General features: G+C 39.5%; 5 protein-coding genes and 1 long non-coding RNA gene across 12 annotated transcripts in view; 4 read left to right on the plus strand and 2 right to left on the minus strand.

Annotated features, from left to right (window-relative positions):
• The first annotated feature begins 37320 nt into the window (after positions 1 to 37320).
• Positions 37321 to 39563, plus strand: LOC137065219 (GTPase IMAP family member 9-like). 2 transcript variants are annotated; one of them, XM_067436810.1, is made up of 3 exons: positions 37321 to 37372; positions 37460 to 37546; positions 37786 to 39563. In XM_067436810.1, exons 2-3 carry the CDS (start codon positions 37465 to 37467, stop codon positions 39129 to 39131), a joined length of 1428 nt encoding a protein of 475 aa, XP_067292911.1. In that variant the 5' UTR covers positions 37321 to 37372; positions 37460 to 37464; the 3' UTR covers positions 39132 to 39563. The 2 variants fall into 2 exon arrangements, with proteins under 2 accessions (XP_067292911.1, XP_067292910.1); XM_067436809.1 differs by having other exon boundaries at positions 37329 to 37546.
• A 7374-nt stretch (positions 39564 to 46937) lies between these two features.
• On the plus strand, positions 46938 to 49300 carry LOC137065283 (uncharacterized). Its single transcript, XM_067436880.1, has 2 exons — positions 46938 to 47262; positions 47502 to 49300. The coding sequence occupies exons 1-2, from the start codon at positions 47103 to 47105 to the stop codon at positions 48983 to 48985; spliced, it is 1644 nt and encodes a 547-aa protein (XP_067292981.1). The 5' UTR covers positions 46938 to 47102; the 3' UTR covers positions 48986 to 49300.
• On the minus strand, positions 49227 to 80901 carry LOC137065286 (uncharacterized). The gene is made up of 4 exons (XR_010901616.1): positions 80835 to 80901; positions 78509 to 78603; positions 51192 to 51286; positions 49227 to 49355 (listed from the first exon to the last, which is right to left on the minus strand). It is a non-coding gene; the product is annotated as an uncharacterized lncRNA (long non-coding RNA).
• On the plus strand, positions 52644 to 64476 carry LOC137064332 (uncharacterized). Its single transcript, XM_067435688.1, has 4 exons — positions 52644 to 52780; positions 54481 to 54671; positions 63065 to 63987; positions 64443 to 64476. Exons 1-4 carry the CDS (start codon positions 52708 to 52710, stop codon positions 64474 to 64476), a joined length of 1221 nt encoding a protein of 406 aa, XP_067291789.1. The 5' UTR covers positions 52644 to 52707.
• LOC137065285 (uncharacterized) lies at positions 66059 to 104032 on the plus strand. Of its 6 annotated transcripts, none has more exons than XM_067436882.1 (3): positions 66059 to 66275; positions 66349 to 66435; positions 83098 to 84810. In XM_067436882.1, exons 2-3 carry the CDS (start codon positions 66357 to 66359, stop codon positions 84510 to 84512), a joined length of 1494 nt encoding a protein of 497 aa, XP_067292983.1. In that variant the 5' UTR covers positions 66059 to 66275; positions 66349 to 66356; the 3' UTR covers positions 84513 to 84810. The 6 variants fall into 6 exon arrangements, 4 of the variants coding, with proteins under 4 accessions (XP_067292983.1, XP_067292982.1, XP_067292985.1 ...); XM_067436881.1 differs by lacking the exon at positions 83098 to 84810 and adding an exon at positions 68768 to 70340; XR_010901614.1 differs by lacking the exons at positions 66059 to 66275; positions 66349 to 66435; positions 83098 to 84810 and adding exons at positions 81050 to 81278; positions 81352 to 81438; positions 103793 to 104032.
• Positions 104033 to 128065: 24033 nt separating this feature from the next.
• Positions 128066 to 144179, minus strand: part of coro2bb (coronin, actin binding protein, 2Bb) — a 20802-nt gene continuing 4688 nt past the window's right edge. The window contains exons 2-12 of the mRNA XM_067436791.1: positions 143758 to 143958; positions 137631 to 137747; positions 136834 to 136983; positions 136591 to 136755; positions 135662 to 135778; positions 134619 to 134723; positions 133860 to 133956; positions 130195 to 130307; positions 129916 to 130006; positions 129676 to 129809; positions 128066 to 128736 (exon numbers count right to left, since the gene is read on the minus strand). Of these exons, the coding sequence (XP_067292892.1) occupies positions 128617 to 128736; positions 129676 to 129809; positions 129916 to 130006; positions 130195 to 130307; positions 133860 to 133956; positions 134619 to 134723; positions 135662 to 135778; positions 136591 to 136755; positions 136834 to 136983; positions 137631 to 137747; positions 143758 to 143958 (1410 nt within the window). The 3' untranslated portion in view covers positions 128066 to 128616. The remainder of the gene's footprint in view (positions 128737 to 129675; positions 129810 to 129915; positions 130007 to 130194; positions 130308 to 133859; positions 133957 to 134618; positions 134724 to 135661; positions 135779 to 136590; positions 136756 to 136833; positions 136984 to 137630; positions 137748 to 143757; positions 143959 to 144179) is intronic.

A 144179-nucleotide genomic window follows, 5' to 3' on the forward strand; every position in this document is an offset into this window, starting at 1 on the left:
TTCTAAGAATTTGAGGAAAGTGTCATTGGAAAAAAAATATTTTCTTTGCATAATATAATTTTATTTTTTTCATCGCTAGATTTGCCATCCCATAAAAATCAAACTCAAAGATTAAGTTCATAATATATGTTCTTAATATATTATTCATGTAGAGATATACATGTCATGGTAATGTGTTGCTTTGTCTCTCTGCTGACATCAAACCACATGCATTATCTCTGCGGTTCCAGTGGCGATGCTGAGAACTCATGTTGATCTCTGTCACCAGGACTATAAATCACGGCCTGCACATCACATCGTTTGTGAAAAGAGTCCAGAACTTCCCATCAGAACAGGGACACAAAACATAGACACTCTATTCCCAGAAAGAGCACGTCCTGTGGTTAAAGTCTGGACAATGGGAAGAGCGTGTGTGAGTTTATTCTCAAGACAGAGCCAAAGATATCAGTTCCTTATGTTTGACTTCAGGACAACTCCATTTTGATCCAAGCTTTTCAGGGCAAAACCACTACTATTACTCGTACTGACAGTTAATAACTGAACAAAGCTCTATTATATATGGAACATCAGTGTGTGCATCATCCTACAGCTTTAGTGATCTAGACATGCATAGAACACCAATTGCATAGCAACACCCAAGAAACACACAGAACACCCTAGCAACCAGCTACAACACCAACTGCAAAGAAACACCCAAGAAACACACAAAACACCCTGGCAACCAGCGACAACATCAACTGCACAGCAACACCCAAGAAACACACAGAACACCCCAGCAACCATCAACAACACCACCTGCATAGCAACACCTCAAGAAACACACAGAACACCCTAGCAACCAGCAACAACATCAACTGCATAGCAACACCCAAGAAACACACAGAAAACCCTAGCAACCAGCTACAACATCCACTGCATAGCATACCCAAGAAACACACAGAACACCCCAGCAACCATCTACAACACCAACTGCATAGCAACACCCCAAGAAAGATTCAGAACATCCTAGCAACCACCTATAACACCAACTGCATAGCAACACAGCAAGAAACACCATAACACCGTGTCAACCATCTAGAACACCAACTGCATAGCAACACCCAAGAAACACACAGAACACCCTAGCAACCAGCTACAACACCAACTGCATAGCAACACCCAAGAAACACACAGAACACCCTAGTAACCAGCTAGAACACCAAATGCACAGCAACACCCAAGAAACACACAGAACACCCTAGTAACCAGCTACAACACCAACTGCATAGCAACACCCCAAGGAACATTCAGAACACCCTAGTAACCAGCTACAACACCAACTTCATAAAACAACCCCAAGAAATATTCAGAACACCCTAGTAACCAGCTACAACACCAACTGCATAGCAACACCTCAAGAAACAGTCAGAACACCCTAGCAGCCATCTAGAACACCAACTGCATATTAACACCCAAGAAACACCATAACACCTTCACGAGTTCACACTTACATCAATTAAATAGAGTAAAGATTATGCGTATTTGGCGTGCTGTCCGGGGAGGGCTCCGGGCTCGGAAAATTTGCCCGAACCCAGAGTAACACCTTATCAACCATCTAGAACACCAACTGCATAGCAACACCCCAATAAACACCAGAACACCCCAGTAACCATCTACAACAAAAACTGCATAGCAACACCCCAATAAACACCAGAACACCCCAGTAACCATCTACAACACAAACTGCATAGCAACACCCCAATAAACACCAGAACACCCCAGTAACCATCTACAACACCAACTGCATAGCAACACCCCAATAAACACCAGACCACCCTAGTAACCATCTACAACACCAACTGCATAGCAACACCCCAAGAAACACCAGAACACCCCAGTTACCATCTACAACACCAACTGCATATTAACACCCAAGAAACACCATAACACCTTATCAACCATCTAGAACACCAACTGCATAGCAACACCCCAATAAACATTCAGAACACCCTAGTAACCATCTATAATACCAACTGCATAGCAACACCCCAAGAAACACCATAACACCTTATCAACCATCTAAAAACGCCAACTTCATAGCAACACCCCAATAAACACCAGAACACCCCAGTAACAATCTACAATACCAACTGCATAGCAACACCCCAATAAACACCAGACCACCCTAGTAACCATCTACAACACCAACTGCATAGCAACACCCCAAGAAAAACCCTAAAACCTTATCAACCATCTAGAACACCAACTGCATAGCAACAACACCCCAATAAACACCAGACCACCCTAGTAACCATCTACAACACCAACTGCATAGCAACACCCCAATAAACACCATAACACCTTATCAACCATCTAGAATACCAACTGCATAGCAACACCCCAATAAACACCAGAACACCCCAGTTACCATCTACAACACCAACTGCATATTAACACCCAAGAAACACCATAACACCTTATCAACCATCTAGAACACCAACTGCATAGCAACACCCCAATAAACATTCAGACCACCCCAGTAACCATCTACAACACCAACTGCATAGCAACACCCCAAGAAAAACCCTAACACCTTATCAACCATCTAGAACACCAACTGCATAGCAAAAACACCCCAATAAACACCAGACCACCCTAGTAACCATCTACAACACCAACTGCATAGCAACACCCCAATGAACACCAGACCACCCTAGTAACCATCTACAACACCAACTGCATAGCAACACCCCAATGAACACCAGAACACCTTATCAACCATCTACAACACCAACTGCATAGCAACACCCCAATAAACACCAGAACACTCCTACAATCACATAGCAACCATCTTAACACCCCAACAACCACACAGCTCTGACCATCCACATTTTCTTCACTCATTTCTGAACTCTACTTATTTCAGCATCAGATGTGATGAGATCTAAAAATTAACAAATTTCTGACTGTGACTGTAACAATTCATAAGACTGAACTGAAGGCTAAATTAATGTTTACATAAATATGTCATTATCAATAACATTGATTACAGAAAAGTGGACAGTATATGATACCAAACTAATACTTTCAATAGACAGACTGCCGTGCTCTACTATTTTTCAGTGAGAAAAAGTAAAGTCCTGACATTTACTTCATCTCACGAAGTACTGATTATATTTCAAATGTACAGAGTAAAGTATAACAGAGGCACGCACACATTTAGATTCCACATTGAATAGCTTGTTTTAACATAATTTAATCAATAATTTTTTTTCTCTTAGAAATGTCCACCTAATAATCCTCTCCTACAAAGAGTTTGATTCTCATAGCTGGCCGAACTGCTTCATGCAGCTCATAACTTAACAAAACCGGCTGCGTGACACTTAATAATCACTACAAGACTTTTTCCATGCAGATGCAAATTGATTTCTATATTTACAAAATCAAATAATTGCATACAACTATATCTCGGACTCTCATGCTGGTGGGCTAATGGTTCTCCCTGCATGTGTCAGAGCTATGTAAATCGACCCCTATGGTCTTATAGTTACGCAATGAGAAAGAAAGAAAAATATTGTTTGTGCAATTCTATGTTCCAGAATTTGGCACGGCTATTTGTCAGAAACCACTTACATTACCAAAGGAAGCTGCTGTTCTACATGCAGTAACACTGGAGCATGGATGCATACGATCCCATGGGATGAGAGAAAATTCAGATTTTGATTGATTTGGATTGCAGACTTTGGTATCTTGACATTCCTGACCAAAGTTTGAGACATTAAGAACTCTTTTGAATCTCTAGAGGAGACACATGAGATTCCCAGGTTCTGTTTCACAGGAGAAACATCTGGAGACCTAAAATCATCATGCAGCACACACTTTACGTTCACATTTCAACATATTTCTAAGCTAAGCAGGATATCAGACAAGACAACATGTCGAGTGGGACATTCGGGACAGCAGAAAAAAAAATCTCAATTAGTTCTCAGTTTTGATCTCATTGTTGTCTTGGAGAAAAAGTGAGATTTTAAAGAAATATTATTTTTGCCATTTCTCTTTCCTGTGGGAATGTGTGCTGGAAAAACAGAAACTCTTAGGAATCTTCCAGCGGAGGGAAGCGCGGTAAACTCTGTAGACCATCAGCCACCGTGTCTGTTTCTAACGATTTCAGGAGTTGGCAGCTGAAAACGTCTCAGGTTACGTATGTAACCCTAGTTCCCTGAGGGAACGAGACGCTGCGTCGAAACGCTGTGAGAACGCCTCTGCGTTAATGCGTCGTGAAGCGCCTGTAGAACCATTCCATCGGAAAAAAGATCGATCGTCGGCGTGATGACGTCATCGACCGGAAGCTATAAAACGTCCGTGAAAACAAACAGGAACTAACTTCTGATAAAGCCTGAAGTAAGTGATCACGGACACGCCGGGAGTATGGCAGAGCGACGCAGCGTCTCGTTCCCTCAGGGAACTAGGGTTACATACGTAACCTGAGACGTTCCCTTTCGGGGAACTCGAGCTGCGTCGAAACGCTGTGAGAACGCTTATACCCACATCGCCATAGGACCAAGTGTCTCGTATGTGTGAAACCGAAGCGCACACGGTTACGAGAGAACCTGTGCCCCTACTGTAGATGCCAGGTCTAGCTCGTAGAACCTGACGAAGGTAGAAGGAGACGACCATCCGGCCGCGTTACATATATCATGGAGGGAAGCCCCCGACAAAAGTGCTTTAGAAGCAGCCATACCCCTGGTAGAATGTGCCCGGACAGCCAAAGGAGATGGCTGCCCGGCAGCTTCATAAGCAAGTGAAATGGCCTCGGCCACCCACTTGCTCATCCTCTGCTTGGATACAGGAGCCCCCTTCTTAGGGGGTCCGAAGCAAACAAACAATTGTTCAGTTTTTCTCCACAGGGCAGCTCTGTGGACATAAGTATCCAGTGCCCTCACCGGACACAGCAGATTTAATCTTTCCTGGTCTGACGTCAAGAATGGAGGAGGACAGAAGGCTTGTAGAGTGATGGGGCCCCGTGGGCTCGTAGGAACCTTGGGGACATAACCCGGCCTGGGATGCAGAAATGCTTTCACCATCCCAGGCGCGAACTCTAGACATGAGGGCCCTACTGACAGGGACTGAATATCTCCTATCCTTTTAAGAGATGAAATGGCCAAAAGGAAGATAGTTTTCAGGGTGAGGAACTTATCCGAAACCTCCTCCAAAGGTTCGAACGGAGGTCCGGACAAGCCCCTCAAAACAATGGCCAAGTCCCATGCCGGGACCCTCGAGTGCATAACTGGCCTCAACCTTAATGTGCCACGAAGGAAGCGTGTAATTAGAGGGTGTCTTCCCAAAGACACTCCACTGCAAGGGACGTGGACAGCGCCCAAGGCCGCCACGTACACCTTAAGTGTGGAGGGGGTCAACCCTGCAGAGAACCTTTCCTGCAGGAACTCCAGCACTGTACCAACCGGGCAGTTAACTGGATCCCACTGGCGTTCTCTGCACCAAGCTGAGAAAAGTCTCCATTTCAAAGCGTACAGCTTCCTCGTGGACGGAGCTCTGGAGTGTAGGATGGTCTCTACGACCTCGGCCGAGAGACCCTCCTCTATGAGCCTAGCCCCCTCAGAGGCCAGGCCCACAGTTTCCACATCTCCGGGCGTGGGTGCAGGAATCTCCCGCCCGCCTGAGAGAGTAGATCCCTCCTGGTCGGAATCTCCATCGGAGAGCCTTCCAGGAGAGATATCAGGTCCGAAAACCATACTCGGGTCGGCCAGTTCGGGGCCACTAGGAGTACCTGGGCCCCGTCCCGGCGTACCCTCTCCAGAACTCCTGGAAGCAGAACAATCGGGGGGAAGGCGTACAGAGGCAGCCTCGGCCACTCCTGTACCATGGCATCCAGCCCCAGCGGAGCCGGATGGGTCAGAGAAAACCACCGCGGGCAGTGAGAGTTCTCTGCCGAAGCGAACAGGTCTATCTCTGCTTTCCCATAAACCTTCCATAGGAGCTCCACCACCTCTGGGTGGAGTCTCCATTCCCCGGGCCTCGGCCCCTGTCTCGACAGGTTGTCTGCTTCCTGGTTTAGGGCCCCCGGGATATATACTGCCTTGATTGACAGCAATTTCCCTTGGGCCCACAGGAGGATCCGATGTGCCAATTTGTCCAACGGACGAGACCTCAGACCCCCCTGGTGATTTATATAGGCCACCACGGACGTGTTGTCTGTTCTGACTAGTACGTGGTGGCCCCTGAGGTCGGGCAGGAACTGTTTCAATGCAAGAAACACTGCGAGCATCTCCAGCCGATTTATGTGCCAGTGCCGCTGATGTTCCTGCCATAGACCCTGGGATGAGCGACCACTCATGGTCGCCCCCCAGCCCGTGAGGGAGGCGTCTGTCGTTAGCGTTACGCGACGAACATGAGCCCCCAACACGGGACCCTGAGATAAAAACCCCGGGTTTTTCCACATGACCAGAGCACGTAGGCATCGCCGCGTGACTTTGATCGTGCGGAGCGGATTTCCCCTCGGGGAGAACCCTTGTGTTTTGAGCCCCCACTGCAGTGGCCTCATGTACAGTAGGCCAAGAGGTATCACGTTGGACGCTGCTGCCATGAGACCTAACAGTTTCTGGAACTGTTTCACAGTGACGGCTCGGCCTAGCTTCTGTTCTTTGGCGGCTGCCAGGATCGACGCTATGCGTGTTGGCGATAATTGCGCCCGCATAATTATCGAGTCCCAGTTCACACCTAGAAAAGTGGTTCTCTGAGCCGGAGAAAGCACACTCTTCTTGGCGTTCAGCCTCAACCCCAGCTTCGACATATGGGCGAGAACAGCATCTCGATGCTGAACCGCCATCTGCTCTGTATTCGCTAGAATCAGCCAGTCGTCGATGTAGTTCAGTATGCGGATGCCCTGAAGACGCAGCGGCGCCAGAGCTGCATCCACACACTTGGTGAACGTGCGGGGTGACAGTGCTAGACCGAAGGGAAGTACACGATATTGGTATGCCTCTCCCCCGAAGGCAAACCTCAGGAACTTCCTGTGATGTGGACGGATGGAGACATGAAAATACGCATCTTTGAGGTCTATGGTGACAAACCAATCCTCCGATCTGACCTGCGCTACAATCTGTCTGAGTGTAAGCATCTTGAATTTGAGCTTGGCCACCGAGCGATTCAATAGCCGCAGATCTAATATCGGGCGTAAGCCCCCATCCTTCTTCGGCACGATGAAGTAACGGCTGTAAAAGCCAGACTCCCTGCTGGGAGGGGAAACCCTCTCTATAGCCCCTTTTTGCAGGAGTGTCTCTACTTCCTGTGCCATTACCAGAGCCTGCTCCGGGCCCACCACTGTAGGTAGGACACCGCAGAAAGGAGGTGGCCGACTTCTGAATTGAATGGCATACCCCTTTTCTACTATCTGCAGGACCCACTGAGATATATTTGATAGACGTTTCCATTCGTCTAGAAAATCTACTAAGGGAACCAGCCTCTCGAGGCTGGCCTCTGGTGTATTTTGAGCAACAAGCACAGTGCCCTGAAGCGGCGGACCGGCAGGGAACAACTGACTTGACTGCTCGGGGACCCCCCGAAGGGGGTGCGGACCACCCTCGGGTGGCCCGCGGAGACCGACTGCGCCCCGGCATTGCGGCAGGGTTGGCAGCGCGGCCCCCCGAGGGTGCCGTAGGGAAACGGGTACCGTAGGCAGGGGTAAGCACCGTTTCCCTACGGGGGGAACCACCCTCAGCGTCCTGACGCTTCTGGCGTCAGGAACGCTTCGACGAAGCCTTCTTGGCGATCAGGACTGTCCGCAGATCAGCCCTGCCCCTCGAAGGCTTCGTCTGAGAGCGCCGCCCCTGGTCCCCGCGCTGAGGGGGAGCCCGAGCGGCGACGCTCTGCTTTTGTTGTGCCCTGTGAGCTGAGCTCGTACTCGGCTTGGGCTGCCTGATGTCAGCGGCAGCCCCAGGGACCTGGACTCGGAGAGGGAGAAACTGCTTCAGCGCCGCAGCTTGTTTCTTTGACTCCTGGAACCTCTCGGTGACAGTGTGTACTGCGTCACCGAAGAGGCCACCAGGAGACAGCGGCGCGTCGAGCAGAAAGCTCTTCTCCCTCTCTTTGATTTCGGTGGGGTTGAGCCATAAATGTCTCTCCGTAGCCACCAATGCTGCCATCGAGCGGCCAACACATCTGGCCGTCTCTTTGGTGGCCCGGAGAGTTATATCAGCTGCTGTTCTAAGCTCATTTATGACGTCACCCCCCACTTCATCGCGTCCATCTAGATCCCTGAGCAGGTCAGCCTGATAAGCCTGCATAATTGCCATGGTGTGAAGGCATGCAGCAGCCTGACCTGCCGCCGAGTACGCTTTGCCCACCAGTGCCGACGTTGTTTTCAATGGTCTGGTGGGCAAAGTCGGGGCCTTTAGGGACGATGCCGAGGAAGGCGAGAGATGGCTCGCAAGCGTCTCTTCTACCTTTGGCATCGCCCCATAGCCGTAGTGCTTCAGCCCCATGATGTTACTATAGACCGTAGTCTGAGGACTGAACACACGGTATGATGCCGGTCTCCTCCATGATGTTGCCACCTCGGTGTGCAAATCATGGAAGAATGGCAGGCCCCGCCGCTGAGGTTCTGAAGCGCGAGCGGGCAGGAATCTTTCGTCTAATTTACTAGAACGTCTCTTTCCTGCCTCAGATCTTTCTACGGGCCAGTCAATGTTTAATCTGGCCACGGCTCGCGTTAGAACCTCAACGAGCTCATCACTCGCAGGAGACTGAAGTGGCGAATCTTCAGTCGCGATGCTCTCAACGTCCACCTCCTCGGAGCTGGATAGTTGGAGCACCGGCGGCTCTCTCGGGGGGGAAGAAACCGCAATGCGTGCTTCCAAGCCCCGAGAAGAACCGCTGGATGGAGCGGGTGAGGGCAGAGATAAGGCAGCGCCCGTCTCAAACCCCTCCGCAACATCCAATTGTGAACCCCACGACTGCAGCCTCCGCTCTGCCTCGGCAGCAGCGGGACCAGAGCCGCGGGGAACACGAGCCGAGGCACCCTCCTCGAAGAGTGCCCGGCGGGAGCGCAGCGTTCTCAGTGGCATACGCTCACAGTGCTCGCAAGCAGCCCCCTCGAGGGCTGCCTGGGCATGCTGCGCTCCCAAGCAGGCAACACAAAGAGAGTGTGTATCCCCACTCGTGATGTAGCGTGGGCAGGGATGAACACACCTCTTAAAGTTACTGCTTTCGCTCGCCATTTCTCTATCTATTTTATTTTCTCTTTTTTGTAAAATATATGGAATATTTAACAAAGGGTGGAAAAACTCTTTCAATAGACAGACAAAAACACCAAATAGACAGACAGGTTCACACAGATCGCTTACTGAAGGCACAGAAGCTAGTTCCTGTTTGTTTTCACGGACGTTTTATAGCTTCCGGTCGATGACGTCATCACGCCGACGATCGATCTTTTTTCCGATGGAATGGTTCTACAGGCGCTTCACGACGCATTAACGCAGAGGCGTTCTCACAGCGTTTCGACGCAGCTCGAGTTCCCCGAAAGGGAACTTGTTTTTCTACTGTCAAGATCCAGACAGTCTAATAAAGAATTTATCACAAAAATCCAGATCCAGATGGTCTAATGTTTACCTTGAAATGAACAGGACTCAATTATCACGTTACGGTGTAAACTTTGCCTAATGAAAGTCAGGTGCTGAAAACACGAGCAACATTGCAAATCTCTGAACATCTTTCCACCATCAACACTTCTGAAATATTATGCCAGAATTCATTATATAATATTTAATCACGTATTTTTCATACTATTCTAAACAAACAAAATTTGTTAAAACAATTACATTTCTATCCGGGTGGAGTAAAAATTGAAATAATGATTGAATAAAGAAATATTTTCTAATCACAGACTGTAAAAAATAATAATTCTGAGATGTATCTTGACAAGGGCCAGATTGTGACGGCTAGACGACTGGGTCAGAGCATCTCCAAAACTGCAGCTCTTGTGGGCTGTTCCCGGTCTGCAGTGGTCAGTATCTATCAAAAGTGCTCCAAGAGGACCAGTGGAGAACCGGCCACAGGGTCATGGGCGGCCAAGGCTCAATGATGCACGTGGGGAGCGAAGGCTGGCCCGTGTGGTCCGATCAAACAGACGAGCTACTGGAGCTCAAACTGCTCCAGAAGTTAATGCTGGTTCTGATAGAAAGCTGTCAGAATACACAGAGCAGCTCAGTTTGTTGAGTAAGGGGCGGCCGCAAAGTAAAAATGTTTCAGCTTTCAACACCTAGGACCCCTGGGTAGAAAGGTGGTCATAATGTTATGCCTTATATATATATATATATATATATATATATATATATATATATATATATATATATATATATATATATATATATATATATATATATATAATAAGGCTCAATACACTCAAACTATTTACTAACTACTAAATGTACAAACTCTGTATATATCGTATATCAATTATACATTATTATTAAAAAAAATGATTTCTCTATGGTGAAATGAATGGGATTTTTTCATCTGTTGTCCATGAACACTGGTTTGATAACCTGCGAGTGAGTTTCAAATTAGAATCAGAAATCAAATCTGGACTTTTATGAGACTCCCAGATTGACCCATAAAACGTGATTCAAAAATGGGTCAGTTATATAAGTTTTATGTATCTATTAAATACGTGGACCTTTTGTGATATACGCGAAACTTCGCAAACAAAGACACTGATTTTATTGACCTCTAACGGATATGGACCTTATATAACATGTTCTTGTACGTATGCATGTGAACAGTTATGTAACTTTGTGACTGACACCTGATATTAAAAAAGCCACATGTGGAAATAATCCAGACATACATAAAACATTACGGGGATATAAGTTCAAAGCATTTTTTTTTGTGATGGATATATGCACCCAAACTCGATGACAGTTTGGATGGTACAGCGATTACTGAAGGATCAGGCCTGATGTCGTCTGTATTTGCTTACTTTCATGTACATACTATACATCTAAGCAGGAGTTTGTGCATGACATTTAAATAGCTTCAATTTCTTAAAAAAACTCAATTATTCTTAAAATATGAGCTTGGTTGTATATGTCATATTAAACAGGCTCTCTTGAAATTTTCAAGAAGATTAACTTGAAATGCAAATGTGATTTTCATCAGCACTAAAGGGCAGAGCATCTACAGTGGCCCACAAAATGTGTTCGGACGCACAAATCACATTTACAACATCATTAGATATAAACGATCAAAGCTTTTCAGAACCATTTGTGCAATGGCTTTCATATAATTAACGTCGAAGTGTTTTTAGTGTAATGTTGCATTCCAGTCAAATCTAAGTCAGAATTGCCTATGTCCTATTTGGAAAAAGTGCAGTTATAAATGCCAATCCAACCTGGAAATCTTGCACTCATATTTCAGCGTGATGTGTGTCCATCATATCATGTTAGCTTGACCAAACCCAGAAATGAACACATCAATTAGGACTGGACGGTATTGACTGATGATATATAACGCTCTGGCATGCCTTGCTGCGATTAACCAACCAGAAACCACCGGGTCCGGATGAAGTAGCAGCTGACCTTTTAAAGTTTGGAGGAGATGTGACACTTGATCAATTGCATGAGAAGTGTACGGAGTTGTGGGACTATGGGGTTTGGTCAGAAGAATCGACACAATCAGGTTTGCGGAAATTATCGAACCAATGCACTGGTTTCAAATGCCAACAAGTTCCTGTTATGAGTAATTTTGGATTGAATGCAATCTAAAATAGACGCCGAAGTTGCACCGCATAGAAACTGCTTCAAAGCAGCATAACATGTCGATTAAAGGGGACCTATTATGCCCCTTTTTATAAGATAAGTCCCTAGAGTGTGTCTGTGACGTTTCAGCTCAAAACACCCCACAGATTATGTATTATATCATGTAAACATGTTGTGCATGCTGTTTTTGTGCATGTATCTTTAAATGCAAATGAGCTGCTGGTTTTTTTAAACACTGGCGGGGAAAGAGTTAAAGAGCGGGGGTCCTTCGGATGAGACGTTAAACGGAGGTCCCGACTCTCTGTGGTCGTTAAAAATCCCAGGATGTCCTTCGATAAAGAGTAGGGGTGTAACCCCGGCATCCTGGCCAAATTTGCCCACTGGCCCCTGTCCATCATGGCATCCTAATAATCCCCATATAATGATTGGCTTCATCACTCGGTCTCCTCTCCACCAATCAGCTGGTGTGCGGTGAGCGTTCTGGCGCAAAATGGCTGCCGTCGCATCATCCAGGTGGATGCTGCACATTGGTGGTGGCTGAGGAGATTCCCCCCTTCTATATGTAAAGCGCTTTGGGTAGAATAAGCACTATATAAATGTAATGAATTATTATTATTATTAAAATAAAGTCTGACCAAACATAAGTGTAAAAATAAGACCTGCTGTTCAGGTTTTCAAACACTCACCAGGTCTGCCATTGGTCGGTCAACAGATAGTCCCGCCCCCAAACTCACACCATTGTGTTGCTATGTCGACATGTTCAAACAAACAAGGTTTATACATTTCAGGGGGATCAACCTACCAAACCTACCTAGTTTTATTATGTGAACATAAATGTTTTGTATTACAAAACCCAAAAACCAAAACCCACATATATTTTTCCAGTCAGACCTTCCCAAACCTCTTGAATCAACAATGATGCTTCTGTGATACTGATACTATGACATACATTTTTTTACATCATCAAATGTACTGTATCCCAGGACATTGTTTTCCCACTGAAGTTCAGACCAAAGGAAACTCTAATGGACTTCCATGATTTTATGACGGATCACAGGGGATCACAACAATCTGGTAGACTGTAAACGAACTCAAATTGTGTTCAGATTTCAAAGATTAGTTAAAACCAAGAAGCTTTTTTTCTGTTTATTCCACTTAAAATGGACTACATTATATTGAAGACTTTACGACCACATAAATCATCGTAGGCTTTTGAGAGAAAAATGAACAGAGAGGCATTTCCATGAACAAGTTCCAAGTAAAACAGTCTTTAAAACCCCCCCACCAGCTCTTGGATGGCGGTTCGAGGGAAGATGATTCACCCCGATGGAGAACTTGTTCCTACATGTAAAGTGTCATGTGAAAGTCATCTCTGATTGTGACTCAGGGGGATCATGGGATACTGTGGGGGTCTCTCCCTGGCATTCTCCATAATGTCTGCTTCAAACTGACCTTTTGTACCGATACCGGACCAGTTTCTTCCAAACAATCAACATTCATGAGACTTCCACCAGTGTTGGGGAAGCTACTTAAGAAAACAGCTGGCCAAACTACAAGACAAAACCTAAATTAATAAAATACAATTCTGGCACAAAACCAGTGAAGATCTCAATTACGCTGAAAATGTGTTTGTTACCGGTAAGGCTAATTTTAATTACTCCCTAACACTGACTTCAGATCAGGGGCCGGATTCACGAAAGTTTTCTTAAGAAAGAAGTTAAGAAAATTCTTAAGATAAATTCTAAGTGCAATTCTTGAAAAATTCTTAAAGGGGGGGGGGGGGGGGGGAATGCTGTTTCATGCATACTGAGCTTTTTACACTGTTAAAGACTTGGATTCCCATCCTAAACATAGACAAAGTTTCAAAAACTAATGTTGGACGTTTGATGGAGTATTTCTGTGTCAAAAATACTCCTTCCGGTTTCTCACAAGTTTCGGAGAGTTTTTTTCGAGTATGGGTCTACTTGACGTTAATAGATCGGAAGGTCCTTGTATGGGCCGTACGGGCTCTTCTCCCGGTAGGGTGCGCGCGCGCGTGACTAGAGCGAGAGAGGAAATGCACGCCCATAAACACTCGCTCAGCTGCAGATCCAGTCGTCCGTGAACACTTCTGTCGCACCGCGCTCCACTTTATTCCTATGAGTGACGTCGAGCGACTTCAACGCTTCAGCACAGCATTCTGGGAAGGCAGCGCTGCATTTGAACCGATTTGAACGCAGAAATGACGAGAAGCGTCACGACATCACGCTTCGGTCGCAAAAGTGGATCTCCACGGTCACTGCTGTCACAGGACTTCACGTAATCAACAGTTACCAAAGAAGTGTGTTTTTGACGGAGCGGTCCCAGCGATAAAGCTTCACAGTCCTGCTTTGGAAGCAGCCGGTGAGTAAAACTCCTTCAAATGTCTGTGTTGTTGGCTATCGTCGCGCAAGTAAACATCAGTAAACGACACGATCGTGTATAACGTTAGTTAATTTATCAATGGAGCATGCGATCTATGGTGTGTGTTTAAATACATTTGTTTAGCTGACCACTATAGGTGTCAGTTTGTTTCTCGTAAAACCACCCAAACATAAACCTAGCGTTCTCACAAAGCGTGCTTCGTTATTCAAATGCGCTAACGTTACTCCATTGTTGTTCTCTGTATAACGTTACACTAGTCTGACGTGCTAAACCGTTTTGCTTGCTACTGCTAAGGTTTAGTCGCATACAATAGTCCATAAACCGAATCATGTCCTCATAAACTGCGAGTAAACACACACAAATGTTGACAGGCCACTAAATACAGTCCATACCACAGAGACGGACATCCTGCTGTTGTTGCTTCTCCTGTTCAGTTTATTTCAGCCTCCGGATCTGATTCTGGATCATATCTGTATTAGTTTAATCTGATTTAGGGAAGTGTTTTCTTCTCCACGCTTGAGGACGTCACCGATTTGCGCTTGTCATTCTTTAGCTCCGCCCACACGATACGCCTCCAGCCGCTCGGTTTTTTCCGGAAAGACTCGGTACAGCCTATATTTCTTTCATAAATATAATAAAACTAAAGACTTTTCGGAGATATGAAGGATGCAATACTACTCTATAGGTACTCAAGATTGACATGAGATTGACTGAAACTGAGTGTTTCACCCCCCCTTTAAGAAGTTCTCAAATATTTTCTTAAGAACATCTTCATTTTTTACTTAAGAAGAAAATAAATGGTGTTATTTGGTGTTTTTTTGTGTGAAAGGTATTAAAGACTCACTGAATGAAAAACAAAGCCTGCCTTTTTGCGCTTCCTGCAGATGAACGTAGATATCATAAAAAGTGTGCAGCCTATTTTCATCGTATCTGGTTTAACGGAGTAAATCACTAAATGTTGTGTTTTTAATGTGCCGTGTCGGTAAAATCTGTATTTTATAATAGCCTAGCCGTTTATCAAGAACGCTGCTCGGGTACCAAGGATCTACACAAGATGAATCATATCTCATCCGAGCGGCAGACGTCAGAAGAACTGGCCGAGGAAAGGCTGCTCTCAGTGGGACCTCCTGGCTCTCACAACTCTGAAAACGGCAGATAAAATGGTCAAATAGGTGCTCTCTTTATAAATAAACCACAGATTTAATCTTAAAATAAGTTCATTCTCACCTGAAAAAGTCTTAAAACTACTGTTTGTGACACAATAACAGTAGTAATATTTTTAAATTACATGGAGTTTCTCGTCCACTATTGTCTTGCCGGATGGTGTGAGCTTTGCTGGTTTCATACTCATCCATATGGTACTATTAGTTAAAAAATATTATATTAAGCTAGCTTCTGTTATGTTGCAATGCTTAATATTTGAAACAACCCAATAAATTGGTTAAACATCTTACATTTGGGTATTTAAGATAGGTTGGAGGTTTTAAGAAGTTATTTACGATGATTTTTCAAGAACGTTCTTTTCGTGAATATGAACACTTCTTAAATTTTATCTTAAGAACAATAATAAGAAAAAAGATAAGAACATTTTTAAGAAACGTTTTTTGGGAATACAAAATATTCTTATATTTTTTCTTAAGTTAGAAAATAAGAAGAAATTGGTAGTTAAGAATAATTTTATTCGTAAGAATGTTTTGTGAATCCGCCCCCAGATCAGGTTATGAAATGATCTGATGATTGTTATCAATGTCCATTAAGGGAAGGGGCATTAAAGGAATTTTGTTTTTCAACCCCAGGCCACCCTGATCTTTCCTGGGTTTCCCTCTGAACTCTTGCAGTGGACTGGGACGGATGTCTGCTATTTTTGCACTAAACTCGCCCGTAATAGAAACCAGTTCTGTTTACATTTCAGCCCCCGTTAGAACATGTAAAAACATGCATGCTCACACACACACACGGAGCACAAACATCTGGTCGTGACCCTGCCGACAAATTAGCGGATGGGAGACTGTGTTTGGAATCAGAGCGTGACGAATCACATGGTTATACCTCCAGCATAGGCCTTGCCGGGTCTCCCTCCATTCAGAAGCAGTTTTTTAAAATGTAGAATTAGACTTTTAAGACATGTTCACTCTCCTGTTCAGCTCTGTTCTTTAAAGAATTCAACTGGAAAACCACCCAGAAACCTGGCAACCACCAAGAACACCCTAACAACCACTCAGAACAACCTAAACTTGGGCCAGTAACCAATCACTCAGGATGTACCAGCAACTGCATAGCGATCACCCACAACACCCTAGCAACTAATTAGCAACAGCATAGAAACTACAGAGAATACCTCAAACATAGGCTCAGAAAGTGCAGGCTACTATCTAGCAACAGCATTGTGAACACAGAGAAACCCTAGAAACTAAATGGAAACAATATAACCAACCAAACACCCTAGCAACTAACTGGCAACAAGACGACAACCAACCAGATTACAATAACAACTAACTGGCAACAGGATAGTAAACCCCAGAACACCCAAGCAACTAACTCTCAGTCTGCTAGTCACCCTAGCAACTAACTAATTCTCAGAAGTAAACTGGCAACAAGACAACAACCAACCAAAATACAGTATTGCAACCACACAGAACACCCTAGCAACTAACTGACAACAGAAATGCAACCACACAGAACACCCTAGCAACTAACTGACAGCAAGACGACAACCAACCAAATTACAATAACAACTAACTGGCAACCGGATAGCTACCACCCAGAACACCCTAACAATTACCTAGAAACAGGATAGTAACCACCAGAACACCCTAGCAACTAACTCTCAGTCTGGTAGTCACCCTAGCAACTAACTAATTCTCAGAAGTAAACTGGCAACAAGACAACAACCAACCAAAATACAGTATTGCAACCACACAGAACACCCTAGCAACTAACTGACAACAGAAATGCAACCACACAGTACACCCTAGCAACTAACTGACAGCAAGACAACAACCAACCAAAACACCATAAAAACTAACTGGCAACAGGATAGTAACCACCAGAACACCATAGCAAACTAACTAGTAACATGATAGCAACCAACCAAAACACCATAGCAACTAAACAGCCAACCTGGTCTCACAGAATTCTGTGAAATGAACACGGACCCTTAACTCAAAATCTGTGGTAGTTTCAGGGAATCGCTGAAAATTCCCTGATGGGTCCACAGAAGTGATGCCAATGTAAGACAATGACAGGCAGCATCCGTGGTCCACACACCGATCCCCTGTTCCAACACTTTATTCGTCAGTTTGATTCAGTCAGCATAAGTTTATTTACATTTATTTTATTTTTATTATATTTATTTTCATATTTGACCCTTCCCTAAACCACGCACTCATGCAACCCGAGACCATCAGAGATCAGCTTCTGAACTGAGCGCTGAGAACAGCTTGGGTTGTCCTTGTCCTCTTTAGTCCGGATGACATGGCGTCCCAGTTTTCTAAAAATGACTTTTTTTTCAAAACAAATTTTGATTCGTCCATTTTAAATGAGCCTTGGCCCAGAGAAACCGTCTGCGCTTATGGATCATGTTTAGATATGGCTTCTTTTTTGACCTGTAGAGTTTTAGCCGGCGACGGCGAATGGCGCGGTGGATTGTGTCGTCCAATGTTTTCTGGCAGTATTCCTGAGCCCATGTTGTGATCTCCATTACAGTATCATTCCTGTATGTGACGCAGTGCCGTCTAAGGGCTGAAGATCACCGGCATCCAGTTTGGTTTTCCGGCCTTGACCCTTACGCTCAGAGATTGTTCCAGATTCTCTGAATCTTTGGATGATAGTATGCGCTGTAGATGATGATAACTTCAAACTCTGTGCAGTGTTTCTCAGAGAAACTCCTTTCTGATATCGCTCCGCTATTGTGCGCCGCAGCGTTGGGGGAATTGGTGATCCTCTGCCCATCTGGTCTTCTGAGAGACACTGCCACTCTGAGAGGCTCTTTTTATACCCAATCATGATGCCAATTGACCTAATAAGCTACAAATTGCTCCTCCAGCTGTTCCTTATTTGTACATTTAACTTTTCCGCCTTTAAATTGCTACCTGTCCCAACTTTTTTGGAATGTGTAGCTCTCATGAAATCCAAAATGAGCCAATATTTGGCATGACATTTCAAAATGTCTCACTTTTTTAACATTTTATATGTTATCTATATTATATTGTGAATAAAATATAAGTTTATGAGATTAGTAAATAATTGCATTCTCTTTTTATTTACAGTTTGTGCAGTGTCCCAACTTTTTTGGAATTGAGTGTGTATGTTTAATTTGTTTAAAATCAATAGTGTATATGTTTGGTTAAAATCGATTCCCTATTTCCATTTTGTTTTTTTGTACTTATGGTAGTCGGTCCGATTTACTGTGCAATTAAATTTCAAACGCAAGTGACAGCCCTACCAGAATACCTAGAAACGGCATAGCAATACCCCGGAAACCGCCCAAACCCCTGCTTTTGTAGTTATTTCACACTTTTTTAATACATGTAAAATTCTAGTTCCTCTATAATATCAGACTTGCATTGAAAAGTGTGAATAAACGTCTCTCTCTGACAGTCAGCTGATATCATGAGGGCTTGCCGGCATCTTATCTCCGTTCATTATGGGATGAGAAGTGTTAGTGAGAGTGGCAGGCCTGATACAGACCCTCGTGCATAAGATTACAAACCTCAAACCTCTTCAGGCAATTCAAATACACTGGAAGGAATTCACCGTAAATGAGTGGCACAATTACATTCGACCCGCTGCGTTTGCTTTTCTAAGTTTTCTATGTGTCCATTTCCACAAAGGCCTTCATCTCTCTCACTCTGGCCAGAGTTTGACAATCCAATCCTGCATTTTGAGGTTTATTGTTAAATGACTAGAGTTCTGGAATGAATAGGGCTAAATCGCTGCCTGTCTTACTGCACGACTCCTGCTGTTTTATTCTTTTATAGCTGCTGAAATGGGTTTGATCTCTGTGACCAGACCAGAGGATTTGACCTTTTTGCTCCATCACAGGACTGTCGATTCAGGCCTGCGGTCGGTGCGGGTGAACCCGACCCCACTTAAGGGTTCGATTGGAGACTAAACAATGATGGGACAATTTTAATGATCTCTTTTCTGGAGAAAACCAATCCTGGTGGTCGTGGTGCTGAGGAATAAACTAAACTAGTGAATGTCAAGCTTTTCCCGAAGAACACTCAGATGGATTTGGGTCAGGAAACAGTTTCATGTGGCATGTCATCCATGCACGATTTATCTTCTGTCTCAGAGCTCAGTGTTTTTATGTCATTTTGTTCAGATCTTCAGTACGGATTTTTTTTTATTATGGCCGTGGCTTTCCAACATACCGTTTTATTGTTCATTAGAAATACTAAGTAATAAATTGCAGTTTTTATATCACACTTGTGGACTTATGCAACCCTTCTTTCTGTTCAAGTGCGTTGCTCAACACATGTTGTTGTTTTGTATGTTGTCCCAACATTACAGTCCTAAACCAGATAAATACTCCTTGAGTCAGGAAGAGGACCTGCAGGGAACAAAAGTTTCAGCCTGAATGTCAAGCCACATTAATTCATAGAGTCCTTTATACAAAACAGATTGCTTCAAAGTATCATAACATTAATGTTGTCAAATTAATCAATTATGAAATGAAGCTGTAAAGCAGCTCTACCTCCCTTTTAGGCTGGTTTTGAGATGATCAGATCAGAAGTGGCAGAAGGAGACACATTCCTGTTCCCACCTGGTGTTTTCTCTTTTGTCCACTTTCTGTCCTGATTTCTTCGAGGGGAGGGTCGATGGGCGGGTAAATGTGGGTTTTTTCAGACCTTTCCATCTAATGGACGAAATAAGCTCACACAAAAAACAGAGACGATGGAAAAACATTCGGAGAGCAGCAGTTTTAGTGTCTGCTCTGACAAGACCAGCTGAACACTGTGAGTGTGTGTTAGGAATCAGGAATGGAGAGAGAACATTGTGCTTGGGACATTTTCCTCTTCAAACCAAACTCGGGTCTTCAGCCGACAGAGTTTAAATCCCATCTGGATAGCGCACATCCCATAATGTTCTGCTCAGTAGATGGAGATTAGGGTTTCTTTTAGTGGCTGGATGAGCGTCTACACTACACTGTAAAAAAAACAACAAAAAAAAACTAATTTTACAGATAATAGTCTGTATTTTTTACAGAATTTCCCCCCGTTTTTTTCATACATACAATGCCTGTTGTTTTACAGATACCAATTTTTTTTTTACAGATTTTCAATTTTCTGGATTGTATTGCTTGCTTGTATTTTGGTATTACATCAAATTTCCGTTTTTAAGAGGACATAAGTTTGATTAATATTTTTACAGGCTTTTTCCTGTAAAAATAGAACAAAGGAAATTACTGTATATACAGAAATAAGCAGTCATTCAGTCACACAGAAAAAAAAATCTTACTATAAGATAGTATGGTGTTTGAATTGAGTTTTTTAGGCTAAATAATAGTATCTAGGCCACATCCAGTATATTATGTGTAGACTATCAACTATTGTACTAATCTTTTAACCTTGTCTTGTAAAAAAAAAAAAAATGCTCATTTTGATAATTTTTTGCACTGACTAATTTTCCCCTAAATTTCCTAAGCACATCTATTATTCATGTACATTTTATGGTTTTCCAAATTAGCACGCAGGCACGTGACGCATATTTAAATATGGCGCCGGTCAATTTTCCGTTAGTCATACACAGCAGTTCACGCTTCGCGGAGCGAGAGTTACAGAGATATTAGGGCGGGTGATTTGAATTTATTTTAAGCTACGAAAGCAATCCGGTGTAATGTGTTTTCGACTACCTCTGGATGTGGACAATCTTCTTGTGATCCTACTGACCCAAACACTTTTTAATACCAGGTGTAAACAGGGCCCTATGTGTGTAATCTTACAAAACCTTTTGGGCCAGATTTATTAAACAGGGCACATTAGCATGAAAGCGCAGTCCCAAAAAAAGTGCAGATGGGAGTGTGCAGTTCTGTGAGTGATCTACTGACGACGCACAAATTCATGAACACAGACGCAGCCGAATCATTTCTATAATGACCGACAAATCTACGAGTTGGCATCTGGTTTAAGACCTGCCTTTTTGGGGCAGTACATAATGGCACAGACACCAGTAAACTGACAAGCACAAACATTTATAAATCAGTTTGCGTGATTCATTTAAATACTCTCCTCCCATGAATTTTGCGTCTGAAAATTCCTACAAATGCATATGCGATAAGCCACAAAAGTAACCCTGTTCACCTTTTCAGCACAAATTTTTCACTGTGTGTCTGTAGTAAAGCTGCAGGCGGTGAGTGAAACTGCATCAAATGTGTGTTTTGTTGGCAATCGGTGTGTAAGTGCATATCATTTGAATAACACCAACGTATAGTGAATCGAGAGTTATCCAGGGATAATGCCATGATGTATTGTGTGTGTGTGATTGTGACTCTTTAGCTCTGCCCACTGCACGCCTTCGGCTGTTTTCAGAAAGAATCAAAGACTCTTGGGAGATATGAAGGATGCAATACTACTCAAGATTAACATGAGACTGGCAGAAACTGTGTGTTATGTACCATTTAAGGTATTACAGCAGGGGAAAGTGCATGGTGATGCCATTGCTTTTCGTGACCGTGAAGGAGTTAAAATATGCACAGGCCAAATGCACTACTGTTACAATATTGTTATGGAGCGTGGCAGTATGTAAATCACTTTCCTTGCATCATTGGGGGGTTGAATTTCATATATAATATATAATATTTTCAATTGTAGTCCTTTAAAAAAGGCATCTGAAATAATGAACTAAGTGCAATGTATAGTGTTGTCAAAAATATCGATTTTTCGATACATATCAATACAGAAATATCTGAAACGCTTCCAATATTACATTTTTACTCATTCCCACAGAATTTCTGCTCAAACGGCCACATTTCGGCACTTCTAAGAGCTAAATTGAGCCCTTTTTTGCTGCTTATTGCACTTAAAAAGTCAAACGCACACTAAATAATGTCCAAATGCCAGTCTAAACACAGTCAGTTCAGATTTAAGTGAATGTCAACAATTGAGAAAGAAAATGCATGTGTACGAGTAATGGATCAGTGCATCAGATCTTAAAGTGACAGCAGCCTAATAAACCTGCTGACAAATTATAAGATAATATTAAAAATATCTATATGGCAGTTTGTTATCAATGTCAAATTGTGGCTAGTGAAAATGCTAAATGGCTAGTAACTTTGAAAAACCACATAAAGCCACTTATAAGTGCTAAATTGCGCAAGAGAGCTGCTTATTGCGCTTAAACAGTCAAATACACATTAAATATGCCCAAACGCCAGTCTTGGCAAGTATTATGAGATAATATTTAAAATATCTATGGCAGCTTTTCCCCATGTTATCAATGTCCAACTGAGGTCAGTAAAAATGCTGGGTGGCTAGTAACTTTGGAAAACCACTAGCTACAGTGACTGGTGAGCAAAAAAGTTAATGTCAAGCCACCTATATTTGAGCGTTGGATTTGTGTCCTCGTTTTACGCTCTGGCTGAGTTCATTCCTTGAGCTCATTTCTGCAGTTCACAAAGCAGTTTAGAGTCAACACATATCTCAACACAAATCTCTGGGTGTCAGGATGGATCTCTAATCATCTGTGTGTGTGTGTGTGTGTGTGTGTGTGTGTGTGTGTGTGTGTGTGTGTGTGTGTGTGTGTGTGTGTGTGTGTGTGTGTAGTTTCAGCTCGTTTTGGAATCTCTCCAGGATTTTCCTTCTGTGTGGATTCCTGCACTGTTAATCAAATAGCTGGTTTTGCCAAAGCGTTGTCCTTTTCACCTATAACACGTGTGCAACCGCAACAGGCCAGATTCAAGCTGATTTATTGATGTTCCTTGTGCTTCTCATCTGTTTTGTGTCAATGCTGACAAACTTTCTAGAGGCCCAGTCCTTTCAAAGTTGAATCCTTCTGAAACAGATAGTGACGTATGAAGGAGCAAACTCACCATTCACATGTCTCTGTTCTGATTGGGTGCAGATGGCAGAAAAGGTTCAGGATCGGCCGTCTCTTGAAAATAATGCAGATTTACTTTAGCTCAGGGTGAATATCGTACATGGCAACTAAAATATTCACTGAAAAACAAATGGAATAAAATAATGCAACAACAAATAATAATAATAATAATAATAATAATAATCATCATCATCATCATAATAATAATAATAAAATCTGGAAAACAAGCCAAAAAAAAAAAAAACCCTGAAAAAAGTAATTATACCATCAATCAACAGAAGCTATAATAATATTGTCAAATGTGTCCTATCACAGGATTCACATTGCAATCAAATTGAAGTAAGTCTTAGTTTCCTTTTAATAATCAGTTTCTTGCTGTAAACTCTAACAAATCAATGCATTGGTTTGAGTAGAGTCAACTCAAATTAAACAATTTAGTTGAATCAAACTAATTTTTATGAGTATTTAGAACTTTCTTTCAATTTTAGTGCTGTACACTGTAAAAAATTCACCCGTATTTTTACGGTAAAATACTAGCAGCTGTGGTTCCAGCCCTTTACCGCAATTTTATGGTTTTGACAATGCTGTAATATCACAGTAAAGTACTGGCAAGCTACTTCCAGTCATTTACCGTAATTTTACGGTTTCCATCATGCTGTAATTTCACAGTAAAGTACTGGCAGCTGTGGTTCCAGCCCTTTACCGTAATTTTACAGTTTTTAATTTGTATGGCTGTTCTGTAATTTCACAAAGTACTGGCAGCAATGGTTCCAACTACAGTTCTACAGTATAAAAAAGTTAATATAAATACTGTTTTCTATTTACTCTATTGTCTGATATCTATTAACATCCCTTTGTACCAAAATGTTTACGTACATTGTTTGCCATTTATTTAAAACAGGTTTTAAAAATACATTCATTGCATTTGAAAATGTATTTTCTCTGACTTTCTTTCCTTAAATACTGTTCTAGAGGAACCAGTAGGCAAAAACAGAAACCTTACAAAAAGAGGCAAAAAACTCAAACTAAAAACAGCCAACATGTCACATCAGCAACCCGGCCAGAGAGGAATTCTGGGTCTGAGAGGAAATCATTGAGAACCAATGGATCAAAAATCCTTGATAGGGCAAAAAATACTGTCAAAACATCCCAAACCTGCTTTTAAGAGCTGGCCTGAGAGGAAGTCCAGATCTGAGAGGACATAATCAAGAGAACCATTGGGTAAAAAAAAACGTAGGAAGAGGCAAAAAAACAGCCAACACATCCCACATCAGCTTTTGACAGATCTGGTAACTTCAAAGGGTTTCCTGTAAAACTACAACAAAATTGTGTATTTAGTATGTGGGTATTTTGGGGTATGGCTAAATCCAGACAGAAATCCCCAAAAATGGTCACAGAGCTAAGGAGGTAAAAAAAATTTACGTATATGTTTACCTTACATTTTTTTGAGTTCTGCCAACATTAAGTCGTTTTCCATTCTGCATAAATGAAATGACAGATTAAATAATCAGTAAATCAGATTTGAAAAAAATCTAAAATCTATAATTAATAACAATGCATGCATTGCAAAACAACTAAAAACATTGCAGGATGAAATCAAAACTACTATGTAACAATCAAAACTAAAACTAATCTGAATGGTAAAATAAATATACTGTATAGGTAAAATAATTAAACTATTTTCTGATGGCTAAAACAATATCAGCATGAGCAGCTACTTCCCATGTCCATTATATACTCATCAGCGGACTTGTTGTTTTATGATAATTCCTCTTCTTCTGGTTTGGCCAAGATCCCGGATAAAGTTCAATTTCCCAGCTCGCCTTGGCATTCACAATGTGAAAAAAACGTATAATGTTAATGAAGAAAATCCGCTATAGGTCAGAAACCAGTTATTTTTACTGTTAATCTGATCATCTTAGGCACAAAGCATTCTCTGCATGAGTTACTTCATTCTGAAATGTGTTGAAATGATACTCGTAACACTAGGGTTGATCAAGGCACATTTGTAATACTAAAACAATTTAAAAGTACATTCTTCGTGGTAGCTAATGGTGCACCTGTGTGCTTGTGCTGAGAGAAAGAGTCCAAGTCAAGCCACAAAATAAGTTTTTGGGATCAAATCGCCAACATTATTTCAGACACACAAATGCAAAGTTTTGAATTACAGCTCACGAAAATCCCACGACTGGAATGTTATCCTGCTTTCAGGAGCGCTGTCTTCATATTTTATGTTTCATCCTGACCACATTTGCGTAGCTTTGCACTTGCCTCGTTTTCTGACTCCAAACCAGATTGACACAGCATTCCTGAGCAAACGCAGAATTTTAATCATGACTATTTAAAGCAGTTTCTCAAAACCGAAAGACAGGTTAATGATCATTGGCTTCTAGAAAACACATTTTTAGGCCGGATCCGTTGCGTGATTAACGCTCATCGTGAAAGTTGAACATAAATTATGTAAAATAATGTCTTGTCAAAAGGTCATAAGAGTTTGTGGGACACTTCAGATATTCAGGTTTTTTTGCTCGGGCGTTTACGGCGATATCTTCCAGTGAAATGCACGTTCTGCGCTTGGATCAGACAAATAATCATCATAAACAAAAATCTGTCACTGCAAAGAAAAATTTCCCACATTCCCCTGAGATTAAGAAATTTGCGAGCTGCCATGACAATCTTTCATCCTCATTAATGCCGGTCAACATGCCAGACTGCTTCAGGAGTCGTCTTGTTAAGGTTACTTGAAATGTCACCTAATCAGCGTTGTCATGGCGATGCACTTGACAGCCTTCATCCCTAAATAACGCGTCTGGCGATTCTGACGCAAACAGCATATTTGCATGCAGTATGCAAGGTAAAAATGTAAATGTAGACCTCACCCAAATGTCTATTCCATAATAATAAAAGTCGTCTGTGCTATCGGCATATAAGATTGTCTAATATATAAAATAATACAAATATAATTGTCTAATTTGCTTACAAAAGGGTGTTTGTTGAGCTTTGCACAAGAAACAAATAGGTCAATTGTTTAGTGAAACTCACCCCTTGACGTTTTAACGAATAAAAAAATGCTGCTGTTACTGTTATTGCTGCTACAGAACAAGTACGTGATTTGCTACTGCTAATACATGACACACTTGTACAGCTTGTATAGCACACTTGAATTACCCATAGCAGATCTACACTCAAAAAAATGATTCAGGCACTTCATAGACAAGACACATTTAAATGATGTTTACTTTACCTAATTAAATTAAGTTGTGTCGAAATGTGTTCAGCCTAATATATTTAAAACTGAAGTTTACTTATTTAATTTGCGTTAAAACTACAAGAAATATTTGTGTTGCCATAACTAACTGGGCAGTGGATCTGTTGTTCCCAGCATGCTTTGCAAGGGACTAAATTATGAGAGTAAATTTAGGGATTCAAGTGTCATTTTATGTGTTTTTCAGTATAAAGGGAAATATGTTCTTACACTCTAAAAAATGCTGGGTTAAAAACAACCCAAGTTGGGTTGAAAATGCACCGACCCAACAATTGGGTTGTTTTAACCCAATGGTTGAGTTGTTCTTACCCAGCAATTGGGTTGTCTTAAGCAACATTTAACCCAACCACTGGGTTAAAACAACTCAACCACTGGGTTAAAACAACTCAACCACTGGGTTAAAACAACTCAACCATTGGGTTAAAACAACTCAATTGTTGGGTCGGTGCATTTTCAACCCAACTTGGGTTGTTTTTAACCCAGCATTTTTTAGAGTGTAGTTTATGTTAGTGTTTAATGTTCAGTTATGTTGGACATTGAGGAGTTTCTGTAATGTTGCATTATGCAGAAGAGAGAGAGAGAGAGAGTGTGTGTGTGTGTGTGTGTGTGTGTGTGTGTGTGTGTGTGTGTGTGTGTGTGTGTGTGTGTGTGTGTGTGTGTGTGTGTGTGTGTGTGTGTGTGTGTGTGTGTGTGTACTTATATTCAAATTCACTGGATGGAATTCCTGCTCTCAATTCAATATTTTAAGTTTGTCCAACGAGTTAATTTTGCATTTTATTTTTAAAAATATGCTTGTTGTTATTATTTTTTAAGGCAATTTCAATTGATAACAGTGTTCACCTTACATAATAAACTTTTATAAATTTAACATAACATAATTAACATGAATCAATTACATTTGAACCAGAAACCTGATATGATGGTGTTAAATCAAGATGAATTGCTTAAATAAAGTGAACAGCATCATAAGTTCATTTTTTTGAGTGTACTTAACTTTTTACATTACAGTAATGAAAATCCTCCTACAGTAATGAAAATCCTGGGTTTAAATGTAAAAATGTTATTTATTGTCACAATGATAGCTAAATAAATCAATGTATTAATTTTCCTCAAAGTAGGTTTAATTGTCTTTCTACAAAAAACTTAATTTATTTTAATGTGTATTTTATAATATATATATATTAGTGAATTCCAACTTGGGCATTTAGACTGGTGTTGTAAGATTCACAGTTGTTTTGATGATAATATGAAAAGACGCACTTACTTTGTGAAAAAGACACTACAAAGGTGTTTTATTAAAATCGTGATTTGCCTCTGAACGGAGGAGCCAAATCAAACACACTACCAACATCTGATCCGCTGGAGCGGAGTCATATGAGACGACACAGCACTGATTCACACTGACACAGCTGATGCTAATAATTGGCCAGAATTGCCAGCAAAGTCATTTCCACACATCATCCTAACGAACAATATCAGGTTCAAAGAATGTCAACATTAGAGCAGTTGACCTGCTGTCTGTTTAATTTAAGACCGAACGCAATAACTCTTTCCAAAGTCTGCAAAAACACCGATTTTTAACCGCAGGAGACACCAGCGCTGTATTTAATAACTCAAAAGATCAAGTCAAAGTTCTGAATGTACTTTCTTGAGGACGAAAGATAAGGTTGAAATAAATGATTTATGATTCACACATGCCAGATATGTGACCTGACCGTGTGAAAATCACCTGACTTCCTCCAGGGTGTTTGAAATATATAATTTGTGAAAAGATTTGAGGTCACATAGCAATCACAAAATACCCTAGCAACCTTTCAAAACACGCTCGGAAATCACATAGCAACGTTTCGATGTTAAATTGGCATTTGAGAACTCTGTCTTGTTTAAACTAACTCATGAATAGCAAACTTACACTGAGATTTACGCCTCTTTCTCATTTCCTGCATCTCTATATGCAAAGCTGTAAAAATGGTATATATTGATCAGGCCATTGTGTCAGTCAGCAGGTTATTTTATGAAGATGAAACTGCAGCTGTTGGAAAAGTCAATATTACCTCCCGCCCCGTATCTTCAGACAGAGATGTTTTACTCCAGCTGAAATTGACTTTCAATTGCTTCCCTGTCACAGCGATCTCACTAGCAATTGTCAAACTCACATATGAACACCTGTTTAAAGCTCTAGGCAACAGAGAAACAAACTCACATCACATGTGGCTCAAGATTTCAGACCATCCACCCAGAGAGAGGCTCATTTTTGGGTTTATGTGAGACACTCGCCTTAAATGAGAATGTTTCCATGTATTATACATTTTCTTCCAGCATTTGAATAGAAAAATGCAAGAAATAAAAAGTCAAACAAAAAACATTTTCTAAAGCAAAATCTCCTTCCAGTAACCTATTAACTTGCATACAAGTGGCATATCCCTTAGAGTGAACTTAAAAAGATACACTGTGTAACTTTTTTAATTTATTCTTAGCAAAAAACACTGTTCTATCAAAAATATATATGCTCATTAATGTATATTTACTTCTTTCAAGTAATAAAGTATTCTCGTAAGTTTATAATATGCCATTGAAAACACATACGGGTGAGGGGTTCGAATGCCGGTCGCCATGTTGCTCCTCCATCTTGAAAGTACAGTAGCCAAAGAGGGACATACCCGTAAATTCAAGCTTCGCCTTTCACGTTTAAACACTCGATGGGACTCGTTGACGAGGTCGAACTGGAAGCCATGTTAATCTTGGACTAAATCGGCCACCGTAGGAGTTAAAACGAAATCAGAATTGAGAGGAACAGAAACTAATATTCACTGGATGGTCATAAACCTTTACACCGCTAGATGGGGGAAAATATCACACAGTGGAGCTTTAAAGTGAATTTAAGAAAATTCAGTCATTATTTATTCTATAATATGCTAATTGCATTATTAATTGCATTATTAATTAATTTGGTCTCACAGTGCATATGAATTTCAGTCAATAAACCAAACTCGTTTGTTCCTAACATAAAGCATGATTTGACTTTAAAGGGGGGGTGAAACACTCAGTTTCAGTCAATCTCATGTCAATCTTGAGTACCTAGTATTGCATCCTTCATATCTCCGAAAAGTCTTTAGTTTTATTATATTTATGAAAGAAATATAGGCTGTACCGAGTCTTTCCGGAAAAAACGAGCGGCTGGAGGCGTATCGTGTGGGCGGAGCTAAAGAATGACAAGCGCAAATCGGTGACGTCCTCAAGCGTGGAGAAGAAAACGTTACCCTAATAAACCATGGCTATCAGATTCAACTAATACAGATATGATCCAGAATCAGATCTGGAGGCTGAAATAAATTGAACAGGAGAAACGGCAACAGCAGGACGTCCGTCTCTGTGGTATGGACTGTATTTAGTGGCCTGTCAACATTTGTGTGTGTTTACTCGCAGTTTATGAGGACATGATTCGGTTTATGGACTATTGTATGCGACTAAACCTTAGCAGTAGCAAGCAAAACGGTTTTGCACGTCAGACTAGTGTAACGTTATACAGAGAACAACAATAGAGTCCGTTAGCGCATTTGAATGACGAAGCACGCGATCGTGTCGTTTACTGATGTTTACTCACGCGACGATAGCCGACAGCACAGACATCTGAAGCAGTTTAACTCACCGGCTGCTTCCAAAGCAGGACCGAACCTTTATCGCTGGGACCGCGCTGTCAAAAACACACTTCTTTGGTATGATTTGGTGAAGTCCTGTGACAGCATTGACCGTGGAGATCCGCGATGTTGTGACGCTTCCCGTCATTTCTGTGTTCAAATCGGTTCAGATGCAGCGCTGCCTTCCCGGAATGCTGTGCTGAAGCCGCTTGACGTCACCCATAGGAATAAAGTGGAGCGTGGCGCGGAGTGTTTACGGCGTGCATTTCCTCTCTCGCTCTAGTCACCCACGCGCGCGTGCACCCTACCGGGAGAAGAGCCCGTACGGCCCATACAAGGACCTTCCGCTCTATCGACGTCAAGCCGACCCATACTCGAAAAAAACTCTCCGAAACTTGTGAGAAATCGGAAGAAATACCGGGAAAAAATAAACGTCCAACATTAGTTTTTGAAACTTTGTCTATGTTTAGGATGGGAATCCAAGTCTTTAAAGGGGGGGTGAAACACTCAGTTTCAGTCAGTGTCATGTCAATCTTGAGTACCTATAGAGTAGCATTGCATCCTGCATATCTCCGAAAAGTCTTTATTTTTTTAATAATTATATAAGAAAGATGCGCTGTTCCGAGTCTTTCCGAAAAAAGCCGAGCGGGTGGGGGCGTGTCGTGTGAGCGGAGCTAAATAATGACGTGTGCAGCAGCGCGCTGTGTGTTGAGTCGAGTGCGTCGTAAAGCTGTGTCATCCCTAACAGCGGGAAAAAAACTTTATTCAAAATAAAAATATGGCTTTTAATCAGATACAGCCATACATCTATGATCCGGAATCAGACCCAGAGGCTGCAGTTGAACAGGAGCAGCAGCAAAAACGACTAGAGCAGGACGTCTCTATGTGCTACAAGTTATACACTAACTATATAATATGCTTAGCGGCTTGTGTTATTTACATATTTACTTGAATTATATCGTCGTATTTTTGTCTTTGAAGGTGTACATGTGGGAAGTGCAGTTGTGCACGTGTGTTTGTGTGTTTACGCGTGGTTTGTGTAGACAGTAAGCGGACTAAAAAAAACACAGACATTTGAAGCAGTCTCACTCACCCTTCTAACGTTGGGACCTTTATCGTTGGGACTGCTCCATCATTCAGCATTAGGCAATCGGGAAAATCCGGCGTCGAGCTGGGCCTTGTTTATGAAACAGTCGGCACCGAAATGCAGCGAACAGATATAAACATTCGCGCAACTCAGTTGCTGATCCGGAAAAGCAAATTCCATCCACTGTTGCCTTAACGCGGGGTTTTGGCGAATCTGTGCAGGACTGTCTTGGTCTGGCAACCAAAAACGCACTTTTTTGGTGACATTGTTATGTGCGCATCACCTGTCCAGCATCCTACAAGCCAGCGCTTTGATGGGCGTAGGCTGTTGCTTTCGCTCTCTCCCTCTCTCTCTCAGGCTCTTCCGGTAGAATTATCCGTAAGGCCCATACAAGGAAATTCCGCCCCCATTAACGTCAAAGGGGACGCATGATCTCAAAAAACTTGCCGAAACTTATGACTAACCGGAAGTAGTATTTTTGACAAAGAAATACTCCCATCAAACGTCCACCTTAACTTTTGAAACTTTGTCTATGTTTAGTATGGGATTCCACGTCTTTAACAGTGTAAAAAGATCAGTATGCATGAAACAGCAAGAATTTTTTTTATTTCGTAGATGTGATTTCCTGCATTATGGTGCGTTTGAGGCCATTTCCCTTGCCTTTACCAATAAAAGAACTCAAACCAGTCAATATCAATAGTCTAATAAAAAAAGACAATATTAACTGTTTGAACATGTCTTCTAAAGAACACTGTGCAGCATTTAAACTTTTATGGTGCTTTTTGGAGCCTGACAGACCGATGTTTCTACAAATGTTCTCCTGTAGTGTTTGAAGGAAAAATTGTACGCACATCCAGTGAAACTTATGCATGTGCTAGATCAAATAGAGCATAAGTCAACGTAAACAAAAAAATCTGCACACTGCTCTTTACTGCTCCAAAAAATGTATTAAAACAGACCTTGGGTCGAAACGTTGTCTGTTTTAATACATTTGTGGGAGCAGTAAAGCAGTGTGCAGATTTTTTGTTTACGTTGACTCCTGTAGTGTTTCCCATTTAGAAAACGAGGGTGAGTATATGATGACTGAATAGGTGAGAAGGTCAAGGGATGAGATTGAGGTGTCGAAAGGAAGGAGTTTGTTTATCTGCTTGACTGATGGCCGCTGAATTATCATCCGTTTTTTTCCCTCGACTGCAAAAAGTGTCTGTAAATTCCCACATGATCAGCCATCAGGATCTGAGCAAAATGACAAAATCTGCTGCCTGCTGAACCGTGAGACTTCCCATAAGCAGAGTCATATATGACCAGCTCTCTAAATAAGAGTCCAAATGGAGAACCAAATCACTTTTGGAGCAGTTAGGAAAGTTTGCACCAAGTTCTGCAATAATGTCAATGTTAGTGGTAGGAGTAAATACACTTTTTAACCAGTTTAAAAAGGAAAACTTCAGAGCAGACTTTCCCAAACTGGGTTTTATTAGCTAATTGAAAACTAATAATTATGTAAATAAAAATGTATTAGCCTACTAAAAAAAGATATTTTATTTGTTTTACCTGCATGTCATGTGATCATTAATCAATCGTGAACGTGAATGTGTTGCTAAATTATTGAAATATTAACTTACGAATTTCAGGAGGACCATATTTTAGCTCCCACTGTGTTCTAGACGATCATTCAGAAATCACAGCCAATCAGAAGAGTGTGTGGGGCGGAGTCTATCTGCAAACACAGTACACATGCAAAACAAAATCACAGCCAATCAGAATAGGGTGGGGGCAAAGTCTCTCTGCAAGCGCACTACACTCGCAAAGTGAAGAAAAAACATAATTCAAAAATCACAGCCAATCGAAAGAGGAGGTGGGCGGAGTCTCCCTGCAAGCATGCTGACCTCACAAACAAAAGTAATCAAAATCACAGCCAATCAGAAGAGGAGGTGGGCGGAGTCTCTCTGCAAGCATACTGACCTCACAAACAAAAGTAATCAAAATCACAGCCAATCAGAAGAGGGTGTGGGCGGAGTCTCTCTGCAAACACTGCACTCACAAACAAATCAATCAAAATCACTGCCAATCAGAAGAGGGTGTGGGTGGAGTCTCTCGGCAAACACTGCACTCGCAACCAAATCAATCAAAATCACAGCCAATCAGAAGAGGAGGTGGGCGGAGTCTCCTGGCAAACACTCAGCACTCGCAACCAAATCAATCAAAATCACAGCCAATCAGAAGAGGGTGTGGGCGGAGTCTCTCTGCAAACACTTTACTCGCAAACAAAATCAATCAAAACACAGCCAATCAGAGGAGAGTGTGGGCAGAGTCTCTCTGCAAACACTGCACTCGCAACCAAATCAATCAAAATCACAGCCAATCAGAAGAGGGTGTGGGCGGAGTCTCTCTGCAAGCGTACTGCACTCACAAACCAAATCAATCAAAATCAAAGCCAATCAGAAGAGGGTGTGGGCGGAGTCTCTCTGCAAACACTTTACTCGCAAACAAAATCAATCAAATCACAGCCAATCAGAAGAGGGTGTGGGCGGAGTCTCTCTGCAAACACTCAGCACTCGCAACCAAATCAATCAAAATCACAGGCAATCAGAAGAGGAGGTGGGTGGAGTCCTATTTTTGAGATCTGAGGTTAATTATCCATTGTTGCTTTTATTTATGGCTATAAAAGTAACACAAAATGATATTTAAACTCATGTGTCGTGTCGTGTCTGATTAGGACAAGGTTTCAGAGGGGTTCAGCTGATTAAACAGTTTGGAAATACTTCCTCTGAAGGGATACAAATGTTATTAGACCGTCTTTCGTTTTTTGCCGTTTTACGTCAACAAGCATCAATCAGTTACGGTTTCTAGACAACCCAGTTTTCCTTTAAAAGAACGAAAGTCTTGGAAATGTGTGATCGTAAAAGCGAGACCCCTGCTGAGTCTCCTGTCGCCCGAGCCAGAAGACGCAACTGCGGTGAGGAAATTATTCCCATTCAGAGGGGAAAATGTCAAGGTCTAGATCAGGACACTGGTTTTTCTACAGAAGCACTGAAAGATAATATCTTGGCTTAGAGTTTGAGATTTACAGTTGCTTGACACTAAGATTTTTTAAATCACTCCAGTTCATTTAAGCAAATAAAATCGCATCGTAAAGGTAAACACATCAGGGTTTGCTTTGGGTTGTTTCGTGAGCTATCACCCCAACACAAACACCAAAAATTTATGAACAATGATGTTGTAATAGCAAAGAAGACCTTGGCCAACAGCATGACAGTCTGGATTATATAAAGATAAGGTGATGAAGAAAGAGTTGCCCTCAGGCCAGAAAGAGTTGACTGAGCCATCCTGAACAAACATGGCAGGACAATCTGGTCTCAAGATGATAGCCAAAACAAGTCGAGATGAGGATGGTGTCACTTTCACGGATAAAAATGGGTCAATCTGAAGAACGTATTGCTTAAAGAACATTACTTATGAGAAACTGGAGTCATAATTCTTTAAAAATGATTTGCAGCAGCTTTCATAGATTGTTAATATGATGGAGGGAGCAGATGTGTGATTGCCTCGTGCTAAATCTTTAATGTACGGATGAGATTGTGTGCTGAGGGATTTGAAGCAACTAGGAAACAACATCCTTGCACATGAAGAACATTGCTAACCAATGTAAAATCTTCCTGTTAGGGTGTGTTTGTGCTTGTAGTTCAGTTCACTTGGTTTTGGTCAGGACCAAAAAAGAAAATGATACATTTAGCCTATGGCAAGCTAACTTAACATTTAATCCTTAAAACGAACTAGTATCTATTTTCATGCTACTAGTACGTCGATACTATTATTTATTCCAAATGTTACTAATTACTAAAAAGATTTTTAATTGAACTCTACATTCTGACTAGTCATAACATAAGATGAGTAAAAAAGCAGTTGTGACTAGTAAGATAAGAAATGTTAAAATAAAAACAAACACTAGTGTCTCCTAAATAAGTACTAGTATCTATTTAATAAGTACTAGTAGCTAATGAATAAATAAGCAGTAGTTTATGAATAAGAACTACACTGTAAAAAAAAATTGGTTTAACTTAAAAAAGTAAGTAACCTGGTTGTCTTAAAATGTTGAGTTTATTGAAATATTTTTTTTATCGTATCTAAACCAAACAAAAAAAATGATAAATCATGAAAATAGCACAATTTGGCATGTTTCACTGCGTCATCACAAATAAAACACACACAATTACCCAATATGCTTACTAAATCTTTTAATAATATTTGAATAAAGGTTGTCAATTCTCAACAAATGGTCATTGTATTAACTAAAAAAAAACATTATTTCAATTAACTCAACCAGGTAAATATTTTTTTTACAGTGTAGTATATCTAAAAATAAGAACTAGTATCTAATGAATAACAACTAGTATCTTTTTAAAAGGTATTAGTAATAAATAAGAGTCTAAGTACAAGTAGCATGAAAATAGATAATAGTACGTTTTAAGGATTAAATGTTAAAACAGCTTGCCATATTTATTCCTGATTCGCTTGCATTCATGCTGTCTTTTCATCACTGAACCTAGATACAAAACACAAAAAAAGCTTCTGTGAAGTATATTTTGCAATGAAACTCATATATCCAACAAAGTGAATTCTGAGGTGAATCCGAACAGTATTTATTTAAAAAAATGTAACCTCAAATGCGATCTATGTACAACAGCCGTCCCTGTTTGACCTCCGGGAATGAGGTCAATGTAAATGTATCTTAATGTAATACAAGTGGTGGAAGGGATATTTTGCGCGTATCTCTACGGCATATCATATCACGGCCAGCAGCCATATCACCCTGTAGCCCAAGACTGGTTTCCCACTGAAGCTAAGCAGGGCTGAGCCTGGTCAGTACCTGGATGGGAGACCAACTGGGAAAACCAGGAGCTGCTGGTAGAGGCGTTAGTGAGGCCAGCAGGGGTGCTCACCCTGTGGTCTGTGTGGGTCCTAACACCCCAGTATAGCGATGGGGACACTGTACTGTCAAAGAGCAGCGTCCTTCGGATGAGACGTTAAACCGAGGTCCAGACTCTCTGTGGTCGTTAAAAATCCCAGGATGTCCTTCGATAAAGAGTAGGGGTGTAACCTCGGCATCCTGGCCAAATTTGCCCACTGGCCCCTGTCCTTCATGGCCTCCTAATCATCCCCCTCTCCTGATTGGCTTCACCCCTCGGTCTCCTCTCCACCAATCAGCTGGTGTGTGTGCCAATCAGCGTTCTGGCGCAATATGGCTGCCGTCGCATCATCCAGGTGGGTGCTGCACATTGGTGGTGGTTGAGGAGATTCCCCCCTTCTATGTAAAGCGCTTTGAGTGCCTAGAAAAGAGCTATATAAATGTAACAAATTATTATTATCATGTATTTTGTAGAGAAGGCTGTTGTACATAGATTGCATTCGAGGTAAAAACAAAAATGATATAAATACTGTTCGGATTTTCGCACAAACTGATTGTTTTGTGTCTTAAGACATCAATGTGTCGTCACTAGCTGTAGGGTTTAATATGGATACGTATGTGTGTGTTTTTTTACTCTAATATAGCTCTCATACTCTAAAATGTTACCCTTGACATGCATTATACAAGCAACGGTTGGAGTTAAAAATCTTCATTTGTGTTCTCATGAAGAAACAAACACACCTAGGCCTACATTTTGGGTGTCCTGGGGGTCAGCAGATAAACATCACACTCTCATTACTTTTAAAAATAACTTTAATCAACACAGGTTAACACTGGTTTGTGCTGGGCTAAATGCGTTCATTGTGTACATGTATTTCTACCAGCTGAGAGCTCACAGTAAAATAATCAAAACAGCGGCAGGAATTTCTTTGAGAAACTGTAATGCGGGCAATATAGTGTATTTCAGTTGAACCGTTCCAGAGTTGTTGTTTTTTTGTTGCTTGTTTTGTGCGCATCAGGGTTTAGATGGTAGCATCCACGCTTATTCAAAGTAAGCGCATTAACAGCGCAATTGCACCAATGTTTATTTTAATCAAACCACATCTGGCAAGTGTGAACATGAACCTTAGGTCGCAGTCTGAAGCCTAGCCAATTCAATAATAAAATAAAAAAACTGGTCATACAGGTTTACTATCTAAACGAACATCTTAAGCCATGTTTGTCGAGCAGGGAAAGAGACAGGACAGAACTGCATTTACAGCAGATCTGAATAAACTGACTGTAAGTAAAAACGTTTTCCTACTTTTGTTGATCAGGGTAATCCATCACAGATATTTAAAGTTACGTTTGGCTACATGTACTCTTTAGGTAGTATGATGAAATTAACCAAGAGAAAACTCAAGCTGCTTTTTACACTGATTCTGGCATTTCACATCATGTCTGCACAAGCAGAAGGTAATGTACCTGCTCTTTAATCTTTCAAAGTTTTTATATAAATAGTGTACCTATAATAACTAACGGCTGTCTTCATTTGCTCACTCTGATGTCATTCCCAAACCTTTTTCCTTCTTCTGAATGTGTGTGTTGGTCTCATTTTCCAGAATAAATCCCTAAAAAGAGAAGCGACATTTCATAAGATAATGCTTGTCTCAAAGAACATGTGTTTCTTACCCCATTTCTCCTTTGCATGATAGTTTCAGCTTCTCGTGATGATGCTGATTTGAGAGTCCTGATTGTGGGAATGCGAGGCGACTCCAGATTGAGCGCTGCAGAGATTCTGTCAGGAAGGACAGACAGTGGACAGGAGGACAGAGAGATTGTAAAGACTCCAGTAATGACAGACGAGGGGCGTAGAATGATGCTGGTCACTGGACCAAACCTCTGTGAGGAGGACACAGCGAGACAGAGCTTCACAACAGCGCTGTTCCTCTCGGCTCCTGGACCTCACGCCGTTTTAATGCTCCTGAATCTGGAAGATCAAGAATCAGAGCAGTGTGATATTGTGAGCCGAGCCCAGGAGCTGCTGGGAGCAGAAGTTCTGCAGTACTGCATTGTTCTTCTGCAGCAAAATCAGCAGGAACGTCTGACAGGAGCGTCCAGAGGGATCGCTGGAGAAATGATCAACGCATGTGGAGGCAGATTTCACATGATCCGAGACTCTGAACCCAAACCTGCTCAAACAGCCGCTCTCCTAGCAGAAATACACAAGCTAGTTTGGCTCAATGCTGACGGGTTTTACTCAGTATTGACACAAGAGTTAAAAACAGAAGAGACGAGTCGAGATGTGCATGAAGAAAAGCAGCTCTTCTCATTAAAATATGACAATTCGGTCGAAATTGCACGATGGATTTTACTAATTTTACTGAATGCTGCATTAATTTTCTCTAAAGGCCGACATGAGCATTTTTATCTTGGAGAAATACTGTTTGCACTTGTTAGTTTTACCGTCACTTTAAGAAATATTCTGAATCCAAATGTGTCGGTTCCTTTTAATTTGATTGTGTCCTCAACTTTTGCAATTGCAGCGACGTACTATGACTTATCAAATTCCCGACAAGGACATCAGATCATAATGTTTTTTATCATGATCTTCGCATTTCCCAGTATAGTGTTCATATCAGGTCTAGGACTGACCCTAGGAACAGTTTCCAGCGTCAGGTCGTGGTCGGATGTGCTCATAGCGTGTCACGCGGCTCCCGGAGTCACATTCGGGGCTCATTTATGCACAGTTTATTCCATCACTCCAGACCAAATGCAGACGCGGACAACCCTAGTGTTTGCTCTCAAGCTATTCCTGTTTTGTTCAGTTGGAGTGACACTCTCAGTTGGGTTTGCGTCTGTTTTTACTCATTTTTTTCTGAAGATGGCAATAATGCTGCTAGTATTAGGATTTATGATAGTGTATTCCCATTTAAAGAGAGAAACTGTTAAGTTTTTAATTTTTTTCCTGATTTTTCCATGTTGTTGCGTATTTATCGGTTCTTTCATTTCATTTTTATGCAGTGTATCATTTCAATATATTTGTACAGCAATAGTGTAAAAAGTTTGCATAGTGACTAAATCACAAAAGACTCAAAACAAGTTAATGCTGATATTGATTTTGGTCTTTTAAAGGGGTGATGAACTTTCCCTTAAGCTTTTAATATATAAAAGGTCATGATAATATAAGAATATCCTGTAAGTTTTAGAGCTGAAAACGTCTTTGTTAGTCAAAGAAAAGCTTTTATAGACACCAGGCCCAGAAAATGAGGCTCTCAAATCAATGAGATATCAGAAGGGGGAAACTCCGCCGCTACAGATAAATGTGTACACATGCTTATGTAGCTCCGCCCACCTGCTTATGTAGCCCCGCCCACCGACTTGTGGAGCTAAACGAGCAATTAACACGCGGCAGATAGCAAGATAATTGTTTGTAAACAAGTCTCAGGTCGACATATTGAGATTAAAACACAATGCTGTGCTTCTATATTGGATCCGAATGGTGCAGCACACTTATGTGACTAAAACATGTTTTTTATATGCGATAGTATTGCATTGTTACAGATCGTATTGATTACATGGGCGTCGGAACCATTGTGTGTGGGTGGGACAAGACCCACCCACTTTTTAAGACCAATGATATTGGACCCACTCACTTTTATCGTCTCCAATTCATGTCTGCTTACATTGACTTACAATTAAAACAAACTTATTATTAAACACATGTTAAACGCTTTATTTCCCCTTTTCTAATATTTTCATTTTTTTATTGAAAATAAATACCTTTCCGATCTGATATGTGATGGGGAAAGGGAGTAGAGCGAGTGTGGCCAAAGGCGGATTCGAGTCTATGCTCGCGATATGCGTCAAAACTTAGTGCCATGCGTCTCTTACCCCTACTCTATAGCCACGGTAAATAATTCAGTGATTTCTGTCATTTTGTCTGGCCCAATCAATCGTTTAGTAAACGGCACTTTTTCTGTCTGGATCAGGTCTGGATACGGAGCATAATAAACATACAACTTGTTCATTATCATCATCTGTGAAACTGTTGATTTCTATGGCAGTTAAATGAATATAGCCTTTTTATTAGACTATTGGTATTGACTGATTTGAGGTCTTTTTTGGTATAGGAAAGGGATATGGCCTAAAACGCACCATAACGCAGGAAATCACATCTATGAAATCATTTTTTTTTCGGGGGGAGAACCCCCAGACCCCCCGCAAAAATATTTACCCACCTATCATTTTTTATATTGACCCACCCACTTTTTATTTGCTTCCGACGCCCATGATTGATTATGTGTACGTGACTTGTCTAACAGAACATACCTTAGCACGCTGTCACAGGCTGGAGAATCCTTTATTTGTTGGTTCATTGCGATTCGGGTTCAGACTCCCAGGGCTCGCAAAGCCCAACGTCCCGGGGCTGTGTGTTTTCCAGATGGGCAACCAAAACATGAGCCCGTCGGCAGGCTGGTAAATAGTGAAATAACATGAATTTCTTGATCTCCGTTGTGTTTGAAGAGCATGTGTGTGTGTGTGTGTGTGTGTGTGTGTGTGTGTGTGTGTGTGTGTGTGTGTGTGTGTGTGTGTGTGTGTGTGGTTCGCGCTTATATCCACCGATCGGGCAGGCCTGGTAATAAAAAAATAAACCAATTGCGGGTAAATAAGAGAAAAATCATTGTGTTTGTTTGATAAAGAAGTTTACGAGCCCTGTGATCGAGAGAATCATTCCGGTGCCGCTTTCAAAACAATCCCTCTCTCATGTGAATTGACAGCGGAGCTGAAGCTCATTAAATATGCAAATCTTCTCCAATCCTAGCCGTGGGCGTTTACTTCCAAGTCTCCAGTGACACGCCCATCAAAACCCAGCGTTCAGGAGAGAGCCTCAAAACCAGTGTAGAAAACAGCCTATTACTGATTAGTGATTATGTTTTTTAATGTAAAAACCACACAAACGTCAGTAGTTGAACACAGTATATATAACATTTTAAAAAAGCCAGTTCATGACACCTTTAACATTTTTTGTTACAAGCACGCCAGGCTCCACCCTCTCCCAATCACAGCGCATGCCATCTCACAAATATGATCACACACACCTGCACATCATCATCACCAGCAATCACTGCCTGCACTAAAACACCACACTCAAGCTGTGTCTCATTTCAGAAGGCTGCGTCCTCCGGAGGTCGCATTTGAAGGGTGCATACGTCATAAGGCCGTCTCATTTCAAAAAAATGAGTAGGACTCTCCAAATGCGACCTTCGGATGCGTCCTTCTTTCACAGGATTTCGGAGTGTGCTGAGGTGCAGCCTTCACGGCTGGAGATAACCCACAATTCTTTGCGTCTCCGTTAACAACCGTCATATTTTTTTGTTATATTAGCCTATATGAAAAAAACGGCACCACCGCCAGATATACATGCGAGCGTAGGTGTGGTGTTTAAACTAAGTAGTTCAAGCTTTTTTTGTTGTTTTTTTTAAAGCTCTATTACCTCAAACAGATAGTTGTGGTAAACAGGATTACAACTGTTTAGTGCTTTTTAAACGTTTAGAACAGTACATTGCTGTCAAGACAAGAAACATTTCAGTCATTTTCAAGTTATAAATAATTTTTTATTCATATAACTGGCGTGAGAGCGCAACGAGGCTAGACTTGTTGGCATAGCAACGTGATACTTCCTGCCTGTGTGTCCTATGAAGGACGTCTCGTTTAATTCTGACTGAGGACACTCCGTATACTGCATCCTACACAGGACATGTCCTCCGGAGGACGCAGCCTTCGAAATGTAACGAAATGAGCCACATCTTCAGTCACTGTCCGGTCTCCTTTGCACATATAACTGATAATGCTTACCTCAGGGACTCACCTATGATACTACCTGCCTTCCCTGCAACTCTCCGAATTACTACCTGCAAGAACCAAGCACAGTATCATCCAGCTCTCAACCAGACACTCCAGCCCAAACCTGCTTTTCACTCACCCGCCCCGCTCACTTCTGGTTTTCGATAAACTCTGTCATTCCAACTTCACCTGTTCTCCATGTCTGCCTGTTTTGTAACACATTTTAAACATTCGTATTTATGTTTCTTCAAGCATGTGCATTTTTGGTGAAACTTACATACTGTGCCTTTAATTTTTGAAAAATAAAAATACTTAATATTTACTCTTTGTTTAAATCTCATGTACTTGCTACCGAACATCTCAAACAATCTCCTGAACGTCAAAGTCACTATAACGAGGAATCACTCTTCTTAAAGCAGCACTGGGTAACTTTTGCTCTCGGGGTCCCCCTATAGTTGGGAAAAAATAATGTCCTCAACTACTGTCGTAAGCTGTCCTCCTACAACAGGCGATGCCATCGCGCATGCATTTGTTGACATGACAGCCCTGATAGCCCTGAACTAGTGATGCGCGGGTCGTCTCATAACCCGCGGACCCCGTATGTCTATTTAATGGTCGCGGGTGCGGGCGGGTTGTAAAAATATATACAGTGGTGCGGTGCGGTGCGGGCCAAATAACTTCATAAAAGCGTCCCGCGGGTCGGTCCAGCACTAACAGTTCCCCTGAACACTGCAGGAGGAGTTCACATGCAGGTGTTCTTCTGGCGGCGCGTGGGAAATGTCTTCATCCCAGGTACAGTCAGTGGCTTATGCTTCAGCATGTCATATGAATATAATTTCATGGGTTTTATTTTTTTCAAACGCCAAATAATCACAATGCTCACGTTTACAAGCCAGCGTCATTATAGTAGTCTATTGGTTACCGTTTTACAGAATCTATATGATACTTCAGTTCAATGTTTGAGTGGTCGGTAATCACCGTAACAAGCAGGACAGCATCGGCCGGGCACGCCTCCTTCAGCTCACGCCGACGAGCAAACGCTGGTCACATGTTGATCCTCGTCCTGCCTTTAATCCCATTACTTTTTCGTTTCCTCTTATTGTTTTCCTCCAACAAAACCTTTTCCTTCTTATTTGTCTGTGCTGCTTCAGACATGACTATATTATTCGACGAACAAAGTTGGGCTCGCACGTCCAAATTTAAGGAAGTGTGGGTGTTGGTGAAAGTGACGTATATTTTGTAGTTCTTTTTGTTCTCGGGTTACTACCCAAAACCCGAAGTTTACAAGTACGATTAAAAACGATACAGACCCCATCAGGCTATGGCAGACGTGTCATTCAACCTATTGTAAGTCGATTTATCATCACAAGAGTCTTGAAAATATATTATGAAGGTTGAAAAGTTACCTAGTGCTGCTTTAAAGTTTAAAGGTAGTGTGTGTAAGATTGTGGCCAAAACTGGTACTGCAATCCCTTTCAAATGACTGTAGAGCGGTGTCTCCCCCTCCTCCTGACTCGAGGTTGCCAGATTGGCTGCAGGATCAGCAGAACGTATGTAGATCTGCAGCTGTGGTAACTAGAGCAGATCTGGCAACCCCAAACACTACTGACTTTGTGATTGGTCGATAGGTGGAGGGCGGAGCTTCAGGCCAAAACACAACATGACATCATCAACATCAGTTAAGCGCTGCAACAACAACTTTATAATGACAATATCCTGCCGGACTACTGTTGGCAGTGATAGAAGTGTTTGAAATTACCATGATTTCTTAAATTACTAGTGACATATCAGCGCCATTTTATGATAAACTGAAATACATTTCTTACATATTGTTCCTTTAATGGTTTGAGTTGAAATTGTTCATGTTTCTCTTTGGAACAGCTGCCAACATCTACTAAAACATCAACAAATGAACACAGACGCTCGCTCTGGATCAAGTTAAATCTGTTAAATGACCACTTACTACTTCAGCTCTGCAGAAAACCAGTGTTTTCCTGGATATAATTCAGATCATGCTGTTGTGATTTCCCATGGATGTTCTCATCTGGAGATTTAGCTACAGATAAAAATCAAACTGAGATTATGAAACATGCACGTATTACTTTACAAATATTATTGGTTTATCAGTGTCACATCAGGACCCACTGCAACATGCGCCTACATCAACAAGAGCCTTAAGAGCTGATCAAATACTGCAGTATCCATCAAAACATTGTTTTTAAAGTGGATAAAGATTAAATGATGAATTTTACTGCAGTCAGCTTTCAATGAATAAACACAATGCAAAGTGTGAGCTAACGTTTCTCATTGTTATTGCAGTCAACCAGTCAAGTGGTTTCTAAAGGTTTGTAAATTACTGCGTTTGCTGAAACATATTCTCCTGTTTCCCTCATTCACTGGATTATCTGCAGTCGCACACATGCTGTGTCTGGGCATGTTGATACTCTCTTTCGTAGATATTTTTACATTCAATCCTTAAAGGAGAAGCAGCCACTAAATCCGAATGTCAGAAGTGTGGAGGAAAATGGTCATGGGTTGCTGAATGATGGCTGTTTTGGTGCAGGAAAAAACAAAACTTTTCAAACATTATAAGTGGCCCTCGGGAAAAATAATAAAATAAAATAAAGTATGACATGAGCCCTAACAAACTCCAGGCTGTTTGCTGTTTTTCCCCCCAAGTCAAGTCAAGTAAAAAACAACAGCACACCGACTCGCCTCATGAGACACACTGGATAAAAAGAGAAATTCAAACTGGACCCTCATATTTAGTATCTGCTCTGTACTTTCATAATTATGTTTTTATTAGCTTCTTGTTTCATGTGTAGAAATGTTTCTCTGCTGAGTGAACTAATGTCATTATCTGTGTTTTGAGTTTAGCTTTCAGGGACTTTTGAATCCGTCAGTCACCTGTGTCACCCCCACATGAAAAAAATACTATAGTTGTTACAAGTCCAGTCTGTTTTTGTTGTGTTTTGCTTCCTGGTTTCATTTGTCACATGTTCCTTTGTTTAGTTTCCCGCCACTTGTCTGTTCCCTTGGTTACCGTAATTAGTTTAGTTCCATTCAGCTGTGTTTAGTTAGTTATTATTAGTGTCACCTGTCCCCCTTGTTTAGTCAGACTTCAGTGTGTGTATTTAGTTCCCCATGTTCATTCCCTCTCTGTCTGGTCTTGAGTTATGTTACACTGAGTTAAAGGGTTAGTTTAGCCTGACAAGCCAGACCCACATCAAGATGATTGGTCTGGAAACTCACCATTGACAGCTCAATCCGAGGGGCGGATAAACGGTTGTCTTTCAAACTCCCTCTGCACGCGATAGGATAGCGCTACAACCAACCAGAGCAACGAAGGTGAAGCAGAGCTCGTTGATGATTAAACATTCGCCGTATCCGGTCGGCTAAACTCTGAACACATCTTCCCTTCTTAAGAATGACTTCAGTGCCGTTCTTTGTTCTTTTCTCAGAGAAAAGCTTAACTCCAAGTCTTCCAGAGTCGCGGTCAAAGCTGATTCGAAAGACCGCCGTTTGCCAGTTTCTGTGTTTACTAGAAGCACGCAAACGCAACTCGGCCGTCGTCATTATGGCCCCGCCCACCGACTCTATACACGATGTGATTGGCCGTCCAGATTCTGAGGAATACAGCTCAGATAGGTATTGAGAGTTCCTAGACGACACTTGCGGGCAGATTAAATTTGCTGCCGCTAGGGTGCGTCTAGATTTCTAGGCTAGGGTTAGTTCACCCCAAAATGAAATTTATGTCAGTAATGGCTCACCCTAATGTCGCTCCACACCCGTAAGACCTCCATTCATCTTCACACACAGTTTAAGATATTTTATATTTAGTCCGAGAGCGTATGCAAGTGTATGCACACTATACTGTCCATGTCCAGAAAGGGAATAAAAACATCATCACAGTAGTCCATATGAGACATCAGTGGGTTAATTAGAGTCTCTTGAAGCAGAGAAAATACATTTGGGTCCAAAAATAACAAAAACTACGACTTTATTCAGCATTGTCTTCTCTTCACCGTTTGTGTTCAATCCTCAAATAAAGATTCAAACGGTTATGAATCGGCGTATTGATTCATGATTCGGATCGCGTGTCAAACTGAAATCACGAGACATTAGCGATCCGAATTATGAACAAATCTTTATTTGAGGATTGAACACAAACCCAGAAGTGAAGACAATGCTGAATAAAGTCGTAGTTTTTGTTATTTTTGGACCCAAATGTATTTTCTCTGCTTCAAGAGACTCTAATTAACCCACTGATGTCTCATATGGACTACTGTGATGATGTTTTTATTCCCTTTCTGGACATGGACAGTATAGTGTGCATACACTTGCATACGCTCTCAGAATAAATAAAAAATATCTTAAACTGTGTGTGAAGATGAACGGAGGTCTTACGGGTGTGGAGCGACATTAGGGAGAGGAGTTAATGACAGACATTTCATTTTTTGGGTGAACTAACCCTTTAAGTCATGTTATACATATGCTGTTGGATGTTCTGAGTTTGATTTAATAAAGCCTGTCTGTTTGGAAGTCCTGGATCTCCTCATCTCTGCTGCATCACACACTGTAACAATAGTATATTATAGTACGATTTCTCTAGTAAATACTATAGTGTTTTTGAACCATACTATAGTAAAGATACTACAGTAAATTGTAGTATATTATAGTATTTATGACACTTTGTTAATTTACTGTAGTATCTTTACTATAGTATGATTCAAAAACACTATAGTATTTACTAGGTGAATTTAGTAACTATAGTATTTTTTCAAGTTTCCCGCCATTAATCTGTTGTCATGGATCATCACAACTGTTTGGCATTGGCTATTTATACATAAACAACAAAACGAAAGGAGCAGCAGCAGCCCGCCGTGTTTTATACCACAGTAACATTAATAAAACTTTAATACATGAACTCACCAATGAACATGGATTGTTTTCCATCAGCTGTGGAGGTGAAGACTCCCACGATCTCACGTCATCAAGCGTCGCCTTTGTACAAAACCTTTTGCCTTCACAAAAAACCTGTCATACTGGTTTAGTATCCAAGCGAACACGTAAATCCTTGTCAAGAACCAGTCTCCAGCAAAGTAAAAGACAGAACAGAACTACACTTAGTGTTTCTAAATAAACTGACTGTAAGTAAAAAAAAAATATTATTATCTGTCTTACCATGTTCAGTTTTGTTGATCAGGGTAATCCGTCACAGATATTTAAAGTTACGTTTGGCTACATGTACTCTTTAGGTAGTATGATGAAATTAACCAAGAGAAAACACAAGCTGCTTTTTACACTGATTCTGGCATTTCACATCATGTCTGCACAAGCTGAAGGTAATGTACCTGCTCTTTAATCTTTCAAAGTTTTTATATAAATACTGTACCTATAATAACTAACGGCTGTCTTCATTTGCTCACTCTGATGTCATTCCCAAACCTGTTTCCTTCTTCTGAATGTGTGTGTTGGTCTCATTTTCCAGAATAAATCCCTAAAAAGAGAAGCGACATTTCATAAGATAATGCTTGTCTCAAAGAACATGTGTTTCTTACCCCATTTCTCCTTTGCATGATAGTTTCAGCTTCTCGTGATGATGCTGATTTGAGAGTCCTGATTGTGGGAATGCGAGGCGACTCCAGATTGAGCGCTGCAGAGATTCTGTCAGGAAGGACAGACGGTGGACAGGAGGACAGAGAGATTGTAAAGACTCCAGTAATGACAGACGAGGGGCGTAGAATGATGCTGGTCACTGGACCAAACCTCTGTGAGGAGGACACAGCGAGACAGAGCTTCACAACAGCGCTGTTCCTCTCGGCTCCTGGACCTCACGCCGTTTTAATGCTCCTGAATCTGGAAGATCAAGAATCAGAGCAGTGTGATATTGTGAGCCGAGCCCAGGAGCTGCTGGGAGCAGAAGTTCTGCAGTACTGCATTGTTCTTCTGCAGCAAAATCAGCAGGAACGTCTGACAGGAGCGTCCAGAGGGATCGCTGGAGAAATGATCAACGCATGTGGAGGCAGATTTCACATGATCCGAGACTCTGAACCCAAACCTGCTCAAACAGCCGCTCTCCTAGCAGAAATACACAAGCTAGTTTGGCTCAATGCTGACAGGTTTTACTCAGTATTGACACAAGAGTTAAAAACAGAAGAGACGAGTCGAGATGTGCATGAAGAAAAGCAGCTCCTGTCTGTATTATATGACACTTTAGGAGGTGCAGGTGGAATCCTACGATGGATTTTCCTTGTTTCACTCACAGCTGTTGTTGTTTACACTGAAGGATATTCTGGGGCAAAATTAGCTCTACTTGTATTAATTATGGTCTGTCTAAGATATGTTCTGAGTCCAGATGTTGCTATACCGCTAAATCTGGCCTTAATAACATCATTTGCATCTACATTAGCAATAGACCACAGCGAAATCGAAGATCGTGAGTCTAGCAGAAGAAGCAGCAGTCCAAACATCATATGGGCTATTTTTATCGAAATGCTTATTCTTCTAGTAGTTTATTCCGTAGCAATGGCGTTTTTACCATTTGTTCTTGGTTCAGCTCTGGTTTTGGGAACAATTATCAGTGTCAGGACGTGGTCAGATGTGCTCATAGCGTGTCATGCAGCTCCTGGAGTCATAATCGGGGCTTATTCAGTCATTTTTCACGATGAAACGTGTAGTCGGAAATCTCCAGTCTTCACACTCTGGTCATTTCTTTGTTGTACCTTTGGGGCGACACTTTCAATGGGGTTTGTGACTGTGTTTGCTGTGCTTGGTGTGAAGATGACATTAATGCTGCTAATATTAGGATTTACAATGGCATATTGGCATTTAAAGAGTAAAAATCTACAGAATGTGATCCGTTTCGCTGTTGTTACACTGTTTTTGTCATGTGGTTGTGTGCTCATCGGTTCAGTCTTTCTTATTTTGGCTGATGGGCTGATGATGAGTTTCCTCAAAATACTTATAGGAAGATCGGTCAGTTCTTTTTTGTTTTATGTAGCATTACTGTTAATAGTAATGTTGAGAAGGCAGACTGCATCAGCTCAGGTCACAAACACTCACTAAATTATAATTGTTTCTAGCTTTGGATCAAAACATCTATTAAAACATCTAAAAACGTTGCTTTGTATTCATTAAAAATTAATATCTATACATTTTAGAAACTAATATGCTATGGTTATTTTATGTAAATAAGCTTTATAAGCATTTGAAATAACATGTTTTTTAAAAGTTTGTTGGGAACAAATATACTATAGAAATTCGCTTGCATATTGGCATTTTCTTTCAAGCAGTCCTCTATTTTGTTCTTCTTTCTGAGGTAAATGTGTTTAAATCCTTCCTATTTTTCAAAATGATCCCTTGATCTTCAGCAGTGAACGGAAATAAGCCGAATCGTGTTTGTTTGGCTGTCCACAATCCAGAGTTAATCACAAACCTGGAAGAGCAAACAAGGAATTGACAGCATGTTTATAGTATTGTGAAACGTCTGATTTTGAAGTGAATTTTAGTTTAACTTGCTTTGTGAAACAGACCTCAAGTTACAAAATGTAACTAGATTCAAAAGTTTGATGACAAACTTTAAGTTGGCTTGGAAGAGAGTTGATCAGAAAGTTTGAAAAGGTTTGAAATAGTTTAATAAGTTTAAAGTTTAAAAGAGTTTTGATAGATAGATAGATGGATGGATGGATGGATGGATGGATGGATGGATGGATGGATGGATGGATGGATGGATGGATGGATGGATGGATGGATAGATAGATAGATAGATAGATAGATAGATAGATAGATAGATAGATAGATAGATAGATAGAGTTTAAATGAGAGATAGATTAGTTTAAATGATAGAGAGAGAGAGAGAGAGAGAGAGAGAGAGAGAGAGAGAGAGAGAGAGAGAGAGAGAGAGAGAGAGAGAGAGAGAGAGAGAGAGAGAGAGAGATGAGTTAAATGATTCTCAGTAGTTTATTGAATGTCAGTTTGAGTGAGTCTGAGCTTCAGTGTTTAGATTTGAAGTTTTGTCAGTTGGTCAGTTTGAAAATCTGAACATTCCGTAATGGGAGTTTTTCCGAGCTTTGGGAGTCATTTTTAGGAAAACCGTGAGTCGGATCAGTCTGAAAAGATATAGCAACTCGAGTCAGAACAGTCTGAGAGTCTGAGCCGAGTTTGGAGTTTGAGGAGTTAAAGCTCTAGGAGGAGTTAGAGTCAGAAATTTTGAGTAAGAAAAATAATAATAAGTTTAAATAGGATTTCAATAAGTTGGCTCTTCCAAGCCAACTTAGGCCCTGTCCACACGAACACGGGTATTTTCAAAACCGCAGCTTTTTCTACGCGGTTTGGCTGTTCGTCCACACGCAAACACTGTATCCGGTTACTGAAACCGGACTTTTTTGAAAACTCCGGCCAGGGTGAAGATTTTTAGAAACTCCGGTTACAGCGTTGTCGTGTAGATGGTGAAACCGGAGATTTTCGGCTTTTTAAATTGAAGTGCGTGCCGTTCTCTCCTTTGTTTGACGTCAGATTTTCCACATCTCCTTTTGATTTACGTGAGTCGATTCTATGCGGTGGACTCCACTAACAGCGCTTATCACACGTATATAGATACATGTTCAGTTGTATTGCAGAACAAAGGCGCCAGAATGCATTAATACAAAATAGTAAAGCAAGTGTGTAAAGCTATTACAGTCCACTTCGGCCCTGCACCTGTGTATACGGTTACCTGTCACTGAGTCCAAAGCAAAGGAACTTGTAGGAAGTGTTTCACTTGAGCCCATGGCATCCCTCAGTCAGTGCAATGTGCATCGGTGCAGTGAATGGGACCCATGTGGAAATCAGGCAGCCAATCATAGCGTAGTTTTGCGTTCTCATGTGGACATAATTTTTTTTAAAACCGTGCTTGTGTGGACGCGATTGTTTTTTAAAACGGAGGGGGGAAAACTCCGGTAATAAAAATACCCGTGTACGTGTGGACTAGGCCTTAATTAAAGACAAAACCAAAGTGGCTCCTTGCATCAATTCTTATGTTTTACATGATATCTTCTGAAGGTTAGTATCTGCTCCCCTCTCAGTAGTTTATATAACAATTTAAATGTATGCTGTTAGATACACATATTCAATGTAACATACATTAGAGTAAGAATCGGTTTGTGTGTTCTCTGGGAATTAAACCCATGTTGATGGCATTAAGACCTTGATCGTTCCCCTCAATGGAAAAAAACACACCCTTAAAGTCATATTCAAACATTTGTATGATTCACCCGAATATTTTAATCTGTACCTTTCCCATCCAGCTTCTCAAGATGAAGATGGGAATTCCTCAATTGTGGGAATCTCTCGTCTCCTGGGCCTCATGCTGTTTTAATGGTCCCGAATCTGGAAGATCAAGAATCAAATATGTGAAATCTGGGGCAAAATAAGCTTATTTATGGTATATCATACATACACTTTATTGCCAAAAGTTTTGGGATGCCTTCCTTTACATGCACATGAACTTTAATGCCATCCCATTCTTAATCCGTAGGGTTTAATATGGAGTCGGCCCACCCTTTACAGCTCTAACAGCTTCAGCTCTTCTGGGAAGGCTTTCCTCAAGGTTTAGGAGTGTGTTTATGGGGATTTCTGACCGTTCTTCTAGAAGCTCATTTGTGAGGTCAGGCACTGATGTTGGACGAGAAGGCCTGGGTTGAATCCCCCCTCCACCAATCTTTACACTTGGCACAATGCAGTCAGACGAGTCCCGTTCTCCTGGCAACCGCCAAACCCAGACTCGTCCATGGGATTGTCAGACTGAAGCGTGATTGGTCGCTCAGACAACACGTCTTACTGCTCTAGAGTCCAGTGGCGGCTGCTTTACTCCACTGCATCCCACGCTTTGCATTGCTCTTGGTGATGTAAGGCTTGGATGAGCTGCTCGGCCATGAAAACCCATTCCATGAAGCTCTCTCCGCTGTTCTTGAGCTCATCTGAAGGCCACAGAAGTCTGGAGGTCTGGAGCTGTTGACTCTGCAGAAAGTTGGTGACTTCTGCGCACTGTGACCCTCAGCATGCGCTGACCCACCTCTGGGATTTAACGCTTCGTGGCCAGTTGCTTTTGTTCCCAATGGCTTCCACTTTGTTATAATCCCGCTAACAGTTGAGCGTGGAATATTTAGTAGTGAGGAAATGTCAGGAATGGCCTTATTGCACAGGTGTCAGCCTATCACGGCCCCACGCTTGAGTTCACTGAGCTCCTGAGAGCGACCCATTCTATCACTAATGTGTGTAGAAGCGTCTGCAGGCCGAGAGCTTGATTTACACACCTATGGCCATGAAGGGATTGAACACCTGAACTCAGTGATTTTAAGGGGTGTACCAATATTTCTGGGAATATAGTGTATGTTCTGAGTCCATATGTTGCTATACCGCTTATTTTTGACTTGATAACATCACTAGGAGCTGTACTTAAAAGACCCCACATAATTTAAGAACTAGAGTTTAGCATAGAGTCAAATCATCAGGGATGTCATAGGGAATATTTGATATGTTGTTAAAACAGTATTGCACATTTATTCATTTCATAATGATCTCTTGACTTTTAACAGGGAAGTGAATCTCGCTGACTCACTCCATGTTTTATGCGGCTGGCTGTGAATATCACACTTTCATGTGCACAGACTCCAGAGTTAATCATAAACTTAACCCCTGAGTTGATAAAGAAAGTATATGGCGACACAAAACTCTGGTTGGATTTGTTTGACTTTGTCAACTTCAAACCGACTGTCTAACTTGCTTTGTACGACGGACCAGGTTAAAAGATGAAATTAACCAAGACTAAACCAAACTTGTTCCTCATACTGATTCTCACATTTCACATGACATCCTCAGAAGGTTAGTATCTGCTCTTCTCTAAACTAAAGTTCCTGCATAAACTGCTAAAAACTATTTACATTGCGACTTAATATTTACTTGTGGGGGAATGATACACACATTGTTAGCACCATGTAATGATTTGTACTTTTGCTTATTTAAGTACGCTAAGTAATATAGTTATTGGTACTGAGGTAGAAACTGGAAGCTCTGTACTGCTTTAAAGGGTTAGTTCACCCAAAAATGAAATGTCTGTCATTAACTCCTCACCCTAATGTCGTTCCACACCCGTAAGACCTCCGTTCATCTTCACACACAGTTTAAGATATTTTATATTTAGTCTGAGTGTATAGATCAGGGCCGTTTCTAGCCTTTCTGGCACCCTAGACAAGATTCATATAAAAAAGGGCCTAGTGACGCCCATGGTTATGACAGTATTACTTGACTAATTTACACTAAACAGCTGTCTCTGATGTAATTTTTTTTAAAATTCAAATTAACTATGCTATAATGTTCTGCAGCTGAAATAAATGAGCATGGCGTGTGGTCCGTCCAGTACTAATATTCAGTGTAATGTTTTGCTCAACATTATGATAGAGCGACCAGCTTAGTAGAGAACAAGTAACCAATAAGTAGCCTAACATACCTGTATATTTCGCTTTCTTTTTTATATTTCCTCTTTTTTCTTTTGACGATACTGAGCCCCTGATGGCTTTGACCTCTTCATGATGATGAAACTAAAGCACGGATGACGACGTTCCCTGCCGCCCTCTACATGATCTCATTACAGCAGCGCCACTATCACCATGGCGACTTCACTCTAATAATCGCAACTAATCATAATGCCTCGAAATAGCAGAAAGTATGAAATATTAATAATAAAATATATATGAAATAACTAAAAAATCTTGTTGGGGCGGGGGCTCACTGGCGCCCCCCAGCTGTTGGCGCCCTAGGCGACCGCCTTTGCCTATGCCTAGAAACGGTACTGGTATAGATTCACACGGTTATGAATCAGTGTGGCAAGCAGCGGGCCGAGTGATGGGAGCATAAAAGGAGGAGCGAAGGCAGTGAAAGACGAGAGAAGACCAGGCCTGGATTTTATGTTAGGTTTTGTTGTGTGTGTGCGGGCAGTCGTCCGTAAGGGGCTGCCCGCGGTTTACTTTCGTTTTATTTACTTTGAAAGTTGGTTCGCTGGTTCCCGCCTCCTTCCTTCCATCAACAAACTTCATTATGAGCGTATTGATTCATGATTCGGATCGCCAGTGTCACGTTTTCACACAATCCGAATCATGAATAGATACGCTCGCTGATTCATAACTGTTTGAATCTTTATTTGAGGATTGAAAAAAAAACGGGAAGAGAAGACAATGCTGAATAAAGTCGTAGTTTTTGTTATTTTTGGACCCAAATGTATTTTCTCTGCTTCAAGAGACTCTAATTAACCCACTGATGTCTCATATGGACTACTGTGATGATGTTTTTATTCCCTTTCTGGACATGGACAGTATAGTGTGCATACACTTGCATACGCTCTCGGACTAAATATAAAATATCTTAAACTGTGTGTGAAGATGAACGGAGGTCTTACGGGTGTGGAGCGACATTAGGGAGAGGAGTTACTGACAGACATTTCATTTTTGGGTGAACTAACCCTTTAACTACGTCAACAGCGTACGAGAAGAAATTGTTTAATAAAGTAGTTTCTCTTTCTCTTTCAGCTTCTCGTGATGATGCTGATTTGAGAGTCCTGATTGTGGGAATGCGAGGCGACTCCAGATTGAGCGCTGCAGAGATTCTGTCAGGAAGGACAGACAGTGGACAGGAGGACAGAGAGATTGTAAAGACTTCAGTAATGACAGACGAGGGGCGTAGAATGATGCTGGTCACTGGACCAAACCTCTGTGAGGAGGTGTAGAAGATTTTTATTATTGAATTTAATGTAAAATAAGCTGTATATAAGACACTATTAGATATTGGCTGTTTGCTGAGGTTGTGTTTGCCCGGTTTTAAGTTCTTGGGGACCTTGACAACGTGCTTGAAAATGACATGTAGAAGATGCATGATGGACAGAAAAAGAACTGGGAATGCTGTGACATATGAGCCAGGAAACCAACTGGAATACTAGCTGAAGGTTGTGACCATTTTGGGAAAGCAGCTGGGTATATATGCTAGGTAAACCAAAGAACTGGAGTTGTCTCCTGCAGGGGAAACTCGGCTTTGTTATTTTGAATAAAGTCTTTCTGAAATCAAATGATCTTTGGGAAATGGTTTTTGCAAGAAGAAAATTTCCAACATATTTGGCACCCCAGATGGGACTGGCTTCGGAGCTGATGACAAACCACTGCAAGCTTGATGACCTTGAATGATCAACACAAACACCAAGTGGCCACTAACTTGAGGTGAGCAAATTTTTGCTTTTTCTCATGTTTGTGTTGATCACCAGGGCTCACTTGGAAGTGGTAAGTCACTAAAAAAGCTTCCCCAAATTTAAAGAACTAAAGAAGGAATAAGGATCTTTGATTTCAGAATAATTGCATGATCTGTATAAGCATGAATACAGGGTAAGTTTACCGGTTCGGCTATATTACGAACGACTGAGGTAAACAAAGGTTGATCTGTATAAGCATGAATACAGGGAAAAGGTTAATCTGTGTCAATGCATGCACACAGATGGAGTTTGCCGGTTACCGGTTCAATTAGTGAGCGACTGCTCGGGGCAAACTGAAAAGGAAAGTTTTACGGATACCGCTTCTGTTATCAAAGTATAACAAGAAGGACTGCACGGGTAAAACGATCGTTTGGAATACCGGTCTGTTGAAGTTCAGCAGGCGTCTGTATGGGTAAACGATAAGGTTATGTCTATGATACCGCTTTGCTATAAAGCAAAGGACTGAATGGATAGGCATGGAAATTTTACGTCTTTGATACCGCTCTGTCATAAATGACAGAGGTCTGAATAGTTAGACGGGATAGTGTAAAAGACTATGGATACCGCCTTGTTGTAAAATTACAGGGGTCTGCACAGATAGTCTAATCGTTTGGAATACCGGTCTGTTGATGTTCAGCAGATGTCTGAATGGGTAAACGATAGGTTATGTCTATGATACCGCTTTGCTATAAAGCAGAGGTCTGAATGGATAGGCATGTGAATTTTACGTCTTTGATACCGCTCTGAGATAAACAACAGAGGTCTGAATGGTTAGACGGGATAGTGTAAAGACTATGTGTTGAGGAAGTGTATCTGTGTGGGATCCTGTGTCTTGTCTGACTGTGTCTGTGGGTAAAAATAGTGACCCCCTCCCTGGTCACTTGAGAACAGTGAATGAGAGAATGAGCCCTATAGGAACTTAAATGTGAGGTATTGAAAATAAATAAAGGAAATTAGAATATTGTTTCAAATTATTAGTTCTGCAGAACACTGTAATATGATATATATAAAAAATAATAATATATATATTTATTTGATAAATGTAATTATCTATTTTAATAGATGAATAAATAATAAGATTGCACGTGCTTAAAGTATTATATATTATATATGAAGACGTCTAAAAATGTCTATCTCTTTATCCCTTGGGGGACAGTATGAGAAAGTATTCCAATGCAGAGATTTATGCTTGTGTTAAAATAACTTGTGCATTGAGCTGAGTGAGAGCGAGATTGGGTGACCAAGTTTAAAGAAAAGTTTCAACATTTATAGATAATTTGCAACAATCATAGGACCTTAGAGAATGGGACTTGGTGGTTCAAATTAAACCAAAAAAGAATTCCTGTTGGTTGAGAGGTTTTATTTGCCAGATTATTTTTATCCCAGCATGTGAATATAGAAGAATGAAAAGTATTTAGCTGTATTACACTCAGTATCATTAGGATAGATTATTGTCTTTCTTTTCTGCATACTGCAACGAAGAACTTGCTTCACTAAAAATAGAATGAAGGAACTGCTGTAGTCAACCAGTGACATTTGATAACTAGTGAAGAAAAGGGTTAGAGAATGGAATTTAGAAAAAGAGCTGAATGCTCAGATACAACTGGAATTAGAAGATATAAAAGTTCAATTTGATTCATGCAGATCTCTGAGTGTTCAAATTTCAGATGGCTTCAATGGCAGTGCCTTGACCACTGAAGCAACAAGTGGGGAAAGGTGAAGACGCGGCTGCAGAGAGAAGAAGAGAGTGGATGATGGGCTTTTTTCAGCTCCCCTCCTGAAAGGAGAAGATGACGCTTTCCAAAAGGTCAGCATGGAAAAAGACTGATTTAATGCAGGGAAAGGTGAAACTTTCACTTGAGGCTTTCCCGAGAACAGAGACAATATCCTGACATACAAAACTTTGACAAGATCAGTCAAAAGCTAAAATGGAGAAGAGGCTGAGAAACGACAGAGCCTAAGTTCCACTCGACAACACCAGGACTTCGCAAAAGGCCTTTGAGTGACATCAGGCTGACGACACATGCAGAACAACAGTCGAGGAGCTTCAAAAGACTGATGATCTATACAGAATGAGTGACATCGATTCCCTGACGGGCGGCACAGGTGCGGCATCTACAATGATCACTCTAGAGTCTGCTTCAAATTTGTTAGTTATGATATTCACTTGATTCATCTTGATAATTCACTGGTCTCATAGCAGTTCTTTGTATTCTCTGCTAAACTAACCTTCTCTGCTTTTTCAGTATAGGCACCAGTCCAGCCCTATGTCTGATGAAAAAAAAAAGAGAAAAGAAAAACACAGTGCATTGACAGACAATAGTGGGTGTTCAACTCACCTAATAGTTACAACTGAGGCTGGATTTGGTATAGTAAGGGCTAGAATGTTAAACATCTAGGGCTAAAAGCATAAAACATTTATTCATTGGTTAAGAAAATATAGACACGAGATGTCTCACAGAAAAATATGGTAGGTAAACTGAATGTTGGTCACTCCATCTTGTTTAGTAATTTAACTCTTACTAGAGCTGGATTAAATAATAATAACTCCAAAGTCAAAAACATGAAGTCAGAATGCTGTCATCAGTGGGATAACGAGATAAAAATATTATTGGCCAAGGATCCATGATAATGAAGAGATCTCCAATATCATTCTTAAAGAAGCTCATGAGCAACAACAAAAAGAAAATTACAAACTTAAAATGAGACGAACAAATTATTAAATGCACTTGAGAAATTACAATCAACTGTCTCAACTGCACCATAACTAGGTCTACTATCTATTAGACTTTGTGAGAAAAAGAAAGGTTCATGTACAGGGAATGCTACAGTGCCATGTTCAGACCTTGTGGCATTCCTGGTGTTCCCCAATTAGAGCACAACCTGCTGAAGCAGAAACAAAGATACATGATGGGGGTGATGGCCATGGGGTGTGAGTGTGGGTGTGAGATGGCCATGGGGCCATGTGGGGTTGATACAATGTGATTGATGGCCGTGGAGTGTGAGTGGATTGACATATAGTGTCTGAAGAGACACTAAGGCAAAAATATATTTTGCCAAAACAGCTGTATTTAAATTTAGTATGTGGGCCCACAGGGCAAATTATGCCCAATAAAACAATGACCATGGATGAATTTGGTTAAGCTTCCTGGTCAATACTTTTGTGGTAAAAAGGAGGGAAAAATATTGCCACATTTGCGCAGCGCATAACATATCTACATTTCTTTTCAGCATATCGCCATGGAGCTGACGGAGCGGATTCAAAAGTGTAATATCATGTAACTGTTAACTTGAGCAAAGTGGGTTGAGTGCTTTCCATATGCATCAGAAATTATGAAAGAACAATGAGACTCAAAACAATGAAATAACTGAGTTGAATTGGCTAATTGTAAAGAATAAATTTGTATCTCTTTGGGGAAAAATGGTATGAGACAAAAATGATTATGAATAGGGGTTTAAGCCCTGCTAGTGATGTAAGTTGAGAGCCCTAAAAGTGGACAGGACAGCGCTCAGCCTCACAAAAGCTTTTCACAGGAACAGTGGGACAGACGAGCAGATGATTATTATATGTTGTTGTCACTAACAAGAAATGGTTCAGTCTCAATTACAGGTGACAGGAGCTCAATTCCAGGAAGGATTCCAGTATGATCCAACAAAAAGAACCGCTGAATGCACATTGTGATCTCATAAGAAGAGTGTGCACTGATCACCAGAGGACACTTGAGTCCATGCTTCTCATCTTAAAATACATCAGCCAGCTTCAGCATTCCCACATACCATGAAGTAGGGGACACAAGAGCGTACTAGTGACGTCTCTCCCTTACCAACGAGGGAAAGCCCATTGCAACGGCTCGCAAAGAGTCACCCTGGTGAAGAGTTGCTCACAGAATGACCATCATCTCAACAAATGGAAAAAAGGGGATAGGCTTGACCAGAGATTCACAATGAAGGTTGCAGAGTGTTGAAAGCTCATAAGGAGCTGTGCAAGGCAGAAGAATCAACCCAGAATTTCAAATGTTATGCTTTAGATCACAACAGACGTATTAACAATTTTAAAACCCCAGTAAAAGAAGAACTGATTAAAAAAAAAACAAGAGATAAAACTGCAAAACAGAAGAGGTGCAGATATTGAAAAATAAGACGGAAAAAAAGGTTGAGATGCAAAAATACTTGTAAGAGCCCCATAACTTCAAAGAATAAGAAAAAAGATATATATTATTACTACTACTAATAATAATAATACAGAAGAAGAAAAACGTAAAATGCCAACTATATCACTACCGTAGATAAAAGATTGAAGTTTAGACAATAGTAGTAGCAGATATCTTTGGACTTGTGGTAAAGAATGAGTTCTAGCCTCTTTGCCACTAAGAAATGAGCGCTAGAATACGGCTAACAAAGCATTGTCAATGAGAATCAGAACAACTTATAAAGGCTTACAAAGGTGGAACTAAAAGAGCTTATGAACAAGATCCTAATATAAAATAGATGACTAAATTTCAGTCTAAAGTTAAAACAAAGTTTGAATTAGGAATAGGGATGGGTACCGAAAACCGGTATTAAACGGGCCCCGGGGCTGAATTTTGAAAGACCGTTGTATCGATAAGCTTTGACGTTATCGGTTCTGCTGTCGGTACTTTTGAAAATACACGTGACGAGAGAGAGAGAGAGAGAGAGAGAGAGAGAGAGAGAGAGAGAGAGAGAGAGAGAGAGAGAGAGAGAGAGAGAGAGAGAGAGAGAGAGAGAGCTCCGCAAACGACAGCCGAGGACAGAACCAAACATTCAAACATAGCCTGGTTACACTTTAGATCTGTGATAGTCTGCTTTTATTTTAGATTTTGTCTTCCAAAGATTATAATAATAATATTTATGTCTAGCCCAACTTGATTCCCTTTGCAGCAGTAGCCTACGCTGTCATTTCTCCATAAAACTCAAACGTAATGACAGAATCAGCATGATCAGTGATTGTTGTAAAATACAGTCTAGCCACTGTTGGTAAATTGTGGGACGCGTTTAATAATAAAAAGAGCGATTAAATGCACAAAAATGTGCGCAAGAGATTGTTCCCAAGTCGACGCGCGCTCTGAAACAGCCGCAACGAGATGAGCAAATTACACTTTCGGTTTCATACTCGCGTCTAAACGATCAAATGTACACAAACATCTATGTCAAAATGACCGGCTTGGAGAGTCTCTTAAACACAACACAGTTTGTGTCTAAAATGGACGTAGTTATTATGGATATAGTCGGGACTCGGGAGAAAGTGTAGTGCATCTGCCTATTATCAGTCGCCTATAGATCTGCACATCTGTCTTAAAGAGGCAGCAGTGTAAATAAACATGCTGATGAATAACTGCGAATTAAACAACCAAATGCAAAGAGAAAATCCCTCACAGCTCTTGCATGAATAACTTCAGCTTTAATAAGCATTAATTTGGCTATTTATGATGAACAGTGTTATTTTACATTTGATTAGTAGAATTCTTCCTGAAATGAAAGCACTGCATGTGTAGGCTGTGTATTTTTGTTAATTGTGTGTGTGTGTGTGTGTGTGTGTGTGTGTGTGTGTGTGTGTGTGTGTGTGTGTGTGTGTGTGTGTGTGTGTGTGTGTGTGTGTGTGTGTGTGTGTATGTATGTATGTATGTATGTATGTATATATATATATATATATATATATATATATATATATATAATCTCAAAAAGTACCGATAAGAATACCGTTAAAGTACCGGACCGATAAGCAGTATCGGTAAGAGTAGTAATACCGTTAAAACCTTAACGATACCCATCCCTAATTAGGAATATAGGTATTACCACGAATGTCAATTTCAATTCAAAAGCTTGATAGCTTGATTTAGTAAGACACTATGATACAACTAATTTGAATATTTATCAAGTAGTGCTTACAGAACCACAACCAAATTTAATAAAAAGTAGGCCATTAGAAGGCAACAAAAGAGGGCCAAAAAAGATATTTGCCATTCAGATAAAGGACAAATTGTTGGAACAACCCTTTTAAACATTCTTCGATGTGCATAGTTTGTGACATCTAAGAATGTTGAGGGGGGAATAAGATATTAGATGATAAGGAAAGATTAATGGATATTTATAAGCAATGTAAGAAAATTTTCAGTCTGAACTGTGAACATTTGTGCCAAAATATCGAACAAAAGCACTAAAAGCGATAAGTAATTGATTAATGAACAAACACTTAAATTACACACAAGGGAGTTTTATAATTATGTTTCTACTTCTAATCAAGTTTTAGAGTTTTGTTAGTAGTAAAAAGGAAGAAATGATTGCTTCATGAGCAGCTTGAACTGAGCCACTAAAGCAATCAGTCAGACTGCATTGAACTTAAGTTAAAATTATATTTATTGTTAGTTTTTGTAATAAACAGACAAGAATTTAAACAATCTAACAAAGAACTAAGTGTATTGTGATAATAAATGCACAACAATATTCTGAACATTCATGATCTAAAATTGATTTTGACTAAAAGATTGATTCTTCAGATTAAGGAATTAATAAGACTTTATAAAAATAGGAATCGGTCAAAAATAAGAAAGACAGTTTACCTTGGTTTAACCAACAATTATATGGATCAAGCAAAATAAAAACCGAAAATGGCTAATTTATATTTACTATAGTACAGGATATAGTAGTATACAGGAGATTTAGAGATGATGCTTTATCTGTGCTATAGAAGAACAATTACATGAAACAAATAGAATGACAAGGCAAAATAGGCAAGCCCTTAGTTAATTATTGGTTATTGGCAGACAAAGTTATGAGTAAATTAAACAAGAGGCGTAAGAGCAGAAGTTAAAGAAAACTGGTTTAATTCTAAAGTTTGAAAAGTGATTTGCTAAATAAGGGATGTCTTTAAAAGTTGCAATATCAAGATTGTTCTGTATCAATATGGTTATTGTTCTGCTGTGAAATTTTCATGTTAATATCACTAATTGTCAAAGCCATGGTTAAGCACATGGAAATGCTAAGAGGTTAAGATAATGAGACAACAATTAAGAGGGCAAACAAAGTATGTTAAGATTGGTCTGACAAATCAAATTGAAATGTACAAACATCTGATGTCTGGGTTAAGGATGTCTACATTCCAAAAATAACTTGTATTAGTATTATGCATTGATATACTCTACATAATTGTGAAAATAATTTACAAGGCTGAGCCAAGTGTATGTTCATGCTTACAACAATGGTCTAGTTTTAAAGGGAGCAAAAGAATCTTTTACTCTTTTTGGAAAAAGAAAAAAATACACCTAAGAAAGAAAGAAAAATGTCTGAAAAGAGATGTTTGGTTCTGATGCTCATCCAGAGTGTGGTTGCATAATCTGGTCTTTGGCAATGAAGAGTGAGTGACTTAATTTAAGTCATAAGGTAGCATAACTAAGAAAGCTAGATTTTGAAGCTACACGTCTGGAAGAAAGATACAAAATTGGGGCTTAGGTAAGCCCCAGAGGGGGGAATGTAGAAGATTTTTATTATTGAATTTAATGTAAAATAAGCTGTATATAAGACACTATTAGATATTGGCTGTTTGCTGAGGTTGTGTTTGCCCGGTTTTAAGTTCTTGGGGACCTTGACAACGTGCTTGAAAATGACATGTAGAAGATGCATGATGGACAGAAAAAGAACTGGGAATGCTGTGACATATGAGCCAGGAAACCAACTGGAATACTAGCTGAAGGTTGTGACCATTTTGGGAAAGCAGCTGGGTATATATGCTAGGTAAACCAAAGAACTGGAGTTGTCTCCTGCAGGGGAAACTCGGCTTTGTTATTTTGAATAAAGTCTTTCTGAAATCAAATGATCTTTGGGAAATGGTTTTTGCAAGAAGAAAATTTCCAACAGAGGACACAGCGAGACAGAGCTTCACAGCAGCGCTGTTCCTCTCGGCTCCTGGACCTCACGCCGTTTTAATGCTCCTGAATCTGGAAGATCAAGAATCAGAGCAGTGTGATATTGTGAGCCGAGCCCAGGAGCTGCTGGGAGCAGAAGTTCTGCAGTACTGCATTGTTCTTCTGCAGCAAAATCAGCAGGAACGTCTGACAGGAGCGTCCAGAGGGATCGCTGGAGAAATGATCAACGCATGTGGAGGCAGATTTCACATGATCCGAGACTCTGAACCCAAACCTGCTCAAACAGCCGCTCTCCTAGCAGAAATACACAAGCTAGTTTGGCTCAATGCTGACGGGTTTTACTCAGTATTGACACAAGAGTTAAAAACAGAAGAGACGAGTCGAGATGTGCATGAAGAAAAGCAGCTCCTGTCTGTATTATATGACACTTTAGGAGGTGCAGGTGGAATCCTACGATGGATTTTCCTTGTTTCACTCACTGCTCATGTTGTTTACACTGAAGGATATTCTGGGGCAAAATTAGCTCTACTTGTATTGTTTATGGTCTATCTAAGATATGTTCTGAATCCAGATGTTGCTATACCGCTAAATCTGGCCTTGATAACATCACTTGCAACTAAATTTACAATAGAAAGAGAACAATATGAGAGAGAAATGGCATTAATATTTAGTAGAAGTCCAAACATCATAGCAAATATTGTAATTCTTATAATACTGCATTACTTTGCAATTATGTCTTTCCCATTTCTGGTGGGTTCATCTGTGGTTTTGGGTACAATTATCAGCGTCAGGACGTGGTCAGATGTGCTCATAGCGTGTCACGCGGCTCCTGGGGTCATAATCGGGGCTCTTGTGTTTCCATTTTGCAATGAAAAGATCATGAATCATGGTCGTGAATCTCCAGTCTTCACACTCTGGTCATTTCTTTGTTGTACCTTTGGGGCGACACTTTCAATGGGGTTTGTGACTGTGTTTGCTGTGCTTGGTGTGAAGATGACATTAATGCTGCTAATATTAGGATTTATAATGGCATATTGGCATTTAAAGAGTGAAACTCTAAAGAATGTGATTGGTTTTACTGTTGTTACACTCGGTTTTTCATGTGGTTGTGTGCTGATTGGTTCAGTCTTTCTTGTTTTGGGGCTGATGATGAGTTTTCTCAAAGTACTTACAGAAAGCTTAGTCAGTTCTTACTTGTTTTATGTAGCATTATTCTTAATAGCAGTAATGCACCACATTTTCAGAAACCGAAAGTTCTCGGCTGTAACATCAATTATCGGTTTTGTAGGGCCAGAATCATTGGCAGAAACAGTAAAGTTTAAGTAGAGATTCTCCAATTTTAATCTATATTGTAACATCTTTGTCCTTTAAGCCTTCGAGCCTTTAAGTCTTTGCCTGTTGAGTGAGCAAGTTTTTCAACCATACAGATGTGGAAGCAAACAATGTCTTTCTTTATTTTGTTCCAATGAATGAACATTGCCTCAAATCCACTTCCTGTCTTCTCATTCATGTTGATAAACATCTAAACGTAGAGGTTCTGCCTTAAAAACACAACCACATATTATCCATAATCCACCTTCATGAATGCTACCCTGTAGTGTGGTCAAAGACTGTGCTTTCCCATTGCCAACACATGTGAAAGGGACTCTAAACTCATACTTCCAACTCTAAAAAGACTTTAATAAACAGCTTGTAAACAGTATTTCATGTAACGTCAGGAAAGCATTTCAATGACCATAAACTCGTTAGTTAGCCAGAAAAGGGGAACATTTTGATAAATATATATTACATATTCATCATATTTACTTAACTTGTTGTCTTTATTATTTAATGTATGTTTGAATAAACCTGTAATGAAAACAGTTTGAAAAAGTTTTTCTGATAGCCACCATTTGAATATTTATATTTCAACAACAAATTGGAAGAGAAACTGTGATTTACAAGTTGAAGACTGCCTTATGTGCTATGGACATAATTCAGTTTGGGTGTTTCTGTAAAAATGTATTTCCATGCATTTATAGTTCAAGTCACAAAATGAAACTAAATCACAAGTGACACAATTTAGCGCCTTATTAACACTACAAAGCAAACTTAATTTATAATAATTATAATTAAACATATGATTTATAATGTTTTAGATTCTTAGGATTATCTTATAAACTTAGAGGATTTTGTTCAGAACATTGACCGTAAACAATATTTGCTAATATTTTAGCTAATATAAGTAAAAAAAAAACCTTTGGTTTAACCTTCTTATGCATGGTAATTTATTAAAAAAATCTGTGGTTTAAATTACATATTTGTCATTAAATAAAATTTTATTCAATTTAAATGAACTATGCTACAATTTTATGATGAAAACCAAAATATTTAACAACCACAAGTCCATAAATGACTTAAAATGTCCTTTCACAAAGCCTACTCTGACCAGATGGTAATATTTTGGTACTTGGCACGATATTTATAATGTATATCTAAAACACAGTGATGTCATGGTATTTAAAATCAGTGTGAACCTGTTACAAACGATTCAGTTCGTGAGTGAGCTATCTGAATCACTGAATCAGAAAAAATGAACCGATTCAAGAGTGATTCATTCGCAAATCATCATTGCTAGTTCTAAGTCAGAAAATATGCTAGCCTACTACACTAGACAAGAAGCTGAAATATTGTCAGTGACATTGTTTCTCAGTAAACTTAGTGTAATATTTATAATCATACAAGGATATTTCCGCGATATTTTACCAGGGTATTTCTCCTCTGAGGCGCACTCAACAGTCGAGAGTTCCGTTGGACTCCACTGACAGTGACGCTCCCAAGCCCCGCCCCTTCATATAAAACAGGAAATATGATTGGTTAGGAAGTATTCCGCACGGCTGAAATGAAAATTCTGATTGGTTTTTGAGTATATAAAACGTATTTACTCTGCCAGTGTTTGTCTTCGGTTCTGATTTGCTTTGTTTGTATACCAAACGTACTAAAAAAAGTGCCGGAGGCTGGAGCACTAGTTGTGTTAAAGTGCTGGTTGAAAACTCTCCCAAATTGTTCGACCGTGACATTGAGTGGACGTAAGACTCCCTGCTAAATATAGCTGCAGCTGCGAGTCAGGCAAACAGAATCAAAAGTGAAACTTTCACAGTACAAAGTGAACGCAAACAAACAGGATTCCTCTTCTGTCTGTGCCTTTACATGTAACGGTCGTGCTGTAAGTAAATAAGCTTCACAGTTATGCTTAATACATTTTAAACTCACAGATTAATGGTGGCTTTAATCTCCAGGTTGAAAAATGAAACTAAACAGGACAGAACCAAAATCTCTCTTCACTCTGATTCTTGTATTTCTCATCACATCTATACATGCTGAAGGTAATGTACAATGTATCATTTAAATGAGTGTTTGCTCTCTACTTTTCGAAAGCACGCATTATTAAATCACACACACCTCTCTCTCTCTTTTTTTTAAGTAATCAGTCTTGCTTTCGATAACAAAAATAAATCATTTTGACCACTGTAGTGGACACCGTGCATTCAGACAGGGTTCGTACGGGTGCTTGAAATCCTTGAAAGGACTTGAATTTTGATGTTGTGTTTTCAAGGTTTGAAAAGTGCTTGAATTTTGGATAAAGTGCTTAAAAATGCTTGAAATTGTAATTATTGCTTTTACAACAAATAACTATCTGACTAAATAGTTTGTTTATTATTATTGCTCTATGTAAGCGACTGCAACACAATTACCCCATTGTACAACATGCACTGTAGGCTAAGCATATTTGTGAGATAATTGTAATGGTAATTGATCAATGTTTATGAAAAAAAGCTTAAGCTTTATCATATAAAGTGATCTCTTCAGAAGAAATATTTGATTACCTAGACTTTTAATAGATATACACACACAAAAAAGAAATTAATTAAAAATAGAAAAGGTCAATGAGCTGAATCTGATTGACTGTCTACCTCAAAGACAAATGTTTGCATTTTTTAAATGTTCAATAAATGATTTGAAAGTTAAGTGAACCCGTCGAGTGATTTTGTTTAGGGTAATTGTTTTTACAATTACCCCAAAGGCAGGTTAGATAGTAAGTCTACTTAGACAGAGATACATTTAAAAGAAATAAAACTTGTGGTTTGGTTAAATATCTGATCCTTCTGCTTTATGAAACACAATTTTGGCTGTTTATAGCATTATCATCATTTTAATGTGATTATAACACTAAATAATAATTTTGACAATGTATTGGTATGTAATTTACAGCGGTGTTAGGTGCTGGAAAAGTCTTTAAAATGGACCTTGAAAGTGCTTGAAAAGTGCTTGAATTTGACCTTTGAAAAGGTGTACGAACCCTGATTCAGAGTTTGTAATGTAGGCTTAATGCAAGCCAATGGCAAATTGTAGGTAAGCAAATATGTAATTTAAACCACCTATTGTAATAAATGACCCATGCATCAGAGGGTTAAACCAAAAATTGAGACCAAACACTGTAAAGTTAGTAGATCATTCATTTTATTTTAAGTATTATTTTCTGAAGGGATGTACATTTAAAAGCCAGTAACCGATTTATTGGCTGATAAATCTAAATGTCCCAAACACTTCAACATAAATCAAACCATATAATACAGTAGGCTAGTTTGAACCAGAGCAAAATTACTTCACTTTAACACTCTTAATTTAACACAGCTAACTTTCTTTATCAAAAAAAGAAAAGAAAAAAGGTCACACTTTATAAAAGGTTTTTTTCCCGTAACAATTAGTTAAAATTAACTAACAATGAATGAACAATACATGATACTGTTTGTTTATGTTAGTTAATGCATTAACAAATGAGACCTTATTGTAAAGTGATCCCAAAAAATAAAATTCATAAATAATGCAAACAAGTCATTGGACATTATTTAGGCTTCATATAAAGAAACAAAATGTGCCATGGGGGAAAAAAAAGAAATGCCCTCCACAGAGGTGCCACTGTTGGTGCTTTCGGCGGGGTCAGGGGTCAGAGGTCACCCTGACTGGTCAGCGGCTATGCCGCCCCATACGCAACAAACTGAGCTGCTCTGTGTATTCTGACACCTTTCTATCAGAACCAGCATTAACTTCTGGAGCAGTTTGAGCTCCAGTAGCTCGTCTGTTTGATCGGACCCCACGGGCCAGCCTTCGCTCCCCACGTGCATCAATGAGCCTTGGCCGCCCATGACCCTGTGGCCGGTTCTCCACTGGTCCTCTTGGAGCACTTTTGATAGAGACTGACCACTGCAGACCGGGAACAGCCCACAAGAGCTGCAGTTTTGGAGATGCTCTGACCCAGTCGTCTAGCCGTCACAATCTGGCCCTTGTCAAACTCGCTCAAATCCTTACGCTTGCCCATTTCTCCTGCTTCACACACATCAACTTTGAGGACAAAATGTTCACTTGCTGCCTAATATATCCCACCCACTAACAGGAGCCGTGATGAAGAGATCATCAGTGTTATTCACTTCACCTGTCAGTGCTCATAATGTTATGCCTGATCTGTGCATATCAACACAAACTAAAAACAACTAAACCAAACAAATTCACAAGGTTTTGTTACAATAGTGTTCTGGTTATAATGTGTATGACGGTCTCTATCATAATTATTAATGTGCATTGCTGTTTGAGCTGGGCATGCTGAAGCTAAAGATGATCAATGGTACAATGATATTTTCATTTACTTTTCTTTTCCAGCTTCTCATGATGATGCTGATTTGAGAGTCCTGATTGTGGGAATGCGAGGCGACTCCAGATTGAGCGCTGCAGAGATTCTGTCAGGAAGGACAGACGGTGGACAGGAGGACAGAGAGATTGTAAAGACTTCAGTAATGACAGACGAGGGGCGTAGAATGATGCTGGTCACTGGACCAAACCTCTGTGAGGAGGACACAGCGAGACAGAGCTTCACAACAGCGCTGTTCCTCTCGGCTCCTGGACCTCACGCCGTTTTAATGCTCCTGAATCTGGAAGATCAAGAATCAGAGCAGTGTGATATTGTGAGCCGAGCCCAGGAGCTGCTGGGAGCAGAAGTTCTGCAGTACTGCATTGTTCTTCTGCAGCAAAATCAGCAGGAACGTCTGACAGGAGCGTCCAGAGGGATCGCTGGAGAAATGATCAACGCATGTGGAGGCAGATTTCACATGATCCGAGACTCTGAACCCAAACCTGCTCAAACAGCCGCTCTCCTAGCAGAAATACACAAGCTAGTTTGGCTCAATGCTGACGGGTTTTACTCAGTATTGACACAAGAGTTAAAAACAGAAGAGACGAGTCGAGATGTGCATGAAGAAAAGCAGCTCTTGTCTGTATTATATGACACTTTAGGAGGTGCAGGTGGAATCCTACGATGGATTTTCCTTGTTTCACTCACCGCTGTTGTTGTTTACACTGAAGGATATTCTGGGGCAAAATTAGCTCTACTTGTATTAATTATGGTCTGTCTAAGATATGTTCTGAATCCAGATGTTGCTATACCGCTAAATCTGGCCTTGATAACATCATTTGCAACTAAATTAACAACAGAAGAAATTCAGAGAACATTCAACATAAATGATTGGAGACAAACCATCGCAGTAATTGTATTGTTTATATTTGTTCCTGGCGCACCATTACTGATTGTAATATTTAATCTTGGTTCAGCTCTAGTCTTTGGGACAATTATCAGCGTCAGGACGTGGTCAGATGTGCTCATAGCGTGTCACGCAGCTCCTGGAGTCATAATCGGGGCCTGTGTGTTTCTATTTTACAATAAAAAGATCATGAATCATGGTCGTGAATCTCCACCAGTCAGTGCACTCAGGTTAAGTCTTTGTTGTACCTTTGGGGCGACACTTTCAATGGGGTTTGTGACTGTGTTTGCTCTGCTTGGTGTGAAGATGACATTAATGCTGCTAATATTAGGATTTACAATGGCATATTGGCATTTAAAGAGTGAAACTCTAAAGAATGTGATTGGTTTTACTATTGTTACACTGGTTTTGCCATGTGGTTGTGTGCTTATTGGTTCAGTCTTTCTTATTTTGGGGCTGCTGATGAGTTTTTTCGAACTACTTACAGAAAGCTTAGTCAGTTCTTACTTGTTTTATGTAGCATTATTTTTAGGAACATTAATAGTAATTTGGAGAAGAAACAGAAACAACACCAAGACACCCGGCCTGTACCATGAAGCTGGTTTAGCTGGCTAGCCAGATTTGTTTAGGCTTAGTTTGTGCCAATCCTGGGTTTTAGGTACCATTAAAGTGGTTTGGCTTTTAGCTGTGTTCATTGCCATATTAACTTTTTATTTTTATTTTTTATTCTTAATTATTCTTTTTCAATCATGTAATATTCTGCAGAAGAGAGAAATTAATCTCACTGCTTCTCTCGCGAGAAGGGAATCTCAGTTCCACAGCGTGTGATTGGCTGTTCACTGCTGATGTCACAGCTAAACTCAGGATCAAAGCCTGAGTTGACAGAGCAAGCTGATGATCAGCATTATGGGACCAACAACGCCTGAATACAATGGTTTGGTTTTGTCAACTCGAAACTAATCCTGTAACCCTGAGTTTGTTAAACTACCATCATGGTACAGGCCCACCGTGTGTGTGTGTGTGTGTGTGTGTGTGTGTGTGTGTGTGTGTGTGTGTGTGTGTGTGTGTGTGTGTGTGTGTTTATATTCAGGTCCTTCTAAAAAAATTAGCATATTGTGATAAAAGTTAATTATTTTCCATAATGTAATGATAAAAATTAAACTTTCATATATTTTAGATTCATTGCACACCAACTGAAATATTGCAGGTCTTTTATTGTTTTAATACTGATGATTTTGGCATACAGCTCATGAAAACCCAAAATCTCAAAAGTTAGCATATCATGAAAAGGTTTTCTAAACGAGCTATTAACCTAATCATCTGAATCAACTAATTAACTCTAAACACCTGCAAAAGATTCCTGAGGCTTTTAAAAACTCCCAGCCTGGTTCATTACTCAAAACCGCAATCATGGGTCAGACTGCCGACCTGACTGCTGTCCAGAAGGCCATCATTGACACCCTCAAGCGAGAGGGGAAGACACAGAAAGACATTTCTGAACGAATAGGCTGTTCCCAGAGTGCTGTATCAAGGCACCTCAGTGGGAAGTCTGTGGGAAGGAAAAAGTGTGGCAAAAAACGCTGCACTACGAGAAGAGGTGAGGGGACCCTGAGGAAGATTGTGGAGAAGGACCGATTCCAGACCTTGGGGGACCTGCGGAAGCAGTGGACTGAGTCTGGAGTAGAAACATCCAGAGCCACCGTGCACAGGCGTGAGCAGGAAATGGGCTACAGGTGCCGCATTCCCCAGGTCAAGACACTTTTGGGCTACAGAGAAGCAGCACTGGACTCTTGCTCAGTGGTCCAAAGTACTTTTTTCGGATGAAAGCAAATTTTGCATGTCATTCGGAAATCAAGGTGCCAGAGTCTGGAGGAAGACTGGGGAGAAGGAAATGCCAAAATGCCTGAAGTCCAGTGTCAAGTACCCACAGTCAGTGATGGTCTGGGGTGCCATGTCAGCTGCTGGTGTTGGTCCACTGTGTTTTATCAAGGGCAGGGTCAGTGCAGCTCGCTATCAGGAGATTTTGGAGCACTTCATGCTTCCATCTGCTGAAAAGCTTTATGGAGATGAAGATTTGGTTTTTCAGCACGACCTGGCACCTGCTCACAGTGGCAAAACCACTGGTAAATGGTTTACTGACCATGGTATTACTGTGCTCAACTCTCCTGACCTGAACCCCATAGAGAATCTGTGGGATATTGTGAAGAGAAAGTTGAGAGACGCAAGACCCAACACTCTGGATGAGCTTGCGGCCGCTATCGAAGCATCCTGGGCCTCCAGAACACCTCAGCAGCCACGCCACACTGAAGCGGTCATTTCTGCAAAAGGATTCCCCACCAAGTATTGAGTGCAGAACTGAACATAATTATTTGAAGGATGAGTTTTTTTTGTGTTAAAAACACTTTTCTTTTATTGGTCAGAAGAAATATGCTAATTTTTTGAGATAGGAATTTTGGGTTTTCATGAGCTGTATGCCAAAATCATCAGTATTAAAACAATAAAAGACCTGAAATATTTCAGTTGGTGTGCAATGAATCTAAAATATATAAAAGTTAAATTTTTCTCATTACATTATGGAAAATAATTAACTTTTATCACAATATGCTAATTTTTTGAGAAGGACCTGAATATAGAAATACATATGTATTTTACATTTTTGTAAATATAACAGAAAAAAAAACTATTGACCACAAATGCCCAATAATAGTGATGTGCTATAATTTTACGACGTCAGCAAAGGCATTGATGCCATAATGTTTTTTATATGTAAAAAATGTTTGCCGCTAGAGGTAGCTTGATGATGCTTTGATTTGGCGGATGTTTTATTCTGCCACAGATGAGCGCTTCTGCTTCTTCTGCTCCTGTGTATGTAGGGTAAAGCAGCGCTGTTTTATCATATTACACACATTTGAGTGTTAAAGTGATGTTATAATGCTACTCAGTGCGTTCTATGAGACACTTGTTCACACTGCAGTGAGCAAAATTATATTAGGCATGGTAAAACATGGTACCACATGTGCGGTAAATCAAGAACACCAGATGTAAACAATTTGACTAACTCTGTTGATTTGGAGAACAATGATTCGTTTCAGTTCATAAATGATCCAAACAGTTGCTCACCTGTCTAATAAAACACATAATACATTAAAGCGTCTTTGGTGTTTCCATGGTTTCTACAAAATAAAATCTGAAATCATGGGTATGATGGCTTTGATGGGCGACGCACGGTCCGCGCACTGGTTAAAATTGGTAATTTCTCTGGATTGACACATTCTCTGAAACATTTGGGATAATGTAAGTACACAATTAAACAACATATAACAATGTTCTAATGATATTTGGATCCAAGAATCTTACATATGATGCCTTTACAAGTTCTTTCAAAAAGTCTACTGTGGCAGTAATATTGAACAGAAATGGTAATACTGTGGTTTACCAAGGTATTTGATAACCCAAGGGCTTAGGACGTTCCAGTTCAGGCCATTTCAAAGGTTATGCCAGTAGTGGGCACTTATGCAATGTAAGCAATGACGTACATCTGAGTGAACGAGACGGAGGGAAGTTAGCGAGTTAAGGGCATAATAAAAACGAACTTGAACGCAGCACTTGTGCGGGTTACCGGTGGACTTCTTCCCCGGCAGTCAAAGCGACATTACTTCGTGAAAGTGTGGACTCAGAGGAAGACCGAGAGGGTTTAGGGTGCCATTTGGGACAGGGCCTTAGAGTCATATGCACCTGTTGAACTTAAAGCGGTGGTTCTGTGTTTTTTTTCTAGGCTTGGTTGTGTTTATGGGGCGCAGTATAACATGTCTTAATCTGGGTTTCCGTTGTCCGGTAATTACCGGACATTGGCCGGGAAAAAAATTAAATGTCCGACAAAATGAAATCTTTTCGGTCAAATTGTCAGATTAAAACTGCCTCTTATCGATACCGTAAGCCTGCGACGTGATGCCCTCGCTGTCATGACAGCGCTCCGTGGCTATGGAGGATTGCAATTCTCCACAGCCTGCGAAGCAGAGTAGGCCTATGTGAGCGGAGTGGAGTGAGGAGTGGAGCGGGGAGATTTTGAATGGAGTGACGAGCGCTTTTTTTAAAAGTCGGAGTGTTGTGGTTTTTACTCGCTCCGAGAGCGCTCCACTACCGCTCCATCACGAGAACAATTTATGACAACAGGCCGGCACAGCACTACATTTTTCGCCAGAACTAGAGCGTAGATCGGCTCAAAAAAATAAAGCCCAACCCTACCCGAGCCCTTCCCGAGAGACCGGCCCTGCCCGTGTAAGCAGGGCCGAATCAAGACTATAAGGGGCCCCTGGGCTTTTACCTCTTGAGGGGCCCTTCATCCATTGGAACTGCATAATTAATCGTTAAAAGTTATGGTCCCACCCCTTTTACCCCACCAGGTGGCAACAAGTGACTGTTAAATATGCATTTGTCATTGAATCATTCTCAATTTTACTTAATCTTTTTAATCACAAAGCCTTTTATTTTACGGGAATAAATGGTATTTAAAAACATCCAAATCTATAGGTCTGTTATATAAAATACACAAATAAAAGTGAAAAAAGTGCACTTCCAGGTACTTAAAGACACCATGAATAGGAACTAAAATGTGCTTTTAATATATATATATATATATATATATATATATATATATATATATATATATATATATATATATATATATATATATATATATATATATTTAAATACAGAGATAGTATGTTAAAAACACATTTTATTTCATATTCATGGCGTCTCAAAATGTTCTTAAGATTATCGTAGGAAACATGTACGATAAGGCCTATTTAATTACATGTAGCCAATGCAGAATTTTTTGTATCAATATTGCCATACATAAAAATTATTATATTCCACAGCTCTAGTGTGGTTGCTAGCTAACTACTGGGAGCTCAACTAAGTTGTTAAGTTTAAAAGGAGTTAATTATTTTGATAGACTATCATATCTAGCTATCTGCTGCTAGCCTGCTGTATCTCAACCTACCGGTACATGGTGGTGATTCCTTTTCCCCTTCACCATCACTGTTCTGACGTTCTACTTTATCTTGCGCTGTTTTTCTTGTTTTGCGAACATATTACGAGACATTGCTGTCACACACTGGCGGAGCCAGGATTTTTTTTATAGGGGTGGCCAGGCAGGGGCCAGCAAGCATTCTGCGGTGGCACAGAAACCTTTATTTCAACATAAAAGTTAGTTTGACTATTATATACTGGACTGTTTTAGTTAATTTGTACTTAATTGTAATTGAGATATTATAGTGAATTAGATCATGGAATACTGAGTGAATTTGACCATTTCTTAGAGTTATTCCCCACCTCCAGGCTTACATTATAGCTAAAGTTTACCCTGCTCAGTCAGCTTGGTTCTGGTTCTCAAAAACCCAATAGCTTGTTCTCCATTGTTGCATATTTCATGGATGAGACATGCAGATAACTATATGGCCTAAATTATTCAATCTTCTTTGAATTTTATATAATCAATTAACTCTTCAACAGTTCTGAGTTAGTCTGTAAGGACTGTTTCTAAACCTTGCAACTGAGAAAGTAAAGACTGAATGTTAGTAAAGTAAAGACTTTCTAAATTAGTTGTCGAAATAAATAATTGCAACAGTTCTGTCAAAAATTAAACTCACTAAAAGAAAAAAAGTGTGTTCTCTATTGAATCCCTAAGAATATTAATTTATTTAAATGATATAATAAGGACAGAAGTCAACATTTTATTTGATGCATTTAAATATTATACATTGTTGTTTGTATAGGCTACTTTACAAGTTAAATCAAAATAAGCGCCTATATTTCAGTATAAATGCACAGTGCTCACATTTATTTGAGCATTAAAAAAAATATCATATTATCAGCTTATGCCTTAGGCTATATTGCTATATTACATGGCAGAATATTTTAGCACAGTTTTGATGCAACTTTAAACAAGTTTCATTATTTTATACCTTAATAGATTAGCTACTGAAATACTACGATTTTGCATGTTGATAGTTTTTTTTGTGTGTGCTTTATTTGAAGCGATATACAGCGCGGCTGAAAGCGCCACATTTTCGCGTGATATTCAAGAGTGCGCTTGTCTCGGAATCGAACAGAAGTGTCACCAGTTTTCACATACGTCTTTTGAGGGAACATCATTTTACCGGTGAGGGTTCATGATTATTGCGGATTATTGAGCGGAGTCACATTACAGGCTCGATCTTTCTCGTAAGAACGCCCTTGTATTGACAAATGGTCGGGTTTAAATCGGGCTCATAATTACAGTTAATGTGTCGGGCAGGGCCGTGCTTGGACAAAATAAGGGGTTCGGTAGGGTCGGGCTTGATTTTTTGAGCTCTAAGCTCTCACTGTGACTGATGATTCCAGGGTTTATTGAGTGAGAGGGTTTGACTGACATTTCTCGAGCAGGACTTGCAAAGCCAGCATGTACATTCAGCGCGATAAAGCGTAATTTTAAAGGGACAGCCAACATATTATAAAATCCGGTTACAATATTTTCCGGCATCATCGGGGCCCTCCCCCAGCCCGGGGCCCTGGGCTTAAGCCCAGGTAAGCCCGTGCATTAATGCGGCCCAGCGTGTAAGTATCGAGAACGAGCCTTTAAAGACTAATTAGCGGAGCGGAGCCGGTGTGATCAGCTCAATAATCCGCAGGCGCGCGCTCATGAACCCGCCGGTAAAATGATGTTCGTTCAAATCCAGCTCAGACATGACATACATCTGTAGCTTACTATAGCCTACTTGTTGTAGCCTTTAAACAATGTTTTTTTTTTCTTCATATTTATGTTTAAATATTATAATATTATTTTTAGATTTCATCTGATTATGATAGGCTATAAGTGCAAAGATGCATGTGGGTCAGAAATGATTTTGGTGGTTATATTTAGTTTAATATTAAGTTTTGTTTTGTAAAAAGCCTTTCTTTCGTTTTGTACAAATTGTCTCTTAATTTTAATAAAGGGTTCTTCGGTTAATTGCATATATTTAATAAATACGAAATAAATAAGTAGACTAGGTCGGGGAAGCCATCGCTTTCATTGCTCATGAACTGAAGCACGTCTCAAATAAACTGAAACTCGGCAGGCTTGCCTCACAGACATGAGGAATATGTAGCCTAATATGTGTAGAAACGAAAAGATTTAAATAAGCACATGGTGCAGTGTTCAGAACTCACGGTAAACCACCAGCTGGATACAGATGATCACGGCGATGGGCATGAGCGGGATGTTAAAGTTTAAGGGATTTTTTTTTTTTTTTACCTTCTACTGAATATGATCGGGTGCAAGCACATTTTAAACAGGTAGCACTTATTCACACACGTAATTTTGTGAATAAGTAATTTTGTCGTTTTCTCTAATGCATTCAAAAACATCTTGTAGTGCTTACCTGCTTACAGTTCAGTATAGGCTATACTGTTATATTCTATTATATGATTTTGTCATTTCACACGGTGGCCAATTTAAATGTTACCAACTAAATGAGACATACTGAGTTTATAATTAAATTTATTAATTGCGTTTAATTATTGCATCTAAACACAATAGTGTTGTGCCAAGATTTTTCACGTGAATAAAGACATATAGATTTGCACACTTTGCTTAATCACTGGTCTAGTCTGTTAAACTTGTCAGAAGTTCTCGTTTCTAATCTGCCCTATTTTCTCTCTCATCAAAACCGAATACCATCAGTGGTTGTACATCAAGAGCAGGGACAGTTTTTGTGCATTTTGTTTCGTGATCTGACCGGAACAAACAGAAAGTCTCTGCAACGGCGTTAAGCGTTAGATTAAAGCGCTCGTCTGTGTCAGGACTGCATGAGCCGCGAGAGAAATCTGCAGCACTGATAACAGCGGCAACGAGCGCCAGATCGCCTCTTATTTAACAAACAAACACAATGATACTCTTCTAGTTAACCAGAGATGTTTTGTTTGTATTAGTTAGGTTAATCCGTGAAGCAAGATAAAAAAGTGGTGGGGACATGTCCCACCCGCAAATTACGCCTATGAGTTAAAAAAATTGGTTGATTGACGCCAATCGGACGTTCATGTTTTTTTTTCGTCTATTTGAAAGTTAGGCTAATAAACATGTTGCATATACGGCCTGATTATGTGTTTTTTTTAAGTTACACAAACTGCTTTCAGGAATTTTTGACCGGCATATCATCAAAATGTCCGGAAAACGAAACCTCTGCCGGTCACTTTGACCGGCACCATTTTTTTCTAGCGGAAACTCTGGTCTTAATGCTTCTTTTTTTTTTTTAAACGCTGTATTTTTCTTCTATTCTCCCTTTATTCCACACCGCTGTCTGTCCTATGAACGGCTCGTCTGCTTCCTGCTTCTATGAAGCCCCTCCCTCTGAGAAACGCAATGGGCTTAGATTGGTCAGATGGCCAAATGTAGTTTCCTGTATTTTTATTGGCTGAAGTGCCAAGCACAGGTTGTCATGGAAACGCCACGCCCCTTCCCAATACGGGCAGAAGTCACATCCGCGGAGACTAGCGAGGGTTTATGATGTCACCAAACCAGGAAGAAGCTTGTTGTAGTCCAAACCGGCCATTTTTGTAGGCAATAAACTGCCGTAACTTTATAAGACAATATCTCTGTTTGCATTGAACTTTCAGCGCTGTAACTTTGCAGATACTGTTTATGCTCAAGCAGCGACATTACACACTAACTACAGTTAAACAAGGGAAATCGCATGCAACCACCCCTTTAATAAAGGCCTATAGTCAATAATCGATAGTTCTGATTATAAACATGCGTCAAAAAATGCACAACACTGATAAAAAGTGACAATGTTTCCCTGTCAGTATACACTATTTATCATCAAACAAGGATATTTATTACCAGAGTACAGCAGTATTTTGCTGAGGCGCACTCAACAGTCCAGTTGGATGTCAGTGATTGATTGACAGCGACACTTTCAAGTCCCTCCCCTTCATCTGAAACAGGAAATATGATTGGTTAGGAAATAAGCCAGCTGAAATTAAAGTTCCTCTGAATATTTTTCTTCTTCCTGTGCTTTCAGTTCTGATATGCGTTGTAAACCAAACTCACTAAAAATGCTGTTACATTCATCCCTGCTAAATATAGTTGTTGCTGTGGAATCACGTGAACAGTCTCAAAAGTGAAAGTCTGTCTGTGCCTTTACATGTAACGGTCGTGCTGTAAGTAAATAAGCTTCACAGTTATGCTTAATACATTTTAAACTCACAGATTAACGGTGGCTTTAATCTCCAGGTTGAAAAATGAAACTAAACAGGACAGAACCAAAATCTCTCTTCACTCTGATTCTTGTATTTCTCATCACATCCATACATGCTGAAGGTAATGTACAAATTACAATCATTTAAATGAGTGTTTGCTCTCTAACTGTTCTGATGCATGCAGTATTAAATCACACGACTCTCTTTTAGACTAAGTCTTGTGCAGATTTATTTTTAAATTATAACCATTTATTGTAGTTTACCTTTGATAACAAAAGATAAATCTGACCACTGTAAGTGGACACCATGCATTCAGAGTTTGTAATGTAGGCTTAATGAAAGTCAATGGCAATTTGTAGGTAAGCAAATATGTCATTTTAATTTCATATGTTTATTTTTCAACCACATATTATTGGTAATAAATGACCATGCATTAGAGGGTTAAACCGAAAAAATGGCTTACTTAGGCAATTATATCAGAGACCAACCACATTAAAGTTAGTGGATAATTTACTTTTAATTCAAATAATATTTTCTGATCTTTTCATTTTTAACCAGGGCCGTAGCCACAATAGACATTGAGGGTACAAGTCACCCCCCAATAATTAGAAATGGCCAAATTGTCCCGCCCCCAATATTTGCAAATCTTGCACAGCTGCACCTCATTATGCAGCACTCTGGTTAGGTTAGGTTACTTTTATTGTACCCGTAGGTAAATTTGTTTTACAGTGCAATGACTATGGCATCTAATACAAAAACACACAACACAGAACACTCCACAACACATAAGGACAAATAAGTAAACAGAGCTCTCGAGAAAGAAAAAAAGTGCTCTCAAAACATTACATGTGGTCTTTGTAAAGTACGTCTCTGTACGTTGTTGTTAGGATGACAAAAAGGTTTAAAAGTTAAATTTTAGTCTGGTTTGCCTCAGTGGTCTAATAGCGCTTGTCAACGACAATGTGATTGAGATAGCCAATCAAATCAAAGTAGCCGGGGTTTACGTTGGCCCGTGTACTTCACACACAGACAAGTGCCTCAATCTTGCGCTTAATGCTGTTGCGGAGAAAGACTCTACTCTTTCCGGTGAAATCACAAAACAAAATGCATATAAACATGTCTCTGCCTTGTTACAGCCTTTTTTTAACTTTCCTCTTCCTGTGATTTACAAGTTGAAGACTGCCTTATGTGCTATGGACATAATTCAGTTTTGGTGTTTCTGTATTTGTATTTCCATGCATTTATAGTTCAAGTCACAAAATCACAAGTGACACAATTTAGCACCTTATTAACACTACAAAGCAAACTTAATTTATAATAATTATAATTAAACATATTATTTATAATGTTTTAAATTCTTAGGATTATCTTATAAACTTAGAGGATTTTGCTCAGAACATTGACTGCAAACAATATTTGATAATATTTTAGCTAATATAAGTAAAAAAAAACCTTTGGTTTAACCTTCTGATGCATGGTAAATTATTTTAAAAATCTGTGGTTTAAATTACATTTTTGTCATTAAATAAAATTTCATTCAATTTAAATGAACTATGCTACAATTTTATGATGAAAACCAAAATATTTAACAACCACAAGTCTATAAAATGACTTAAAATGTCCGTTCACAGAGCCTACTCTGGCAATATGGTATACAGATGGTAATATTTTGGTACTTGGCACGATATTTATAATGTATATCTAAAACACAGTGATTTCATGGTATTTAAAATCAGTGTGAACCTGTTACAAACGATTTAGTTCGTGAGTGAGCTATCTGAATCACTGAATCAGAAAAAATGAACCGATTCAAGAGTGATTCATTCGCAAATCATCAATGCTAGTTCTAAGTCAGAAAATATGCTAGCCTACTACACTAGAAGCAGAAATATTGTCAGTGACATTGTTTCTCAGTAAGCTTACTGTAATATTTATAATCAAACAATGATATTTCCGCGATATTTTACCAGGGTATTTCTCCTCTGAGGCGCACTCAACAGTCCAGAGTTCAGTTGGACTCCACTGACAGTGACGCTCCCAAGCCCCGCCCCTTCATATAAAACAGGAAATATGATTGGTTAGGAAGTATTCCGCACGGCTGAAATGAAAGTTCTGATTGGTTTTTGAGTATATAAAACGTATTTACTCTGCCGGTGTTTGCCTTCGGTTCTGATATGTTAAGTATACTAAAAGTGCCGGAGGCTGGAGCACTAGTTGTGTTAAAGTGCTGGTTGAAAACTCTCCCAAATTGTTCGACCGTGACATTGAGTGGACGTAAGACTCCCTGCTAAATATAGCTGCAGCTGCGAGTCAGGCAAACAGAATCAAAAGTGAAACTTTCACAGTACAAAGTGAACGCAAACAAACAGGATTCATCTTCTGTCTGTGCCTTTACATGTAACGGTCGTGCTGTAAGTAAATAAGCTTCACAGTTATGCTTAATACATTTTAAACTCACAGATTAATGGTGGCTTTAATCTCCAGGTTGAAAAATGAAACTAAACAGGACAGAACCAAAATGGCTCTTCAAACTGATTCTTGTATTTCTCATCACATCTATACATGCTGAAGGTAATGTACAATGTATCATTTAAATGAGTGTTTGCTCTCTACTTTTCGTATGCACGCATTATTATCACACACCTCTCTCTTTTTTTAAGTAATAACAAAAATAAATCATTTTGACCACTGTAATGGACACCGTGCATTCAGAGTTTGTAATGTAGGCTTAATACAATCCAATGGCAAACTGTAGGTAAGCAAATATGTAATTTAAACCACCTATTGTAATAAATGACCATGCATCAGAGGGTTAAACCAAAAATTGAGACCAAACACTGTAAAGTTAGTAGATCATTCACTTTTATTTTAAGTATTATTTTCTGAAAGGGATGTACATTTAAAAGCCAGTAACCGATTTATTGGCTGATAAATCTAAATGTCCCAAACACTTCAACATAAATCAAACCATATAATACAGTAGGCTAGTTTGAACCAGAGCAAAATTACTTCACTTTAACACTCTTAATTTAACACAGCTAACTTTCTTTATCAAACAAAAAAAAAAGCAAAGAAAAAAGGTCACACTTTATAAAAGGGTTCTTTTGTAACAAATAGTTAAAATTAACTAACAGTGAATGAACAATACATGATTTATTAATCCTAGTTAATGTTAATCTTAATGTTAAGACATTTTTAGGATCCAAATTTGTATCTGTTAACATTAATGCACTGACATAACCATATTTATGAAATTACATTAACAGAATATTGCTCTCTGTTTGTTCATGTTAGTTAATGCATTAACAAATGAGACCTTGTTGTAAAGTGATCCCAAAAAATAAAATTCATAAATAATGCAAACAAGTCATTGGACATTTAGGCTTCATACAAAGAAACAAAATGTGCCATGAAAAAAAAAAAGAAGAGAGAAATGCCCTCCACAGAGGTGCCACTGTTGGTGCTTTCGGCGGGGTCAGGGGTCAGCATGGGCACCCTGACTGGTCAGCGGCTATGCCGCCCCATACGCAACAAACTGAGATGCTCTGTGTATTCTGACAGCTTTCTATCAGAACCAGCATTAACTTCTGGAGCAGTTTGAGCTCCAGTAGCTCGTCTGTTTGATCGGACAACACGGGCCAGCCTTCGCTCCCCACGTGCATCAATGAGCCTTGGCCGCCCATGACCCTTTGGCCGGTTCTCCACTGGTCCTTCCTTGGAGCACTTTTGATAGATACTGACCACTGCAGACCGGGAACAGCCCACAAGAGCTGCAGTTTTGGAGATGCTCTGACCCAGTCGTCTAGCCGTCACAATCTGGCCCTTGTCAAACTCGCTCAAATCCTTACGCTTGCCCATTTTTCCTGCTTCTAACAAATTAACTTTGAGGTTTGTTCACTTGCTGCCTAATACATCCCACCCACTAACAGGAGCCGTGATGAAGAGATCATCAGTGTTATTCACTTTATCATCATATGTGGAGATCAACACTAAAAAGCAAACTTGACTCTGCTGGTCAGAACTGTTCTGGATCTGCTCCCCACAACAACATCCTGAAACAACAACTAAACCAAACAAATTCACAAGGTTTTGTTACAATAGTGTTCTGGTTATAATGTGTATGACGGTCTCAATCATAATTATTCATGTGCATTGCTGTTTGAGCTGGGCATACTGAAGCTAAAGAAGATCAACGGTGCAATGATATTTTCATTTACTTTTCTTTTCCAGCTTCTCGTGATGCTGATTTGAGAGTCCTGATTGTGGGAATGCGAGGCGACTCCAGATTGAGCGCTGCAGAGATTCTGTCAGGAAGGACAGACGGTGGACAGGAGGACAGAGAGATTGTAAAGACTCCAGTAATGACAGACGAGGGCCGTAGAATGATGCTGGTCACTGGACCAAACCTCTGTGAGGAGGACACAGCGAGACAGAGCTTCACAACAGCGCTGTTCCTCTCGGCTCCTGGACCTCACGCCGTTTTAATGCTCCTGAATCTGGAAGATCAAGAATCAGAGCAGTGTGATATTGTGAGCCGAGCCCAGGAGCTGCTGGGAGCAGAAGTTCTGCAGTACTGCATTGTTCTTCTGCAGCAAAATCAGCAGGAACGTCTGACAGGAGCGTCCAGAGGGATCGCTGGAGAAATGATCAACGCATGTGGAGGCAGATTTCACATGATCCGAGACTCTGAACCCAAACCTGCTCAAACAGCCGCTCTCCTAGCAGAAATACACAAGCTAGTTTGGCTCAATGGAGGAAAATTTCACTCCGGATTGAATGAGACCCAGCGGTTAGAAGCCGAAAGGCTGGAACTTTTGAAAAGACTAAAAGAAATAGGCGGCAAACTTGAAGATAATCAGGTTTCATCTGCAGTGTCTGACACTTTAGGAGTGGTCGGGTGGAGCCTGATCGTCTCGCTGACTGCAGTTGTTCTGGCTACTGAAAGGAAGGTCAAAATGTTAATTTTTCAGGCAACTTTAGCTGGACTCGTGACATTTATGGCATCTTCCAGAAATGCTTTGGGTCCACATGTTGCGTTTGCGCTAAATTTGGCTCTGTGCTCCACAGTCGCGACTGTCTTTATTAGGCATCTACCAATGCGCAAGGGAGCTAATATGGGAAACATCACAACAGAGTTTTTATTTACAGTAGGTTTAGGAGTGACCCTTGGATCAGTCGCTGGCATAAGGACTTTTTCTGATGTTTTCCTAGCATGCTTTGCTGCTATTGGAGTCACAGTCGGTGCTTTTGCGTTTTTAAAGTTATCATTTGAGCTCAAAAAAATGAACGTACGAGAATTATTTCTGTTATTCATGTTTTGTGCAGTTGGTGCAGAGCTCATGATGTTGTGTGTGATTGTGATCACCGCTCTGTTTGGAGTGACGCTCACAGTAATTCTGGTCATAACCATGATTGTAATCGCATCTAACAGTTTAGATCCCAACATGCAGAATAATGTAGTTGATTTACTTCCAGCTTTAGTGTTTTTTCCATGTGGTTGTGTGTTTATTGGTTCAGCTGTTCTAATGTTAGAGCTGTTGTTATGTTTTCTTAAAGTATGTATAGAATATCTACTTGGTTCATACCTGTTTTATCCAACATTGCTGTTGGGTTCTTTAATGCTGATCGGACATCATAGATCATGACTGTGAAAAGCATCTTTCTGGATTGTCATCAGCCAATCATTGTAGCTAATTTAGTGTCATTAGTCACATGATGTTCACGCCTCAGGTGATTGGCTCAAAGACTGCAGAACTCAGTGCCAATGTGCAAAGATGGCCGATTTCCAGCCACATCCGACTAACTGGTCCTGCGTCAGATGAGATAAATGTGAATACTAACGGATGGGTATTACAGACCTCATTGTGCTCTTGGACTTTCTGTTTTGAGTTTTGATTTACACTTAAAGTGTTTCATAAAGTGAAAAAGGTTTTGCACTGTTGCTAGACGGAATTATTTGTTATGCATAATGTTTGGTTTCCGTCTATGAAGTGTCAAAAATAATGATAAATTAAGATGAAGATGAATTGAAATGACTCTTTCTTTTCAAGTAATTTAAGATCAACTTGTATAGAACTTGGAATGGTCATTTAATATTTATTCTTAACTCTTTAAATTTTGTTAGATGTTGGGGGGTTGGCACTGGAAAGTAAAGTAAGAAATTTCAACCAAAATATATATATTTTTTATTTAAAGTTTATTTAAAGTAAAATATTAAATATTTTAAAACTTTAAAGTTTTAAATATGGATATTTTTCTTACACAAACGCGCCACTTCACTTCGGAAGGCCTTTACTAACCCTCACAGCTGTGTGGTGCAGTTATATGATGGATTGATGCACTTTTATGGACTTCATAAATGACCCAACCATTCACTGCCATCAAAGCTTGGTAGAGCCAGAACATTTTTAATATAACTCTGATTTTATTTGTCTGAAAGAATGTCATAAACACCTAGGATGACTTGAGCATGAGTAATTTACATTTTTGGGTGACCTTACCTTTTAAGTCCTATATGGGCTACTAGAGTGCTGCTTTTGTAGCCTGACAAGCCAGACCCACATCAAGATGTTTGGTCTGGAAACTCACCATTGGCAGCTCAATCCGAGGGGCGGATAAACGGTTGTCTTTCAAACTCCCTCTGCACGCGATAGGATAGCGCTACAACCAACCAGAGCAACGAAGGTGAAGCAGAGCTCGCTGACAGATTAAACATTCGCCGTATCCGGTCGGCTAAACTCTGAACACATCTTCCCTTCTTAAGAATGACTTCAGTGTCGTTCTTTGTTCTTTTCTCAGAGAAAAGCTTAACTCCAAGTCTTCCAGAGTCGCGGTCAAAGCTGATTCGAAAGACCGCCGTTCGCCAGTTTCTGTGTTTACTAGAAGCACACAAACGCAACTCGGCCATCGTCATTATGGCCCCGCCCACCGACTCTATACACGATGTGATTGGCCCGTCCAGAGTGAGGGGAATACAGCTCAGAAGGGTATTGAGAGTTCCTAGACGACACTTGCGGGCAAATTCAATTTGCTGCCGCTAGGGTGCGTCTAGATTTCTAGGCTACTGCTTTTGTACATTAGACTGACTTGTTTGCTTGTGTTTATTTCCTATTGTCTTTTACAACATGATTGCAACGTCAACTTCATTGATAATTACATTATTCCACCATTAGATGGCAGAAAAGACTGTCTTTATGAGTGACTGGTTGTAATCACTCTTTTAAAAGGATAAAGATACTGACATTCAATCTGATGTTTTAATGGATATAATATTATGGACATCAACCTAAAGAGCAAATGCTATATCAGATGCAGGTATATGTATTATCGTTATCGAGCTCTTTCTCATAATACTGTTCTATAAATAAAACACAAATCTTCAATGAAGCGGCTCAGCATTCCTTCGTTACTAGATCTAAAGTGACGTTTCAGAATTAGTAACGGAGGCTTGGGCTCGATTGTCAAACCGTCAACTTGAAATTTGAATCAGTGGCAAAAGGAAGTAGTTTTGCACAAAAGAGATTTTAAAGACACTCCATTGTTGTTTCTGATTTATTTGCACACTTGTGCCTTTGAAATTAATGCAATATCACACTTGTAACCATGCGATATGGCTGTGTATCAGTGATTAAATACAGCAGAATCACAGCCGTGCTGATATACCAACCCGTTCTCACTCCCAAGGCGTCAAAATCCGAAGCATAGTCAAGTGCCTTCCGCGTCACAATTAAGACGCTAAAGGTGCCCCTGGGCGTCATTTTGCGACGCACTGGGTGCTCCATTCATTACAATGATAAACCTTTGGCGTCATAAACAGACGCATTTAATTATTTGCGTTTATAAAAGCAGACATGAGTTTATTAATATTTAAAGGCTACTTTTATATTTTGGAGCAACTAACTCCACTCCTACCCTAAACCTGCACACTCTCAACAATATAAAACACGTAACAGGCAAATAAATGTACAGTCACAGGTATTTATTGCAAAAACTGACCAAAGCAGTATAAAAGTATTAACTCATGTTGCATTCCAAGTCTTCTGAAGTCATACGATGTCTTCATGTGAAGAACAGAGTCGATCTTGATGTTTTAATCGCTGAAATGATGATCCCGCTGCCCCGTGAACGAACTCATTCATATCTCATTCAAATAATTCAAAAGACTCCTGAGCATGACGCAATCGATCACAAGACACACGAGAGCCAATGACATTTTACAATCAATGCTGACGTAATGACGCAATTGGTCACAAGACATACGAGAGCCAATGCAATTTCACTATGAAATCTCACGTATCGGGTGCCAATATTTGAAATTTGATTGTGTTTGTTGATGATCTTCTGCGGATGGAGATGCTGATCGCTTTTGGGGATTTTCTTCATACAAATCAATCGTTTGGCCTCGGAAAACTTGGATTATTTAACTTTTTTGAATAACTTGTGTATGCAGTCGTATATGTCAGGCTATATCCTGTGTTTTATATCATGTTCAGACAAATGGGTAGGTTTAGGGATGGGATGGGGTTGGGTTACATGTTAAGCATGTCTAAATAGCGTAAATAAAATAAATGTAAATAAAATTATGCTTGCTGATTAAATTGAAAAACACACTCCAACATGTCATAATGGCAAAATTATAAACGAATACAATTTCACCATGACGATAACATTACTAATACCCAGCGCGTCTGTGTATGACGCCAAAGGTTTCTCACTGAAATGAATGGAACACCCAGCGCGTCGAAACATGACGCCTTGGGGCACCTTTAGCGTCTTTATTGTGACACGGAAGGCACTTGACCATGCATATATTTTATGAATATGCGTTATATTTGGCAATTTTCTTAACTTTAAGACATAAGAATTCCTCCATCACCTGAAGCTGACGTTATTTTAACTCCTTGATTTTTCTCTCTGGTCAGTTGTTTGGTGGTCATAAAGGAGATTTTATGGCTTTTGTCATATACACAACCGTTCAAAATTATTTGTATTCAGCAAGACCACTTAATCAAAAGTGACATTTATAATGTTACAAAATATTTATGTTTTAAACATGTTGTTTATTACTTTCTATTAATCATTGAATCCTGAAACAGTCTCCACAAAAATATTAAGATGTTTGCAACATTAATAATAATCATAAATGTTTCTTGAGCAGCAAATCAGCATATGGGATTTCTGAAGGATCACAGAAGACTGGTAGCCTGGATGCCAGCCAAATTTAGCCCCGCCCACAACATTTTTAGGTGGAGCAGTTCGGTCTGGCCTCGATCCATAGAGGAGTAATTATCCCTGAACAGAAACTGTTAGGACCAGTGAAATCATCAAGGGCGGGCTTTCGACGATGACGGACAGATGATAAACAGTAACGTAATCATGCACATCATCAATCCTAAACGGAGATCTTGTTTGTATCTGGATTCACCGTCACAATTTCTCTCAGAAATGAAGATCATGTTGGGTAAGTAGGCCTACTCTGTGTATCATTAAATTATTTCTTTTTTTACAACACCAGCAACGATCGTTTATTCCAGCGCGTGCAGACAGGGTTGCCAAGTTTTTAACGCGGACTTGGCATCACAGTGCAGTTGAGCTCTGTTGACATTTGACAATGCGTCGCTTCGTTGCTCTGATTGGTTGTTGGTCTATCCAATTGAGGTCTTTCCTGGTTGGGTTGAAACACGCCCCATAATCACAGCCCAATGGAGCATCAGACTCATATTCTGACTAGAGCTGAGTTTGACCACGTCAGGCTAGAAGACTGGAGTAATGAGGATAAATTCAGCTTTAAACATACAATAAATTCACATAGAAAACAGCTGATTTACATTGTAATAATATTTTAAAATAAATGCACCTTTAGTAGGCTAAGCAGAAGAGACTTCTTTCAAAAAACAATTTTACCAAACCCAAACATTTCAACGTAAGTATACTATAAATTATATATTTTTTCAAGGGGGAAACTTAATAGCTGAAGTAAAAGAAAGTCTGGTGTGTTGATTAAAAAAAATTACAAAACACCCTTAAAGGGTTAGTTCACCCAAAAATGAAATGTCTGTCATTAACTCCTCACTCTAATGTCGTTCCACACCCGTAAGACCTCCGTTCATCTTCACACACAGTTTAAGATATTTTATATTTAGTCCGAAAGGGCATCCAAGTGTTGGTCCAAAAATAACAAAAACTATGACTTTATTCAGCATTGTCTTCTCTTCCTTGTTTGTGTTCAATCCTCAAATAAAGATTCAAACGGTTTCATGATTCATGATTCGGATCGCCAATGTCAAACTGCCAAACTGCTGAAATCACGTGACACTGGCGATCCGAATCATTAATCGATTCACTGATTCATAACCGTTTGAATCTTTATTTGAGGATTGAACACAAACCCAGAAGAGAAGCCAATGCTGAATAAAGTCGTAGTTTTTGTTATTTTTGGACCCAAATGTATTTTCTCTGCTTCAAGAGACTCTAATTAACCCACTGATGTCTCATATGGACTACTGTGATGATGTTTTTATTCCCTTTCTGGACATGGACAGTATAGTGTGCATACACTTGCATACGCTCTCGGACTAAATATAAAATATCTTAAACTGTGTGTGAAGATGAACAGAGGTCTTACGGGTGTGGAACGACATTAGGGAGAGGAGTTAATGAGTTAATTTTTGGGTGAACTATCCCTTTAAGTGGTTATAGCTGGTCTCCCAGCCTGGATAATCTGATCTGTCCAGAGGTTTATGGCACTTCAGTTGGCCAGTTAAACCAAGTAAAGGCCAGCAAAGCACTTTAAGAGTTCAGTTAACCTTGTCCAAATAGGAAGTTGGAAACTGTTGCACAATCGAGTTTTATGAACCTTTTGCTCTCTACATGTGCTTGTGTTTTGACACTGATCTCTGAGCTAAACACTAAATAGAAGCTGTGATTTACAGAGGACACATGAAGATTTATGGCCTTTATAAAACACACTTACTCCAAAGAGCCACGTAAAACCTTTTCAAGGTTGAGAGGTCGCTTTGAAAAAGCAAAAAACTGTCAAAACACAATGGATGGTCGAGACAGAGTATTTTCACCTCTGTGAACATTCAGATTATTCTTTCCTTTGTCTCGGGTGCTTCAGGCATTTTTAATATTGGAGATTTAAGATATTAGAGACGTTTATAATGACTCATTAAAGTAACATTCAGGGCCCAGAGCAACAGTGCAACAAAACAGATTGGGGTTATAAAGCTAATACATAAAGTCATGAAGTTTTTTTCATGTTTGTTTTTTAAACAGATGTTGTATGTAAAAAGTTTAATGTTTTTGTTCTTATTAGTATTTCATATGCAACAAATATAGTGAATTTTGAGGTATATTTTTATAAAACTGCTGCTTGGAGTTTGAGTCATGGTAATGCTATGGTAATCTGTTAAATACCTTGGAGTAGAAATCCTATATAAATATATGGAAATCATTTTCATATACAAAGAACATTTTGCTAACAATCCCATAATGAAAATGTTATTTCTGAATGTTCTCCGAATGTCCAGTTTAAAAAAAAAACATTTATTTATTGAAATAAGTCCATTCCTGACATTTCCTCACTATACTAAATATTCCACGCTCAACTGTTAGTGGGATTATAACAAAGTGGAAGCCATTGGGAACAAAAGCAACTGGCCACGAAGTGATAGGGCTTTTAAATTCCCAGAGCGGGGTCAGCGCATGCTGAGGGTCACAGTGAGCAGAAATCACAAACTTTCTGCAGAGTCAACAGCTTTAGACCTCCAAACTTCTGTGGCCTTCAGATGAGCTGGGTTTTAGTGATGGGCAGGAGAACGGGAATTGCCTGACTGCATTGTGCTGAGTGTAAAGTTTAGTGGAGGGGGAAGGTGTGGGGTTGGGTTTGGCCCCTATGTTCCAGAAACTCTTAATGCTTCAGTATGCCAGGACATTTTGGACAATTTCATGCTCCCAGCTTTGTGGGAACTTTTTCTTTTCAGAAACGAGCTTTCCCAAATGTACAGAAACTTCTGATTTTCTCTGTGTTTCCATGACTCTTGCAGACACTCAACCGTTTAACAGATCAGCATCTTCCATGTGTTTTCTAGCTGATCTGCAGGTGTTCGCTCATCCAGAGTCACTCGGTTTGCCTGCACTAAGCACCAAACCAGCCTGAGCATTAAACAGCACCTGTCATAACAGATGAAGATGATAGTTTCAGGATCGTCTTTCTCCATCATTTCATCTCATGTGATGCATGCTGACATAAATGACTCGGAGCCGTTTGCTTGAATCTTAAGAGAGGGAGTTCATTTTAACCTCATCAGATCAAAACAGATTAGAGCTGAATATCTGATGTTTTTTAGCCCCTGCTGGTCTGAACTACACTGTTAAGCTGTATACACTGTCATGGTAAAATGCTTTTTCTCTATGACAGCCATTTAAAAGCCATCCTTTAATTGCGCAAAAATGTGCTCATGTAGGAAAAAAAAAATTAATCTTTGAGTCTCTTTAAACAGCAGATGTGCAACTTTGCTTACGTATCTGGGTTTTTATTCAAATCTGCTGCGTTCCTTTTGGCAAAGACTTTATTCCACTTCCAGAGCCAGAAGCTTCTGATTATTAAAACAGAAACGGGTCTAGAAGCCTCTCACTGACAGACTCAAACATTAAAATAAATCAAATAAACATCAGGATTAGCTTAATTCCATAAAGATAAATGCGTCTAGAAATATCGGGCAGACATTTAGCAAGTTTTAATGGAGATCAAAAGCTTAAATTGCACATTGCTGCTCTGAACCAAAATTTAGAATACATTTTGCTTTTTAAAAGGGTCATAGTGTGAGATTTCTTGTTTTCCTTTCTCTTTAGTGTGTTGTATTAGCCTGACGTGGTCAAAATCAGCTCTAGTCAGAATATGAGTCTGATGCTCCATTGGGCTGTGATTATGGGGCGTGTTTCAACCCAACCAGGAAAGACCTCGATTGGACAGACCAACAACCAATCAGAGCAACAAAGCGACGCATTGTCAAATGTCAACCGAACTCAACTGCACTGTTGCCAAGTCTGCGTTTTTGTTCCGCGGGTTGAAGTGACTATTATGTGATCCATGAATGCAAATTTTAGCAGGCAACCTTGCCAAAATAAACATTTTACACCCCAAACGCCATTTTTTCCCCCCAGAAAACCCCCTTGAGAAGTTTTGGACTAGTAGTTGGCGGGTTTTGTTGTAAAAACTTGGCAAAGCTGTCTGCACGTGTGCTGGAATAAACGATGCCGGTGTTGTAAAAAAAATAATTTAAGGATACACAGAGTACTTACCAACATGATCATCATTTCTAAGAGAAATAGTGAAGGTGAATGCATATACAAACAAGCTCTCCGTTTAGGATTTGAACAAATATAACCCAAGCCCCTTTGATGACGTGCATGATACGTTACTGTTGATCATCTGTCCGCCATCGTCTAAAACCCGCCCTGATGATTTCATTGGTCCGAACAGTTTCTGTACGGGCATAATCACTCCTCTATGGATCGAGGCCAGACCGAACTTCCCGACCGAAATTTTTTGTGGGTGGGGCTAAGTTCGGCTGGCATCCAGGCTAGTGTTATAGCTGTTTGTGCATGTATAAGATCTGCAGAGTTAAAAAGCTCAGTCTCAAATTCAAAGAGATATTCTTTGTAAAAGTTAAGGCTGAGTCACGCCTTCCTAAATCGCTTCGTTCAAACACACCCCCATCTCTACGTCAATATGTGGGGGCAGAGTTTCATAACACCGCCCCAAATGCATACGCAAAGAAAGAAGGCGTGACTTTTATTCTCGCCTGCGCCACCATGTCGTGGAAACGCTGTTTTTCCTTGGCCTTCCAAAATAGGACACAATTAGAAAACACTGGCTAATCTTTATTAACATCACTGCTCCAGAACAGTACAACACAAATATTTGATGATTTTTCAGAGGACTGTTTCTAATACCTGGGAGAGCACAAGGCCGGTTGTGCACAAAGCCTATTTCTAAAAAGTGGGGCAGTTCCATCGTTGCAAGTACAGTCTGGCTCTTCTGACTCAAAGACACAGTCTGTAAGTATGTCTTCATTTTTTTAAGAATGCGCTACTGGCTATTCAAACGTGAGTTTTGAGCAGTATAGAGTAGTGCTTGTTTGTCGTTCTATGATAACAAATGCAAACTTGCCAATCTATAAGTTCTGGTCCAGTCTGAAGCTTGGACATCTGCATCATCTGGATCCGATTCGAGCTCGAATTGATAAGGTAGGACCGACATTATCATCTGTCAATATTGCTTTGCGAGCTAATGTTCCAAATATGGTCTGGCCAATCAGAGCACACCGCGCTTTTCAGAATGATGAGCTTTGTAAAAATGTACACATTTCAGAAAGGAGGGCATAGAGCAATAATGTGCTACATATGTAAAATACAAAAATTGTTTAACCTAAAACCGCATAAACACATTGCATTAAACCAAATACACAAAATAATGTTCTTTTTTAGAACCGTCATATGATCCCTTTAAGGTAGAAAAAAGATATCGCCATATTTTCCCAGTTGGTTGATCACATTAAAAATTGCTTTGTTTAAATATGCTAATTATCTAATCAAATATGCATTCATTTGCATAATATTCCAGAACCAATAATATATGGATAAAGCCAGATTCAAAACAAATTTTGTTGACATATTTAAAGGTTTTTATAGAGAAAATAATTTTTTCTCACCCACCTTTGATTTTGAAGTCAATCATTTTATCCCTTAAAACTCATCTCTGATTGCCAAAATTACATATTTAAAAGTTTTTTTTTCCCTGTGAAAAATTCTTCATGCATTATAGCTTGAATGTAACCCTACACCCTTGCATCATTTAGTATAAGTGGAGCCATGAATATGCAAATTAACTCCTCCCAATTAATATGCAAATTAGCCCCGCCTCCACTCGCACCAGCTCAGAGATCCACTCGCACAACTTTATTGCAGTAAATGTTTGAACAACACAAAAGGCATATAGTTCACCTTAATATATACATAATTCAACCACTATATTGTTAAATCTACCTGATTTTTCATATCAACAGAAAAATATACCAGGATAACCTGCTTCTGAGAATAGCTAATGATATGTTAAACCCCGCGCACACATTGACATGGTTAAAAGGTAGTTTGTGATCAGAAACATGAGTAATTTCAAACTGTGTTTTTGAGACAGTCTTCAGTTCACTGCAGAGTTATAGAGAAAACACTCAACAATGGTGTGACTTATAAATGTGCCCATGGTTTATCTTAAAGCATATTAAAAACACCACATAGACATACACTCACCTAAATGATTATTAGTAACACCTGTTCAATTTCTTATTAATGCAATTATCTAATCAACCAATCATATGGCAGTTGCTTCAATGCATTTAGGGGTGTGGTCCTGGTCAAGACAATCTCCTGAACCCCAAACTGGATGTCAGAATGGGAAAGAAAAGTGATTTAAGCAATTTTGAGTGTGGTGGTATAGTTTTTGGTGCCAGACAGGCCGTTATTTCACAATCTGCTCAGTTACTGGGATATTCACACGCAACCATTTCTAGGGTTTACAAAGATTGGTGTGAAAAGGGAAGAGCATCCAGTATGCGGCTGTCCTGTGGGTGAAAATGCCTTGTTGATGCTCGAGGTCAGAGGAGAATGGGCCGACTGATTCAAGCTGATAGAAGAGCAACTTTGACTGAAATAACCACTCGTTACAACCGAGGTATGCAGCAAAGCATTTGTGAAGCCACAACACGCACAAGCTTGAGGCGGATGTGCTACAACAGCAGAAGACCCCACCGGGTACAACTCATCTCCACTACAAATAGGAAAAAGAGGCGACAATTTGCACGAGCTCAACAAAATTGAACAGTTGAAGACTGGAAAAATGTTGCCTGGTCTGATGAGTCTCGATTTCTGTTGAGACATTCAGATGGTAGAGTCCGAATTTGGCGTAAACAGAGTGAGAACATGGATCCATCATGCCTTGTTATCACTGTGCAGGCTGGTGGTGGTGGTGTAATGATGTGGGGGATGTTTTCTTGGCACACTTTAGGCCCCTTAGTGCCAATTGGGCATCGTTTAAATGCCACGGCCTACCTGAGCATTGTTTCTGACCATGTCCATCTCTTTATGACCACCATGTCCCCATCCTCTGATGGCTACTTCCAGCAGGATAATGCACCATGTCACAAAGCTCGAATCATTTCAAATTGGTTTCTTGAACATGACAATGAGTTGACTGTACTAAAATGGCCGCCACAGTCACCAGATCTCAACCCAATAGAGCATCTTTGGGATGTGGAGGAACGGGAGCTTCGTGCCCTGGATGTGCATCCCACAAATCTCCATCAACTGCAAGATGCTCTCCTATCAATATGGGCCAACATTTCTAAAGAATGCTTTCAGCAGCTTGTTGAATCCATGCCACGTAGAAATTAAGGCAGTTTGGAAGGCGAAAGGGGGTCAAACACAGTATTAGTATGGTGTTCCTAATAATCCTTTAGGTGAGTGTACATTAAAAACTTGATTAGATGTGTGTCTGGATAAAAAGTATTTGGGAGACTTGAAGGTACAAATTTCTTTGAATTCCTTTAAAAGTGATGCTTGTCATTCCTCACAATGTGTATTTCAGTTTATGCCTTTCTTTGAAGTCATAATTCAGGGAAGGAGGGAATTACATAACATCTCAAACACTTTAGGACGGGAGGGGGTTCGGAATTCCATCTGTGCCACTAAACAATGCAGACGGGAAGCTCTGGAAAGGCCATCGGGACGGTGCGTGAATAAGGCCACACAACCACAGCTGGAAATGTGTTAAGCATCTTAGCACGTTTACATATCTGTCCGTCACCGCTCCGGGGAATAATAATGTTCCATGAGCTTACTCTCAACATTTGTCTCCATCTGGAATCCATCTTTTGCCACAGCGCAGAGCTTCATATTCAAATTGAGCTAATTGTTGATACAAGTTTTTGTTGGTGTCCCTAAGCAGCTCCTGCATGTTTACTTTGGGTTTCACGGCATTATTCACTCTTTCCCACTGGATGCATTATTATTTAAAGGGATGTAATGGGCTGTTCTGTTTGATTTTCAAAGATTTGCACAGATTGAGGGACGTAAACTATATGCTATATATGCTAAACTATATATTTAGCTATATACACTAAATAAAAATTTTAAAATTAAAATGAGTAATTTAAGTTTATATCTATGAATTGTGACTTTATGTCACGCAATTTCGAGTTTATATCTCAGAATGGTGACTTTATGTCACGCAATTGTGAGTTTATATCTCAGAATTGTGACTTTATATCACACAATTGTGAGTTTATATCTCAGAATTGTAAATTTATATCACACCATTTAGAGTTTATATTTCAGGATTGTGACTTTATAACTCGTAATTGTGAAAAAGTAAGAATTGTGACTTCATATCATGCAATTTCGACTTTATATCTTAGAATTGTAACTTTATAACTCGCAATTGTGTGAAAAAAAAGTCAGAATTCTGAGATAAAAAGCTGCGATTACTCTTTATTTAGTGGTGGGAACGGCTTCCATACTAAACCCAGAACCGGAAGATCACAGAGAATATTCTTAATTGAATATTTGTGGAATAAATTAAATATTTACTTTTTGTGCACGTTATTCCATAATCTCATAGCAGAACTATTTAAAAATAACTTTCTGTGGCGAGGTGAACGAGCGAGGGACATGGGAGGAGCGAGTAAGACCGGGGACGTGATTGTGAAGGAGCGTCACCTGCGAGCCACACCGGTCTCGAGTCCTCTCATGAGGGAGCTCGGAGGTATTTAAGGATGAGCGACACCAGTCAAGGACGAGAGAGGACCAGGCCTGGATTTTATGTTATGTTTACGTTTTGTTGTGTGTGTGTGGGCGGTTGTCCGTGGGGGCTGCCCACGGTTTACTTTCGTTTTGTTTGTTTGGTGGGAGTTGTTGAATGTTCGCCGGTTCCCGCCTCCTTCCTTCCCATCTACGAACTTTATTACATTGGTGCCGAAACCCGGGAGGAAGGAGGGACGCGCTATCGGAGAGCCCTCGCTGCGGAGAGGGATCGCGGTACTGAGGAGTTCGGGCAGCGCGGATGAGAAGGACCGCGAGAGGCTGCCTGAGGCGTCTCGCTGGAGAGCCCTCGCTGCGGAGAGGGATCGCGGTGCTGAGGAGTTCGGGCAGCGCGGATGAGAAGGACCACGAGAGGCTGCCTGAGGCGTCTCGCTGGAGAGCCCTCGCTGCGGAGAGGGATCGCGGTGCTGAGGAGTTCGGGCAGCGCGGATGAGAAGGACCGCGAGAGGCTGCCTGAGGCGTCTCGCTGGAGAGTCCTCGCTGCGGAGAGGGATCGCGGTACTGAGGAGTTCGGGCAGCACGGATGAGAAGGACCGCGAGAGGCTGCCTGAGGCGTCTCGCTGGAGAGTCCTCGCTGCGGAGAGGGATCGCGGTGCTGAGGAGTTCGGGCAGCGCGGATGAGAAGGACCGCGAGAGGCTGTCCGAGGCGGTGGCGCTGGAGCGAGTGAAGACCGGTGGGACGAAGAGCTCGCTGCTGTGCCCCTGGATCGAGGTTGGGTGGCGGCCGTCCCGGAGGGAGCCGAGGAGTTGCCGGCGTTCGCCTCGGGCCGGAGCCTGCTGCCGTCTGCCGTAATGGGAGGAGTAGGGAACGTGGAGCTCGCTGCCAACTGCCCTCAATCGGAGGACCCACCGCCGGCCGCCAGGGGGCGGAGGAGGATCGGGCCGTCCACTGGGCGTCCAGCACCATCGCATAGCACTGCGAGGAAGAGCCTCTCGGCTGGTGAGGACAGAGCGGCAGTGTGTCTGAGAACCGGACCAGATTTTTTTATTTAATTTTTTCCCTCTCTCCACTCTCCCGCTTCTCTCGTCTCGTCTGCCCATACCCCAGACGTGTGAGACGCGGGTGTACCCCCCTGCCTGTGAGGGGCGATGGGGGTATGTGGCGAGGTGGACGAGCGAGAGACATGGGAGGAGCGAGTAAGACCAGGGACGTGGGGACGTGATTGCGAAGGAGCGTCACCTGCGAGCCACACCGGTCTCGAGTCCTCTCATGAGGGAGCTCGGAGGCATCTAAGGACGAGCGACACCAGTCAAGGACGAGAGAGGACCAGGCCTGGATTTTATGTTGAGTTTTGTTTATGTTCTGTTATGTGTGTGTGGGCAGTCGTCCGTGAGGGGCTACCCGCGGTTTACTTTCGTTTTGTTCATTTAATAAAAGTTGTTAAACGTTCGCCGGTTCCCGCCTCCTTCCTTCCAATCTACGAACTTTATTACACTTTCCTTTTCAGCAATGTCACCAATCCCTCTTTATATTTCTACTACCAATGAGACACATCCACCATCCCATTAATTCCTCAGAAAATCAAGCCCATCCTACATTTCTTTCATATTTGATTATCAGACAAATGGGTTGCCAATGCACTTGCGAAACTTCAGATGACTCCAATTTTGGATCGACGTACAAAACTGTCAAGGCTATCCTTGTATTGTAATTATTACGATCACAAGATGTAATTATAACATTCTGCACTAAAAAAATTATGGTTACCAACCACATAACATCTTATATCACTGCCGTTACACACTCACATCTGACACAGAATCATCTTGAATTTAACTGATCTGAAAATGCCATTTCAAATTGACGGTAGACATTTATTTTGGCTATTATTGCTCTGTCTGTTTTGTCTTTGCGAAACTTTGCATGCAAAAAAGGTCCATTGTGTAATAATGAATGAAGCACAGCACACATAAGTCTCTTTCAAATGAAGCAGGTCAATGCACAAACTCTGTGTGAAGAACTCTTTCACACAAAACTGCCGATCATGCGGATTTCTAACGGGTTGACTAGATTTCGCCCCCACACCGTATGTGACCACACTGTGACCTTTAGTCAACAACATAATTGCCATAATGTGTATTGTTGTACATTAACATGTGTTAGGCAAATTAATCTGCAATAATATCAGATCAAACCGCATGACACAGGTGTTTATTTGTGAAATCGAACCGCATGTCTTTCGAGAGGTTTTGACTCGGCAGCAGCTGATTGTGATTTATTTGACCTCTTGACAAGCTTTTCCTCAACAGGCTTTTGCTTGTTCAAAGTCTGATCTAGTGTTTATATTTATTTTGGGCTTTAGCTCCAGCCCCTCAGGAGACGTACGGCAGGGAATAATAGCTTTGCGCTTATACAGCGATTCAAACACGAGCAGAGCACAACATCTAGTTTTTAATGTAATAATTTCACAGTTACGCTACAAATTAATGTAGAAACAACTTAAAGACATTGTAATGGCATGTTTTTATGAATGAAGGCCAGTATCACTGATACTCATGTCTCTATAAAATAGATTTTTTTAAACATTAATGATAGAAATTAAACTTTACAATATAATAAAAAGTATAATTTATTAGGCTTGAAAAAAGAAAATATTTAAGTGACCTTAAACCAAGCTTCACATAAACCCATTCTAAGCAATGTTATATTTACCCATGGCCTTCACATACAGGTATATTCAATATACAGAAATTGAATGTTATCAAACAAACATTTTTTGGATAATTGAAGTTATCAAACAGAAGTTATCACAGTCTTAAAGCTCCACTGTGTGATATTTTCCCCCGTCTAGCGGTGTAAAGGTATATGACCATCCAGTGAATATTAGTTTCTGTTCCTCTCAATTTCGATTTCGTTTCAACTCCTACGGCGGCCGATTTAGTCATGGCTTCAGTTCGACCTCTTCGGTGAGTGTTGCCTCAAGTGATGAGGTTACTTTTGAAAACTATTATAATTTGCAGTTATTTAATTTGCCAAATGATCTATGATCAAATTAATCTATGTAAAATGAATAATAGTTTTACGTTTTCGTTATTTTTTTACCATTTCATTGCTAACATCAGCTATCAGGTTCCCAGACGAATGCAAGCTAATCTTAGTAAAGTAACTTTTATCAGTGCTATCGTTATTCTGTATATTGTACGACATCACTAGCGTAAGGCAAACAAATTATAATGCAATTAAAATATTAATCTCGTGTTATCCGTCATAGAACACGGATTTATGTTATAAGGTCAACAATACTTTTTCACCATTGACGCGAGGAAAACTATCCTAGACGTCGTTCTAGTGTTATGCTCAGCACACTATGATATAATTAGCCAAGCAACAATAAAACTTCCAATATACACAAATAGGCTGAATTAATATTACCTGTCGAGAAGAAAGCAGGCAACGTCGACGTCCTTTTTAAAATCGTTGCTCCTCATGAGCTCTTTCCATCTTGGAAAGGCCACTCCAATATTTACTTTTGTCTTGTTGATTTGCCTGTCGCGTTGCCGTCTTAATTCTCTTTTCCGCTTCCTTGGCGACTCTGATACATATCCCCGAGAATAAGAGTGATCCTCCATCATCATATAGCAGAGCTCAAGCAATCCCCCTCTTCACATTCGACACGGTGCCATCTAGTGTTAAAACGCAAAAAGCGAAGCTTGAGTTTACGGGTATGTCCCTCTTTGGCTAATGTACTTTCAAGATGGAGGAGCAACATGGCGGCCGGCAGTCGAACCCCTCACCCGTATGTATTTTCAATGGCAAATTATAAACTTACGAGAATACTTTATTACTTGAAAGAAGTAAATATACATTAATGAGCACATATATTTTTGAAAAAAAACTAAGTGTTTTTAGCTAAGAATAAACTTAAAAAGTTACACAGTGTAGCTTTAACTGCATAAATGATAAATTAAATATAGATTAATCCTCCTAAAGCTAAACATTTTCTCTGTTCCCTGTGTTCTGAGCTTAAAGGGTTACTTCAGCGATTAGCATACGGCTTTGTGTCAGTAGAAACCCTGGAGTATATTCAAAAGATAATTCTCTGTAATTGCAAACAAAGGTATTTTTCTCAGGTGTTCAAATATGTATTTGCAGCTGTATCATACAAATAAATAGTTAAAAAATCATACATTGTGATTTCTGGATTGTTTTTTCAGATTATGTCTCTCTCAGTGGCCATGCGCCTACGATGACAATTTCAGACCCCTCCATGATTTCTAAGTGGGAGAACTTAGCAGGGTGTTCAAATACTTATTTTCCTCACTGTATATATATATGACCTTTACATATGGTACATAAGAATATGATTAGCACGTAATAAGATACAGTATGATAGATTGCGCAGCACTGGATGGGAATAACATTCCTTTGGGTTTTCCATCCATACAGGATAACGGTCTGCTAATCGTCTCCTCATGTGAAGTCTTTGAGAACATCATGCAGAGGTGGATTACTCTGCAAAACCCTGTTTAACGTATCATTGCGCACTGAATTTCCGTCAAATGTTCACACACATCGCTGAAGCCCGAGCTCTTGTGTTTTTTTTATTTGGCATTTCAATCTCTCCCCCAAAAATGTGGTTCCTGCACATATCAAATCGCCTAATGGTCATTCCTCTGAATGACATGGGTTGTAATTCTGTTGAATGGTTCAGGGAATTTGACGTAACCTTTCATCAGCTTAAGGCACCCACTCATTACAAGATAATCGGGTCGATTTTGGGCCCAATTCATCCCTTCCGATATTCCTAGGTAAAGTCTGGATTATCTGGATTCGTTCTATTGTTTTTATTTTATTTTATTTTTATTATCAGATTTTCCTATGGTGTGATGTGTTTAAAGTGATTGCATTGGGGACACACAATCTCACATTGTAAATGTCCAACATGGTAAATATATGATCAGAAATCTTGTTGTGTGGTGGCAACCCTGACCAGATCATAGGGTAGGCAGGTAGCCAATGAGAATTGAGTGATTCATTAGGCAGTTCGATGGCTTTGTATCAGTAGAAACCCTGGAGTCAGGGCTGTACCCACCCTTGAGGTCCCCGAGGTCCGGACCTCGGTAATTCTCAGAGGTGTACATAATAGAAGTTGCAAAAGAATAGCCTATTAAGGCAGCGTGTACAAACATGTGTTCTTGCCTCGCCCAGCGTATGTTTTCAATTGTTTCCAATGGATCCGCCGCACTTTTCAATAGCGCCAACAGCTGGCAGGTTTTGTCCATTTTTACGTGTTGAGCGTCCACAGTTCAACTTGGGGGAACATCAATGTCCAATCACAGTGGAGGAGAGGCGGGACAAATGCCACAACCACCAACCAGCGCTTCGAACAACGACTGATGTTTGACATCAAAACACCGCGAGAGCGCTTAATAATCAGGGATGCAAACTAATAACGTTTTCTTGACCTGGTTTTCTTGGAAGCCTTCAGTAAATTTACATTTACAACTTTGTTTTTACCGATACAGACGAAAATTTCAAAGACAAGCTTTGAAAAGAGAAAAGATACAGGGCAAGAGAAGGAGACTGGGGAAAAAAGAAAGAGAGAAGATGATGGCGATGAGACAGAAAGAGCAGGTAGCCCACTGTGCTCAGAATAGAAAAAGCATTAGCCTACAATATATTCCTAATTGCTACACATATTTGTATTTTATATTTATATATAAATACATATTTATATGTATTTTCACATTGATTTCTATCTTTGACATGATCTTACTCATTCAACATTATATATATAAAGGTTATATGTTCAAATAATGTTCTTTACATAATGTAAATCACAAAAATTAACTTCAGCTAGGTTTTCAAAGACAGAGTCACACATACGTCGTCTTTGGCTCAATTTAACAACAAAACAGATTTTCTGATTTTCTAATTTGGAGTCTAATTTTGTCGCAACATTTAACCAGATTCTCATTTATAAAAATCTGTTGTCTTCTTAAAATAATGTATACTGCACACTGACATGGTTTTAAAGCTACAGTTAGCTGATTCTTTGATTTTCTTATGTCTTAAAATGCATAATTATGTAAAGGAGGGAAATGTTTTTTTTTTTCAAACACTCCAAAATTCATATTTGGACCTCGGTATTTAGAATCCTGGGTACGGCCCTGTCTGGAGTATATTCAAATGATTGTGCCCCCTCCCCCCATCCCCTCTCTACTGTACACTCTTAAAAATAAAGGTTCTTAAATGGTTCTTAGGCAGGGTGTATGGTTCCATGAAGAACCTTTAATATCCAAAGTACCTTTCCATTGCACAAAAGGTTCTTTGTAGTGCAAAATAGTTCTTTAGACTATAAAATGCTTAGGAAAAAAAATGGTTCTTTAAAGAACCTTTCACAAAACGGTTCTTTGGGGAACCAAAAATGGTTCTTCTATGGCATCACTGTAAAACCCAATTTTTGGTTCTTCCTGGCACCTTTAAATAAATAAATCGGGTGTTTTTCTCCGGTTGTGCCTTAAGCCGGGTGCGCGATTTTACTCACGATTTGGCCGTCTGAGACAAATTTTGCAAATCCTAAAAGATTCCTCTGATCCCAGGCTAAAATATGACGTCTTTGGTCGTTAGTTTGACACGTTCACCGGCCGCCGATTAATGAGCGCTGCGATCAAATTTTACCTCAGACGAAATTCTGGCAGTGTCAGAAGATTTGTCGCACAATCCTGTGACTTCTCCTACGACGATGGTCAAATATCTCGGTTTTTCAAGACAAACTATGACCGAAATGAGAGCTAGAGATTTCTTTGAAGCCTCCATTTCAGTCCCGCGTGTAATGCAGCTCATGATTGATGATATAAAACTCCGGACGAGTTTTCTTGCGCGCATCCGTTTTTAGCGCGCTTTGACTATCGTACAGTCTGACATAAATGACAACTGAGATCTTACAGTGTGACATGGTTTACATCAGGGATCATGTAGCACAATCTGACAAGGAACATTCGCAAAGGATTTTGGGGAAAAAATGAAATAAAATACATAAATAAATAATTTGCACAGTGTGCAGGACCCAATAACCATCCACCTTGCTTCTTCTTTTCTCAGGCTTCCCCATCATCCCCACTCCCTCCGTCTTCATCCCAGTCTACTGAGTACCTTAGGCTTCCACCTCCATCAGTTTCACCTGGGCTTTCAGCCAAAAGCTCCACCCTGGCTCCACCGCGGTGTCTCTCTTCACCGACTCCTTATCCATGCCAGCTCCGCACCCTCCTCCAAAGCCCTCTTCCTCCACACTCAAAATATTGGTTACCGCGCAAGGATATGCTTCCGGAAGGGGGAGTGCTGTCATTGGGCATTCACACCTGATGCAAATAAATTGCACATAGTTGGATGCGTGAACATTTTGAGTTTACTTGCTTCATTCGCACAATTCGCTACACACCAGGCGTGAATTCGTGTCATGGGAGGAGCTTCTGCCAGACAGCTTGTCTCGTTGCGAAAAGGCTGACATAAATTGTTTTAAAATACGGCAAATAAGCTCAATTTGCCAGCTTTAACTAGCTTGTAGTCTCAATAGGGTGAATTCAGGGTGATTGGTACACTTTCTCCAAATCATCTGAATGGCAAAAAGTGTCCCAATCACCCCATGTATAGCTCAAATTGAGTGAAGATCGTGTTTTTACTACTCACAAGATTGAACGACCACCTCACTCATTTTTAGTCCTGTTTCTATAAAGTAAGAAGATCTATGGTACAGCTCCAGGTCTCCACACGATTTCCTCCTTATTGTTGTCAAGCTTCAATCAGAGCAAGCTTCTGATTGGTTAACGCCGGTACGGATATCCGCCAAAGTTAAGATTTTTCAACTTGCGCAATTCCTGCGAATCACGCGTTAAACGCTTGCGCCACCTCATTCGCACAATTTGCGCCACAAAATGTCTATTGCTGTCTTTGCATTGACTTAACATGTAAATCACTCGTGCTTAACACTTCATTCACGTCTGGTGTTGTATTGCACCGCCCTGAGACTTTGGGTTGGAGATCCAAACGCAGTATTTATTGAGAGGGTAATCCACAATCGTGGTCAAAAGCAGGTAAAAGGTCATACACAGGCAAGCAGTCCAAAAAAGCAAACAAGACAGGAGAGACAGGCAAACGGGTAATCCAAGGAACAGGCAAGTAATCCAAAACCAATAGACGAGAAAACGCTAAGAAATGCAGTATACAACAAACAAGACTTCACAATGAATGACAGAGTAGTCAGGGGGCCAAAACTGATACTAAAACTTTGTCAGACACTTTTTGGTACAAGCATACAACCTATCCAGTATTAATATTTAACCCCCCAACATGTGTTTTAGCCAGGGTGTCAGCTTTTTTTTGTGTCCATTTTAACACTATAATCTTAAAAGTGGTAAAAGCGGATTTACCCCTCCCCAAAGTGCTTCCATTTGCCATGTTCCTTACTGTAACTTTGGGCAAATGTGCAATATAATCCAATTTATGTGCAAGCATGATCATTAAAAAAATAGTAATCAATAAACACCACAAGAGTATCACACCACAAAGGGGACTGTTGTGTCAGTGCTGCTTCATTTGGCATGAAGCAGCAGATCCCTAGGCTAATGGATCTGCTGGAAGGCTAATGAAGACAAACCAACATTTACCTTCTGGCTACAATACATGTATATTGTGTCTATTCTTTAGGCATTCACACAGGCACTGAGATGTGGTGACTGGAAGCTTTACATGTCAACCTTCAAGAGTATGATGCCCTGGTTTGCTGCATATGATCACACAAAATGGGGTGCTGTATTCATAGCAGACATGATACATCTGGCACAGACAGCACCACAGGTCTACTAGGGATACTTAAATAGGGATATATTTTAGCCAAAGAGGCCAAACCCAGCTTCAACGAGGTGCCATTTGATCTTTGCCTTGAGCACATCAACAAAACCGGAAAGGTTGCTGGAGGATTGGTAGGCATCCCTCGAAATGAGACAGCTAGAAACCCTTGGTCCATCACCTACAATGAACGTGCATCTTTATCACAGGACACTAGATCCCTGTTAGATTCCTGACACACAGGCAGGAAGTATCACGTTGCTATGCCAACACATTCAGCCTCGCCAGTTTATATGAATGAAAATTATTTATAACTTGAAAATTACTATGAAATGTTTCTTGTCTTGACAGCAATGTACTGTTCTAAACGTTTAAAAAGCACTAAAGCGTTGTAATCCTGTTTACCACAACTATCTGTTTGAGGTAATAGAGCTTAAAAATAAAAACAAGCTTAAACTTACATTTTAAACACCACACCTACGCTCGCATGTATATCTGGCAGTGGTGCCGTTTTTTCATATAATATAAAAAAATATATATGACGGTTGTTAACGGCAACGCAAAGAATTATGGGTTATCTCCAGCCGCGAAGGCTACCTCATGCACACTCCGAAATCCTGTGAAAGAAGGACGCATTCGAAAGTCGCATTTGAAGTGTCCTACTCACTTTTTTGAAATGAGACGGCCTTATGACGTATGCAGCCTTCGAATGCGACCTCCGGAGGACACAGCCTTCTGAAATGAGACACAGCTATAGGCAGAGGTAATGTGGTAAGGAGACACAGGTGTAAACAGTGAGTGCTGATGAGTCCTGGCAAAGGATTCTGGGTAATGTAGTCTTTGATAGAATGACAGTCCGGGTTGGAGTGCCCTCTGGTGAAGATCACGGGCACTCACACTGGTGAATCGTGACAGGTGTGAGTGCACCATCACAGTTATGAACCCTTATTTTGATATTCTGCTTTGTTTTAATTAATATTATTTAAATTAATACACTGTAAAAAATAAAAATCGGAAAATGTACTGGTAATTTTCTGCCTGTACATTATCCAGTAGTTGTACGGAAATGTCCATTAACCCTTAAAACACAAACTAATGCAATGTGTAATTCAAAATACAGATAAAACACCTGTAAAAAAAACAATACTGAAAATTCCTTCATATTTATACAGTACATTGTGCCCTATTTGTACTGACTTTTTTTTTTACAGTGTATTAACAATCATATTAATATTATTGTTTTAATTATATATTAATTTAAAAAAAAAACTTTCCATTAAAAAACTAAACATGACATGCAATTTAAATAATTCGATGACTAAAATATGATCCGTATCAAATTGCGGACTTGAGAAAAATTGCATATTCAACCATTCAAAATTAAATGGTGGTTGGCTTTCTTCAAGTAACCTCACAGTCAATATAAAATGGTTTGGTGAAATTCAAGACAAAAATGTAGTGAAAAAGGAAAGTTGTTTCAGAGACGGTGCAAGTTGTTGCATTTTGATGAAATATTATAAAGACAAACTGGATTTTGATTTTACATACAATGATGAAACGACGCATTAATGTGTTGATTGATTTCACATCGGCAAAGTAAAATAAACAACTAGCGTAAGAGTAAAAAAATCATGCATTATAGAAAATGAGATTCAGGTTTCATTATTGTGATGGATGGGACAGAACTTTTATGTAAACACATTTGGTGTTTTATTTTCCTATCTGCGCGCAAACAGAAGCTGCTCTGACAGGGTGCTTTCGCTGAATGGCAGTCTGGAGCGGATCAAGCCTGCGGGCCTAACTAAACTAGGTTCCCGGCGGTGCTTGATCAACCAAACAAACGTCTAACTTCAATGAAGCAGTAATGCTCTCTGAGATTATGTGCACTTCAGATTTGCTGTTCTGGAGGCTTTGGCTATGACATGAAGTCTCGAACAAAACATTTTGTGTTTGATCATTGCATTAGTTACCATCAAAGAGAAATATGCCGTTTCATGTGATTCATATTTTGCATTTTCCACGTGCAAAATATAACTAATCTTGGAATATAACCTACAGCTCTGGAAAAAATTAAGAGACCACTTAACATTGATTTATCAATGTTACACTGCAAAAAATGATATTCTTACTTAGTATTTTTGTCGTGTTTCTAGTCTAAATATCTAAAAATTCTTACATTAAGAAACATTTACTAGACAAGTAAAAACTATTGTCTTGTTTTGGGAAAAAATTACTCAAAATTAAGAGACTTTTGGCTTAAAATAAGTTAAATAGCCTGCCAGTGGGGTGAGAAAAATAATGTTGTTTTAAAATTATTTTGCTAGTTTACCCCACTGGCTTATTTTAAGCAAAAACTCTCTTAATTTTTAGTTATTTTTTCCCAAAACAAGACAATTACTTTTGCTTGTCTAGTAAATACTTCTTTTCAAACAAATTTTTAGATGTTTAGACTAGAAACAAGACAAAAAATACTAAGTTAGAAAAGCATTTTTTTGCTGTGTAAGTGTTCTCTTAATTTTTTCCAGAGCTGTTGACCTGATGTGACATCCTCATCTCAACCACTCATTCCCAGATCAAATGATGTTTTATTTTGTTCAGTGGACATGACGTTGGACACTGAAACTGTTATGTGTAATAAGTTGGATCCCTCTGTGTCCGCTGAGGACTTTTCTCTGAGGAGGTTTGGGCCGATCCAGATGCTGCTTTGAAGTTCAGACGCAGTGAATGGCTCCATGGGACACTCAGTTCCCAGTTAGTTTTTACACATTTTTGCCTTTTTCCATCTGTTGAGCATATTTTCATCCATCTGTGTGCATGTCTTGCTCATGTGACGGCTCCTATTTTAATGTGGAAATGTCTCGTGGGTGTTTCTCATGCATCTACATGAGGGGGATGCCAGGTCATATTAAGGATTTTAGTAAATATAAACACTATTGTGGTGTTTATCTGCCGCATATTGAGTAGCCATGCAGGTCTAAATTCAGCCCCCAATAAAAAACAAAGCCAAAGCCAAAGCCAAAGTTCTTCATTTAAAGGTGCCCTAGAATGAAAAATTGAATTAACCTTGCCATAGTGAAATAATAAGGGTTCAGTACATGAACATGACATACTGTGAGTCTCAAACACCATTGCCTCCTCCTTCTGATGTAAATCTCGTAAATCAAAAACACCACGGAAAAAAAGTGCTTCTCAACATAAACCCAACCGTGACGTAAGCGTTGGGGATCATTTATATGCACACCCCAACATTTGCATCTGTCCAACAAGCCAAATCTACTGATGGTAAACAAGACACTGGAAGATCGCAAACACGGCTCTCAGGACACACGGTTGAGGTTTATTATAATCGGATACCATAAGATAACGCTCGTTTGTTCGGCCCATTTCAAGCAAGCTTCGCTCAGCGTCTAAAACTGAAGAAAGGGGCGACTATATTCCTGCAAGCAGTAAGTAATTTATCAACTTATTGACTAGCTGTTTAAACCATTTCTGATTAAATTTAAAGTTTCTTAGAGAGACCGCATTAATGTCTAGATAACGCAAGATGCTAGTACAGTAACAATAGGATACGCCAAGTACCATACCAAACTAAATAGTGTGTCTAATGACAAAGGGTAATATTTTTTTGTATTACAAAATACAACCGTAGATACCGTTCACTCGATCCTTCTAGCAAACGTCTCCTTTTCCACCATATAAGTTAAAACGATAGTCATTTAACAAGGCTATTCATTTTGTAAAAATATAAGTTCTATATTTATATTTTTGATATGGTGTTTCCTATGATGTTTTTGCTTATTTGTACTTCAGATTAGGCTACATCAGTCACTGCGTAACGTTAGTCTACATTGTGACTAACGTTATATAAACATGCAATATCATTGACGAAAAAAGACAAGTCTAAAATGTAGACTGAATGACACTTTAAGCAGGACATCTCAAATGGAGATTGATAAAATGCAGCTTTCTTGTTTATTGGTGTTTTCAGATCGTTCGTGCGCGAGAGAGAGAGAGCTCGCCTGCATATGGTTGCCAGATTGGACATGTTTAGGTAAAAACCGGAGTGTATACAGGTTTTTTTTCATAGAAAAGCTCTGTTTGGAGGATTTATTTACTGTAATCTGGCAACCGCACGAACGCCAGCTCTTTCTCGCGCGCGGATGGTTTGAAAACACCAAATAAACAAGTAAGCGGCATTTAATCAATCTCCATTTGAGATGTTCTGCTTAAAGTGTCGTTCAGTCGGTCTGTGTTCTGTCAGGACTCACGAGCCGCTTCACTGAACTGCTGTGAGCTGCTGAAATAAGCCAATCAGAGCAGAGCTCAACATTAATATTCATGACTCTTCCAAATAAGGCAAAAACAGAGCATTAAATTCTAGGGACAATTTATAGGGTTGTAAATGGACCTGTAAAACTGTATCTGGACAATTTTTTCCCTTAAATAAGCCACATACCCTCTCTGTGGATATCAGAGAACAATTTAACATATTGTTTCAAATCATTCTAGGGCACCTTTAATTGGTTGGCGTTACCAAGTTAATTATAATATTGCCCTGCGTCCCATTGTCCATACTCTCCATCCTAAATGATATTACAATAAATGTAAATGGACTGCATTTATATAGCGCTTTTAACAGACCCTATGGCCATCCAAAGCACTTTACATTTTGCCTCACATTCACCCATTCCTACACCGACGGCGATGTCAGCCATGTAAGGCGCCATCCAGCTCGTCGGGAGCAGCTGGGGTTAGGTGTCTTGCTCAAGGACACTTCGACACTTGGTCAGGTGGAACCGGGGATTGAACCACCAACCTTCCGGTTTGTAGACAATCTACATGAACCACTGAGCCACTGCCGCCCCACATCCTATCTGTCATCATAAACTGGCCTGTCAATCATCTTGTCACAGTTAAAATCCTCCACATGTGTGTCCCAAAGCATGGTACAGTATGTTGAAAAGAGTATGTCAAAAGTCCCGGATGGTCTATTATTTCCGGTAGATTTTCATAATGTGGATCCGTGCACACTATAAAGTTTAATATGCCCACAACCCATTGCGCTTTAGAGGATTCAGTTCAGAACATCAAACACAAGTAAAACGTGTTAAAGAACAACAAAATATTGTGGATATGCGTGGCTGAAACTGAGAGGTTTCACCAGACATTAATATTTATTCTTATCCGTGCTATATTTAATCTGCAATAACTATATGGACTTTTATTAAGATCTGTTTGGCCATTAACTATTAAATGCATCATTATGCAAGCGAATTATCCGCATCAATGTGCAACTGCATTTCTCTCAGATATGGTAGGAAATGAAATGTGGAGGATTTTAACTGTGACAAGATGACTGACAGGCCAGTTTATGATGACAGGATGTGACAGAGGGCCACCGTTAAAGAGACGCAATTGTATGACGCGATGTCCCAAAGCTTGCTTACTCTTTTGCTACACTCTCAAAAGTATGTACTTTTTCTTTACAAAAAGAGTGCATACTTTTAGGGCACAGTATAAGTAGCAGCATATGTCTTGAGAGTACCCAGAATGCATTTCTGCATGGTTGTACAACTATCAGAACAGTCTAGATGTCTCTCAACTTCTTGTTTTCCAGAGCAAATATAAGTTAGATACATTTACTTGAGATGCAAAATCACTAAGACTCAATCAAAATCAAAATGAAGTGATTTTATGCTTATAATAAGAATCCCCCCAAAAAATCTGCCAGTGGGTAAAAAAAAAATGATTTAAAGAGAAAACAAGTATTTTTTTCTGACCTTATTGGAAGATGATTGATCTTGTTTTTTACTGAAAACGCATAATAAAAGCCTTCTAAAGGGAATTTATGAGTTTATTTAAGAAAAATATCCATACTTAACACATTATAAAGTAAAATATCTTGCTTTCCGCAGACCGTCTTGCGTATTCAACTATATGAACGGTGGATGTAGCGTAAGCATTCTGAATTGCAAGAGGTGGTACACTTTCTTCGTTTGTCAAGATATTTTACATTATAAAGTTTCAAATATGGATATTTTTCTTACACAAACGCATCAATTCACTTCAGAAGGCCTTTATACGGAGCCATGCAATTCGATGCACTTTTTTGGGCTAATTTTGAGTGAGTAAATTATGGGATAATTAAAATTTGGGGGAGCACTATGCCTTTAAAATTAGGGTTGGGTATCAACTCAGATTTTCCAATTTGATTTGATTTCCATTCTCGATTTGATTTGACTCAATGAATATAGATTTAATACAAATCCTATTTATAATGATAAAAATTAACAGCGAACATAAGTTTACAAATTGTTAATTAATAAAAAATAATTTAAGAGCCACAAACCTATTAAACACTATTTTAGGTACACTTGGGTACATTAAAACAGAACCCAACTTTATATTGCATATGCATACAATGAATAGACATTGAAAACTGAAAAGTCGCATACTTTGATCAAACAGCATCAGGTTATTTTATGTTTAAGATAAAACAAAGATAACAGCATTAGCTGTAGCATGGCGGCTGCGAGCCCAACCCGTCGGTTGTTTGTTTGGCTGTGGGGTTGTAACCTGCACGTCTGGGTTATGTCTCGTCAAACGGCTCTGCAGATTTGTAGTATTACTACAGCATTTAAGTAAATAAAAATGTTTAAATACTTTGTAGAATATTTAAGTACTTAAATACCCTGACATGCTTTTTGTTCAGTGCAAGCTTTTATATATCAAAACGCTTTGATTCTTGGTTATTATTTGGTGTACGCCAAGTTAAGCATCAATCATTTACTATTGATCTACATCAGGGGTTTTAAAACTTTATGATGCCAGGACCTAGCCTGGTTAAAACCAGAGCATTCTCAGTAGTAATTGGATTATGGTCTGGCAAAGCTTCATAGACAAATCATTTCCAAAGGGCCGTCCCCAACGGATGATGACGTATGCAGAGCGACGGAGAAACATCTGACGATCTGAGACTCTGTTTGTGATTTTGAGGGTGATGTTGCAATGGCTACTGACGACTTCTGCCGTTGTTGTAAAAGAAATTAAAGCTTTAGCATAAGTTCTGCCGGGAAGACTTAATTGTTACGTCACTTCAACTTCTATCTATCCAATCACATTCTAATAATTGGGTATAAAAGATTGGTACTTACTCATGTTTGAGTTTGCAGATGCTGACGCCCCAATTTACCGCCATCCTCCCCACCACCTCCAAGTCAAATCCTTCCCTACTCCCCCCCCCCCACCACCACCAGGATGGTCCCTTGACTCCCTTCCATACCTCACGGGGGGGGGTCGGCTGTGCCTCTGCCTTCGTCTTCAGGCAGGATATGCAGAGTCCATGCCCTCTGATTGCGAGTAAATCCTCGCAATCGTCAAATCCTTCCCTACTCCCCCCCACCACCACCAGGATGGTCCCTTGACTCCCTTCCATACCTCACGGGGGGGTCGGCTGCGCCTCTGCCTTCGTCTTCAGGCAGGATATGCAGAGTCCATACCCTCTGATTGCGAGCTATGGACGGGACCTATGCCAAAGTACTTTATTGCTTGCTGGATTGTTAATAAATGGATTATTGTCACAGTATTTATTCTCCCGAGTCTTTCTGGCAGAACTATAATAATAGCTGATAATAGCACTCAACAACATCTCGGATTGACGGTCGAACAGAAAACATCGAGCTCTGATCGCATTCGTCGCCGCTGTAAGGCATTTTGTATTGTGGTTAGGACGTGATTTGCAATATTTCGAAAATAAAATAATATTGATGAGTCTTTGGAAAACAGAACACTTTGGAAAGTGTTAGAACATTTTCAGACTTGAGCATAGTTACACTAGTTATTTATTTACAATTATTTACATTTGTTACATGATTACCAGATCTAGTGTGAGGAAATAAGCACAGAAAGGCCAGATCCAGAGGGTGTGTGTGTGTGTGTGTGTGTGTGTGTGTGTGTGTGTGTGTGTGTGTGTGTGTGTGTGTGTGTGTGTGTGTGTGTGTGTGTGTGTGTGTGTGTGTGTATGATCACACTCCTCATCCTCCTCATCACTGTATCCGGTGTAATCCACATCTGGGAGTCGAGTGTTGTTCTTTTCTCGGGTTTTAACGAAACGGAAAAGTTTACATCGCTCAAGACAGACGTGATAGCTGATTCAAACGAGTGATGTTCCACGGCGGCATCCATCTTAGTAATGTACAAAATCTGCTTCACCGTCTCTGCTTCACCGTCGCTGCGCTGTCGTCATCGTGTAAAGCCCCAACGTTTCCGATTGGTGCCGAGATTTCGACAGATTGGAAATGGGTTTGAATGGGCTCTTTGCCAGACTTGCAGAGCAAATCTAAATTTGCCCGACGTTGTCTGGGTTTTCCCAGGCTAGCCAGGACCCCAAAATATAATTAACCTTTATGAGGGACCACCTTCCTAAAATCCATCTATATATTTTTATATGTATGAAAACAACATTTAACTGTTAGATAAGTAGTAAGTGTGACATTATAAATACAACATATTGTTTCCCAACTTAAATCAGCTATGCTTAATGTTGGATGTATAAACCCAAAGAAGAACACTTTCAATTAAAAATTATTTGTATTTGCAATCTTAACAATAAATGTATGTAAGCAGCTTAAGTACTGCGTTAAGAATAGCGCAAGATAAAGGGGACTATAGTGAGAAAGCAAACATATACTACAATTCTGGAAAGCATGTATATGGCAAGAAAGGAGAGAAACATTTAGAAATGAAACCATAAGAATGTTCGGTAGACTTTATCCATTTTTGCTGTGTTTATTTATTCTCTGAAATTTTCTGGGGACACATTAGAACCTTCTGGAGGACCCCTAGGGGTCCCCGGACCCCAGTTTGAAAACCCCTGATCTACATCACGGGGTAAAAAAACAAGTAAACTATTTTTAAAAAATACACAGACTTACATTGACGATGGGATCTCGTGTACTTATTCTGTCTGGCATTAGCCATCTGCTCCGGGTTTGTTTTGGTGATCAGAGAGAGAGAACGTTTCATCCACCTGCTTGTTCCGAACATCTTGCATATTAGCGGCAAATGCTCAACCATTAGCCCCATGTCAAGGAGACAAATTACAAACTATCTCATATGAAATGTCCACTGAGAGTCAAAGGACGTCAGCCTCTGGTGCTTGATGCGTTTTTCATATGCATAATGGGTCTGATAATGCATTAGTGTTTTTTAGAGGTGAGGTGTGTTTATGAGAGCAAGGGAAGTTTGCAATATGGAAACAGTAGCCAATGTAAATTACAACAAAGCTTCTTTTTTTGTGAAGGAAATTAATAATTTAGTGAATCTGATGGATGTCAACATAAAAACGGATTATTCATTATTTACCAATAGAAGGCAGGTCGTATTTTATTATTGTTTTTTAGCTTCATATTAAAAACTCAAAGAAACAATATGATTTCATGGTTACACTTTATTTTAAGCTGTCATTGTTAAAGTGTAATTATATATTTAAGTATTGAGTAATATTGATTAACTACATGTACTTACTATGGGGTAGGACTAGGGTTTGGTTGATGGTCAGTTGCATGTAATTATACATCATTAACTGTTAGTATTATGGGGAGAACATGCAACAAGGACACTGTAATAAAGTGTTACCGGTTGAATTTACCCAAGTACTTATTGCTGTTGTTAAAATAAAAAACAAGCTTCTGAGGTCACTGTTTTTGGCTGCTTTCATTATGCATTATAAAGCTGTCACCAGTATGTGCTTGGAGAACCGAGAGTCTGAAGCCTCGGAAACATAAGCAATTGAATTTGGCAAAAAATGAACATGCTATTGCATAAACCTTCCAAACTTCATTGAGAAGGTTGTGTAACAGCCTAGAGCAGACGTCCACTTTTGAGACATGGATAGGGTCAAAAAGACAGCTGTGTGTTTCTGAAAAATAGGAATCTATTAGGCTACCTGATTGATAATCTGCGAGTAATAGACGCGTCTAACCTGACTCAGCGGAAGTGCTCGCGGTCATTTGGATTGCCTGTCGGGGATAATTCGATTTCTGCTTCCCCTGGAAAGCTCTCGTTTATCACGCGCTGTCTCATAAAGCAACCGGTGAAGGCTCATGATGAAGTCCACCTTGAGGGAGAGTCGGGGAAAACTTGGTTACACTTACGCTAATGCGCAAAGAAACACCCACACACACACATTTTTCTCACAGTGTAATATATTACGTCCACTCACTACCTTGACAAACAAACCTAAACTCCGTGTTAAAAAATGGTCCTGCTACATTTCCCAGGGAACACGAGCAGCTGTATAAGAACGGCTTGATTTATGACGCACATTTCATTCAGCCAGCATGAGAACATCTGCACAACTCTCTTTCTGCTGAGCAACTGCGGCCTGTTTTATTCAACATCTGCTAAAAGAAATGTACTTTTAATTTAATTGTTGGTGTCAATACTAAATAATCTTACTGAGGTTGCTTTTAGTGTGTGAGAATCAACACCAACACCATTTTGACCATGTAAATGCAGCTTTAAATTGTTAAAGGTAAGGTTTTGGTTAAAATTAACTAATTTAAATAACGAGTCAATACGTCATCATTCCTTCTTCCGAAACATGTTTTGTCTCGCTCTGCTTCACTAGAAGGCAAGTTTCAAAACTCTTTGCACTCTTTTGTTATCGAGAAAGTGAATATGTGTTAAAAAAAGATGCTGAAATTTGCTGTCTCCAGCCTGTTTCCATCCAATTGGCCTTTTACCGATAAAATGTTGTGCGTAAAGACATCATCCCTAAAAAAAAATGCATACTCACAATGCATGAGTTGTTTCCATACATCATTTTGCGTACGGTATATCACAAATTATACCGTATCTTTCGCATCCCAAATATTTGTAAAATGCAGAGACAACTGAAATTCGCCAGGTTATAGCTTATTATTATCACAAATAATAGGCCAATTACTAAATTATGAAATATTAATAAGAAGATCACAGGAAGTGGGACTTGTCTGACAGGACTGAAGAACGGATTTTATGTGAAGAAACCCATGGGTTTGAACAAAGGACCGCTCATTCATTCTGTGTGCAAAAAGAATGCTATAATATATATATCATGGGCGTCGGAACCATTGTGTGTGTGGGACAAGACCCACCCACTTTTTAAGACCAATGATATTGGACCTACTCACTTTTATCGCCTCTAATTCAGCACATGTCTGCTTACATTGACTACCCCTTAACCGATAAAACTTATTAAGAAACTTATTATTAAACACATGTTAAACGCTTTTTTCCCCCTTTTCTAATATTTTCTCTTTTTTTATTGAAAATAAACACCTTTCCGATCTGATATGTGATGGGGAAAGGGAGTAGAGCGAGTGTGGCCAAAGGCGGATTCAAACCTCTGATCGATTTGCGTCAAAACTTAGTGCCATGCGTCTCTTACCTCTACACTATAGCCACGGTAAATAATTCAGTGATTTCTGTAATTTTGTCTGGCCCAATCAATCGTTTAGTAAACAGCATTTTTTCTGTCTGGACACGGAGCATAAAAAACATGCAACTTGTTCATTATCATTATCTGTGAAACTGTTGATTTCTATGGAAGTTAAATGAATATAGCCTTTTTATTAGACTATTGGTATTGACTGGTTTGAGGTCTTTTTTGGTATAGGAAAGGGATATGGCCTCAAACGCACCATAATGCAGGAAATCACATCTATGAAATCGTTTTTTTTCTTTCTTTTTTTCTGCGAACATATATATATATATATATATATATAGAGAGAGAGAGAGAGAGAGAGAGAGAGAGAGAGAGAGAGAGAGAGAGAGAGAGAGAGATGTAATGTGGCTTTAAAGTACAGAGAAACACTGCTTTAGCGGGAGCAATGCAACAAACACAGATGCTGTATAAGCTAATTATGTCATGTGATGCCACATTTATTTGCGTTAAAGCCCTTTTTTTTTGACAAAAAGTGTTTCCAAACTTGTTTTTCACAACATTTGGAGTATCATAGACATAGAATTTATACGTTAAAGATAAATCAGAAAAGAAAATGTCAATATATATGCAAAAAAACGATAATTGACATTTCCATCAGCTATATCGGTAAACATTTTGATGCGCTAAACCTCTTTTCGCAGAAATATGGCAAGAGTTAAGTGCAAGTGCAGGTGTTAAAACGGCAAGTGTCAAACCCGGCAAGTGTTAAGTCTATTATTAAGTGTTTTTATTTAACCATCTGGCTAGGCCTTTTCACAGGAAATTGTCTAAATACGTTGTTTGGTGAAAAAAAAGAATATCGCCCGTTTCACACATACTCCGTCTGCAGTGCGTGTGCGTTGCGTGTTGCGTTGCGTGTGCGTTGCAGGAGCCCCACACCCTGTTGTGTTTTCACATATGCTGCGTTTGCAGTCCGCAACTGATCCGCTGTTGCACACCACAAACACAGCATTTATTCATTATTTTTTATTTAAAATCCAAAAGTTTTTACTGAAAATGCCTCGTCAAAATTCCAATTTTCTTTGTTTACTCTTTAATAGAAGTCAGGTTACGTAGCCTACTACATTTAAACAACATTTTATTAAATTCATTTATTCATATTTATATACTTTAGATTTAGCTCACACAAGTGGCAAAACATTTAAACATAGGCTATAGCCTTAAATCACAAACATTTTAAATGAGAAACTTACAATAGTCTATTCAAAAACAGCCGACTCTCGTCTTTTCTTTCGTTTTTACACCCTTTTAAAAGAAATCCTGCAGGTCATAAAGAACTTTGCTTTTCACCTCCAAGAAAGTACGAGTGCTGTCCATTATGGCACTTTTTTTTACCTAAATGCCAGGTAAGGTGTCGAGAAAAAAAAGCCATGTGTTGACTTTGAAACAAGAGTATATTTTAAATGAGATGCATCTGTGGTGAAATTACTAGATTTTCGCGTCAGTACATGTTTATTTTAATGCGAACAATCTTCTGTCGCTTTAATGCAGCAACGCAGCGCAGCAAAAAATAGACTCGGTACGAAAACGATCCGTGTTCTGCTGCAGACGCAACGCTCCTGGAACGGACTGATGGACCGCATCCGCGTGCAGTCTGAAAGCTGTCATCCGTTAACATGGGTACGGAAAAAAATATGCACCGCACACGCACTGCAGACGGAGTATGTGTGAAACGGGCGTATGACAGAGCTCATAATAAAATAAAAATCAACATTGGTTTGGCATTTTGGAGATGCCGAGAACTGATGGATTTGAAATGTTCAAAAAAGCGTCAAATCTTTCAAAATTTTGTATAGTCCAGGCCAAATTATTATAAAAGTATTGTTATTTATTATGATTTCTATTTAAAACTGCTGTTTGCCTGTTCGAAACTTACCATCATAATGCAAGAGTGTTGTGGATGGTTGCCAAGGCGTTGCTATGGTATTCTGGGTGGTTGCTGAGCTGTGTATTGTTTCTTTCATCGTCTTTGGCCGTCTCACACACTGATCCTGTAGGTCACATGGTTTGCAATTACTCATCTGTGGCCGGTTACCAGATTTCTACGCATCTGCAAGCGTTGGCGTACACAACTTCAGCCTGTTGAACCTCATTCTCAGAACTCCACATGCCTAGCAGACACAGCCGTTAATATTCATTGCACACATACTGTATCCCAGCATGCCGCAGTCGCTAAGTGGCTCTTTGAGGAACATTGACCTCGTGGTGGAATGGGGATTCGTGCTTCGAATAGTTATTACTGAGACCAGCGAACATAAACAGAGAAGAAAAACAAGGCAAGTGTAAGGAAACGAGTGTTTATTGTGTGATTTCATGGTTGACTGAGAGAGGGCACGTGACATCAGCTTTCTGTCTGTCACAATTTGTCAGTGGTTATAACTTTTGGGTTATCTCTGGTGGTTTGGCCGTTGAATATATCTCTGAGAAACGTTGCAAGACGCTAAATCTGTCTCTTTTCAGGCATTTTCATAAACATTTAAATTATAGTTCACCCAAAAATATAAATTATGTCATACTTTACTCACTCTTCCAATCTCAAATGTAATTTATTACCTTATTTAAACAGACCCCCATTTTCACAGAATGAAAGATTTATTCAGAATCTTTTAAGTCTGGATTCATACTCAAACTCAAATTAAAGTAATTTTCAATGGCAATTTTTCCATAAACAACCAAGCTCTAGGCTAACGTTACATGTTAAAAATGTGCATTGATATTTGTCACCAGGTTTATGCTAAAACGCCTTTATTTTTTATAAGTAGGCTAACATATAAATGAAAACATGAATCCTCTGGTCATAACGGTCTCCTCCATTTTATGTTGTTAACACTAAAATACACATAAACATTTCCTTAAAAATACATGTCAATCAAGCACTCGCGATGAAACCATGAAACATGAACTCGCGATTCTAACTTACTAAATGCCTTTTAAACTTTATGCCGGCTGGTAAAGCAACATTTTGGAGAGCAGTTTAATTTATTGATACTCACCATAACGTCTTGAAACTCGTGTCAATAAATATCTGTATTAATTTGGGAATGTTTGTTTTGGTCTTCAATTCAGTGCCGGTTGGGGCTCTCCCGCGCATGCGCATTTGAAATCAACTTACCAACGTTTTTTCTCATCAGGCGCATTTTGCGCAAGTTTTTTTTACCAACACAGATTTTTCACTTCGACATTACATGAATCTATATATTTTTTAATTTCATTGAAGACCTTGACGAATAGTACAGTGCATCTTTTTTACTTGGGAATAATTATTTGGAAGACATTTGAAATTGTCAGTTTCCACAAATGTCTAACGTATTATTAAGTTTTTTTTGTTTTTTGTTTTTTTTTGCAGTGCAGTGCAAAACAACATTTCTCTTATTTTGCCTTTTTGTTGTTGTTGTTTTTTGCTTATAACGAGGAATCAAGTTTTCCTTGATCTGAGGGGAGATTTCACTGTACTACAAAATAACGGCATAACTTTCAGAACAGCCTTCCCTGTGAAAAAAGTCCCAACAACTTGACTAAATAAATACATTTCATATTTAATATTTAATTACACATTATTGTGTAATAAAATAATAAAATGTGTAAGTAAATATTAAAATATGACAATCCCTGAAAATAAAAGACAATATTATTTCAAAATAGCTTTGGGTGCTTTATGAAATGCACTTCTGTTTATAGCCGTAGTGGTACCAGAGAGCTCAAATCATTTTGCCCAGCACGTATTTAATTTTTTAAATTATCTGTGAGGCCTTAAAGGTGCTGTAGCTATGTACGTTTTTGCCTATACTAAAGCATAAAAATACCATATGTTTGCAGATATTTCGGTTAGATATGTTCACATTTGTTCCTCTGAAAAACAATGCTACAGCCAGTTATTTCACTTTTTAAAATTGGTTTTAAGCTACTTTTGGTCTGTGTGATAACGCACGTGGCCAGTTTTCCCAACCACCATTTGCCAGTTGGCGGAAAACACAGTTTCCATGGAAGCCAGCAAACAAACAGGGTCATAGATCGCAGATTCTTCCCGACCTAAAAAGCCAGTTCAGTTCAGTTTATTATTCATCCGTTCAGGAAATTTAATTTGCACAAGTGTCCAAACACATAATTTATACAATCACACAGCCTTGGTCTCCGTCTAAAAATGCCTATGAATGAGAGGACATTAAAATGCGGATAAATCAACTCATCAACTTAAAGTGTAGTGTGTAAGTCTCCTCGCCTTCCATTGTGAATTGCACTCGTTCCTAGCCTAGAAATCTAGACGCACCCTAGCGGCAGCAAATCTAATCTGCCCGCGCGTGTCGTCTAGCAACTCTCAATACCCTTCTGAGCTGTAAACGCCAAACTCTTGCCGGGCCAATCACATCGTGTATAGAGTCGGTGGGCGGGGCCATAATGATGACGGCAGAGTTGCGTTTGCGTGCTTCTAGTAAACACAGAAACTGGCGAACGGCGGCGGGCTTTCGAATCAGCTCTGACTGCGACTCTGGAAGACTTGGAGTTAAGCTTTCCTCTGAGAGAAGAACAAAGAACGGCACTGAAGTCATTCTTAAGAAGGGAAGATGTGTTCGGAGTTTAGCCGACCGGATACGGCGAATGTTTAATCTGTCAGCGAGCTCTGCTTCACCTTCGTTGCTCTGGTTGCTGTAGCGCTATCCTATCGCGTGCAGAGGGAGTTTGAAAGACAACCGTTTATCCGCCCCTCGGATTGAGCTGTCAATGGTGAGTTTCCAGACCAAACATCTTGATGTGGGTCTGGCTTGTCAGGCTAACTCGTTCCTGTTGCGTGTCCTCAAACCGGCAACCCGCGTGAGCGTCGAGTCTGAGGAGGAGGGGCGGGGCAAGATATGGACTGCCCATTTCAACCACTAGCTGTCATTCTTACATACTGCACCTTTAAGATATGGCCTATGTATACAGTTCTCAAAATAACATAACAAAAAAGAACATTAGTTCTCCTTCATTTAAACACACATTGTGCATCACTATAATGCAGAAGAAGCCACTGAAATCACTTCAGCCATTATTAAAAGTCAATCAATGCTTCAATCTTTTTGTAATTGCTTGTGTGTTTGTTGACTCACTAGGGAGCATGTCTCACTTCAGGAGCTGCATGATTCTGAATTATAATTCACACATGGCATTTTGCAATAACAGGTGTTTCTGTGGACACTTCAGACTCCCTCTCATCTGCGTTTTGGTGATGGATAGGCCCGTCTGCTACGTCCAGCGTCATTTTCCTCCCCTGCAAAACAGCATCTGCATGTCAAGCATGTTCTTTTCTCCTCATGGCCTCCATAATAAATCACAGCTAGAGCTCCAGGCTTCCTTTATTTAATTTTGCAGGAATCAACTACACCTAATCATATTATGTCCTCCTGTTGTGGCGTGATACATAAATGAGTCGGATGTAAAAGCAAAGTGTGAATTCTCAATGCCACTTACATAAATGAACATGAATAGAAATGGCATTTTTCCATATATAACAAGGATTCAAAGTTTCTTTTGGGGTAAAAAGTCATTGTACTAAGAATTTTTAAAATTTCAAACTTTCTTCCCATTAAATTAAGATTACTTGGCAAAAAAAAAAAAAAATTTGAATTCTACATTATACATTTTCTAACCCTCATAAATAAATAAATAATAAAATATTGGCTGGAATGTTTTGAAATATTGAATATTTTTATGAAATCCAACTCGTCCCTGGTACGATATGAACAGGAACACCAGAACCGATTGCTTCATTATTGGCATAGCCTCGACTTGTTATTAACTAAAAATCATGAAATTAACTGGCACTGGCAGCAGCCAAAACCCCTTTTTATTAAATATTAGTATAATTATGGATATATAATAGATTAGCAGAGACATTCCGAAATGTTCCCATTAAATTTCCCCAGCTCATGATGCAATATTACATTGCAAAATAACACGCTGAGGTCATAAAATGTACCGCTTTTGCCATTTTATACCTTTGACATTGATTAAAATCAATGGCACCAGCCAGAGAAGAGATCTAACGAAGTTGTGAAAGCACAAACAGCAGTTCAGGACTTAATGAAGTTCAGAGAGGTTAGTTAGGACAGACGATATCGATTCAACAGCGTAAACTGCCGAAGACACAATAGTGGCTTTTGGACAACAATCTCAGTCCGCGTCTAAACCATGGAATGTATATTCGTGGTTAAAGGTACATCCTTCCACACATTCTTTAGTTCAAAGCCAACGCCGTCAAGCACAATGCCTGGAAAAAGGATATTTCAGGCCTCACGTCCTGTTCATCCGATGTCATCATGATGAGGTCGACGCTGTGGAATCGACCTGACCTTCAAGAGTTTCATTAGGAATCTGATTTCCTCTTGAGTAAAAAAGTTAAAAGACGCTCTCAGTGAGAGAATTCACATCTGTACATAAACCAAACTGGTGAACTCACACAGTTGAGTGACTTTGATTGAAAAAATCAAAAAGTTGATGCATTTCTAAAATGCACAGCTTCAGATCTGTCAAATAAACAGGAAACCTGGAGATGTTCTTAACGGAAATGTTGAGCTATATGTTTAAACACAGGGAAGTGCTCTCTAACCTTTATTTTCCTAGAATGTGAAATACCTATGGCTTATGTAACTTACCTCAACTTTGTGAAAAACAAACCAAGAATCAACACTTGGTGGACAACATAAAAATCTGACTGATGTTGCGAGATGGTTGCCAAGAAACATAAAATTCAAAACATTTCTCTGGTCTAAGAGTATCAACCCACTGAGAAATTCCTCAAACAGCCCTGCTGAACTCAACCTGCCCTCTCATTCTGCCTTGGCTACTGAAAATATCCCCAATAAAACCTTTTCGCACCTCATAAACTGTTTTATAGTGTGTACACACTCCATATTCACTTTTGAGAAAGGTCTGCAAACGGCCTTCAAATAAACCTAAAAATCGTTTGCTGATAATGCAAGGGAATACAAGAGAGTACACTCTAAAAAATGCTGGGTTAAAAACAACCCAAGTTGGGTTGAAAATGCACCGACCAAACAATTGAGTTGTTTTAACCCAATGGTTGAGTTGTTTTAACCCAGTGGTTGAGTTGTTTTAACCCAGTGGTTGAGTTGTTTTAACCCAATGGTTGAGTTGTTTTAACCCAGTGGTTGAGTTGTTTTAACCCAGTGGTTGAGTTGTTTTAACCCAATGGTTGAGTTGTTTTAACCCAGTGGTTGAGTTGTTTTAACCCAGTGGTTGGGTTAAATGTTGCTTAAGACAACCCAATTGCTGGGTAAGAACAACTCAACCATTGGGTTAAAACAACCCAATTGTTGGGTCGTGCATTTTCAACCCAACTTGGGTTGTTTTTAACCCAGCATTTTTTAGAGTGTATGTAAACTTTAAATACAAGTTAAACAAATGCAAGACATTTTACAACTCAACGTCTCAGCTCAGAAATGGCACGGCAAATCAAATCAGGCTGAGAACATTTGAATCAATCCACAATCAAATTAAATGCAGCGCTAGCGTTATTATTTCATCAGCGTATAATCTAAAGCCGATGAGATGATTGCTCAGATGCAAATTAGTATGTGAAATATTTCAGGACAACCGTGAAAGTCTATGTTTATGTGTGTGTCTGCCTTGTTCTTTAAAACAACTTAAAGGAGAAAATAATAGAAAAATAACTGCAGAAAATAATACTTATCCTATTGCATGTATTGTCTTCGGATTAGATAGATGGGTGAGGCAAATTTTTATTCCCAAGACTGAAATGACATTAATCTTTACTCCAGCGCCTTCAACAGTCGCTAAGATAGATATCGCTTAAGCTTATTACTTCAGTTATGCTGTCTAGCTGGGTCTGAAAAGTTTCCCATGATCCTATGCGTCAGTCACTAGGTCATTATTTCTGCCATTACCAGACGTCTAATGACATTGATAACATTCTCATAATTTTCAAACCGGCTGAATGAACGCAGATCATGCCTGGCTATTGCACATTTTCAATCAGTTTTCGCCACAAAATGAAGTGCTCTGCCTACTTTTATGCATGAACAATATGGCTTAATTTTGTCCTTCAGATCAGATGAAGCCCTCATCCAGCCCATCTCATTACTAAAAGCTCACTCACACATTAGGAAGACATCATGACATCTTCTGCAATCCCAAAGATCTATTACACCAATGTAATTGTCTTTTTCGTGGCCGACAAAGATTAACTCTTGGGTAGCAGAACAATGTGTGCCGAGTGTGTCTGAGCAACATTATAGCAGCTAGGACAATTACAGTTTCTAGCCTTTCATCATTACCTCATCAAAAAAGTGCTCTTGTATTTAGGAGCCAAGCACTGAAGGTGTTATGGCACCAATTGTAATCGTTAGTGTTCCTATTCTTCTTCTTCCGCTCTGGAAGTCTATATCAGCCCATAGAACCGCTTTTGGGAGAGTCATGAAATTTGGCACACTGATAGAGGACAGCCTGATCTGTCACCATAGCAAATTTCGATTCTTTTACTCAATCTCTCTAGCGCCACCACTTGTCCAAAGTTGCAAGTTAATAACTATTGGCCTAGAAACAAAAGTATTTTTTTTTCTCAGGTACTGCAGCTCAAGAGGATTTGAATCAAAGGCAGTCTTTGTCCGATTATCACAAAAATCGAACCAGATCATCTTCAGACCATGTGGACGAAAAATTAGGGAATTCAAGTTGATTTGTCAAACTGTTCTTGAATAACGTGCAAACAAATTCAATGAAGAGCATGCCAAAATGGACGTGAAGCTATATCTCCGAAAAACGTTGGCGTATATAGAACACTTTTTGTGTGTTTTGACAACTATGACCTGTGGCAATCTGCACAGTTTTAGTGCAGTGTTATCTAGTCATCAGGAGATATGAAAAAATGGCTCTTTTTGCTTATAACTTCTGAATTGTTTGGCCAAAATCACAGGTCTCATTAGATTCGGTTGAACAATACCTAATTTTCCCATTTCAGCCATTTTGGGTGCATGTCGGCCATTTTGAATTTTGTCATAAAATGCTATATTGTACAAATGCATTTGCGTATCGTTATGAAACTCAGTATCTGTCTTCGGCACCAATGCCCTGACTCAAATACTCAAGGGCAGCGCCACATTGTGGCCAAAAGTTATTAGTGAAATTTTCAAAAATGTTAATCACTTTTGATTAAATTAGCCTATTGTAATGAAACTGGTCTTAATAGATTCCTTGGGTCATGCTGAGAACTTTTGAAATACATTTTTTCTGACTCCTCCCAGACCATTGGACTGATTTTCACCAAAATTAAATCGTATCATCTTAATACCATGCCAATAAAAGTTATGGATTTCGTGTGGATGTATACAAAACTTTATTATGATGGCATTACACCAAAATGACTCTGAGGCTGTAACTCAGACAGATCAGTGCCAATTAACTGCCCAAATTAATCAAACTGAATCTGGAATCAATTTTTAGACCTTTTTGTGAACCATTTGACCAATTAGATCCAAAGAGTGATTCATTCACGATCTGACATTGCTAATTCTAATTCTAAACAATTGATAGAAACATGATAGACATGATTGCAGAAATATTAACATAGAAAATTATTTCAGGTCGTTATAATCTCCGCAGTCAGACAAGGGTTCATCAGTAATCTTAACATAGGCCTATAAAAAAATGGAAAAAAAATAAAATAATAATAATTACGATTACTCATTATTTCGGTCAGTTTATCACGCAAATTCTAAAGAGAGAAAGGAATACAACAAAGTTAGGAAAAACATGTTACATTTAAACATTACTTTTAACATTTTTATTTTGTATCCCAAGGCACCCGTAGCTTTTCCTAATGACCCTGCTATCATGGTAGCTCTGAGAATAAAAGATATTGCTGATGTTCATCTTCTGATATTGGATTCCAGCCTCAAATATTCAGCTGGAGGTGATTTCATTCTGGCCACAGAGAGACAAATGACACAAAGTCTCTATTTTATGTGAAACCGGAGCGGCATCATTAACATTTTCTGCGGATCCTTGCTGGACGTTTTCAGAGCTCTTTGGTTGTGTTTCAGGACACATACTGTGGGAGGTTACAGACATTGCGTGACTGTTTACAAGAATCTGTCATTCATTTTAAATGAGGTGAGAGATCCACATTCAGGCCATGGATCCTGGAGGCAAATAAGTTTTGGATCTTTTCTTTTGAACCCTGTGAGTTGGTGACTTTCTCTTCTCAGCTTTAACAATCTGCTCGTGGTTTACTAACGCTACGGATCATTTCAAAAGAAATAAACCCATATAATCTCCCCACAAATGTTCTTTTGTAGTAAACATGAATGAGTCACTCTTCGTACTGAAGAAACTTGTTGATTTAGTACTTCAGTATATGTGTTTTGTTTTCTTGGTGGTTTATGTGGAATAGTTAGGTTGGCAAATGTACTGTCTACTATTTAGTTTCTTCTTCTTCTTAGACTACATTTCTAAGTGCTCCTCCTAGACTTTAAGCTACATCCTCCAAACTCAGACTTGACCTTCAGACTGATTCGACTTATGGTTTTCCTAAAAATGATCGAAACTCAGAAAAATCCCATAGATTTACAGATTAAGATATATTTCTATCTATCTCTCTATCTCTCTATCTATCTATCTATCTATCTATCTATCTATCTATCTATCTATCTATCTATCTATCTATCTATCTATCTATCTGTCGTTCTATCTATCTATCTATCTATCTATCTATCTATCTATCTATCTATCTATCTATCTATCTATCTATCTATCTATCTATCTATCTATCTATCTATCTATCTATCTGTCGTTCTATCTATCTATCTATCTATCTATCTATCTATCTATCTATCTATCTATCTATCTATCTATCTATCTATCTATCTATCTATCTATCTATCTATCTATCTATCTATCTATCTATCTATCTATCTATCTATCTATCTATCTATCTATCTAGTCTGTCTGTCTTAGCTATTTCTAGCTAGGGTTTTTTAAGCCAAATTCAAAAGTTCTCTCATCAGAATATGAACATGATGCCATGATAATGTGCTTGAGCAATATTTTATTATTTAGGTAAACATGTCATGTCGTACTTACAAATATATATATATGTATATACATGCCAGCATTAATGACAAACACAATCATTGAGTGTGAACGTCTCCTGTGTTTGTAGAGCAGATTGAGAGTTTGAGATGAAGGCCTTTGCAGTTTAGTTTCTCCTCTAGCGCCATCTTCTGCCAGACAACCTGAACAACTTCACAATCTTCACAGTTGTTTAAAAAAGGACACATCAAGACTTCAGTTGTGCATCAGCAACAGTTCACCCAGTCGGAAAATTCATCATTTACTCATCTTAAACCTGTTTGAGTTTCTTTCTAAATAGAAAAGTAAAAATATCAGTAAATATCCGACCATATATATCAAATATATTATCCGATCATTATCATTTAATTTTTTGGGAGAACTAGCACTTCAAAAATCACATCCATCTTCAATAACGTTATTAAATTAAAAAATAAATCCATAAAATCGTAATAAAACAGTTATTTCCGTAGTGTGCTTTTAATAACATGGACTATCCGCTGTTTCGTCATCACGTGTTTCTCAGATTCTTGAGCTCCAGCTCCAGTTGTCGGATTCTCTCGTCTTTTTCTCCGAGTTCATCTTTGAGTTTCCTCAGCTCGTCCTGCTGCCTGTAGACCATCTTCAGCAGCTGTAAAACACACACATGATCTCTGGGACATCTCATTGTCCCCTCATAGTCAAACGCTTAATTAGAGAGCAGATTGAGGAATTCAGGAGTTTCTCCTGCGGGAAAAACATCCCGCTAATCTTACATTGGGCTACATGTTCTGCATCGAAATCACACACACACACACACACACACACACACACACACACACACACACACACACACACACACACACACACACACACACACACACACACACACACACACACACACACACATTTTATACTCATTTATGAGCTTGTTTACTCATGGGGACCTCAATTTAGGACACGAGTCCCCATGAGTCAGTGTGTGTTCAGGTTCCACACTGGGATAGAAAAACATGAACACTCTCACAGACACACGCAAACACTCACTCTCACACACACTCACTCTCTCTCTCTCTCTCTCTCACACACACACACACACACACACACACACACACACACATACACACACACACACACACACACACACACACACACACACACACACACACACACACACACACACACACACACACACACACACACACATTTTATACTCATTTATGAGCTTGTTTACTCATGGGGACCTCAATTTAGGACACGAGTCCCCATGAGTCAGTGTGTGTTCAGGTTCCACACTGGGATAGAAAAACATGAACACTCTCACAGACACACGCAAACACTCACTCTCACACACACTCACTCTCTCTCTCTCACACACACACACACACACACACACATTCACGCTCACAATACAAAAAAGTGTTACATCAAACCTTAATTTGCTTTGTTAAAAATATGTGATTTATGATGGCTCAAGCAGTATTTTATTTTCAAGAAACACAAACCCAGCACAGGTTTGATCTGAAGACCCCCCCCCCCTTCATTCTCTATTAATAATGTTTTTGACACACACACACACACACACACACACCTCTTTGTCTGTGTTTGGAGAAATGTTCTCCAGTAGGTCGATGCCCTTCACTGTCCGTCTGTCCCGTTTCGATGCTCTGAGACCTGCTGGATTTGGACGTTTATACGCTTCTTTAAGAGAAATCAGCACTGGCCCTGTACAAACACACACACACACACACACACATCTGTGATGTCATGCATTCAGACTATGTTTATTAATGCATTTATTCCCTGATATATATGAGGATGAAGACGTCACCTCTGTCAATCCCACTGAGCCACTCCGCAGCCGACAGGGCCGATTCTGTTCCCGCCGTCATGGGAAAAAGATCCTCCTGGAACAACTCTGACTGAAGCAGACATGGATGATCATTAACCATTACAGAAAGGAGGATTTCTCAGTGCATAATGGCTTCATTACAGTCTGTTGCTCACACAAATCATTATATGACTTCAGAAGACTTGGAATCTAGATAAAATTAACTTTCTCATTTCATCTTCTCTTTAAAGCTGACAGGTAAATCTTGGCTTCTCTTACCCTGCGCGGGACGATCATGGAAATGGGCTCCACCAGATTTTTCAGAGTCACCAGCTTATAAAACCTGAAGATCTCGCACTCGCCCACATCGACGCCGCGTTTGGGCATCAAACCTATGTGCAAACATCACCACACATACGTGTTAACATCCAACCCTTAACTTATCACCTCCACCTTTATATTATCACAGAAATACTGGGATAAAAGCTTATATTTCGGATATAAACACTGATGTCAATGGTTGCCATCAAAATAGAGTAAATCACTTTTTAAGAGTAGCTTGGATCTTGAAATAACGATTGTATCAATTATATTGTTACACCAGTAGGTGGCGACAATTAAGAGACTGTTAAAAAATGTATTTGTCATTGAATCATTCATTTAAGAGATTTGTTTAAAAACGCTGATTCATCCAGTAATGAAACAAGTGAAGTCTTTATGAGTGAGTCATTGAATCATTCATTTAAGAGATTTGTTTAAAAACGCTGATTCATCCAGTAATGAAACAAGTGAAGTCTTTATGATTGAGTCATTGAATCATTCATTTAAGAGATTTGTTTAAAAACGCTGATTCATCCAGTAATGAAACAAGTGAAGTCTTTATGAGTGAGTCATTGAATCATTCATTCAAAAGATTCATTCAAAAATGCTGATTCATCCAGTAATGAAACAAGTGAAGTCTTTATGAGTGAGTCATTGAATCATTCATTCAAAAGATTCATTCAAAAATGCTGATTCATCCAGTAATGAAACAAGTGAAGTCTTTATGAGTGAGTCATTGAATCATTCATTTAAAAGATTCATTCAAAAACACTGATTCATCCAGTAATGAAACAAGTGAAGTCTTTATGAGTGAGTCATTGAATCATTCATTTAAGAGATTTGTTTAAAAACGCTGATTCATCCAGTAATGAAACAAGTGAAGTCTTTATGAGTCATTGAATCATTCTTTCAAGAGATTTGTTCAAAAATGCTGATTCGTCCAGTAATGAAACAAGTGAAGTCTTTGAGTGAGTCATTGAATCATTCATTCAAGAGATTCATTCAAAAACACTGGTTCATCCAGTAATAAAACAAGTGAAGTCTTTGTGAGTGAGTCATTAAATCATTCATTCAAAAGATTCATTCAAAAACGCTGATTCATCCAGTAATGAAACAAGTGAAGTCTTTATGAGTCATTGAATCATTAATTCAAGAGATTTGTTCAAAAATGCTGATTCATCCAGTAATGAAACAAGTGAAGTATTTTTGAGTGAGTCATTGAATCATTCATTCAAGAGATTCATTCAAAAACACTCATTCATCCAGTAATGAAACAAGTGAAGTCTTTATGAGTGAGTCATTGAATCATTCATTCAAAAGATTTGTTCAAAAACGCTGATTCATCCAGTAATGAAACAAGTGAAGTCTTTATGAGTGAGTCATTGAATCATTCATTCAAGAGATTTGTTTAAAAACGCTGATTCATCCAGTAATGAAACAAGTGAAGTCTTTATGAGTGAGTCATTGAATCATTCATTCAAGAGATTTGTTCAAAAGCACTGATTCATCCAGTAATGAAACAAGTGAAGTCTTTATGAGTGAGTCATTGAATCATTCATTTAAGAGATTTGTTTAAAAACGCTGATTCATCCAGTAATGAAACAAGTGAAGTCTTTTTGAGTGAGTCATTGAATCATTCATTTAAGAGATTTGTTTAAAAACGCTGATTCATCCAGTAATGAAACAAGTGAAGTCTTTATGAGTGAGTCATTGAATCATTCATTTAAGAGATTCGTTCAAAAATGCTGATTCATCCAGTAATGAAACAAGTGAAGTCTTTATGAGTGAGTCATTGAATCATTCATTTAAGAGATTTGTTTAAAAACGCTGATTCATCCAGTAATGAAACAAGTGAAGTCTTTATGAGTCATTGAATCATTCATTTAAGAGATTCGTTCAAAAATGCTGATTCATCCAGTAATGAAACAAGTGAAGTCTTTGAGTGAGTCATTGAATCATTCATTCAAGAGATTCATTCAAAAACACTGGTTCATCCAGTAATAAAACAAGTGAAGTCTTAGTGAGTGAGTCATTAAATCATTCATTCAAAAGATTCATTCAAAAACGCTGATTCATCCAGTAATGAAACAAGTGAAGTCTTTATGAGTCATTGAATCATTAATTCAAGAGATTTGTTCAAAAATGCTGATTCATCCAGTAATGAAACAAGTGAAGTATTTTTGAGTGAGTCATTGAATCATTCATTCAAGAGATTCATTCAGAAACACTCATTCATCCAGTAATGAAACAAGTGAAGTCTTTATGAGTGAGTCATTGAATCATTCATTCAAAAGATTTGTTCAAAAACGCTGATTCATCCAGTAATGAAACAAGTGAAGTCTTTATGAGTGAGTCATTGAATCATTCATTCAAGAGATTTGTTTAAAAACGCTGATTCATCCAGTAATGAAACAAGTGAAGTCTTTATGAGTGAGTCATTGAATCATTCATTCAAGAGATTTGTTCAAAAGCACTGATTCATCCAGTAATGAAACAAGTGAAGTCTTTATGAGTGAGTCATTGAATCATTCATTCAAGAGATTTGTTTAAAAACGCTGATTCATCCAGTAATGAAACAAGTGAAGTCTTTTTGAGTGAGTCATTGAATCATTCATTTAAGAGATTCGTTCAAAAATGCTGATTCATCCAGTAATGAAACAAGTGAAGTCTTTATGAGTGAGTCATTGAATCATTCATTTAAGAGATTCGTTCAAAAATGCTGATTCATCCAGTAATGAAACAAGTGAAGTCTTTATGAGTGAGTCATTGAATCATTCATTTAAGAGATTTGTTTAAAAACGCTGATTCATCCAGTAATGAAACAAGTGAAGTCTTTATGAGTCATTGAATCATTCATTTAAGAGATTCGTTCAAAAATGCTGATTCATCCAGTAATGAAACAAGTGAAGTCTTTATGAGTGAGTCATTGAATCATTCATTTAAGAGATTTGTTTAAAAACGCTGATTCATCCAGTAATGAAACAAGTGAAGTTTTTATGAGTGAGTCATTGAATCATTCATTCAAGAGATTTGTTTAAAAACGCTGATTCATCCAGTAATGAAACAAGTGAAGTCTTTATGAGTCATTGAATCATTCATTCAAGAGATTTGTTCAAAAATGCTGATTCATCCAGTAATGAAACAAGTGAAGTCTTTGAGTGAGTCATTGAATCATTCATTCAAGAGATTCATTCAAAAACACTGGTTCATCCAGTAATGAAACAAGTGAAGTCTTTATGAGTGAGTCATTGAATCATTCATTTAAAAGATTCATTCAAAAACGCTGATTCATCCAGTAATGAAACAAGTGAAGTCTTTATGAGTCATTGAATCATTCATTCAAGAGATTTGTTCAAAAGCACTGATTCATCCAGTAATGAAACAAGTGAAGTCTTTATGAGTGAGTCATTGAATCATTCATTCAACCAGTTTTTTTTTCTTCAAATAATTCATTCAGATTAATTAACATAGACTGCAGCAATTCATAATTTGTCAGAAACATACATGTTATTTTGTTTAGTTCAGAATCACAATCTCTATTTGAAACGAAAACTTCTCAGTGTATCCAGAATCGCGCCGCTCTACGAGCCTCCTGTCATGTGTTTGGAGATGGAGTAACTCACCCAGACCCTTCTGAGGAACCGGAGACCTGAACTCCATCAGCAGCTGCAGGAAGGGCTTCTCAGGACTGACCTCATAATACCGGATGTTCCCGTCACCCTGTGGACGCGAGGCGATTTCGACAGTGATATTATGCATGCAGATCTGCACATGATCGCTCATAGTTTTCTTTGCACTAAGTTTAAAGGGGTGGTGTCATGCGATTTGACTTTTTTAACTTTAGTTAGTGTGTAATGTCGCTGCTTGAGCATAAACAGTATCTGCAAAGTTACAGCGCTGATTTTCAATGCAAACGGAGATATTGTCTTTTAAAGTTACGGCAGTTTATTGCCTACAAAAATGGCCGGTTTGGACTACAACAAGCTTCTTCCTGGTTTGGTGACATCATAAACCCTCGCTAGTCTCCGCGGATGTGACTTCTGCCCGTATTGGGAAGGGGCGTGGCGTTTCCATGACAACCTGTGCTTGGCACTTCAGCCAATAAAAATACAGGAAACTACATTTGGCCATCTGACCAATCTAAGACCATTGCGTTTTTCAGAGGGAGGGAAGCAGACGAGCCGTTCAAACGACAGTGGAGACAGAGGTGTGGAATAAAGGGAGAAAAGAAGAAAAATATGGCGCTTTAAAAAAATTAAGACATGTTATTCTGCGCCTCATAAACACAACCAAGCCTAGAAAAAAACACAGAACCAACCCTTTAAATAGTTGTTGTTCTTATAAATAGGCAATCCGTTTTTTTTTAATGGAGGCCCGCTCACCTTCCCGGCCAGATAGATCATGTGTGTGTCCGGATCATAGAACGGGAAGAGGACGCCCGACAGCCCATCGATCTCTTCCTCCATGATGGGTGCAGACAGGTCCTCCTGCATATTAAATAAATGTCCAGATGAATTTGTTGACTTGTTCTAGTCGGCCTAGTGACATTAAACCATTTAGACCAGGGGTGTCCAATCCTGCTCCCGGAGGGCGACTGTCCTGCAGAGTTTAGCTCCAACCCCATTGGTTTACACGCACGTTCTTAAGCCGATTATGCCTAATAAGCCGATATTGATCATGGTCATGTAAACGCGGTAACCTGTTTTCTTTTATCGGAGTACGGTCATAAGCGGCGTAAGCATAAACCGGTCGGGACAGGTCGTTTTTTGCCTCTTAGTGGATTTCGCGCAGCATGTAAACGCATTAACCTGCTTTCTGTCGGCTTATTGAAGAGCGAATGTGTGATAGGTGACAAAAACACAAACTTAGAGCAGATTTAAACGCTTACAGACAGAGCGAGCGAGCGTTTTACATGAAATAAGGACATATATCACAAACGCAGACACTTTAAGACCCAGAGCATTGTAAAGATGTGTTCTCATCTCAGTCAGCAGAAGCAGAAGAGCTTCAGTCTAAACGCTGTATGACTGATGAGGGATAATATGAGCCGTAAATCTCCAGCTCACGCTTTATTAACATCACAACTGACGAAACATTCGGGATACTCCGAGTCAGATACGGACATTACATGGAAATAACCCGGTTTATTAATGAAGTCACGTAAACGCGTTTTACTTGTGTTGTCAGTTTGCTGGTTTGCATGTAAACGGGGAATACTGGTTATTTCAATAAGCTGATTTTTTGAGTTATCAGCTTAGCTGGTGTGCATGTACACGCACCCAATGAAACAGCTGAACCAGCTAATCAGGGTCTTTCTGGGCATACTAGAAACTTCCAACAGGTTTGTTGAGGCAAGTTGGAGCTAAACTCTGCAGGACAGCGGCCCTCCAGGACCGAGTTTGGACAGCCCTGCTTCAGACCCTACCTGATCCCATAATGCAATCTGTCTGGTGTTCCACCTGGAGACGCCTGTGGTGAGGACGCGCTTCAGGTTACCCAGAAACACTACGCGGTTCACTCTGATGTTTTTACATTCTGCTTCCTGTTGTTGGATGTACAAACTACATATAACTAAAGAAACAGGCTCACATAAAATATAATGTGCAGTTCAGATAAATAATAAATATAGTTAATATAATAATTAATATAATATAATACTTTTTTATTCCACTAGTTTTGAACTTTATTTTAAATTGTTGTGCTCTTTAAAAAAAAAAACCAAAAAAACATGTTTCCATTTCTTGAATATATTTATATGGCAAATTCATTTTGCTGGATTACTAACTCGAAAAACCTGAAGAAGTGTTTGAATATTTGGGAAACATTATAAATGTTTATAAAAACATATAAATATTAAATAAACAAATTAAATTATAACATAAGATATAAAGAAATCTATATTTTGTCGTTTTATATATATCTATATATATATATATATATATCTATATATATATATCTATATATATATATATATATATATATATATAATAGCAATGTAACATTTATTTTCGACAAAATATATTTAATTAAATAAACCCATTAAATTAAACAATTATAAAATTATAATATTAAAACATTTTGTAAAATATTAATTAAAGTATATATATGTGTGTTTATATATATATATATATAAACTGAACTTTTCTTTTATAAAAAAAAAATAGAAAGTGTATATTGTTTTATTGTAAAAAAATTATGTATATATGTACATGTAAATTATATATATTGAGATAAATATATAAGTTGAGATAAATATATATATATATATATATATATACACACTTACACACCAAACAAACTGGAATAATACAAAAACAACACATATTGGCTGATATGTGACGTCTCTTCACTGACCTGAAGAACTTTCCCTGAGCGTGGATCAATAATCCTCAGTTTTTTATCCTTACAGCAGGTGGCCAGTAAACTTCCATCAGTGTTGAAGGACATACAGAGGACGACGTCTGGATGGCTGTCAATCATCTTCACAGCCACGCCTTCTTCCAGATTCCAAATCACAATCTGTTCCGTAAACAACAAAATATCACCATTGTTTTCTCATCCAGGTCTCAGTGGATTAGTTCTGGTTGTCTTGGTTACCTTGCAGTCATATCCGGCACTGAAAAGGATGCCGCTGCAGGAGGGATGCCACTCAATAAGCCCCGCCCTCCGGCTGTGGCCAATCAGGATCATCAGAGCTTCTGTCATGTTCCTCCTCAGACCGCCGTCAGGAATCTGCCAGATTCTCACCTGGAATTCAAAGATCAAGGGAAGTTTTATTTTAGTATTACTTAGATAATATAATATGTATCTCAAGGCTGAATTTTTAACATTATACACCAATCAGGCATAATATTATGATCAAACCTGACTGGTCAGCGGCTATGCCGCCCCATACGCAACAAACTGAGATGCTCTGTGTATTCTGACAGCTTTCTATCAGAACCAGCATTAACTTCTGGAGCAGTTTGAGCTCCAGTAGCTCGTCTGTTTGATCGGACCACACGGGCCAGCCTTCGCTCCCCACGTGCATCAATGAGCCTTGGCCGCCCATGACCCTGTGGCCGGTTCTCCACTGGTCCTCTTGGAGCACTTTTGATAGATACTGACCACTGCAGACCGGGAACAGCCCACAAGAGCTGCCGTTTTGGAGATGTCATTTGACATCATGACATCAAATGACATCATTTGGCCACACTCACTCAAATCCTTACGCTTGCCCATTTTTCCTGCTTCACACACATCAACTTTGAGGATTAAATGTTCACTTGCTGCCTAATATATCCCACCCACTAACAGGAGCCGTGATGAAGAGATCATCAGTGTTATTCACTTCACCTGTCATAATGTTACGCCTCATCGGTTTATATCATCATGGTTAACTGGTTATTTCTCACCGTACAGTCCTCCGAGCTGGACGCAATGATGTTGTCCATGAACGGACTCCATTTGATGTCCATCACGCCGCCCTGGTGGCCACACACCTTTGGGTGATGAGGGTCTATTCGTCCTGGCTGAGAGAGAATTACCTCATATTCAGACCGGGGCAAGTTGTCACAAGAGAGAGATATGAGAGTTTGAGTCTAACATTTTCTCCAGCAGTGGTTTTGTAAGTTGTGAATCTAGTGAAGGCTAGCTGGCTAAAATTATAATATTGTTATGAAATTTATCCTCCAAATTCAATAGCATACATTTATTTCTGTTGGGTAAAAAGTGAACATTAAACTGACATGCATTAAGACAAGAGTCACTCTATAACACTTGGGGCAAGTTGTCACATACGTTTTAATTGCTGTAAATTTAGACATTATAATTATTTACTTATTTACAAACAAAGTATACTTCTCAAATAAGTGTCAATATACAGCAGGATCCTATTATGACAACTTACCCAATATAGCTCTGCTATGTGTTAACTAAACTGTCCCTTCTTTACAGTACCTTCACTGTAAACCCTAATGTTGTCTTTACTTAAACAAATCAAGTAATCTTTACTAAATATTACTAGTTTAGTCCAAAAACTCAAAAAATATAAGTTAGTATAACTTATTAACCTACAAAATACATAAACTTAAGATTTCAAGTTGAATGAACTCAAAATCATAATTAATTAAAATAGCTCGCTCTGGTTTTGCTTTGATGTGATTGGCCATGCAAGGAGTTCTGTCTGGCAACAAGAACTAACTCACTGATTGGAGGACATTTACAAAAGGCGGTCCTTTTCTTGTTGCTGATTTAAATTAAGATGGAGACTTGTTCATTGTGTGCAATCTTAAAATCGGTAAGTAAAAATTCGTAAGTTACTAAACATAATAATAATATGTGAACTAACTTATAACTAACCAGACTGACTTTATTTCTGTTTTAATGAAAATAATAGTTTCGTTGGAAGTCACCATGATGGAGATAAGTGTTTGCTTTAGTTGGGCTCTTGACCCTTGACTATATAATAATAATATAATGTTTCTCATGGCTGATTTGTGTTTGAGAGACACATTTGGGAAGGAACACAAAGTCAAGAGAAAATATCATCAAGTGATGTTGTTTAATCATTGACGATGATAACATCATCATGTATTGGCAGAATCCCTGATCTCATGCTGAGTCTAATGCTGTGGTTGTCAAAGCAGTTATTAATAGTTTTGAAATATTAATACAAATTTCCATGAGATGGATGATTGTTTAAACTAAGTATCTTCAGTTACTGTAACTCAGTTATAAGTACATTCAACTTAAATCTTCTATTCCATTCCATTATGGGCTTAAGTACATTGAAGGCAGTCCACTTCACTTATTCAACTAATGCTTCATTACTTAAAAAATTTAAGGCAACGAGTTACCTTGGTTTTTTTTAAGTAGATTCGACTTATCCGGGTTTACAGTGTCTCTCTCTCTCTCTCTCTCTCTCTCTCTCTCTCTCTCTCTCTCTCTCTCTGTATATATATATATACCCACTACACTAAAAGTGTAACAAATTTCCTCAGAAATTTCCATATGTAAATACATGCAAGTCTAAATTTACATTTTCTTGGCTGCAGTTCGTATTTCTACCAGAAGGTGACGCTACAAAATATCCATTGCGTTTCCACAGAAATCTGAGCAGCCTCATTACCCAAAATAAAAACATCTAATTCACTACACCCTCTTTAGTTAAACATTTCTGATGTGATTTTGATTCAGTAGAGTTTGTGTACGCTTGAGGACTGAACTAATGAGTATCAGAACTCTAACAGAGGGCTGATTGTGCATCTGTACCAGTCACACGTGTCTCCATCTCTCACTACCAGCCTGACATTTATATCAATACATCCTCCAAACACTGAACACACATGTCTGAACACACATGTCTGAACACACATGCTTATCGATTGCTACAGTCTCTAGTGGCATTTGCAAAGGGTCTCTGATTCACATTCAATCATACTGTGCATACTAAAACTAACTAGTTTAACCCATCAACGTGCAGCATAATGGTACTGTGCATACTAAAACTAACTAGTTTAACCCATCAACGTGAAGCATAATGGTACTGTGCATACTAAAACTAACTAGTTTAACCCATCAACGTGAAGCATAATGGTACTGTGCATACTAAAACTAACTAGTTTAACCCATCAACGTGAAGCATAATCGCACTGTGCATACTAAAACTAACTAGTTTAACCCATCAACGTGAAGCATAATCGCACTGTGCATACTAAAACTAACTAGTTTAACCCATCGGAGTGAAGCAAAATCACACTATGCATACTAAAACTAACTAGTTTAACCCATCAACGTGAAGCATAATGGTACTGTGCATACTAAAACTAACCAGTTTAACCCATCGGAGTGAAGCAAAATCACACTATGCATACTAAAACTAACTAGTTTAACCCATCAACGTGAAGCATAATGGTACTGTGCATACTAAAACTAACTAGTTTAACCCATCAACGTGAAGCATAATGGTACTGTGCATACTAAAACTAACTAGTTTAACCCATCAACGTGAAGCATAATCGCACTGTGCATACTAAAACTAACTAGTTTAACCCATCGGAGTGAAGCAAAATCACACTATGCATACTAAAACTAACTAGTTTAACCCATCAACGTGAAGCATAATGGTACTGTGCATACTAAAACTAACTAGTTTAACCCATCGGAGTGAAGCAAAATCACACTATGCATACTAAAACTAACTAGTTTAACCCATCAACGTGAAGCATAATGGTACTGTGCATACTAAAACTAACTAGTTTAACCCATCAACGTGAAGCATAATGGTACTGTGCATACTAAAACTAACTAGTTTAACCCATCAACGTGAAGCATAATCGTACTGTGCATACTAAAACTAACTAGTTTAACCCATCAACGTGAAGCAAAATCACACTATGCATACTAAAACGAACTAGTTTAACCCATCAACGTGAAGCATAATCATACTGTGCATACTAAAACTAACTAGTTTAACCCATCAACGTGAAGCATAATCATACTGTGCATACTAAAACTAACTAGTTTAACCCATCAACGTGAAGCATAATGGTACTGTGCATACTAAAACTAACTAGTTTAACCCATCAACGTGAAGCATAATCATACTGTGCATACTAAAACTAACTAGTTTAACCCATCAACGTGAAGCATAATCATACTGTGCATACTAAAACTAACTAGTTTAACCCATCAACGTGAAGCATAATCATACTGTGCATACTAAAACTAACTAGTTTAACCCATCAACGTGAAGCATAATCATACTGTGCATACTAAAACTAACTAGTTTAACCCATCAACGTGAAGCATAATCATACTGTGCATACTAAAACTAACTAGTTTAACCCATCAATGTGAAGCATAATGGTACTGTGCATACTAAAAACTAACTAGTTTAACCCATCAACGTGAAGCATAATGGTACTGTGCATACTAAAACTAACTAGTTTAACCCATCAACGTGAAGCATAATGGTACTGTGCATACTAAAACTAACTAGTTTAACCCATCAACGTGAAGCATAATGGTACTGTGCATACTAAAACTAACTAGTTTAACCCATCGGAGTGAAGCAAAATCACACTATGCATACTAAAACTAACTAGTTTAACCCATCAACGTGAAGCATAATGGTACTGTGCATACTAAAACTAACTAGTTTAACCCATCAACGTGAAGCATAATGGTACTGTGCATACTAAAACTAACTAGTTTAACCCATCAACGTGAAGCATAATGGTACTGTACATACTAAAACTAACTAGTTTAACCCATCAACGTGAAGCATAATGGTACTGTGCATACTAAAACTAACTAGTTTAACCCATCAACGTGAAGCATAATCGCACTGTGCATACTAAAACTAACTAGTTTAACCCATCAACGTGAAGCATAATGGTACTGTGCATACTAAAACTAACTAGTTTAACCACATCAACGTGACGCATAATCACACTGTGCATACTAAAACTAACTAGTTTAACCCATCAACATGAAGCATAATCACACTGTGCATACTAAAACTAACTAGTTTAACCCATCAACGTGAAGCATAATGGTACTGTGCATACTAAAACTAACTAGTTTAACCCATCGGAGTGAAGCATAATGGTACTGTGCATACTAAAACTAACTAGTTTAACCCATCAACGTGAAGCATAATCACACTGTGCATACTAAAACTAACTAGTTTAACCCATCAACGTGAAGCATAATGGTACTGTGCATACTAAAACTAACTAGTTTAACCCATCAACGTGAAGCATAATGGTACTGTGCATACTAAAACTAACTAGTTTAACCCATCAACGTGAAGCATAATGGTACTGTGCATACTAAAACTAACTAGTTTAACCCATCAACGTGAAGCATAATGGTACTGTGCATACTAAAACTAACTAGTTTAACCCATCGGAGTAAAGCAAAATCACACTATGCATACTAAAAACTAACTAGTTTAACCCATCAACGTGAAGCATAATGGTACTGTGCATACTAAAACTAACTAGTTTAACCCATCAACGTGAAGCATAATGGTACTGTGCATACTAAAACTAACTAGTTTAACCTATCAACGTGAAGCATAATCGTACTGTGCATATTAAAACTAACTAGTTTAACCCATCAACGTGAAGCAAAATCACACTATGCATACTAAAACTAACTAGTTTAACCCATCAACGTGAAGCATAATCATACTGTGCATACTAAAACTAACTAGTTTAACCCATCAACGTGAAGCATAATCATACTGTGCATACTAAAACTAACTAGTTTAACCCATCAACGTGAAGCATAATGGTACTGTGCATACTAAAACTAACTAGTTTAACCCATCAACGTGAAGCATAATGGTACTGTGCATACTAAAACTAACTAGTTTAACCCATCAACGTGAAGCATAATGGTACTGTGCATACTAAAACTAACTAGTTTAACCCATCAACGTGAAGCATAATGGTACTGTGCATACTAAAACTAAATAGTTTAACCCATCAACGTGAAGCATAATGGTACTGTGCATACTAAAACTAACTAGTTTAACCCATCAACGTGAAGCATAATGGTACTGTGCATACTAAAACTAACTAGTTTAACCCATCAACGTGAAGCATAATGGTACTGTGCATACTAAAACTAACTAGTTTAACCCATCAACGTGAAGCATAATGGTACTGTGCATACTAAAACTAACTAGTTTAACCCATCGGAGTGAAGCAAAATCACACTATGCATACTAAAACTAACTAGTTTAACCCATCAACGTGAAGCATAATGGTACTGTGCATACTAAAACTAACTAGTTTAACCCATCAACGTGAAGCATAATGGTACTGTGCATACTAAAACTAACTAGTTTAACCTATCAACGTGAAGCATAATCGTACAGTGCATATTAAAACTAACTAGTTTAACCCATCAACGTGAAGCAAAATCACACTATGCATACTAAAACTAACTAGTTTAACCCATCAACGTGAAGCATAATCATACTGTGCATACTAAAACTAACTAGTTTAACCCATCAACGTGAAGCATAATCATACTGTGCATACTAAAACTAACTAGTTTAACCCATCAACGTGAAGCATAATGGTACTGTGCATACTAAAACTAACTAGTTTAACCCATCAACGTGAAGCATAATCATACTGTGCATACTAAAACTAACTAGTTTAACCCATCAACGTGAAGCATAATCATACTGTGCATACTAAAACTAACTAGTTTAACCCATCAACGTGAAGCATAATCATACTGTGCATACTAAAACTAACTAGTTTAACCCATCAACGTGAAGCATAATGGTACTGTGCATACTAAAACTAACTAGTTTAACCCAACCAAGAAAAGCATAATCATACTGTACATACTAAAACTAACTAACTAAAACGAACTAGTTTAACCCAACCAAGTGAAGTATAATCGTAGTGACCATACTAAAACTGACTAGTTTAACCCATCATCCTGAATCAAGGTTAAACTAGTTAGTTTTAGTATGCACATTTTCAGGTGATCGATCAGTTCCGTTAACTGTACCTTATGAAGTGGGATAACGACGAAAGCTCCTCCCCCCGCGCTCTCTGTGACCACGGCGAGGAATTTGGGGTTAACGGCACAGAAGTGGTTGTCATGGACGCTGTGGGTGATGGAAATTCCCTCGTAACACTGCTCCCTGCTTCCCGCCTGTCCGTAAACATGCCGAAACTTTGAGCTTCTGTACGTGGAGTGCCACGACATCTACAGGAGTCGGACAGAAACCATCGGTTACCAGAGCAAACACTCATCAGACTAGAGACACAGACACAAGCTGTGTTAAAAGACAACTCCGGTGAGAAATGACCCTAGGAGTAATTAACAGATGGTACCGAGTAGTTCTCTGGGATGCGTTTGAATGAAAATCGAATGAAAAGAGTTTTATCTCTAAAAACAGATTAGCTTATAATGCGAGTGTATGGGGC

The sequence above is a fragment of the Pseudorasbora parva genome, chromosome 25, assembly GCF_024679245.1.
Source record: "Pseudorasbora parva isolate DD20220531a chromosome 25, ASM2467924v1, whole genome shotgun sequence".
In the NCBI taxonomy this organism is placed as follows: Eukaryota; Metazoa; Chordata; class Actinopteri; order Cypriniformes; family Gobionidae; genus Pseudorasbora; species Pseudorasbora parva.

What these genes read in the sequence shown, in the direction of transcription:
- LOC137065219 (XM_067436809.1), top strand. Translation starts at nt 37,447, where the DNA reads ATGTACTCTTTAGGTAGTATGATGAAATTAACCAAGAGAAAACTCAAG. An exon ending in CATGTCTGCACAAGCAGAAG is followed by an intron (nt 37,547 to 37,785) that starts GTAATGTACCTG and finishes TTTGCATGATAG; the next exon opens with TTTCAGCTTCTCGTGATGAT.
- LOC137065283 (XM_067436880.1), top strand. Translation starts at nt 47,103, where the DNA reads ATGTTCAGTTTTGTTGATCAGGGTAATCCGTCACAGATATTTAAAGTT. An exon ending in CATGTCTGCACAAGCTGAAG is followed by an intron (nt 47,263 to 47,501) that starts GTAATGTACCTG and finishes TTTGCATGATAG; the next exon opens with TTTCAGCTTCTCGTGATGAT.
- LOC137064332 (XM_067435688.1), top strand. Translation starts at nt 52,708, where the DNA reads ATGAAATTAACCAAGACTAAACCAAACTTGTTCCTCATACTGATTCTC. An exon ending in TCACATGACATCCTCAGAAG is followed by an intron (nt 52,781 to 54,480) that starts GTTAGTATCTGC and finishes TTTCTCTTTCAG; the next exon opens with CTTCTCGTGATGATGCTGAT. An exon ending in GACCAAACCTCTGTGAGGAG is followed by an intron (nt 54,672 to 63,064) that starts GTGTAGAAGATT and finishes TTTCCAACAGAG; the next exon opens with GACACAGCGAGACAGAGCTT.
- LOC137065285 (XM_067436881.1), top strand. Translation starts at nt 66,357, where the DNA reads ATGAAACTAAACAGGACAGAACCAAAATCTCTCTTCACTCTGATTCTT. An exon ending in CACATCTATACATGCTGAAG is followed by an intron (nt 66,436 to 68,767) that starts GTAATGTACAAT and finishes TTTCTTTTCCAG; the next exon opens with CTTCTCATGATGATGCTGAT.